The 144179-nt window shown below is 42.2% G+C and overlaps 1 protein-coding gene across 1 annotated transcript; it reads left to right on the forward strand.

Moving 5' to 3' along the window:
• Window positions 1-48192: 48192 nt before the first annotated feature.
• On the forward strand, window positions 48193-112373 carry LOC148019016 (Protein kinase superfamily protein). The gene is made up of 7 exons (XM_087701543.1): window positions 48193-49057; window positions 97585-97812; window positions 97976-98311; window positions 109501-110056; window positions 110161-110347; window positions 110439-110805; window positions 111997-112373. The coding sequence occupies exons 1-7, from the start codon at window positions 48629-48631 to the stop codon at window positions 112120-112122; spliced, it is 2229 nt and encodes a 742-aa protein (XP_087557669.1). The 5' UTR covers window positions 48193-48628; the 3' UTR covers window positions 112123-112373.
• The last annotated feature ends 31806 nt before the right edge of the window (window positions 112374-144179 follow it).

Below are 144179 nucleotides of genomic sequence, written 5' to 3' on the forward strand. Positions count from 1 at the left end.
ATTGGTAGCTGGATCAAGAGACTTGTGAAACTATTTGTTTGTGGATGATTTGTGGCTGGTTATTCAAAAAGTGATAAAGGTTTAAGATTGTTGACTTCACCACATAGAGATTGGAATGAGGTCAAAAGTAATCTAATGTCAAGGCCATGAATAATGGATGGCAATCACAAATGCTCAATCTATACTTGAGATGTAGTAAGTCTCTTTAAACCTAGTTCATTGAGATTGGACGTGAGTTATCATCATGCTGAACTTTTAAGTATTCTATCCATGTAGTTAAGTGGAATCATCTCATCTTAAGCCCTCGTAGTTGCCCTAGGTTATCCCCAAAGCTTTCCAAGGCCTAAAAGCAATATATGAAGGATGGACGTTTGGCATTGAGAAGAGGCAGCAAATGGTTACGGGAAGATATTATTTGGGATCCATGGATTCTTGTTTAGGGAACTATATTTGGGCACATTGAAGGTGGCATTATTTTGAATTTAACAAAATGGAAGGAAATCCATGTCATTAGTAACAATGAATGAATGTGGGTTGAGCAAAGAGGACATTGTCTAATTGAATGTAGGTGCTTGCTAGTTTTTGAAAGATTGCAAACATTCGGTTGGAAGGGGTCCTTGTTTCTATTAGGTAGCCTATCATTATTGAATGGCATAAGTTTCATGTTTACATGATGCTAGTAGCTATTTGATGCTCTCAAGTATTTCCTTAATGATTGATGGTGTATTTCAGGTATTATGAGGGATACGTCGAAAGATATTGACCAATGGCAGAAGTTTATTTGAAAAAGAAAATTTCAATGCAAACCATCATTGATCAGAGGAGTGAGTTTAGGCTACAACCATTGTGAGTCTCTTGTGGAGAGTCTTGCTAACTTGGAGTGTAGGCCCAAATTAAAACCTAAAGGACATTGTTCTCAGAGGTAAAGTCAAAGTCCTTGTTGTATCAATCGAGTTGGTGATGTAGATTGTGCTCATTGCAAAAGCGAAAAGATAGGAAGTCTAGCTTCTTGGCCACTAAAGCTCATGCTCAATGTTTGACACTTGGTCTTGGGAGGGGTTTTGGTAGGAATATGCTTCTAAGTGACACCTCATGATGATAACCTTTAGTGAGATATAGTAATCATTGAGAGAGCAAAGAGAGGTAAACATGTGATCTTGAGTTTTGAGGAGGACAAAGTGGGTCACGCAGATGTAATCTCATTACATGTGTTCTGTATTTAAGAGGAGAGATTTCACATTGGCTATGACAAAGTCATTGTAGGTGGTACTTATGGTTGAAGTTTGAAATGTGCAGTAATCTAATGGATGGTGCATCACAAGCTTTTGTTAGCATTTCTTATTAGGGCATATGCTATTACAATGGTATGAGGACAAGTTAATTCTCCTTTGAAAATTTGCATTTGGTCTACATTTAGGAAAGAATGCTAATAACAAAAGTGTCCATGCTTGTGCACCCTTGGTGATATTAATATTAAACATTGAGGGACATTATAAATAGATGATAAACATTCTTTGATAGCATTGCCCATTAGAGCAATGGTTAAGAGACAATGAGGAAGTGGAACTTGGGAAATTGTCTATCTTTTCCAAGTTTGGGCAATCTAACCTTGAACTTCTTTCTCTCTTTCAAGTTTGTGGCATCCCATACTACCATTTGCATTATTTACCACTCAAAATTGAGTGTTCACATGTATGTAAGTATTTAGATTTCAAAATAATGTGCTAACATAAAGAGAGGATGTTCAATGTCAATTAAGATGCAAATGAAGTTTTGGTAAAAGCTAAAGTATTAAATGCAGTTAGACATTAGTCTGAAGTTTTGGTAAAAGCTAAAGTATTAAATGCAGTTAGACATTAGTCTATTCATGTTTTGACCTTAGGATGTTGGCTTGAGAGCCTCATGTAGTGCACTAACGTGTTGACATCATTGTTAACCATTATGTAGAGATTCTCTGGTGGTTGGGATGCGGTGAGTTTTAGAGACTACATGCCTTGCTTTAATCTAGTAGGCATGTGAACCTTGCATTGACATTATGTATAGTGTTTACAATACGTTAGGATCTTCTTTATGTTTGTATTTATTGCAATTGATTGTTATTTGCTTGCTGGATTACATGGATTGTCTTACATGCCAATCTATTGCCTATAATATAAGGTAGTATGCAAAGGTGAGTTTTGAAGAACTGAGAAAGCATCTTTGCTTCAATCTTGACCATGTCACATATACCTTTACCATTGTTCACCACATCATATTATGCTTTTGTGGAAATAATATTACAATTAGGTGTATTTTGTATAGTTCAAAATCTTATTCATGCTGTTACAATGTCTTTTATTGAAATCAAGATTCAAAATGTTGTTAGAAAATGTGTTTTTTTAATGTACCTATTCGAGTATGAAAAATTGCAAATACTTCCCCTGAGCAATTTATTTTTTCTTGACACTCTTACAACCCCATACCACCAAAGGAGAATGCTTATGTGCACTACATGCACACTTGTTAGCAAGTGATTGAGTCATGATGCATTGCAAAGCCAATATTTTATAGACAAAAACATTCATGGTGTTGTTAGGTTGACTTTGCTGCTTTGCATGATTTGTTTTGAGGATTGAACTCTCAGATTGGAAGTGTTGATGAGTAGCCATAAGATGAGAGACTTCATAACCTTCAAGAGCCTCAAGGCTTGAGGTATTTAGAGCTCCAATGTGCAAATGATTCAAATGAGTAGTGGAAGTATGGAAACAATGGTAGACGATGGCAATTAATGTTACACTAGTTGTAGAAAGATAATAATTTGTAGGGCTGTGTTTGTAAGGTATTTCAAGGTTGCAAATGGAGTATATGGCCATTCAAACCTCTTGTAAGTGAGGCCACCATTGACACTAATTGAGCATTTCGGTAGACACTTTGTTTATGTTTCTAAAACTAGGATCACTTGGACATAGAACTCCACCAAGGCATAGTTTCTATGATAAAGCATGTTGGTTTATGATTAGAGCCATTGTTCTGAATACCTGTGTATCCATTGGAATTGGGAACTTTCAAAATTTAGATGTAAGAATCATGTGTTTTTTTGGTTACCTATTGGTAGGTGGTGTAGAAGGTTTGCTTCTATGCTAGAAGGAAAGAGGCATTTTTGTCTTGTCAATCTCTCACCAACTAGAACAAAGAGCTTGAAGCAATCTTGTAGTGGTACTTTTGGAGCTCATTAAGTCCTTTTAAATGCCTTGTCCACTATAGGACCATTCACTAGACATCAATGAATATCAATATAATCCACTTAAGGGTGCTAAAAGCATATAGCTAGCCTAACAATTGCATTACAATCAAAATGATCAAACCCAACAAAAGAGACTCTTTTATTAGGGGTTCACTAAAACTTCCACCAGAGAGAGTCTTGCTTGCACAAGCTAGTGAATATACTACCACTTGCCTTATTTTTGTGTTACCTTCATCTTTGCAATGTCTTTTGCTTCTCTTGGAGCTCATGTGCAACCAATAGCTTAGTGACCTTGAAGTATAGATTTTAATATTGAGACAACCAAATACAACCATTGCTTGATGTTCCCCTCTTTTATGGATCTCCCGTGGCTTTGGTCGAAGCTATACTATTAAAAATATTGTTCATTTTTGAGTTTATATGATAAAGATTTGATGTGTTCCTTAACGAATTGTGCCATGGGGTTCAATGTTCATTGGAGAGGATGCTTGCTTCAACATTTGCTCTTCCACCACCTTGATTGCCATTCTTGACATTTTCCATATTTTGGGAGCTCATGTTCCTTTACAAATTTTGCCATTGGGTTCAGTCTCATTAAAGAAGATGCTTGCTTTTGAATTTGCACTTGCACCACCACCTAGACTACCATTCTAAAAACTTCCACTTTTTTCATGGTTAAAGGAGATTCACTCAAGTTGTGCCATTACCGACGATTTGTTCAATGACTACCGAAAGATGGATTATTTCCTCCACTTACAACTTTAGTTGGTGCATTCTCTTGTCGAAGGTGGTAGAGTTCATATTGTATGTCATGCTTTTTGAATTGCTTGATCTTGTATAGCTTCCCCCAAGTAATGAGGGTTATTATGAAGGTCTTCTTACTCTTGGAAGTGGAGGTAAGTGGATTGCTAGAGGTAGCTCCTAACCCTCTTATATTGTTGATGATGTTAGGGATGCTCCTCAATGTCCATCACTCACATTCTACCCCTTGCATGCTACTATGTCCATCAACTTTTGTGATATGAGAGAGAGAGAGAGAGAGCGAGAGAGAGAGAGAGAGAGAGAGAGAGAGAGAGAGAGAGAGAGAGAGAGAGAGAGAGAGAGAGAGAGAGAGAGAGAGAGAGAGAGAGAGAGAGAGTCCTCAAGTATAAGTATAGAAATCATATATGTAAAGTCAGAGATATCATCCTTGGGTATTCATAGATGATAAAAAACTCTTGTACTCATCTCCAAGTCTATCGAAGCATGCTTGCATAATATCATCATCATCATCATCATCAATTGCTACATTGATAGATCCAAGAGCTTTCATAATACTCTTGATCTTCAATACATAATCATTGATAGAGAGATTCCCTCTTTTAATTTGATTTAACTTTGACTTGAGCTGCAACTTTCTAGCCTTTGTGTTTACCTCAAACAACCTTGCCAAATTCTTCCAAGCAATAGCGAGGGTTTTAGGTTCTCACAAATAGTACGTCATACTATTGGTGACACTCATAAATAACCAATACTTCACTTTACTCTATGTCTACTCCCAATCCTTCTTGGCCTTTATATGTGCATTTCAATGAGGGACTTTGGGTGCCATAGTCATGTCTCCTTCAATGTTATTCCAAACGTCTTTGCCTTTTTAAGAAATTTGTTATCATGAACTTCCATACATAATAATTTTTTGTGTCAATCTTGTCACTAATAGCCTGGTTAAATTTGTTAGACATTTTGATGTGTAAGGAAGGTGATAGAGAGGACAGAGAAAGTCTATACAAGGAGAGAGAAAGACTAGAAATTCAGGGAGAAAGGTATGAAGATGGGAGAGAAAGAAAGGACAGCCCCATGGAAATTGTGCAAGGAAGGTGAAGGAGATGAAAGGGAATTGTGTTATTGATTAATGATAATGAAAAATAAGCCTTTCTATATCTTATATCCTACATTGTTGCTGATATTATTTCTCTTTATTTCTCATTTTTCTCTTGTTTATTTTCCTTATTTTCTCTCCATTACAATCCATCTTTGTTTGGATATTTTTTTCCTCAAAACAAAAAAATGAGGGACATTGCATGGGTTACAAAATTGTGGAGATGATAATTTACTCTGTGTAGGTATTACAAAAGTGACTACAATCTCTAAAATCTTCAAATAAAAAATTGTTTTTGTGGCTGCAATCATAGTGTCTTATGTATACATCAATATGGAATCATAAAAATAGGAACTTGGTGTACTTTTCTTCAAATATAACTTTGGCAAGAGTAACCATGTTGTCCTTGTAGACCTTCCTATAGAAAAATTGCCATAACTTTGGGTAGATTGAGCCAAACCAAGTGTTTACAAAGCTCTTTTGTTGTACTTTCAAGTCATGTAAGCTATACTTCTCTCTAGGTAATTTAGACCCCCCATAGCTTGGTACCTTTAAGGTATCCTTGGTGTTGTTTGTTCTTGGTACTTTTTATTTTTGAATATAAAATGTTGTTTGGTACTTCCATCACTTGGCAGACCCTCCATCCCTTTTCGGAGGGCTTTGCATCACTTGGTGGTGACCCTCATGAGAACTTTTTTAGAGGATCCTCCATTGATTGGGGGAGAACCCCCCATCACTTGGTACTTTTAGGGTATTTCAGGTGCTGTTTGGTACTTAAATATTTTGTACTACTCCCCATTGCTTGGCAGATCCCCATCTCTTACCAAGGGGTCCCCATCACTTGGTAGTTTTTGGTATTTTTGAGCTGTTTGGTCCTTTTTATTTTTGAATATCAAATATTACTTAGTACTCCATTGTACTATTTGGTGCTTTTTACACACCTTTATTGCACACATTATAGTGCATTTTGCACCCAACTATTTGTGCATTTTGATACCTCTTGAAACATTTTGGTATATTTTTTGTGTATTTTGGTACATTGTGATTTACCTTTTGGTGTTTTTTGATAATATTGGTACTATTTGGTACTTTATTGACAACATTTTCATGTTTTTCTTGCAGATGGACAAGTCAAGAGAGGCTCACACCTAGAGTGATTTTTTAAAATGATGATTGTAGAATTAGAGTAAGACAGAAGGTTTGCATTGTTTCCCAGACCCCAAGTTGTGGATGAAGGCAACACAATCCATGTTTTAGGCCTTACACTGCTTGTGGGGTCTTTAGACTCTGCTTATGTGGTGTGTTCTTTCATGCTAGCCTACAGGCACCAATACCACCCCCCTGTGTTTCATTGCCACTCTCATGACAAACAACACTTGTGTGAAAGCTAGATGCAATCATCGAATCTCTGAAGTGGCCAAGAGTTGGGCACACAAGGTATGTATTTAGGAGAGTAAGTAACTATTTGCTTCATTCTCATATTGTCTGCCTTTTTCTTTTTGTCTTTTTTAATGGGTCATCTTGCTTAACTTTGTAGATTGTAGGGCTAATATGGCATACGCAAACAACCATGCTGTAGACAAGGACCTGGAGGGTCTTGGACACGACTCTCGTGATGTCAAGGAAGAGGTGCTTGGGGACCCTAAAGCGAGCAATGACTAGGGTGACACAAAAATGCATGCAAAAATACCCAGTGAACTTGCTATCTGTGAAGAGAAAAACGGGGAGCTAGAAGGAGAGGAGGATCTTACTATGGTCTTGTCTTTGGAGAGCTAAAGGGGGAGCTGGAAGGAGAGGAGGAGCTTGCTATAACTCGTGTCTTTGGAGAGCAAAAGGGGGAGTTGGAGGGAGAAGGGGAGCCCACTATGGTTCCTGAAAATGAGCAGAGACCAGGTGAAGATAATATGTAACTCAGCCACTTTTGAGTTTAGCTACTTGTTTAGTCTCCTACACATACCTAATTTGTTAACTTATTTTGTAGCCCTAAGAGCCTAGTGTCTCAAAGAGGAGTTTGCCATGGAAAGTAAGCTTCTAGATGATATTCATGCAACCAAGGGTAGACTGATAATGATGGATTTTAATGTGGTGCTTGTGAAGGAATCAAAAGAATCTTTTAAATAGGACATACAGACTATTGGAGGGGTCAAAACTAGTTTGGGCTAGTGAGGATTGTTAATGTATGGTGAGGCCTAGATCCAAGTAGTTCATGTTGTCATTGGGGGCCAAAGCAAGTATGATGGTTTGGAGCTATTACAGCAAGCCAAAGTTCATGTGGATTTTGTCTACATGCTTCCCCTACACATTGGTAAACGATAAAAATTCTTACAATTAAAGCTACTTGGAGGCCATAGGTGTTTCTATGTCATTCTGTAGTCTTCTTATTGATTAAATCTTATGTTTATGTTTGCGTATGAGCGAATATATTCTCTCGAGAAGATTATGAAGTGTGGTGAAAGAGTTTTCACCAGATCCCTCATGGTAATGAGCAAAATTGGAAGAAGCTTGTGTTATTAAAGAGCTTGTGGAAAGTGTAAGAAAAACACCCTCGGTTTGCGATGCCAGCAACACGATACTCTTGGAGGACTATCACTATAAGTATCTAAAGAATGAATATGAAAATTATTTAGCTGTCTGTTCCTACGTGCCAGAGGTTGAGCCTTGTAGCAGTCTGTTGTATATCTGATGTTGGGCCATGGCTTTAAGGGTGGATTGAAGATCCCTACCCACTAGCCTATAGTAGGAAATGTCCCATGTATGATGTCGAAGATGACTTGTCTCTAGCAGTGACAAATTACTTCATTTAAAAGGAGGGCTATGTGTATCAGCTTGAAAGGCTAAATATATGAGTTGTTCCAATTGGTTCCAAGGTCATAAGTGTGAGATCTCTTCCTTGGTCAAAATTGGCCAAGGTGCTAGTTGCCAATTCCAACCAAGTCTTAGTTCCTATATACATATGGTTATTCTCTCTTCAGAGTACTGAAATTACTCCTCAAAGGCTAATTATAGCATGAGCTTGTTAGAAACATGTCTTCTTAACTTTCCAAAAATTGGAGTTGAAACTTCTTCACAATTTATAATAGAGTTTCACGTTATTAAAAGTGATTACATCTTAGGGTTATATTTAGTTGTGTAAATGTTTATAGGAGAAAAAATCTAGACAATGTGCTTAGGGCCATGATGGAAATATGCAATATATCTCCATCATTAAAAATGATGGAGTATATATTCTTATTGAATTTCCATGGAGCTATTGACAACTTGTCTTAGTATATGCTTGAATATTTGTTCAAGTTAAAATACTTTTCTTAGTAGAAAGAACATTTTATTTTTGCTAACTTGCTAAAAAGCACATTGACTTTACTTGGTTGGATTTGGAATACATGCAACAATATGTTTGTTTGAAGTTGTCTTATTGTCAAATGTTTGGAAACTTCTTGTTTTGGTTACGGTAAGTGCGGTAAGGGTTTACTTTGACCTCATTGTTATTTAATATGCACAAAAAAGTATCTATTGAGTTTGCATGACATTAGTGAGCCTGAATCCTTATATGGTAATGTTTCCTAAATTGAGCTATCTTGTTTGAAATTCTTAAGTAACAATGAATGCACGTTGAAGCTAGTATTGATACAATAGTTGATGAAATCTAATCAAAGAGAAACATATTTCTATATAAAAAATGAAGTGAAGCCATCACCATGATTCATGAATGAAGATACATATTAGTATGCCCTAACACTTGTGAGGGGTTGATTTTTTTTTTTGTGTGGAAAAGGGACCCATAGTAAAAAGGCCCCTAAAATGGAAAATTTTCAATGCATTTGGGATTTGAGTGGGCTACAAACCTCAAGCATCAACCATTATGCCTATCTATGCATTTGAAGAACTATGAAGTAATATTAGGGTCAAACTTGAAGCAATTGAAAAGGGCCCATTCCTCCATTCGATGAATTGTAGTATTTAGACCCATCCCAATTGTATTGTAATCTCGTGAGTGAAGGCTACCTTCATCTATGCTTGAGTCTAATGAGCTGACATCCTTACCTTTTCCTTATCTAGCTAAACCATATGATCTATGATCCTACCATGGTTAATTTCTTACATTTTTCTCATAACCTCAACTTCTTGCAACGTGGTGATGTGATGTTGCAGGTGGCGATGCATGGTGATATTTGGGCTTTTATAAATGTCAATGTTGATTATGGTATTGTAATATGCACTACAAGAACTATCACACATCAGAGATAATTAGAGAACCAAAAAGTCACATTCTCCATGTAGGCACTAGATTGTATGATTACGTTGTGATTATGTGGTCCCTCGATGTTATGAGTGGCTATAGGTGGTGATCTTGGGGCCTTCACAAATGTTAATGTTGACTATGATATCTTGGGGAGTTATGTTGTGGAGGTGACCATTGTGTTGATATGGCCCATTATCGCTTGGTGGTGACCTTCTTCGTGTGCTGTGAACCCTTCATGGGGTCACCACCAAGGGGGGGAGCTCCATCACAACAATGGAGTTCCCTTCCACCGCTTGGTGGGTGGCAAGGCGAGAACCACAAGTGCCAAGTGTAATACGATGGTGCCGGGGGGGGGGGGGGGGGGGCGGGGGCGATAGGTGGTGATCTCCAGGATTTTAAAATTTTCAACATTGACTATGGTATCTTGGGAAATCATGTTGAGGAGGTCACCATCGTGTGTAAAGGGCTCCGAATGGGTCATCACCATGTGAAGGAGGAACCTCCCAAGGGAGTGTGGCCCATTATCGCTTGGTGGTGTATCAGAAGAGGGATGTCTATGCTATGCTGAAAATGAAAAAGGAGGAGGTGCTCACCAATGACCACATCAGCATCCTAGACATCCCAGACGCAGAAGCTAGGCTGCAAGCAAAGCCAGTACATGTCCTCTTCTCCAACCAGCGCTACAACTCCCTAATGCATCAAATCAGCGTGCCTATGCTAGAGAACATAGTGGCCCACACTCTAGACGAAGTTGACTGGAATGGGTATGTACAAAAAACTATCGACCAGGCAGCTAAAGCATTGGCTTTAGGAAGTGTGCCAGCAAGTGGAGGGTCTCCAGCCTCCAAGGCTACAGAGAGGAAGAAAGCTTCATCCAAGGCCTCTTACATCGGGTATGGAGGTGTCTTAATGGCACTTATCTAGGAGGCCGTGAAGGAGGCGCAAGAGGCAGAAGAGGGGGAGGGGGAAACACCCGACAGATCACCTCCTCATCAACACCAGGAGAGGTCCAGTGATAGGACTGAGACCGAGGAAGAAGGGGAAGAACAAAAAAGCAAAAAGCAAGTCAGGAGACCGAGAAGAAGGCAGTGCAAAAGAAAAAGAAAAAGGATGACGAGGGCCATAGGAAAGAGAAAGAGGACTTAGAGAAGGCCAAGAGAGAGTCCCTTAGGGAGGCCAAGGAGAGGAGGAAGAAGAAAAAACAGGAAGAAGAAAAGGAAAAGGAGCAATTACAGAAGGCTAAGAAGGCATCAAAGAAGGAGGCAGAGGAGAGAAAAAGAAAGGAAAAGGAAGAAAAAGAGAAAAAGAAGGAAGAGCAGAGAAAAGCAGAAGAGGAAAGGCGAAGAAAGACTAATGAAGAAGAGGAAGAACTAAGAAGGAAGGAGGAAGAGGACCTGGCTGAAGCTACACGCCGGTCCATCGAACAACAATGCAGAGCTGATGAACTGGGGAGTTTAAGCCCACATAGAGAAGACAGGCCTGGGTCAAGCACACATGTGCCGGAGATTGTGCCGCCCGCCGTCCACCACTGAGGGCAAGGGCAAGGCCCCAATCTACCCAATTCCTACTCTATTGGTGCCTCCCACCGAGCCAACCACCATCACTCCTAGCATCCCCACCAGTACAGACATATCAAATCTTGTGGCATGGATGCAGTACTATCAATGGCTTCTTAGTTTGCTCTCCTACCTGAGATAGGATTGGGCCACCACCCATTGTTTGTACCACCCCTCCTTTGTTGGTATTGATAAACCCAATTGACAAGCAACTCATAAGGTGTCAGGATACAAAAGATCATATGCCCCCTCCCCAACAATTTCTCTCACTCTACGTGATGAATGCAAGAAGAGTAGCCCTCATGCCTCCCTCCCCAACTAGCAATGCAGGGGTAGGAAAGTGTGGAGAATCACTCCTTCTTATCACTTAAATTTTTTTAGATTGAGACTTCTACTAAGAAAGCTACCATTTGGGGCAAGGTTAGCTAGGAGATTCTCAGTATCTCCCCTTTTCTCATTCTGCAAAAGGCATGAAGAAAAAGAGAAGCACTTGTTTTGGGATTGCCCTGCAATCCAAGCCTTGTGGCATAGGATGAGAAAATTGCTGAAGGGGGCTAATCTCAATTTTTATTTTAGGTTTGCAACAATCTTCTTTAGTGATGGAGGCTCGCATGATGATGCAATATGGAAACTTGTTACTTTGATTTCATATGTCATCCTGAAGCTCATTTAGCAAAAGAGGAACGATATTTTGTTTATGAGGGCTCACCAGTCAACTCCTTCTGAATGTATAGGTCAACTGAAAGAAGAAGTTATTCTGGTCCTTAAGTCTTTTGAGTCTGCCCATTGGGTCTTTAAGTCATGCTATAAGAAGATGGGAAATATGTCGTGAGACATGTTTTTGTCCTTTGGTCAATAGTCAACTGCACCTTTTTCAACTTTTTAACTTGTGCTTTAACATTTTTTTACTCTAATGAAATGATGATGCACACATTGTTTTTATAAAAAATCTAAATTCCATCTATTGTTCCAAAGTGACCTAGAACTTATACAATGATTAGCTTCATTTAAAGAAGGTTGTTTGCTTAGATAATCTTGAAGCCATTGGAAACTCCTACCCAAATGTTAAACTATAAAACTAAGACAAAAAGTGAATGCCATGGACTTGAGGTCACAACTACATATAATATATAATGCTTCAAGGTCTTTTTTCAAGAAATGAAAAATAAAATGTGACTAATATATATTACTCATCTATTCTATACATTATTGAGAGCTTTGCCCTAGGGATCTCGAACCAAGTAGAAGGCTCCCAAGCTTTATGTGACACAAGGAGAAGGAGTTTGGTAAAATAAAGATGGCATTTTCTTGAAAGGTGAGTCGAGATTATATTTATTTTATATCCTCCCTCCCATTATACTGAATACACATACACACACAGGCTGTTGATCCAAATGCATAACAATCACAATTTTTGGATGGACTTCTATTCTTTGAAGAGTTGCAACTCACTTTGGTGACAATCTCTCACCTTGTCACTTAACACTCCACTCTAACTAGCCAAGCATCCTTCTCTCCAAACCAAGAAAGTAAGAATACAAGACTAGCTTCCAGGTATAGTGAACTCACCAACTTACCTTCCCGCATTGTAGTCCAAGAGCTTGAAGGCTCGAAGATGGTTCCACAACCACCATCAACATAATCCAATACCGTCACTCCTTTGCATCTACCACCAAAAGCACATCAGTCAGTCGAGAAGCTAGTAGAGAAGAAGAGAAAGCCAAGAAGAAGACAAAGAGCTTCACCTTCCCTTAGTCCCTCGCTCAGCACACTTCTCACTCGCTCTCTCTCATTCACTCTCAACAATGGAAACAACATGATAAAATAGAAGAGTTGAATAGAAAGCTTCAATAGTTGCATTGATAGAGCTTCTGCAGCATGGATGCACCAAAAGGGTCCCATGCAACTAAGGCCTCCCACCCTTTTATAGATATAAGTTAGGGTTAGGGTTTGCACCCCTTTTTGCATTTTAGGGTTTCCACCACGATGAATTAGGATTTGCACCCTCTTTTGGGCATCCTACCCACTTAATGGGCTCTTGGTCGGTCAATCTTTATTGCATGCTTGAAGCTTTGCCTAATTAGACCAAGCCTATGCTAATCTAATCACAAATACATGTGTGCAACCCATACAATACTTGCACGGGATAAATATAATGTGCACGGGAGCCTGACTCTCACAGAAATAATACAACCATAATAACCATAATAATATGATGTCCATGAGTATAACAATAATACACACGTGTCCAAAATAATACAATGAAGCTCTACAAAATTATAATCCTTCCAAAAAAATACAATGAAGCTCTACAAAATTATAATCCTTCCAAAAAATAGTAGCTAACACTTGCACTTTGGCTTTGCTTTGACCTGCTTTGTCTGGGTGGTGCAAGTGCAAAATGACCTAGGTGGGTGGTGCAATTTGTAAGGGTAGGGCAAGTGCAAAGTGACCTAGGTGGTGCAAGTCATGAGATAATGCAAACCTTAGGTGGTGCAAGTGAGAAGTGTGGGTAGATGATGCAAGCCTAGGTTTATGGATGGTGCGAGTGCAAAGTGACCTAGGGAGTGCAAGTGGGTGGTGAAAGTTGTGTGACTGAGGTGGTGCACGAATGAGGTCTAGAGGTGATATGCATGGGAATGAGAATCAATGTGGGTAGGGTGTGGAATTATTTTAGGTGAGTGAGTGTGTTATTAGTGGATGAATGGGATTTATGTATTTGTGTGTGTGGTTAGTTTATTGTGTGTGAGAACAAGTGCATGTGTGCAAGTTTTAATGTGTAGTCTTATGCATATGTACAAAGGTTAATGTTAGTATGTGAGTGAGAATGTGGTGAGAGAGAGAGAGAGAGAGAGAGAGAGAGAGAGAGAGAGAGAGAGAGAGAGAGAGAGAGAGAGAGAGAGAGAGAGAGAGAGAGAGAGAGAGAGAGAGAGAGAGAGAGAGAGAGAGAGTGTGTGTGTGTGTGTGTGTGTGTGTTAGTAAGGGTGTATGTGTGGAAACATGTTACTAAAAGAGTGTGAGTGTGTTTATAGGGGTGAATGGGTGCATGTGAGTTTTAATGTGTGAATGTGCAGGTATTGGTGGTAGGTGTGTGAATGGGTTTGTGTTTGGGTGTGTAGATAGGCACATGTATATTCATGTGTTTGTGAGTGTTTTTGTGTGTGAAATGTGTGTGTTTGTGCATGTGTGTGAGTGTGTGTGTGTGAGAGAGAGAGAGAGAGAGAGAGAGTTATTTTGTGTGTGTGTGTGCGTGTGTGAGTGAATAAAAAAAGAAATAAAATTAAATAAGGAAAGAAATGAAATGAAGAAAAATGATAAAAACAAAGAAGAAAATAAAAAGAGAAAAGAGAAAAACTTACCCAATGAATTGTCGAGACACCACCAAGTCCAAGCACCACCGCTCAACCCCGCTCGATCTGCGGTGATGCTTGGACTTTTTGGTGTCTGGACAATTCATTAGGTAAGTTTTTCTCTTTTCTCTTTTTATTTTCTTATTTGTTTTCACTTAGCAGTTGCCAACATCCAAATGCATAGAGAGAGAGAGATATATATATATATATATCCCTTACGAGTCGATTTTGCTCTTTTTGTTTTTAAAAAACTAAAAATAATGTTGGAGGTAAAGGCGCCTCTGCCTAGCCGCCCATGTATTACTACACTGATAGTCACCACCCCACTGCACACTGCAGGTGGCGAGCGCCCATCACCGTCATTTTATTCTTTATTCTTTTAGTGACAGTTTGAATAAAGGAAGGCCCGGTCACACCTTGTGACTGTTGGAGTTCCCATTTCTTGTCTCTCTCTTTCTTGCTCTTGCTCTCCTACCATAGCTCTCGAGTGCAAGCTTCGATCCTTCTCCTTTCAACTGGTATTAGAGCACGGCTTCCCATCTCTTGAGCTTGACTCGTGGCATTCTCAGCTTCCCATTGACCCCCCACTCTCATTGGGTCTCCTTCTCGGTAGCCATAGCTCATTCTCTTGAGTTCTCGTAACTCCTCGGCTTCCGAGCTTCTTCCCGGCCTATTGAGGCACCATCAGGGCATTAGCCATAGCTCATTCTCTTGAGTTCCCGTCACTCCCCGGCTTCCGACCTTCTTCCCTGGCCTATTGAGGCACCATCAGGGCATTAACATTGAGGTATTTCTTCATTATTTCAGAGATTTATCTCAGTCCACAAGTCTAGGTAAATAGTGTTTTCACAGGTTGTGGGCAGCCATAGCTCACACCTCTTGGAGCTTCCTTCACTTGGATCTTGCTTCCAGCCTATCAAGGCTTGCTGAGGCTTGGTGTAGGCCTTCTTTGGCCCCCATTTGTGTCCTCTTTGGGCCCCATTGTTGACACATGGGACAACAGACCCCCTATCCAGCTCACGCTTTTTTTGCGCCTGTTTCAAAAACTAGCAAAAAAATCACTCTTTTTGTCATATCTCGGGCATTCGAAACTCGATTCAGGTAATGTAAGAGTCTAAATTAGGGTTTTGGCAAGCTCCGGACACGATGGTGATATCGGATTTGCCAAATTCTAATGAGAGAATATTTTGCAACAGATTTCAGGTATGAGACAGCATGTATTTGTATGCCTATGGTTTATATGATGCTTCTACTGATGTCTATTGATACCGGATCACTTGTGGATGTTATGCCTCTTATGTGAGACACATTTGGAGCTGATTTAGCTCAGCCATTGACTGTTTTGAACAATCCCAGATCTGTCCAAAATAGGGCAGCCACCTGTTACTTCAATTTTATGCTTACAGGTCTTGGCATTTGATGCCCGATTATGCCCGGTTGGTGCCTATACATACGGGAATGTATGTCTATGGTTTGCCTGTGGACTTGAGCTTGGATTAAGCACTGATTTTCTCAGTTTATAGAGGTTATATGCTGCTAGAAACTTCAGGGGGGCTGAAGCTATTTATGCTATAGTTTGGTTATGCTTATTGGTCACGGGGTGCTCCCGGCTACTCGGTATGATGTCATGATGTATTTGGACTATGCCACATGTCTTGTTTATGCTCCGAAATGCTTTTGAGCTGAGATTAGAGCTCGATTTGGGTTTGAATCTCACTTCTTTGCAACTAGCATTTCATCTATGACATGGTTTATGCCTAGGGCTACCCAGTACGGGTTATGATGTCTTGATGAATGCTTTATGCTTTGGCTATGGATGGCAGTTGTTTGAGCTCGTCTCGACATTCATTTGAGTATTCCCTTGAGCAGTTGGACATTGACTTGGATTTTTCCGTTACGACTTAGCTTTTTCCATTACGACCTTGGATGCTATTGAGGCATTGTCTTGGTTACCTGTCTTTGGTACTTTGACTTGGTTTGCTTGAGCTATTGAGCTCGTTTATCCGTCTTTTGAGCCACTAGAAGCATCTTGTATGCTTGACCGACATTGAGCAGGAGGTTTATGCTATTTGAGCATTTTGCAGATACTTGAGACTTTGGGATCTCTTACACTTACATGTTGCATGGCTCATGCACTGATATCTTGGAATTGCTTTTGACCTGGGCTTGGGCTTTGCACTCTTGTGAGCATCTACCTACTGGTGCCAGGTCTTGCCAGTGTTATGTATACTTTGCCATATTATCCAGGGGGTATGCCTACTCACACTGACGGATCTTTGGTTACATGTTTGGGTATTTGCTCAGGGTCTTGAGGACTGTTTGGTGCTGATTTATGCATGTTTATGGATGTCTTGGCTGTCATTTATTGACTTGGTGCAGTGATTTGGTCAGCAATTGACTCTCACATTACCCTGCTGTTATTTATTACAGCAAGCATATAACTCTGGACTGACATGGATTTTTCATGCTAAAATATTTTGAAATGATGTACTTTCACTAGTACTTGGTGGGTAGTAGCTTTGGTTACACTTTTCTCACCATTTCTCTCTCGACTTTGGTGATTTTTTTGTCATTTTCTGCAGTAAACAGCAAGCAGTTTTAAATTATCTGCAGTCTTCCAGCCTGCATTACGGTGAGTTTGTCCACTGATCATGCTATTTTCAACATCACTAAGCTTTATGGTACAAATTACTCTTATTGGAAGAGCCAGATTTGGTAGGTGTTGGTGCAGAAATCGCAGATCAAACCTTTGAGGTTGAGTGGGCATCCGCCTGCAACTATGCCAGATGAGGAATGGCTTGAGCTTGATGAGTTATGCAAGTCCACTATCGTATTATCTCTCACAGAACATGTTCATTACAATGTATTTGAGGAAGAACAGAGTGCATGGCAGTTGTGGGATAAAATCAAGAATCTCTATGACAAGAAAAGTCCAGCGAGTCAGATGTATGGGCTGAAGCAGTTTATGGATCTGCGCATGAAGGAGAATGTGACCATGTCTGCTCACTTGAGCTAGTTCCATGCTATACTCAATAACTTGACTTCGCAGGACATCACTTTTGCAGAGGATGTCACTCCTCTTTTCTTGCTTGGTACTCTTAATGAGTCATGGGATGTATTCCGCACTACATTATGTGCCTCTACTGCTACCTTAAAATTATTTGATGTTGAGAGTGCTCTTCTGCAAAAAGAGGTTAATCATAAGAATTTGGATGCCTCTCGTGTGTCACATGCTATGTCAGTTACAGGCAAGAATGATGGGTATGGAAATCATGGCAGTGGCAGTGGCCATGGACTGGATTCATAGAAATCTCGGTCCAAGTCTCGTGGGAAGTCACGTAGCAAATCCTATGGCATGAATGCTGATATTACTTGTCACCATTGTGGAAAAAAGGGCCATATTAGGCCACAATGCCATGAACTGCACAATGAAAGGCGCAAGGATAAGGGGGAAAGACAAAGTACACGATAAGTCTTCTGATTGCAACATAGTGCCTGCAAAGTCCATTGTTAAAATTGAAGAGATCAATGTTATGCAGCCTGAGAATGTTGATGATGATGATTATATCCTAGCAGCTTCTTCTAGTGCTTCGCAGATGACAGAGATACACTCTATGTATGCACGGTGTTGGCTCTTGGACTCAGGTGCGTCCTTTCATGTGACACCTTGCCAAGAGTGATTTCATTCATACCATACTGTTTCGGGTTCTGTGCACTTGGGTGATGACAGCTCTCTTGATATTGTGGGCATTGGTGATGTTAGGCTGCAATTTTCTTCTGGCAGTAGTTTTGTTATATAGGATGTATGTCATGTACCTGCTTTGACACACAGTCTCATGTCAGCTGGACAGCTTGATGATGCACGTTATCATGTAGCTTTTGGAGACTCTACATGGAAGATCACTCATGGCAGACTTGTGATTGCGAGAGGTGCCAAGGCTGGCAGCCTCTATCCCTTGATTGTATCCGCTTCTTCCCTTGATCATGTTTTGTTTGTGGGTTGTATCCCACGTGTATCTCTTTGGCATGCCTGTTTGGGCCATATGTCTTTGAAGGGAATGAAAATGCTTTTTGGTTTGCAGTACTTACTGCCCCTTGATTATGCATGTTTTGATTCATGTGAGCATTGTCTTTATGGCAGGCAAACTAGATCTACGCATAAGAAGTATGGTAGGCCATGCATGAGTGAGCCCTTAGCATTGGTACATTCGGATGTCTGTGGGCCCATGCCTTCTCAGTCTATGGGTGGTGCAAAGTATTTTGTTACTTTCATAGATGATTTTTCACAGAAAGTTTGGGCTTATCCCATTAAGATGAAATTCCATGTCTTGGCTGAGTTTCAGAGATGGCTTGCATTGGTTGAGAACTAGTCTGGGTATAGGCTCAAATGCCTAAGGACAGATAATGGGGGTGAGTATGTCTCACGTGCTTTTGAGTAGCTATGTGATGAGAGGGGTATTAAGTGTCAATTGACTGCCCCCTACAACCCCCCAGAATGGTTTGGCTAAGCAGATAAATAGAACCATCCAAGAGCGTGTACGCAGTATGCTTAGCCATGCAGGCCTACCACCACAGAGCTTTTGGACTGAGGCAGTTAGTACAGTTGTGCACATCATAAACAGATCACCTTCTAGTGATTTGAATTTCCAGGTTGCAGAGGAGATATGGACTGTAAAACCTCCCTCTTATGCGCATCTCCGTGTCTTTGGATGTGAGGCATTTTGCCATGTGCCCAAGGACAAGAAAAGTAAGCCGGATCCTAAGAGTGTCAAATGCATTTTCCTTGGTTATGGGGATGCAAGTGAGATGGGTTACCGTCTCTGGGATTTACAGGCGCGGAAAGTCATCCGCAGTCATGATGTAGTCTTCCATGAAGACAAGATGCATAGGCAACCTGAGAGAGTTGTTGAGATCCGCATGGTCGTATTTCAGGAAGAGCCGAGGGCTCCTGCACAGCCAGTTGGACAACCTACAACTGCAGCAAAATGCTCATGGTCAGGGTGTTGGACAGGCAGCTAGGTAGGCAGCAGAGCCTACCGTGAGACGGTCTACTAGAGATAGACGTCCACCTGATAGATTTCAGCCCTCGATGCATTATGTCTTGGTTACAGATGTAGGAGAGCCTTTCACTTATGATGAGGCTATGCGCAGGGGTAACAGTCACTCCTGGGAGAGGGCTATGCAGTCTGAGATAGACTCCTTGCATAAGAATGACACTTGGAATTTGGTTTCCTTGCCTAGGGGAAAGAAGGCTTTGCCATGCAATTGGGTGTACAAGCTGAAAAGTACTTTACATCCCAAGCCGACATACAAGGCTAGACTGGTAACAAAGGGTTTTAAGCAGGAGCATGGTGTGGACTTTGATGAGGTCTTTTCTCCTGTGGTTAAGATGACCACCCTGCACTTAGTCTTGGCTTTGGTTGCTCAGCTTGACTTGGATTTATACTAGATGGATGTCAAGACGGCTTTCTTACATGGGGACTTGCATGATGAGATTTATATGGAGCAGCCTAAGGGCTTTGCAGAACCTGGCAGGGAGCACCTAGTGTGCAAATTGAAGAAAAGTCTTTATGGCTTGAAGTAGGCACCTAGGGAGTGGTATCATAAGTTTGATGCCTTTATGCAGTCATAGGGCTATAGCAGGAGTGCTATGGATCCGTGTCTTTACAAAGAAGATAGCCCATGATGGTTCTTTATTGATTTTGGTACTCTATGTGGATGATGCTGATAGCAGGGAAAGCTCATGATGAGCTAGATGCTCTTAAGGCTCGGCTCAAGAAGAGCTTTGAGATGAAAGATCTAGGACATGCCTCTCACATACTTGGTATGTGCATTAGACGACGTGACAGGCATCAGGGACTCCTCTACTTGTCATAGAGAGTGTACATTCATAAATTCCTTGAGCGCTTCCGCATGCAGGACGACATAAAGCCTATTGGTTGTCCATTGCCTTCTTATGTGAAGGTATCACAGGCTGATTGTCCGTAGACAGATGAGCAGAGGGCCGAGATGGCCAATTTTCCCTATGCATCCGCAGTGGGCAGTCTTATGTATGCCATGATAGCCACTCGTCCAGATATTGCCTTTGCAGTTGGTGTTGTGGCACGCTATATGGCTACACGTGGCAAGAAGCATTGGGATGCCGTGAAGGATATTATGAGGTACCTGAAGGGCACTGCAGATATGTGCATATGCTATGGCAGCCAAGATACAGGAGTCATGGGATACACTGACTCTGATTATACAGGACATGCAGATAGTAGGAAGTCCACTTCTGGCTATGTATTCACCTGTGCTGGAGGTGTTATTTCTTGGATGTCCAGGGTGCAGAAATGCATGGCCCTTTCTACTATAGAGGCTGAGTATGTTGCAGCCATTGAGGTTTGCAAGGAGGCCATTTGGTCGGGTCATTTGGTTGCTGACCTTGATATTGATACTATCCCTATACTGCATTCGGATTCTATGAGTGCTATTCAGTTAGCCAAGAATCCGGTAGCCAAGAATCCGGTCTTCCATGCGAAGACAAAACACATTGAGGTGAGGTATCACTTCATACGTGGGGTCATTGACGACAAGTCTGTTGATCTTGTCAAGATCTCGACTGTCCAGAATCCTGCAGATCTACTCATGAAAAGCCTCTCTGCAGAGCGCTTTGCCTTCCTCAAGAGGTTGATGTGGGCGTGGGATGAGAAGATATCTTTCCTCATCCTATTGTACATGTGTACATGTTGTACTGTATTCTTTTTCTTTTTCTTTTTCTTTTCACTCCTCACTAGGGCAGATTCACCTTTAAGTGGGAGGTTGTTGGGGGTAAAGGCACCTCCGCCTAGCCGCCCGTGTATTACTACACTAATAGTCACCGCCACTGCACACTGAGGTGGCGGGCGCCCATCACCGTCACTTTATTCTTTATTCTTTTACTGACAATTTGAATAAAGGAAGGCCCAGTCACACATTGTGATTGTTGGAGTTCCCATTTCTTGTCTCTCTCTTTCTTGCTCTTACTCTCCCGCCATAGCTCTCAAGTGCAAGCTTCGATCCTTCTCACCTTTCAAATAAATATTATTATTATGGTTCTTGTCTTCTTCTTCTTCTTACTCCTACCCCTCTCTTCTTATTCTTCTTATTCTTATTATTATTATTATTCTTCTCTTCTACTCCTTGCTCCTCTTCTCTTTCTTCTTTGTCTTCAACCTCTTCTTCTTCTTCTTCATTCCATTTTCTTCTCTACCTCCACTACTTCTTCTTCACCTTCTTCTTCTTGCCACCCTTCACCAACCCTAAGGGTTGACAAGAAGACCCCGACAATGAGCTTACCTCTTCACCCCCTTTGACCCTAATGACTAACATGAAGACCATGAGAGTGAGATATAAGTCAGATTAGATTTAAAATGAATCCAAATGCACCTTTAGCTTGCAAGAAAACCACACAAGACGTCCAACAAAAATAGGCTTGAGTTTTGTGTTTCGTGTTTGTATTTTGCATTTAGGGTTTTTGTTTTTTTTCTTTTGAGTTTTTTTGTGTTTTTGAGTTTGAGTTTTGTAGTTTTTCCCACCCTAACCATTCCTATTGCTTCAATCTTAATCCAAAGAACCGGTTTAGTACACCATCAATCCCATCCATGCTTATGTACAAGCCTCTTATTCCACCACACAGTAGGAGTGTGAGAATCTCAATGGTTGCACCATCTTGGTTCCGACAATGGAACCCAAATGTTGAGCCAAACACACAACAATTGGACTTTGGATGGACTTCTATTCTTTAAGAAGTTGCAACTCACTTCAACAACAATCTCTCACCTTGTCTCTCAACACTTCGCTCTAACTAGCCTAACCAATCATCCTTCTCTCCAAACCAAGAAAGCAAGAATGCAAGACTAGCTTCAAGGTGTAGTGATCCATATTGTCTTTATTAATTTGTTCTCTCTAGGGGCATATCAATTAGATATATCTTGGGTGGCTAGAAGTCCAACAAGTGAGAGGTTCTTGTACACCCCCATTACTTGACCTCTTCCTTTTTCCAAGGTTATCTAAAGTCCATGAGAATGGAGTGTCCCTCCTCATCATAAGTGACACATAGATTTACGTAAGGTTTGTCTTCTAGTGGATCATCCAAAAAGTGCACAAGGGCATCACTAGGTGGATCAATAACAATGGTTCTAGGTGGTCTAGATGTTCCTATCAAATTGGTATCCACCCTTACTCTAGGTCTTTGCTTGTTAGGTGCCAAAACCACAAGCAAAGCTCCCCTCAGTTTTGCAAGCTTAGCCATTTCATGAGTGAGGTTTATATATTTTCCTTTGACTTGCACATTAGAGAGAGGTTTCTCACTACGGATGGTGGATCTCTTGGAACTCACCAACTTACATTTTTGCATTGTAATCTGAAAGCTTGAAAGCTTGAAGATGGTTCCATGACCAAGATCAACACAATCCAATGCCATCACTCCTTCGTATCCACCACCAAGCACATTGGTGAGCCAAGAAAATAGTAGAAAAGAAGAGAAAAGCAAGATGATGATGAAGAGCTTCACCTTCCCTCAATCCCTCACTCAACACACCTCTCACTCACTCTCTCTCATTCACTCTCAACAATGGAAGTAAGATGATAGAAGAAAATAAGTGAATAGAAAGCTTCAATAGTTGCATTGATAGAGCTTCAGTAGCATGGATGTACCAAAAGGGTCCCATACAACTAAGGCCTCCCCTTATATAAACATAAGTTAGGGTTAGGGTTTGTGCCCCTTTTTGCATCTTAGGATTTCCACCATTGTGAATTAGGGTTTATGCTCTCTTTTGGGTGTCTTACTCACTTAATGGGCTCTAGGCCGATCAATCCTTATTGCATGCTTGAACCTTAGCCTAATTAGACCAAGCCTATTCTAATATAATCACAAATAGATGTGTACAACCCTTACAACACTTGTGGGTGATAATACAATGTACACAAGAGTGAGCCCAGCTCACATAGAAATAATACAACCATAAATGATCTTATGTCCATGAGTATAATAGTAATACACAAGTGCCTAAAATAATATACCGAAGCTCTACAAAATTATAATCCATCCAAAAAATAGTAGCTAGCACTTGCACTTTGACTTTGCTTTGACCTTCTTTAACTTTAGCATTCATAAAATACTATTAACGCATGCACACACACACACACACACACACACACTCTCTCTCTCTCTCTCTCTCTCTCTCTCTCTCTCTCTCTCTCTCTCTCTCTCTCTCTCTCTCTAAATTCAATATCTTTTCTATATATTATTGTAAGATTTGGCTCAATGGCCCAGACCAACCCTTCAAAGTACCAATTGTCAGCTCAAACCTTAAAAGGTGCTAACAACACTATATTAGGGAATTTGTGAATGTTCATATACTTTGGGAATTTATAGGATGGTCAGTATTTGGTCACATGGTCAAATTGTTTCCCCCTTTCTTGAAGGTGAAACTTTTTCTAAATACTAAATAGACGATAGTACCAAGTTCCATCTTCAAAAAAGGGATTAAGATTTAGCCACTGTTAAAATATGCGGGATCTAGAGCATGGCTATGGCAGCTTGTAAGTATAGACTAAACTCTTGATGACATTGACTAAAGACCACAACTATTACACAAGTGAATTAGTTTCCAAGAAGGAAGCTTGGACTCATAAACACAATCTTGTGTAGGACTGACAAGTACAAGACTGACACTAACCGATAAAGAAAATCATCATCATGTATTCATTCATCTATCAAAAGTGGTAGTCAAGTATAATGCTTTATATTTGTTGGATGGGTACAGTTTTCCCTTTTTGTGCATATGGGATTCCTACAGTCTACATGTCTTCATCCCAAACTGCCTCATACAAAGAGGCTACATTAGGTGTGATTGCTAATATCTCAACAGCCACATGGTCAAATCGTTGTTTCTAGTTTGAGAGTGGAACTTGGGAGATTCCAAATTCTCTAATATAGTGTTGGACAATTTTTTGAACACTTTGAATGGAGAATAGAAATACGCAATAATATAATATCTTGAAATTCCTTGAGTCTTGACCTGAGTTTTCTAATTATTGATGAAATGAATAGGCCAAAACAAAAGGAAATGGGTCTTACTATCAAATGAACAGGCCAATAAAAAAGTTACCAATTGAATTAATAATTGTGGGCCACCACACAAGCAAAGATAAAAGTCCCAAGTTAGACAGACTCTTTTTGTTTGCTTAGCCTATGGTCCCAAGCAACATGCATGTCTCAGTTTTCTTTATGTAGAGAATCTTTTTAAATTCCTATCCTTTAGATTGACAACCGTTTTCTTCTCGTTTAATGTGTAGCTTTGGCCTTCTAGCATTGCAACTCGAGCCTCTAAGTGACAACCATCAAAAAGAGGTCTCATGTGAGTCTTACTTTAGTTTTCAATTTTTAACATATTTGAAAATTTGTCTTTTAAAAAGAAATGTTTAAAAAGAGATAAGAAAGAGGGTTTGTCACCTTTTTCCTACAACTCTATTGCAAGGATCTGTACACTCAGAGGGGTGTGTGTGTGGGTGGAGTAGCCAATGGGGGAAACAGGCCAAGGAGCATTGAAGGGGCACACACCAAGGTAGGTGGCCAGAAGGCAAGCCAAGGTGGGTGGCCAAAAGGCACAAGCATATTCACACTGACTAAAGAAAGTAGCCACAGTGAAGCATTGCAGGCATGGCAAAGAAATCAACAAAGATTGTGCATGTTTACAAGGGAGGAGGAGCCTTGACATTAGCAAAGTTTGCTTTGTATGTGTGGTTGTAGTAGCATGCAATTGGGCTTTGTGTAGTGGAAGTTCAAAATAGGACCAACATATTCCCCAAATGAGAGAGAGAGAGACTCTCTCTCTCTCTCTCTCTCTCTCTCTCTCTCTCTCTCTCTCTCTCTCTCTCTCTCTCTCTCTCTCTCTCTCTCTCTCTCTCTCTCTCTCTCTCTCTCTCTCTATTTGTGGATGTTGTCATAGCCCTTGCTTGCACAACCCTAGGATGTTGCCATTGTCCTTGCCTACATAATAGTAGTGATGTTGTTGCCCTTTCTTGAACAACCATTGCATGTTTACAAGGCCACACAAATAAACACATACATGCATAAGTGCATTCATACATGCATACAAATACACATGTACACAAACCTATGTATGTGCACACACACACACACACACACACACAAAGCATAGGAAAGACAAGAATAGGCAAAAAATGTGTGTACACATATGTATCATTCATATCTACATACATTCACATCTACACACGCGCGCGCACACACACACACACACACACACATTGATTACGTATTAATGATTAGTTATGAGCTGTTATTCTATAGATTATATTTAACATATAATCAATATGTATATATGTGTATATTATATAATATATATATAATTATATTTAAAACATATATTTTATAAAATAATGATATCATGCATTCAATTGGGAGAGAGAGAGAGAGAGAGAGAGTATGCATGTGTACATGTGTTCTATTGGGTAGGAAAAATGAAAGAAAATAAATATAGCCCCTTTTACCCTTCAAGAAATAGCCATATTTATTTCTTAAATACCAAAATCCATCTCCTTGTGCCATATAAGCTTGGAAGCCTTTTGGTTGGTTTGGGATTCCCAAGGTAAAGCTCTCAATAATATATAAAATAGGTCTTCTATTTTTATTATTGAAAGCTTTTAGGGAGAGGCCACATGTTGCATTTCTAGTCGTGCCAAAAGCTTTCAAGGGGTGCCATGTGGTACTCCTAGCCTCCCCCTACCTTCTTCCCTTCCCTCTCGCTCTCTCACTCCTTTTAGCTCTCTCTCTCTCTCTCTCTCTCTCTCTCTCTCTCTCTCTCTCTCTCTCTCTCTCTCTCTCTCTCTCTCTCTCTCTCTCTCTCTCTCTCTCTCTCTCTCTCTCTCTCTCTCTCTCTCTCTCTCTCTCTCTCCCTCTCTCTCTCTCTCTCTCTCTCTCTCTCTCTCTCTCTCTCTCTCTCTCTCTCTCTCTCTCTCTCTCTCTCTCTCTCTCTCTCTCTCTCTCTCTCTCTCTCTCTCTCTCTCTCTCTCTCGCTCTCTCTGAGTAGGAAAATAAAAACTTGTTGCAAGCAACATTGCACACTATCATAGAGTATGGCTCATTTATTCTCTTGAACCCAAGCACTTTAAGTACCCACCATAGGATGATGGTTGCATCCTTGGCCAGTCCAGACCACTGAAGAAGCATAGTAGGAGCAAGCTACATGGATGGAGCAAGCATGTGACAATGAATCAAGGAGCTCGAGCAATGCACTCCTTGAACTGGAGTGGCATGGCAATGGTGGAGATCACTCGAGGAATTGTCGAGGCAATGGAAATGTGTGTATGGTTTTGGGAATAAAGGTGCTCTCTCTCTCTCTCTCTCTCTCTCTCTCTCTCTCTCTCTCTCTCTCTCTCTCTCTCTCTCTCTCTCTCTCTCTCTCTCTCTCTCTCTCTCTTTGTGGATTAAATGAAGGTCTATGGTCACTTTCTTTGAACATGTAGAGGCATTTCACATTCACTTTGATAGTTGAAATTGAATGCAATAGCTATTGGTTAGGCATACCAATCCCAAAGGCAATTGAAGTATTATTAGTCTCTACTTAAGTTTCATATCTGCCTCTTGAATTGACTTGCTTAAAGTGGGAATAATCAACAAAAATTTGGATGGATATGATTTGTGGTAAGTTGAACCTTTGGCATTAATAGAAAGAGGGAATACACTAGCAAAGGATGCTTTTCTTTACAACGTTGACTATGCGACACTCTATCAACTATTATAATGCATGCTCATGAACATTAAAGGATTTTTCAAGTTTTTGTTAAGGTTTACGTGCTCGTGTGTGCATGCGTGTGTGTGTGTTGGGGGGGGGGGGGGGGCTAACCTATTGCATGTTTGCTAATATATCATTAGGTGGTTGATGGGATGGTAGATGAGTAGCATAGCATAGCAATTGATGGATATTGAAGTAGGACATGAAATCACATAGTCTCCTCTCATTTGTACCCTAGACCTTCGCAGTACATATTGGAAGAGAAAAATAACAAACATATCATTTGATAGTAGGTAGACTGGAGAAAGTAGAATCCACCAAGTAGATCTCTCTAGAATTCCATGTGATGTTTTCTAAAACGAAGCACTATTAGTTGTTTGTTGTCCATCTCTCATGTTTAAAAAAGAGGTCATCATACCTATCAATGCATAGTTTTTTTAGCCTCCAAAAATACACATTGGTCTGATTATTGCCTTATCTCTCAGTTGCAATTGTACAACTATCATTTTGGCACCTATTTGTTTCCTTGAGAGCACATTTTAAGCTTTGGCACTTCAATGTGCATGTAAATGGACACACATGTTTGAATAGTCCTATGTGGTCATGAAATTCAAATTTAAAGTTTATAATCTAGCAATATTCCCATTCAAAATGCACATGTTTGCACACTCCTATGTAGTTACGGAATTCAAATTTAGAGTTTATCATTTAGCAACATTCCCATTCAAATCAATACTTGGAAAATTGCATTTGTTATTTGTTTTGTATGGACTTGATGCAATGTTACATGAGGTCAATATCGAGGGAGGAACATGTGTAGATCATGTGTGTCTCGCAATACTATCATGTTATGAGTGCAATATGGCTTAATATGTGAGAGCAATGAGTCTGTATATTTGTTCAAAAGTTGGTTTGTGGATTAATTGAGCTAAGTAATCTAAGGTGAAACACATGGCTTATTTAAAATTACTAAGTCTTTAGATAGTATGAATTTAGAAGAGAGACAATTACATACTCATATTGTGTGGAGATTGTGGTAGTAACATATATGCCAAAATGGTAGTAACATATATGAGAAGACACATTGGCATCATGGCTAAAAAGAAAACTCAAACATTCATAATTTATTGGACCTCACAATCGAGACTTCCTCTAATGTTTTGAGTATAACCTTTCTTGAATGTTTTGTAAGTGGACTCCTTGGTATTCACATATTCATTAGTTTTTGAACTAGCAAGACACACTGCATAAATGGAACCATAATGTATGAGTACTCTCTCTCTCTCTCTCTCTCTCTCTCTCTCTCTCTCTCTCTCTCTCTCTCTCTCTCTCTCTCTCTCTCTCTCTCTCTCTCTCTCTCTCTCTCTCTCTCTCTCTCTCTCTCTCTAAACTAAATCTCATAATCTAACCCACACAATTATAGAAAGTAGAACCACAAGACTTGCATGTGCACACATTTGTATACATGCATGCAACAATGCACCCGCACCACACACATGCATTCTCTTAGTCTTTATCCCTATCATATGGTAGCATTGAGTACTAGCCTTGGGGAAAAATCAATGTCCTAGAGAGAGAGAGAGAGAGAGAGAGAGAGAGAGAGGCAATTCTCAATATATTTATAGGTTGTCAAAATTATGTTCTCATGTAGGCTCAATGCCTGTGGATAATATGCATATCGACAATGGGTGTAGCAAGTAGAGGGTACAATTGGTAAAAGCTAGTGCAATGGTGGAGCTATGTGTGTGTGTGTGTGTGTGTGTGTGTGTGTGTGTGTGTGTGTGTGTGTGTGTGTGTGTGTGTGTGTGTGTGTGTGTGTGTGTGTGTGTGTGTGTGTGTGCGCGCGTGCGTGTGTGTGCGCGCATGTGTGCATGCACGTGCATGCGTGTGTCTGTGTCTGTGTGTGTGCGTGCGTGCGTGCAAGCAAGCCACTATCAGATGTAGTGGGGAGAAGTAATTATAATTACCATAATATATTATGCAAAGGTTTTTTGGTCTCCTTGTAGGGCAAGGTGCCATGTGTTGCCCTCTCACCTTCCATGCAAATGTCCTCCCAATCTCTCTTCTTTGAGCACTCTCGATCTGCACACAAACTCTCCTCTTCTATTTCTATTTGCTCACAGATCCCCCCCTCTCTCTCTATGTACATTGGCAGCACACATGGGTAGTTCTCTCTCTCTCTCTCTCATTATAGGAATCAATTTGCATTGGCACAACATAGGGTTAGTTCAAATGCTCTCTGTGGGTGGCCTGAGAAGGCATAGGGGAGAGCTACACAAGAAGGGACCATGGTCATAGCATGTCTTTTTCATTAAATGTTTGTTATGTTGCCCCTTTATTGCACAGAGCTCTCCATTTATGCCATGGTTTGAGAAGAGCTTATCATGTGGTCTATGGCAAGTAAATCGATACAAAAACAACTACAATATTATCATCATCAAAATGGGAGGGAGAGATTTCTTGACCTCTTGCTCATTCAAAGAAGGAGGAGACAAGAGAGATGTACACTATGGAAGAGATAGTTGAGAATATGCTTCTAATGGTCGATGCTATTGTGTAGGTAGTCAAAGATGCCACCACTTTCACAAGCTTTTTAGACCTCTTACTCATCATGACAAGGCTATGTTGAATTTGTGTCCACTTGCTCTTTGCATGACAAGACTGTGTTAAACTTGTGTCCACATTGTTGTGCCGCTATGCAGACACAGTGTGAAAAACTCTAGAGTGCATCGTCATTTGGCTTTCTTATTGATCTAGAGATTCAATGCCATGTTAGTAATTAGTGTCAGTGTCTGTAGTGTGGATGGTTCAAAAATACTAGATTTTTGGACAAGTTTAGCCTATTTTTGATATTTTGGATATTATTTCTTGTAAATATCCAAAAGTTGTAGACAACTTCTAGAATAGGATGATATGTAAAAAAAAGCAATTGGCTTTTAGCCATTTTTTGGGGATTTTATGCAAAAAGAAGGATTGGCGAAATCATGCAACGTGCCATCGCAGTCTACAAGCAACAAACAACACTCAAAACTAGGAGAAGAAGAAGGAGTGATCTGGGAGAATTCTGATCAGGTGTCCTGGTATTTTACCCCCCCTTTCAGAGCCAATGGAAGTAGTATATTGGCGATCTACTGAGCATGAGAGAAGAAGCTATTGTTTGATACATGTTTTTGGTCTACAAGGGATTTATCTTCTCAGGATGCAGAAATAAATGGATAGATTTCACCTCTATGAGTATTCCTCTACATCTTCTATTTCTTCGAACCCCTTCTCTTTCATCAATTGCTCTCCCTAATCCCTTCGCCCTACTATCTCTTACCTCCATGGTAGACTTTCGACCCCAAACGCTCCAACAGTGATGAACCCAATGTGAAAGTCGGCACCAAGTATATAAAGATGGGGGATTCAGCAGGTTCAAGTGGTGGTGATGCTTTACAACAGATGATTGCTTTGTTGCAACAACAAAAACAACAGAAGTTGTTGTTACAATAGCATATGCTAACTGGGCAGGAAGCAGAAAGAATTGATTCCTTAGCTATGAATGCATTGCAAGCAGCAGTGGGACAGGAATTGAAGCAGTTTAAGGGTCAAAATGTTTCGGCCTTCATCCTGTTGTATGAAGAAAAGATGTTGCTTCATGGGGTATTGTAGTATGCATAGAGTCAGTATTTCTCCCGTTTGGTCATGCATGCATTGCATGATCGGATTAATGAGTTACATAGAAGAGATTTTGACTGGATAGATTTTAATAAAACTTTGAGAGAAGAGTTTTTCTTGGAAGATGCAGGATTGGTAACTAAAAATTCATTTACAGATTGGATTGAAAAGCCCAATAAAGGGTTGGTTGCTACAGCTTTGCTCTGTGAATTTGATCTTACAGGAGAAGCTAACTGATCGTTTAGAAGATGACTCTTCTGAAACGGGGCTGAAATCAGATTAGGCTAATGTAACTAAGACATTGCATATGTTGGTAAAGAGAGAGTGGATGAAATTAAGATAGTATTTATGCACCTCACTTGTCAATGCTCAGAAGGGGACTGAAATTATAGCCAAGGTGCTTATGGCCATGGCTAAGCAATCGACTGTACATGTTGATCCGGCTTTTAAAGGTGATGTTGTGGATGAATTAATCAAAGGCATGCGTGATTTGAGGCCGAATTTAATAGAAATCTATGCAAAGGTAGAAAGTTGGATGTTAAGGTAGAAGAGAAGGGTCGGGGGCAACAGCCCAAAAACCGTACAAAGAAGGATACAAGAGGAGATGCATTTGGTGTGACATTTTACAACATAAAATGTGAGACTGTACAACCTACCGTGAAGCGGAAGCAAAAAGGTTAGTCTTTTGAAAAGATGGAAAAATACATGCAATAGAAACTGGTCTTCCAATAGAGCCAAAATTTGGAAATGGTGGCATGTAGAAGAGGTTGGAAGATATGGCTACAAGGACAACATTTGTTGCCATAGATGCAGCCACATATGGATTGAGAATTGAAAGGACCAAAGAAGCTCGTAAAGGAGGCATGGCTAAAGCAAAATCTTGTGTTTGAATGCAAGCATTAGATTGCAAGGAAAAAGGCAAAACAACAAAGTCTGAATTGGCTTATGCAAGTCAAAGTATACGAGGGAGAACAAGATGGAGTGCACAAGTGGATTCATTTTCAGCCTATGCTTATTTAGCTAAGGTTCATAATTAAGAAGCTCTCGTGGAAGAAAAGAGAAGAAGAGATGAGGACACTACTATTCCTTCCCCTTCAGGCCCATCTAAATGCATAACATGAAGTAAACTGGAGTAGCAGAAAGAGGCTAAAAAAAGCCATACCTAAGCATGTTATGGAGGATGCATCTCAAGAGAAGAAACAAGAAGGGAAGAAAAGGGGCAAGCATCTCGGTTACAGGTTAGAATCAGATCTTGAGATAGCCACAAATCTTAAAAAGGTATTGGAAGATTGCATACTTGGCAGTAGAGTGGAATTCACACTTGGCAAAGTTATTGGAATCACAAAGCATGAATTTCATGATGCAATCATTGATATGCTAAAACGAAAAAGACAATTTGATGGTAAAGTTTTGCAAGCGTGGATACACGTTGACAAAGACATAGAAAAACATCTTCAAAGGGAATATGATGATGCATGTAATGCTGACTTGGAGCAGGCTGATGTTGAAAATGGGTTAAATAGGAGTGTAGACAGCAAGCTTGTGGCTAAAATTGATCTTATGGGCAGCAGTAAGCATAGGGAGAAGGCTATGTATAATGGGGATGTCCATCAACAAGTATATAAAGAAGAAGATACTCATTTTATTCCAAGCAATCATTATTCACGAACGCATTGGGCTCGTGCTACAACAGAGACAATTGTTAAAGTGGGAGAAAGTGAGACACCTTGCATAGCTCTCTTGCATCATAGTTCCAAAATCAATATTTTGACATGCAGCTTGTATGAGAATGGAGGTTGACCGATTAATGTAGATCAGAGATGGCATGTGTGGGCAACAAACAATTCATCAGGGGATCTTTGTGCGGCTTGTTTGAATGTACCCGTGACTATTGGAGATGTTAGGGATGAATATCATTTTTTTGTGCGTGATTCATGTAGTTATCTAGTGATAACAAAAGCCTTGGATTATGTTCTTCATATGCTCAGGTTCGGAGTAAAGACAGTACAAAGGCGGTACAGTTTCTCACTATTTGTGTGAATCATCCCCTTAATCGAGATAGATGCTACGGGATAATCCCATGCCACCTAATGCACGAGAGTTTAAGGGTTTTTAGACAACATTGATGTAAGTGGAGGCTATGGCAGTGCCTCTAGGAAGATAATTATGCCTCCAAGAAAGGGGGAAATTGTGTTTGTGTCTAGATTACAAGAATGGACAATATGTAGTCTTGGCAGTTATAAGAATATTTCAGTCATGTGCAAGGCTGAAAAGAAATATGTAGGATGGGCTGAAAAAGAGCTGCAGACATTTGGTTTGATGGATGCAAATGAAGGTATTTTAGGGTTGTTTTCAAGGCTGGTTGGATGTTGATATAGTGGGTGAAATTTCTGCAGCAACAATTAATGTTGAAAACATGGCAAAAAAAGAAATTATTTATGTTGACACTTTAGAGATGTATGAAGTCATTCAAAAGTTTGTTGAACGTGAATGCTATGGGCTGCAAAACAAGGCTGAAGCAAGGGTGGATACAAAGTACAAAACATTTGCAAAGAAGGTTAAGCATGTGGCTTTGCGTTTACCACCTGAAAGTGATGGGTTGACTGAAAAAGTGTCTCAACAGCCTAGTTTGCGAAATCCACATGGAGTAGGGCATAAATTTATAGCTAAAACTTTACAAAGGCTAAAAATTAGTGATACAAGCTTTCCTTTGCCTGCAGAAAGAGCTTTTATTTTTGCAGATGTTGGCAAGGCATGGGAAAGCCTTTGTGTTTTAACTAGATGAAATTGGATGTGTTGATTGCCATGTTACAATGGATTGCATATATAAAGTCACTTAACCATGATTTTGAGTATATTGCAGGTAGAGAAAACCCCGTGGTTGATATGCTTTCACGAGCAAGGTTTGAATATGAAGAGAAGATAATGGAAGATGAAGAGGATGATGTGATAGGTATTGAAAATGACTTTATGTAGGCAGGGAATGAGTATGCAGTTGTTGTTACTACAGGTATAGATCTAAAAACAACAAGTACATCTATCATTAATGCAGATACAACTGTCATAACAGCAAACACAATAGGTACTACTATTGTAACAAGGATTTTAGCAGTAAGAAAAGAGCTTACAACCATGGAGAAGAGATGGGTAGTAGAGGAAAAGCATAATAAGTGTTATGCTTCAGTGAGAACACAATTTTTGGAAGAGTTGTATGAGGATGATTAGTTGAAAATAGGCCAATATCTCAATCTCATGATAAAGAAAGCTGAGTGATCTAAAGCTAAATTCAAAAGGATTAAAAGAAAAGCATAGGGGTTTTTCTTGAAAGACAAATATTAATGAAAGCATGCAAAGAAAAAGAGAGGAGCTCCAGTACGTGTATTGGGAGATAGCGCTTCTCAACAATAGGTAATGCAGGAGTCTAATGAGAGCTTATGGGCTGGATATAGAGGAGTTTGGGGCACATTTGTCAAGATCAAAGAGAAATATTGGTTGCAAAACATGTATCAAGATGTGGAGCATTATGCGGAATCATGTAGTGTCTGTTAGATGTATTCCATGGTAAAGTATAAGGATGGGTTGCAACCGACTTATCCATTATCTATGCATTACAAATGGGTAGTTGATTTGGTTATTATGCCTACAGGTTTATGGAATATGAGATATCTTGTGCTTGCACGAGAAGACTTGACAAATCAAGTGGAAGGTCGAGCTCTTAGTACAAAGACTACTCAAGTAGTTTGCAGGTTCTTATTGAAAGAAGTCTTTTGTAGGTATGGTTGTGTTGGTAAAGTGGTTGTTTGTTGATAGAGGAGAATTGGATGCAAATGAGGCTCCTGACTTCTTTTCACGATTGGGTATCAAGATGGCTTTAACTTTAGTCTATAATCTTGAAGCAAATGAAAAAAGTAAAAGGGGTCATCAGCCTATAATTAAGGCATTAGCAAAGTCATCCAAGGACAAGATGAAAGAGTGGCCAACAATGTTACCCTTTGCTTTGTGGGCTAATAGGACCACTCATAGTGTAGTTACAGGGTATATGCCCGTTGAATTAATGTATGCACAACAACTAATCATGCCTATTCAGGAAACTATTGCTACTTGGAGTGTTCTACCATGGGAACATGGTTTGAATAGAGAAGAGTTGCTAGTCCTACGTATTAGACAATTAGAAAGAAGGCCTGAAGACATTGAGACAGCCATGAAAAAGATGAAGACTGCAAGGATCAAGAAATAGAAGAGGTTTGACAAGCGACATTGATTTCGACCACGAGCTATATGAGAAGGGGACTGGGTGCTATTTTATGACAACAACTTGGAAAATATGCATAGTGCCAATCGAAAGATGGCAAAGCGGTGGTTTGGTCCATATGTGGTAAGGTTTGACAATGCTACCTATGCATTAAATGAGATTGATGGGACAGCTCTAAGGATTCTAGTGGCTGAAAAATGTATCAAGCTCTTTAAACATAGGGATTCTTCAGCATATGAGTTGAAGGAGTTGGACACTGAGAACGAACATGAGAATATGGAAGAAGAGATAGAAGATGAAGACGTTGACATGGGAGAGGATACTTCTTCTGACACTGCTGATCCATAAGACTTTGGCACATGTCGGAGGATGTGTAGGTTAAGAGGGGGGTGGATGTCGTGCCGCTATGTGGACATAGTGTGAAAAACTCTAGAGTGTATCGTTATTCAACTTTCTTATTGATTTAGAGAGTCAAAGCCATATTAGTAATTAGTGTTAGTGTATGTAGTGTGGATGGTTCAAAAATACTAGATTTTTTGACAAGTTTACCTTATTTTCGATATTTTGAATATTATTTCTTGTAAATATCCAAAAACTGCAAACAACTTCTAGAATAGGATGACATGTTTTTAAAAAAAAGTAAGTGGCTTGCAGCCATTTTTGGGGGATTTTAGGCAAAAAGAAGGATTGATGAAATCGTGCAATACACAATCGCAATTTACAGGTAGCAAACAACACTCCGAACTAGGAGAAGAAGAAGGAGTGACTAGGTGTCCTAGTATTTTACCCCCCTTTCGGAGCCAACGGAAGCAACAGATTGGCACTCTGAGCAGCAAAGAAGAAGCTACTATTTGATGCATGTTTTTGGTCTATAAGGGATTTATCTTCTCAAGATGTAGAAATAAATGGACAGGCTTCACCCCTATGAGTATTCTTCTACATCTTCTATATCTTCGAACCCCTTCTCTTTCATCAATTGCTCTCCCTGAAACTCCCTTCATTCACCCTACTATCTCTTACCCCTGTGGTAAACTTTCGACCCCAAATGCTCCGATACCGTGCTCTTTGCAAAGCCGCTTTCCCACTTATTCATGACAAGGACATATTGAATTTGTGTCCACGTGTTCTTTGTAGAGCTTCTTTCCCTCCTATTCATGACAAGACCGTGTTGAACTCATGCCCACATTTTTGTGTAGAGCCTTTTCACCTCCTCCTTTCCAGTTGTGCAGATATTCAAAGGCACGACCACTTTCAAGTTTTTGATTATGACAAGGTTGCATATGTATGACAAGCATGGAGGAGAGTTGTATGAAGTGCAACTTGGAAAAACCCCGTCTACATTGGGTGGAGAAGGGATAGGATGGTGATTCAACCACCATAGATGGAGAGAAGCAACTTGAGGAAGGCACATATTAAATTTTTGCAAAGGGAGGTATGGTGGCTATGGGCTAATGCAATCATGTGTGTGGGTTACATATGGGTCAACTTTTGTAGTAAGGTCCCTCTCCTTCAACCTAAGGTCTCCCCTAGTGACAAGGGTTTAGATATGAATCATCTGTGTGTGTGTTGGGGGGGTGGGGGGAGGGGGGCAAGGAAGTTAATGCTATGGAGCAAAAGTTGGCGCTCCTTCCATGTACTAACAATAATTGTCTCCTTGCCAATGTGATTGCACCTTCCCAATCCAACCTATGTCTCTAATCCACATGCATTACGATGTGAAATGCACTAAGTGCTACTAATATTGATGCTTCAAACCTTTGTGTGAAGCACCAAAATAATACGATTGCCTCTTTGTAGCATGCACAAATCCTCTTTAGTCTTGATCCTTGTTTGTGATTAAAAACACAGATTAACCTCTTTTTCAAAATCAAATAATAGAATGAAGAAAACTTGCAACCAATTCTCTCTCTCTCTCTCTCTCTCTCTCTCTCTCTCTCTCTCTCTCTCTCTCAAATTTCACGATTTATATTGAGCTTAGAACCAAAAACACTTTGCTACAATCCATTAAAACTCATATGTCAACAAATGAGAGAGAGAGAGAGAGAGAGAGAGAGAGAGAGGACTTTCTTACAACTTTGCGTCTAAGTTGCAATGTTGCAACACACAAGCTATATCAAACAAGAAAAACACACACACACAAAGTCTCTCTATTTACTGCTCATGACATCAATGAGAGAGGGAGATTATGATGGCCATGGCCATGCGAAGCAAAGCTTCTTGATTCGCATGTCATGTTCAAACTTCATACCAACTAGGCTAGTAGGCTACCACTCCAATAGAAGCGATACTTGTAACTTAACACTTTGACACAAGAAAATAGGCTATATACGATAAGCATAGAAGCACCCATTAGTAACTATGATTAATCCCGTATTAACAACTTAAATTTGATGGACAGCAGTCTGTCGCTTGGTAGGTAGACTATGTTTGTCCGTGCTTGTATCGTCATTTTAATTTGTCAATCGGAGCAGGAAGTTAACTTGTGCCTGGGGTTGGAGCTCAGAGAGAGAGAGAGAGAGAGAGAGAGAACAGGAGTGTGATGGAGACAGACAGGGAGCGCAGGGTAGACGCGACCTGTCCAGTGTGTCCTGTTAGGGCACAGTGAGACTATTGACCAAATCGACCTGCTACATCCCACAAACTGAAATGACAGATTTGAAGTGAGGCGCCAGGCCAAATGCGAGCATGGCATGTCAGGGCTGCGGCGTCGTTGCTCGTGACAAAAAGGAGCATTGTGCCTCTGGACCAGCGATTAACATCCCTACACCTGACTACCCGCCTGCAAATAGTTGTACTTGGTTTCATGGCTGCATGACTAAAGCCTTCACGCCGCATCTCAGGCACACAGCGAGCGAGAGAGAGAGGGGGGGGGGGGGGGGGGGGCGCTGCCATAATCAGAGCGGGCAGACACATTCAGGATGGAGATTCAGAATGGGCAAACAAATAGGGTATGCCAGGCAGACTGTGAGGGCGATACACAAGCAGAGGGTGGGCACTTGAGCCAACAGACAAGGTTGGCTCAACAAACAGGGTATGGCAGGCAGACTGTGAGGGTGATACACAATCAGAGGGTGGGCACTTGAGCCAACAGACAAGGTTGCAGGTGCACAATGCTCTGCAGGTGGGGGACTGAGATAGATGAGTCTCACAAATACAGAGGTGGGTGAAGGGTGTTTATCAAGTACATGCCAGACCTGTGCGGTGCTGCATAGGGGCAAAGATGGAGACCTCTTGTGGCATTGATATTGATTTCCTGGATCAGCACTTAGCCAAGTGGAAGGTAAAGATGGTTTGGGTTACATTCCTGAAGAAGTGGAAGGTGATGAAGTAGGCAAACATTGCAAGATAGTGGTGGATACCATGGAAGCGAGTGCTTCGAAATCCCCATAGCAAGGTGGTTTCCCTCCTTTACAAGGGCAGAGGGATGTGTACCAAGGTATATTGGCTCAAGCTAATAGTTTGATGATTGAGTACCTTCACGCAAATGAGGTTAAGGTATCTATCTACCTTGCTGGATGGGGAGCATGTGGTGACAATGCTAGGTACAAATATTGTGTTATAGCAAATTGCGGTCTTCCATGAGCAAGCTGCCATCTTCTACTTCATTGGTTGCATTCCTCTCATTACTTATATCAAGGCTCGGCTTGAGGATATGCTTTCACACAATGACTCGCTAAACAAGATGGAAATGGATAGGTATAAGCTCTTCTAGTGGAGGACATTTATGATGGGCTGAAAAGGTTCTCCAAGGTACTCTCACACACCCCACAAGCCCAAGCCCTAATCATGCAAAGTATCCCTTTGTTTTTTGATGGCCAATTAGTTAATGTTGTTCAGGATGTACTTAGACAAATGTGTCCTATTTTGGTGGAAGTGGTCGACTCTTTGCAGATAGGACACATTTGTCACTGGTGATTGTTTCCCTCCTCTTGAGTTGTGTACTTTGCCGCTTATGGGATTTAATAAGAATTTACATTTAATGCTGAATTATAGAATTTGCAATCCTAATTGAAACAATATCTCACCTTACAACAAGCCAACGATTCATTTGATGAGCTGATTATTTACTTTGAATGGTTGAAATGCAGAGTACAAGCTCTCCATGATACGTAGCATGCAAAATGTAAATTGCTGGCCAGTTTAAATGCCTTGTATGATAGTAATTACCAAACTCATGAGTTTTATGCTAGGCTTCATAAAAAATATACAAAGGAGAATACTGTGTGCTTGTTGGATAGATAGAATGAGGTGGTCTCATTGAGCCTCTCGTTCTATATATTAATGTGACATGTGGAAGGCTACAATCAAAAGAAAAGTCAAGGGAAGTCAAAGATAGTCAAAGCAAAAGTGTCCACTTTATAATGGATATATTATTTTATGAGAGTTAGTCTTGTGCACATTGTATCATCACTTGCAATTGTATTTGTTGCATCTGCAACAAATTATTGTGTGAGCTACACATATGGATTTGTAATTGCAATAGCATGGGCTAGGTCTAATTAGGTCAAGGTATAAGTATGCTTTAAGAAATAACCAACTAAGATCTTACAAAGTGTGTATGATACCTAAGAGAGTATGAAAATTCTAATTCACAAGGGTACAAACCCCAAAATGTAAAAGAGACACAAATCCTAAAATGCAAATGGGGCACCACCTTAGAGAAGTGACCTAACCCTAATCCTAATGTTGGTTTATATAAGGGTGAGATGTCTCGATTATATTTACCCTTTTAGTGCATCCTTGCTACCGAAGCTCTATCAATGCAACTATTGAAGCTTTCTAGTCTCTTCTTCTATTCTAGCATCTTACCTCCATTGTTGAGAGTGCGTGAGAGAGAGAGAGAGAGAGAGTGTGTGTGTGTGTGAAAAGTGTGTTGAGTGAGCGACTGAGGGAAGGTGAAGCTCTATGTTGTCATCCTACTTTTCTTCTTCTTTATTAGCTTTTGTATCATTGGTATGCTTAGTGGTAGATGTGAAAGAGCAATGGTATCGAATTGTATTTGTTTAGGTCATGGAACTATATTCAAGCCTTCAATCCTTTGGACTATAATGCGGGAAGCTAAGTTGGTGAGCTCACTATACCTCAAAGCTAGTCTTGTATTCTTGTTTTTTTAGGTTCAAGAGAAGGATGCATGGTTAGTTAGAGTGGAGAGTTGGAAAGACAAGGTGAGAGATTGTCCCTAAATCAAGTTGTAGCTTTTGAAAGAATATAAGTCTATCTAATGTCTTGATTGTTGTGCAGTTAGCTCAACACTGTAATATATATGTATCTCTAATTTTATAAATCTTTATTGGGTCCTCAAGAAATTCTTACTAATGTGATTCAAGATGCCCACAATTATATTGTGGGGATGGTGCATGACCAAGTGGAATTTTATGGAGGTAGATATCACTAAGAAGAAGATTGAGGAGGTGTTGTAATATCTACCTAGAGGAAAATCATTGGTTGGGATGGCTTACCTAATGAATTATTCTTAATATATGCGGATTGGCTTAAGGACCCATTGGCCCATCTTTGTCAACAAGTTTGACAGTCAGGTTGCATGCCCTTAGATTGGAAGATTTCATTGCTTCACTTGTTACCAAAGATTTCTTGCCTCAAACATTAAAGCAATGAAGACCTATTTTTGTTGTGTGATCCTTATATAAGATATTCTCTAAGATCATTACGAATAGATTGCAAACAGATTTCTTGTAGTTGATTTACCTATGATAGTATGGTTTTATCAAGTAGCACAACATCATGCACAATAATCTAAATGTACAATTGGAGATAAATTATGCAAAATCCTCTAATCAACAAGTTGTTATAATCCAACTAGATATTGAAAAGGATTTGGATAATGTCACTTGGTAATTTCTTCAATGTTTAATGTCTATCATGGATTTTGGACCTCGAATGGCATCTCTTATTAATACTATCAGCACTCACACAATGGTTTGTAATACGCTTAATGGAAAAGTGACCCATGAGATTGCTCTTTCTCACTTGCTTATTCATGGATGCCTCCTTAGTCCCTTACTATTTACTTTGGTGACACATTCAAATCTCTCTTTGTTGGATAAGTTTGCTATTCATAGTGAGATTGTTGGATTGACTCTTTTCAATGGAGAAAAACTTTTAGCTCAGTCTCTCACTGATGATTTCTTTATGTTCCTAAAGATTGAAAGATCCAACTTAAAAATAGTAATGGCGACTTTGAGTCTTTTTTGTCTTGCTTCGGGCTTGCATATCAATGTGCATAAATCTACTTTGATCAATTATATATAGAGAAGAAATTGAATAATTTGGGGTGACATGTTAGATATACTCAATGCCCTATGTGGTGCTCAAAGTTGTAAGGCTCCCATATTATGAGAAGCCATGTGTGAGCCTGGACATTAGTGGGTCCTAACTTGTATATCAAATGAGTTCTATGTGACGAGATGGCCAAAAGGTAACCATTGCGGATCTAGCCTTTGGGTTAGACAAAGTAGTTAGGCCTTGTAGCAACTCGAGACACACCACATCGAGTTGCAAGATAAGAAAGTTATCAGGGATCCCTATTTTGGGTTCGAGGGCCATGGAAGTAGCCCTTGACTAGGGTAGGGAATATTCCCTGTCCAACTAGTGGAGGTGCATATGGAAGGTCAACAAATACATTTGCATATGGAAGATCAACAAACACGTGCACATGGAAGGTCAACAGACGTGTATATGGAAGGTCATCTATCATGACACCCTTCACAGGCTATAAATGGTAGACCCCTCCACAATTTTCATTATCTATCATTTTACCCAATCAGAGTTATTCTAGCTAGCCTTAAGCTCTTCACATATCTTCTGTTTAGATCCCCATCTAAGCTTCACATTGGAAGTGCACGGGTGGACAGAGCCATCTTTGTATCGACTTGTTTAGAGTTAAAGGAAATTTTTGTTTTCCTCTTATCTGCTATATACTCTCTTTCTCTATCTCTTACTCAAATTCTATTTGTTATGTCATGTAATTTTTACATGGTATCAGAGCCCAAGGGGCGTCGAAGAGTATGTGTGAGGCAAAGGCTTCAATAGCAAAAAGGAGCAATATCGACTCCCGCAAGTGGTTCTAGCATGGAGGATTTGTCCACCAACCTTCAGGGAATGCAAGTTAGATGGTATAAACTATAGTTTGTGGAAGTGTAAAATCACTACAATCCTTAATTCTTATGAGCTCCTGCAGACGGTACTAGGGACTAACCCAAACCCACAATCGACCCTCGACCCATCAAATTTGAGTGCGATAATTTCTCCGAATGCAGATCTCATATGAGCTTGGAAATGAAGGAACACAAATACACCGTGTGCCTTAGTTACAAGCTGTTGTGATAGTATTTTGACTTTGATTCAGCATACAACGAAGGCATCAGAAGCGTAGACTATAACGAGAAGTCATTAGAAGCATGAAATCAAATAAAGATTCAAAACTTGGAGAATCAACTAGCAATGGAGAAGTTTTTTTAAGGAGAGGCAACTGAAGCATTCATCACTCGAATTAAGAATTTATACGACCAGATGACTGGCAGTGGAATACAAAAGACTAACAAGGAGCTAGCTCGAAGGTGTCTTCGGATTTGTCCACCAAAGTTTGATGGATTCGTAACTACCCTTAATACTCAGGTGAGACCTCAAGCTTTGACTTTTAAGGAGTTTTGTGCATTATTAATGGAGAAGGAGTTGAGACTGAAAGCCCGAGAAGGAATCAGTAGTGGAGATGCTGCATTCTCCGCCAATGCAAAAGGCAAAGGTGGCTCCTCCACAAAAAATGATGGTGGTGGTAAGATGAAAATTCAAGGAGAGTGTTTCTATTGCAAGAAGAAAGAATATGCAATTGCATATTGTCGTATCAAAAAGGCAAATGAAAAGAATGGTACCCTTAAAAGTAAGGGAAAAGAGATTGGATAGTGGTGCCTCTTGTCACATTAACAATGAGAAAGGTTTATATAGTTCTATGCAGCCTCTACAAGAATCCATCATTGTGATGGTTTGAAATGATGCAAAATACCATGCTACGGGCACATATACTATTTTCTTTGTTGTTGTAAATGGTGAAGTAAAAAAGCTTTCAAATGTATTGTAGATTTCACAAATTAAGAGAAATCTGTCATTAGTTGTTGCTGCCATAACTGATCTTGGTCATAAAGTGAGATTCAATAAAATATGTGCGAAAAAATTTTAAAATGCTAGTAAAGTTGTTGGCAAATGAGAAATGAGGAACAACCTATATGAGCTAAGTGCTCTTATAACCACCGCTAAAGTGGGCACAAGTAAGCTTTGGTATGAAAGGTTTGGACACATTGGATTTGCAGTTTTGAATGAGATGCATAAACATCATATGGTTGCTCATCTCTGTACAGTTACTGAATTGAAGGATCCATGTGAAGTTTGTATGATGGGAAAGTAACAAAGAAATACATTTTCACAAGAAAGCAAGAATAGAGTAATCATAGGAAAATATGGATGTACTTTCTTTGTGATAAGACTCAAGCTTTTGATAAGTTTAAAAAATGGCTAAAACTTGTTGAGAATGGAACAAGGAAAAGTGTGAAGAAATTTAGAACAGATGGTAGTGGTGAGCTCAACTCAAAGGAGTTTGAAGACTTTTGCAAGAGCAAAGGGATCAAGCATCAATTAACGACACCCCATACACCTCAATAGAACAATGTTGTGGAACACAAGAATCGCACCATTGTGGAGATAGCAAGGTGCATAGTAAAAGGCAAGGGATTACCAAATCATTTTTGTACCAAAGCTATAAATACTACAGTCTACATTCTCAATCGGAGCTATACAAAGGCTCTCAAGGGAAAAGCACCTCATGAGGCTTACATTGGTAAGAAACCATCTATTTCACATTTCGGAACTTTTAAATGTGAATGCTATGTACATGTTCCTTATGAGAAAAGAAACACGTTAAAACCAAAAAGCAAAAAATGTATCTTCTTGGATTGTAGCGATGAGCAAAAGGCTTACAAATTGCATGACCAAGAGGCAAAGAAGATCATAGTGAGCCGTGATGTGGTGTTCAAGGAGAAGCCACATACAGTGGAGGAGGAGAAGTCAAGCTCTTCCAATTTATCATCACAATCGAAGTAGTCGGCTATGAACTCGTCCCAAGAGCTACCCCTATCCTTAAGGAGGAGAAAGAATCATTCTCGAATGATGAAGATAAAGTTCACCAACTTGACATCACACCACTAGAAAAGCCACCAGGGTTTGAGACCCCCCATTTTGAGAACAAAGTGTGTAAGCTGAAGAAGGCATTGTATGGGTTGAAATAAGTCCCTAAAGCATGGTATTAGTGGATAGAAAAGTTCTTTTTAAGCTTAAACTTCAAAATATGTGCCTTAGATACTAACTTATATATCTACAGGGATGGTGAAAAGTTTGTAGTTATTATCTTGTATGTGAACGACCTTCTTATTACAGGTGACTATGAAGATATAATCAACCAAACTCAAAAGGCTTTGAGCTTAGAGTTTGAAATGACAAACTTGGGCTTGTTGCACTATTGTTTGGGGATTGAAGTCTAGTAAGAGCTAGGAAAAATCTTAATCTCTCAGAAAAAGTATGCATGGGAGGTCTTGAAAGCATTTGGTATGACTAAGTGCAAGGAGATAACTACATCTATAGAGGTCAATGCAAAGTTATCCGTTGAGGATATATAAGCACTAGCATACATTGGGAGGTACATGAGGTTGGTTGGTAGCTTGATCTACTTATGCAACACTAGGTTAGATATTAGTTTGCTATTGGAGTTTTGAGCAAGTTCTCAAATCGACCTTGTGAGAGTCATTGGAAGGTTGGGATGCGAGTGCTCAGATACTTGAAGGGTACTCTTGACTATGGTATCACATACAGTTCCAATACTTCTCATGTGGGGTACTGCGACTCAAATTGGGCAGGAGACAATGATTTCGAAAAGTCGGTTTTTGGTTATTATTTTTCTTTCGATTCAGGAATTTTCTATTGGATCAGTAAGGAGCAACCAACAGTGGCATTGTCTTCTACCAAAGCATAGTACAAGGTAGCCTATTTTGTTGCACGTGAAGCAGTATGGTTAAGGAGGATGTTTTGGCATATGGGAGTGGAGGATGAAGACGCAACTGTACTGAGATGCGACAATCAGAGTTGCATCGCCATTGCCAAGAATCTAGTGTTTCATGTATGCACAAAACTTATAGAAATCCAGTATCACTATGTGCATGATTTGATCGAGGATGGGATAGTGGAGATGGTGGTCTACTATCCAATAGAGGAGAATGGAGCTGATATCTTCACCAAAGCACTCTCGAAGGATTTGCTTCAAGTTTACATCTTCAGGGACTCGACATTGGGCCAAGGAGTTAGTTCACCTGCGGACATTGAGGGGAAATGTTAAATATGCTCAATGCCCTACCCTGATAAGGTGCCACCAATGATCCATGGTGCTCAAAGTTATAAGGCCCCCATTATGAGGAGAAGCCATATGTGAGCCTAAACATTGGTGGGCCCTGACTTGTATGTCAAACGAGGTTTATGTGATTGGATGCCCAAAAGGTGACCATTGCGAGTCTAGCCTTTGGATTAGACAAAGTAGTTAAAGCTGGTAGCAACTTGAGGCACACCGCATCAAGTTGCGAGATAAGGAAGTTATCAGGGATGCCTATTTTGGGTTTAAGGGCCATGGAAGTAGCCCTTGACTAGGGTAGGGAATATTCATTGGAATATTCTATGGCCAACTAGTGGAGATGCACATGAAAAGTCAACAGACACATGTGCACATGGAATGCCAATAGACACGTATATATGGAAGGTCATCCATCATGACCCTCTTCACAAGGTATAAAAGGTAGACTGCACAGCTTTCATTATCTATCCTTTCACCCAATCAGAGTTATTCCAACTAGCCTTAAGCTCTTCACCTATCTTCTGTTTAGTTCGCCATCTAAGCTTCATATTAGAAGTGCATGGGTGGACAAAGCTATCTTTGTATTAGCTTGTTTGGAGTTAAAGAATTTTTTTGTTCTCCTCTTATCTGCTCTGTGCTCTGTTTCTCTATCTTTTGCTCAAATTCTATTTGCTGCACATGTAATTTTTACATGACAAAGGGGTGCCTTTCATTAGGTGAGATAAGTCAACTCCTGGGTTATCCCATAGGGACGTATGTGGATCCTCATGCTTTGCTCGATTGGATGTTTTTCTATATACATGATAAGTTTATGTATTGAAAGTTTGAAGGTTGGCCTTTGCATGTGCGATTGAAAGTAGCCCAAATACTCATGATCAACATGATTTCATATTTTTTAACATTGCTTCCATGGATGCAAAAGCCGTTGAATGAGTTGGTACAACCTATCCACTTCATGGTGTAGAAAAAACCAAGAAAATTGAATGGGCCAAGTGTGGGCATCTTGGCAACATCCAACTACGTCAAAACAATTAGGTGGTGCTACATTGTTGGATGCTAAATTCCACATGACACCTTTGAGGTTTGCTCTTTTGAAGGCTTTGTGTGTTTAATATCACCCTTGGGCCAATATCACTTGCTTTGGTTAACCTTGAATGACTAACTTCAGAGGCACTCTCCCTTACTTACTTCTTTACCTTTATTGTTGTAGCTGGATTGGGCTTTTGTGAAACCCTAGAATTTGCTAATGGCGTTAGTTAATCATATCTATCATAAAATGGTAGAGAATAACTAATGGATTACTAAGAAAGCTAACAAGCTAAGTGGTGCAATCACATACTTCACTTGTGAAAGTCAAAGCTTTCCCATCAAGGGAAAGCTTTTCTCCAAAGGCTTCTTATTGGGGGTTTGCCCATAGACAATGTGCTACATGCTTGAAAGAAATCCCATGGCAAATGTATATTTTGTACTGCTTGTGATGAGACCTTGGTTCATCTTTTCATTTCTTGCCCAATTGCCAAATCGGTTTGGGACTTCATTTCTAGAATGTGGACCTCGCTAATAGGTTAGAGAATGCTTGTCCATTCTTGGGTCTTGGGCAAGTTGCCTTCCATGGCTAACTTGCAGTCTTATCATCCTTGCCTCTTTCACTTCATGCAATGGATTGGTCTTTGGCACATGTAGCGGACTAGAAATGCTTTTATGTTTGATTTGGCCTTGGGTATTTGTGGCCATGTGGGATGAGTGCAATGCTTGCTTTAATGGTAGATTTCTTCTACGATTTTAGTTGGTCTCATAATTGGAGAGGTGGCTATTCCATGCATAGATATTGCATACTCCACCCCTATTGTGTCCTCTTAATAATCCCCTTCCTTTGTTTTTGTGGATTGGTGCTTGATAGCTTTTTACTCATTCGTACAAAAACATGCTACGTGTAGCAATAACTATTTGTTCATATAACAAACACATGGGGAGAACGAGAGAAGCTTATAGCCTTATAGGTTGTATGCACCAAATTTCAATGATAAATTAGAGGTTGGGACTCTAGGCTTGAGCACTTGAAAATTGCAAGTTGCCAACGAGAAGTTCAATATGGAATGGTACTAATTTGATGACCACACACACGGTCATGCAATTTGCTGGTCTCTATCTCTCTTAGAGGTTTGGAGTCTCTAAGGTTGCTCAATGCTAACTTGTGAGTTGTGAGGAGGTGGTGAGTTTGAGAATATAATTGAAAAGACAAGATTGACATTCATGGTATCAATTTGTGGATTTTATACTTGTAGATATAATTTATGAATTTTAACGTTACAAGATAAATGGATAAATATACATTCGGATACAGAGTACATTCGCAAAACTTATTGATTTGAAGATAACCATTCAATAAATTATTTGGCTGAATTTCATATAGACCAAAAACCTAGTTTCCATAGAACGAAGATAGGGAACCTTTAATTGTCTCTAAGGTAGGCAAAATCTTAAAAAAAAAGGGTGAAATCTCAAAATCGAAGGTGTAATTCTAAACCTCGGTTTTTTACGTTTATGCACTTTATGCACTGACAATCAAATGATTTCAAAGCTATCATCTCACGATGCATGTACATGTGACTTGTGAGTGATATGGGTGCATTGTGGTGTTTGATTAAAAAAAGAAAAAAGAGTTGACGTGTTTTAGCAGAGGATATAGCTACTATTGTGTTATGAAGACTCGAGAGTATGTGATCAGGGCGTTGCCTGGGTCCAGTCCACGTGGCATTGAGAGGGCCATGAAAAGCTATGGAGAGGGAGGAGGGCAGAGGCTATACGATACAGTCAGCGTGGGGCCTGGAAGGGTTCAGAGTTACGCACGCTACGCATGTCCTAACCTTCACACGTTCATAAGAGCCCTTCAACGAACTTGCAAGGCTGTTGGACGACTCTCTCTCTCTCTCTCTCTCTCTCTCTACACACACACACACACACACATAGCGCTCTCTCTCTCTCTCTCTCTTTCTTTTCAACTGCCATAGCCGCTAGCTTCAGACGTGGACTTGAACTACCCTCCCCCGCGCATCATTCCAGAGCTTCGTTCTCCTGTCGTGCCCACCAGCTTCCATCCTCAGGCGTTGCTCCTCCTGTCCGCAGATTTGTTGTCGACAAGTTGTTGGTACTTCCACATGCTTTCGACTGCGGCCATCCGCTAGCACTATCCGGTTCCATTACGTACTTTTCCCAAAAGCTTCAGCGCCCGAAGCTTTAATCTCAGTTGGAAAGGATTTACAGGTTAACAGGTTCATAATGCTGGAGCTTTGATTGCTGAATCAGCCATGGCCTCTTATTGCATCTCTCCACATGGCAGCTATGACTTGGAAAGTCGCCTTGGTACGGCTCCTAGTTGGTTGCCACTGCCAGAGAACTCACTTCTCCCCAAATGCTCTCGGCCACACATGTCCAGCAGACGCAAACGCCTCTGTGGTCTTGTAAAGGCAGTATTGGCAGAAAGGCCATCCATGCAAACCACAACCAGTGGAAGTAATGGCAATTTAATCTCTAGGAGCTCAGAAAGCTTTGCCAGGAAAGATGCAACATTCAAGGCACAGAATGGTGCTATTGTTAGCAGGCTGGAAAGAAGCTACAGAAGCAACTCACAAACCGATGACTCTGCCGCGGAGGCTAGGGCTGCAGCAAGGGCTGTGAATGCAGTCGTATATGATTCATCAAAGCTTGCAGAACGCTACAAATGGCAACCTTTAAAGGTATGAAGGAAAAATGGAAAATTTGCAATTCTTTAGTTTAGTTTAAGTTTTCTTTAAAAGAAAAAAGAGAAGACGACAACTTTGAAGATGCCTAAAGGGATAAGATATCTAGTGACCAGAAGTTTTGTTTGAAAATTCCACTGTACAACGGTAAAATTTGGTGTTGCCTTCAGCTGGTTGTACTTGAAGTAGATCGATTCTGCTTATGTTGAAAATCATGATTTGGGCGACATCCTTTTGTTGAGTACCCTTCTAGGCATTTTCCCAACTTTTTGGAACTTTACTTTTTGCTGAAGGCTGACCCAATTTGTGAAGCCGAGAAAAGGAAATTATTGTCATATAGGGGACCCAATGCTACCTTGAGAGGTGGCAAGCTATGACTTAGATAATCTCTTGTTACTACAAGTATGAGCAAGGAAATATGTGCCATAGTATGTGAAATGGGAGTAGATCGAGGAACGATTAGAGCTTGTCATAATATCTACAAACGCTTGATTATGTTGAACTACTGGTATGGATGTGGACTAGTCTTTGTCCTGTGGGCTTCCTAGTAATGAAGGGACATGTGGGCTTCCTAGTAATGAAGGGACATCCGGAGAGGATGTTCTAAGTATTGCTTTTTCATGGCCTTGTGAGATCCTCTTCTGGTCATTCTTAGTCTCCATCAAAGTTGTTTTGGACCTTTTGGCTGACCTTCTTGTCACCTCAAGGTTTCTACTCCATCCTATCTCAACTAGGATGAGAATAGACATGGAGGTTGCTCTCTAGATGAATTTTGGCTTTATTCAAAGTCTACTATAGTTTGTGGCAACTGGATTGCAGTGGCAGTTGTGGGAGAAGGAAGTCTTTGAGTGAAGCGCATTTGCATGCAACAAGGACAGAATTCACACAAGGATGGTCAACTTGGTTCATATGTCTAAAAAATCTCAGATATGTCCACAAAAGGACAGAATTCACACAAGGATGGTCAACTTGGTTCATATGTCTAAAAAATCTCAGATATGTCCACAAAAGTGCTTTGTCTTCTTGGAGGTTTGAAGTATTCCACAAGGCTTTGGGCTTATTGGTTTGCTATCTCCTAGTTGTTCTCCCTTTCTATCATACATCGTAAGTGGTTTTTCTTAATCCACATTACTTTCTATTGTTTTGCATTCTTTTGCAATGCATTCTTTCACATGAAGCACTTGTTAGAGCCCATCAAAGAGTCTTTTCCTTCATGGAAGCCCTTTGGCTACTTAGATTAGGGTTGTGCTTCCAACTCAATTATTTCTAGTATATCATATTGTTCTCTTTTACTCTCACACTCTCTTCTTTTGGTGTTGGCTGGGTGTTAGTGCGTGTTTTGTTCATTAATGTAATTCAAAACTGTGGTGTTTTCTTTACAGTAACATGTTTCAATACGGTGGTTTCACTAGAAAAAAGTTTGTTGATGTGTATGTGTGTGGTTTTCCAAGGTGGTTGGTAGCGTTGGAGTGAGTGGATGATGGATGTTGAGAGCTTTGCTATGGTTGCATATACTGAGAGGTTCTTGCCTCAAAGAATCATCTAGTATCGTGCCTTCTTGATGTGCCACTTCGTGACGGTCCCAATGATCTCCCAAATCTTTGAATGTGATGTCATAGGCTTTAATACATGGTGGTTGGGCAAGGCCTCCAAAGCAACAACAACACAAGAGCGTGCCTCGATGATGATCATATCATGCATCTCTTTCTTATACAATAGATGTTGGCCTTGGCTAGTTGGTTGTCAGCAATAGGTTCTCCAAGAAATACACCCCATACTAGGCGCAACTGGATGGAGCAGATGACAGACTTCTCTCCACACTAGTTGGGTTGCCTCCAGTGATCAAAGACAATACTTTGGAGTCTCCAAGTGGTGCTATGGCATAGTCAAATGGAACAGGAAATGGGAATGGAGTGGGCCTTCTTTATTCCCACGGTTATTGCCTCCTGATTCAGACAGGACAGTGCGGTTATCTTTTGAGCTTCAGCTTTGCTGTATCAGTTTTTCTTTTCATAGCATGATTCAATGCATCATCACTGTGTTCTTGTGTTTTTGAGTTTCTCTTCTCTCTTAGTGTTTGCTGTACACACTGTGTTACTCCCTGCAAACCCTACTGTCTCTCTGCACTATTGCTTATTTTGACATGGTATTAGAGCATACTTGTTATTTTTGATATAATTTTTGGGGCCAAGAGGCTATTTGTTATTCAAGATGAAAGTGATCTAGTGTGCATTTCAGTTTATGTAAATCAATTACTTGCTATAATTATTGTTGAATCAAGTTACTACCACTCTCTACGAGACTAAGATTGGTTTCAAGGTTCCATCGTTGGGATACCATTTAAATCTCTTGACTTGGTGGACCTAAGGCACTTGATTGAAGGTCAAAAGTTTTACTCTATTGCTGAAATTGTGTTCAGCTGAGCATTTACAGCAAGTATGTCCTCTTACAATGAGATGAGATTAAGCAATGATGATGCATGTCATTTTGAAAATGCACATAATGAAGGGAAAATGCAATGCCTAATCTTAGAACAGGCTTACAGCATGGACAACAAGTTGATAATGTTAGTTTAATCCAAAATGTGGGTCCTTCTAGGTCTCTTGAAGCTTATGACCAGCAAGAGGAAGAGGAATTTGATGACTAGCTGAGGACATCAGCTGAAATGCTTGCAATGGGCAAAAGATCCTTGGTTTATGCACTTTTTGAACCCCCTAAGGGAGGGCAGCAAAGGCAAGAGGAGGAAATCGTCTTTAAGAGCTTCGGGACAGCAAGATGCATCGAAGGAAGAGCCAATACTGAGCATGATGTTCCAAATGTGGGTAGTGAGCATAACCAAATGATGTCAGTGGGGCAATTGATGCATATGCAAGGTCAACTTAGAAGTGCCAATCCAATGCTTTTTGGACACCAATGAATGCATGCAATGATGGGGTAGCCAGGGTACTTTGGTAGTGGCACTAGTTTCCATGCCATGATGGGTCAGGGATTACATACGGGGATGCATGGCACAACTACTTGTTGTGAAGGTATGGTCGCGAGTTGAGATAAGAGAGTACAGGGAGTTGAGAGCAGTAGAGTGAGAGAGAGAGAGAGTGAGTATGACACAATGGGTATACGGTACAATAACTAGTGTACCACATTTTAGATTTTGAATATATATAAAGTACAAAGTGTAAGGGTGCGTTTACACTTGAACACAATAAAAGGCATGGTGACCCTTTATTCCCAACAACCTCCCACCTAAAGGCAACGTGCCTGAAGGTAGAGGAAAGAATGAGCTAAGTCTATGTATGTACAAAGTTGAAAGACATATATACTATCCAATCCCCATCATCTGGCGGCAATGCAAACCGCTTGGCTGGGAGACCTTTCGTGAGAAGGTCTGCAGGATATCATCTGTATGTACCTTGACAAGCTCAATGCCTTTGCTATCAAGTACATCCCTGATGAAGTGATGCTTCACTTGTATGTGCTTTGTCTTTGCATAAAAGAGTGGATTCTGTGCTAGTATGATAGCAAGCACTCTGACTGTCACAGTGGAGGATAGGAATCTCTGTAATCCCAAGCTCTCTCACCAGACGTGAAAGCCATAAAGCCTCTTTGCATGCCTTTGTGGCAGCCACATATTCTGTCTCTGTAGTAGATAGTGCAACACACTTTTGCAGCCTAGATATCCAAGAGAATCAGAGATTGCTTCTCCTATGAACATAAACACATATCCTGAAGTAGACTTCCTGCAGTCAGGATGGCTAGCATAGTCTACATCCGTGAAACCAACAATAGATGACTTCTGCTTACTAAAGTAGATATACAAATCCTTTGTGCCCTTAAGGTATCTCATGATACCCTTAACTGCTTCCGAATGCTTTTTGCTAGGATATGCCATGTATATGCTAACTACTCCCACCGCAAATGCAATATCAGGAGTGTAGCAACCATAGCATACATCAAGCTACCAGTAGCTGAAGCATAAGGTATCTTGGCCATTTTAGCCTTACCATCATCTGATGTAGGGTTGCATTTGCACTAAGTTTCACATTTGGAGGCAATGGTATACTAGTAGCTTTCCCCCCCTCCATATTGAAGTGTTGCAGAACTTTTGTAATATACTTGTGCTATGACAAATAAAGAAGACCCTTTGATCTGTCTTTGAGTATACGCATGCCAAGAATGTGATTTGCCTCACCAAGATATTTCATATAAAAGCTATTGTGTAGACTCTGCTTCAAGGAGTCCAAGGAATGAACATCCTTGCTTGCAATTAGCATGTCATCCACATACAATACTAAGAGAATAAGGCTACTATCTGCTGCCTTATTGGTATATAAGCAGTGATCAACTTGAGATTGATGAAATCCCTTAGATTGTATGAATGTATCAAATTTGTTATACCATTCGTGTGGTGTGTGCTTTAGCCCATATAAACTTTTGTTGAGTTTATGTACCATGTGCTCTTTCCCCTTTGCAACAAAACCATCAAGCTGTTGCATATAGATTTCCTCATGCAAATCACCGTGTAAGAAGGCGGTTTTTACATCCATATGTATGAGTTCCATGCCCTCAGATGCAACCATGCCTAATATGGTTCGCAAAGTAGTCATTTTGACTACAGGAGAAAATATTTCATCAAAATCAATTCCATGTTCTTGCTTGTATCCTTGAGCAACCAAGCGTGCCTTGTACTTGGGCAAAGAACCAGAAGTGACTTTCATTTTGTAAACCCATTTGCAGGGTAGCACTTTTTGTCCTTTTGGCAAAAGTCTCAAATCCCAAGTGCCATTCTTCATGAGAGATTCCATCTCTGATAGCATTGCTTTTTGCCATTTCTTACTATCTTGTTTGTCCATTGCTTCTTGGAAGCATGACGGTTCATCACAATCTGTTAACATGACATAATCAACCACATAGTTTACTCCAGGAACAAATCTACTTGACTGTTTTTGCACTCTGGTCGACCTACGGACCCCGTGGTCAATATTTGCTGGCTGTTTAACTTGTAAATCTGCATTAATAGCTTGTTGTTCTGCAGGTACAACTTGCTGTATAACCGGTTCAGGTTGTTCCAGGTGCACATGTTCTTGCTGAATTATGGGCAAGATCTTGCTGATCATTTATAGCATCATTCCCTGCATTTTCAGGGACATTTTCAGTAGGTATTTGCTACTGTCTAATGGGCATTCTTTGCTGTCCAATTGGTACATCCTCCTGGAATTCAACCCTTCTGACTTCCTTTGTTCTTTTGGGCTGTTTGTGCATGCGATCTTCGTGGAAGATGACATCATTGTTGCATACTACTTTTCTTTTCTTGGGATCCCATAATCTATATCCCATTTCACCTTCATTACCATATCCCAAGAAAATACATTTACAGGACTTTGGCTGAAGTTTGCTGCATTCTTCCTTGCGTATGTGCATAAATGCCTCGCAGCGAAACACTTTCAACTGTGCATACGAAAGTGGCTTGCCTGACTACGCTATTGAGAAATGACAAATGATGTATGCTCAGAAAGAGCTATCATGAATCCCATATGCACAGTGAGGAGAGTGGAACAACCCAACTTCTATAAAGCATTGTACTTGACTATCACTTTCATATGAAATGAATACAATATTATGATGCTTGGTACTTGCACTTAGTATCTCTATCATTGTCAATGTCCTATACAAGATTGTGTTTATGAGTCCAAGCTAATCTATCTTGGAACCTAATTCACTTGTGTAACAATTGCTTTACATTGTTTATGTCAACATGAATCTAGCCTTCATCTTTCATCCTCCATAACTCCTGCCATGCTCTAGATCCGCATTTGTCACATGGTATCAGAGCCCAGTCGAGCATGGCTTAGCTTCTCTCCATATGTTCCCAGCTCCGTTTGAGTGCTGGACCCCATCTTCAACCTCATTTGCATCTATACCTTCAATGAAGCTTCCATGGCAATCATAGTCAGCAGTATCCTGTCAGCTTGAAGCTCTCATATCTCTCTCCACAAGCAAAATCTCTCTGAACTCTTCTAGAGAAGTGATTGATTGCTTCCAGAGCTCCTCTTTAGCACATCAATCATTGACATTGGGCAACTATAGCTCCAACATTGCACAAACTACTGCTTACTGTCTTGATTGTGTCTGCATATTGTTATACCTACTAACCTTGGAGGAAGTAGTGTGAGCAAACTAAGGCATCTCAACCCTTGCTCTCTTCAAGAGAGTTGCTCTTTGACTGAAGGTGCTTCTCCTCGTCACATTAGAAGTCAACATTATGCTCTACAGGACCTGGCATTACAAGAAAACGTGAAACTGACGCAGAATTCGCAGGCAGAGATTCAATTTGACCCAATGACCAGCACGATGCGCAATCCTCCAGATCTTTGTGGGGCATTTGAAGCCTCTCAAGTGGGCAATCTCAAGTTGAAAGGGCTTTCCAAAATTCTCTCTCTATCTATCACAATCAGTGAAACCCTAACTGTCATCTCTATGGGCTGCCATAACCAAAGCTTCAAAGTTTGACATTTTTCATTGTTTCTTCTCACTGAAGTTATCAATAGTGATTTTAATCACTGAGAAACACTCTTTGAAGTTCATTACAGTTCTGGAAGTGCCCAAGGAAGCTCAGAAGTCATCCACAACTTTGTGAGAGCAAGCAGATCAAGCACCGACTAGTATCCATTAATACTCAACTAGTGTCAATTTGACACTAATCTTCTTGTGTCTCTTGACACATTAAAATATAACTTTTTGCTCGTTAATTAAAGCTTATCAACATGGCAGAGCTTAAACAAATAGCTAAATTCAATGGTGAAGTTTTTCACTCCTGAAAGGAGAAAACCATGTACCATCTCATGAGGAAAGACCTTTGGGATCTCTTTGAGGAAGATGTTGCAGATGACAATGCTAAAGGGAAAGATTCTGCAGAAGACCAGCCTAAAACAAAGACATGGAAGAAGATGAATAACAAAGCTCTAGGTATTATTACTTGGGGTCTACCTGATGATGTATTACATCATATTTCTGGCATTAGGGATGCAAAGAAGGCATGGAAAGAACTTGACAAAATCTTTGATACACAAGCAAAGAACTTAAAGGTAAAATTACTTATGCAGTTTTATAAGTTGGATGTAAAAGACAGTTCATATATGACTGTACACATCAATAAGTTCAAGAGCCTTAAAACTCAGCTAGCAACTCTTAAAAAGAATATTGATGAGGATGAGGCAATAGTAGTGCTACTTGCTAGTGTTAATCATGAATTGTATGAGAATCTTGTTTCAACACTAAGTAATGTTCCTAGTCTCTCACTTAAAGACATTGAGCACTCACTGCTTGATGGAGAAAGCAAATTTAAAAGCAAAGATGTAAAAGAGACCAGCTTAAGGGAAAATCTCTTATACACCAAAGGAGCTGTTGGATCCAAAGGAAGAGGTTGAGGATTCAATACTGACAACAAAAGTCGGATGACATGTCATTATTGTGGTAAGACTGGCCATATTGCCAGTGAATGTTTCCACAAGAAAAGAGCACAGCAGATGCAGAATGACCACCCACCAAAACCAATTCATGAATGGAGAAGAAGATGCTTCCGCTACCATCAATAACTTTGACAGATTGTTCTAAAGAATTTGTTCCCATAGTGGATTTGCTTTGTAAAAACCCTTGCCAAAGATGTAAAGTCTCAAGCTTTAACTTGACTAGGCTGCCTATGAGCTAGTCTTCCGGGCCATGTTATCTGTATTGTCAAGCTACTTGTACATCATAGGGGCTTAGTCGATTTGTACTAGGCCGGGCGAGTTCGATTGGTTAGGCGACTGGGTTGGTGATGGTGCAGGACTCTCGTGAGGGGAATGCATTACAGTGGTGGTTCACTCTTTTGATGCAAGGTAGAGTACCGTCAACGTGGGTATAATTTAAGCAAATGTTTGCATCGAATTGGTTGACAAGTACCTTTGAGGTGGACATCATGATAGCTTGGAATAAGCTGGATGCTAAGGAATGTAAGAATTTGGAGCAATGTAATAAGAAGTTTTGGGATGCATTGCTGCCTATTACTTCTTATCGCCTCGTACCCCTACATGAGTGTATTAAATCCACCGTGTCTAGCATGTCTCAGCTTATAGAGATTGCTGCTACAGCCAATGCTTTGCTGTGTGGGAAGGATTCGGGCTTTCTAGAGAGTGGGGAGAAGTCGAATAAAGAGTTGTTTAAGACTGAGAAAAGGGGCAGATCTGAAAATCAGCTTGAAAAGAGGCCAAAACAACAAAGAAAGGGCTCGAAAACATTGGCACAACGTAGGGAATTGATGGCTGCAAATAAATGTTTTATTTGTGAACAGGAGGGTCACAAAGCAAGGGACTGTCTCAATAGGCAGCAAGTTGGAAAATCAAAAAATCAGGGAGATTCTAAAGGAAAGAAGCCCAAAACATTAGTGGGATTGGTGCCCGATGTTGTTAATGATTAGCCCAATGATGATGCTACTGAGTTGTGCAGAGCATGGGGCAAAATTAGGGATCAACATGCATTCATTTTCTTTGATAATGGTGCACGAGCCAACTTCATCTTTGTTGAGATGGCCGCCCATCTAGGCATCAGAGAGGATGAGATGGGACCATGGGGGAAGTTGGAATGGCATGTAAAGGCCATACAGAGCGTGTCACACCGCTCATTGGAAAGCTTCGGTTGCACATGTAAGGATATGTGGCCAATGAAGAGTTCTTCATTGCTCCACTTGAGGGTTGTGATGTATTGCTTGGTATGCCATGGTATCACCGTATGCATGCAGTGATTGATTCTCGTACAAAAAAGATCACTATTTAGCATAAGGGAAAGGTAGTCACACTTGATGTAAAGTTGAAAGGCCAGAAGATCATGGCATAGATCTTATCCTTGGAAGTAGCCCACCTAATAAGCCACCCTACAGAGTCAGTGCAACAGGAGGAGATTACGACTCATGTAAATGAGCTGTTAGAAAAAGGGTTGATTCAGCCTAGCTCATCTCTTTTTTGTTCTCCAGTGCTTTTGGTGCAAAAAAAGGATGGGTTTATGGCGTATGTGCAATGATTATCGTGCTTTGAACAAGATCACAATAAAGAATCGCTTTCTGATTCCTCAGATCGATGATGCTATTTAGCTGTATAGATTTGAAAAGTGGGTATCATCAGATACGCATTAATCCAGAAGATGTGCCTAAGAAAACTTTTAGGACATCTTTTGGATTGTATGAGTTTCTTGTTATGCCTTTTGGACTTACGAATGCTCCTGCTACTTTTAATCGGATGATGGATTGTATCTTCAGGCCACATAGAGGATTTGTGGACACTTTCTTTGATAACATGATTGTCTATTCAAAGAACGAGGGGAGCATAGAAAACACTTGGATATTGTGTTCAATGAACTGCATGACCATAGGTTGGTTATCAATGACAAGAAAAGTGAATTCTTCTTGCATGAAATCCACTTTTTGGGGCATATTGTATCAGCTGATGGTATTCGCATGGACCCTGCAAAGGTTGAAGCAATATGATCATGGCCACCTTTGAGGAATGTGCATGAGATTCGCAGCTTCTTGAATTTATGTTCTTACTACAGGAAGTATGTATGCGGGTTTGCTGAAATTGCATCTCCATTGCATGCCTTGCAAAAGAAGGATGTGCCATTTGGATGGACAGCAGTGGAAATTTCAGCATTTGAAAAGTTGAAGGAAAAGATGACTTTAGATTCTGTGCTTGTATTGCTCGATCTAAGGAAGTCATTCATAGTTCAATGTGATGCATGTGGTAACAACATTGGGGTTGTTCTTGTGCAGGACGGCCGAGTTGTGGCTTATGAGAGCCGAATTCTCCATGGTGCAGAAAAGAATTTGCAGGTCTATGAGAAAGAGCTCTTGGCTATAATTCATGTATTGTTTACGTTGAAACATTATTTGTTGGGGATTGATTTATAGTGCAGACAAACCATCAAACTTTGAGGTACTTTCTGATGCAGACAAAGTTGTTAGAGAAGCATATGAGATGGGCAAATTTTCTCTTTATGTTTCATTTTCAGATTGTACATATTGATGGTAAAAAGAATGTTGTGGTTGATGCACTGTCACGTAAGCCACAAATTTCAGCCGTCAGCATGGTTTATCACACTGAGTTGAATGCCATGAGAGAGCAATATGTTGCTGATTCGGACTTTGCTAATGTTTATGATCAGCTTTGCAATGGCCAAAGGCATGAACACTTTGTGCTAAGAGATGGATTTTTGATGATGCATGGATGACTATGTGTCAACAAAGCAGTTAAGACCTAGAGTTATCACTGAAAGTCATGTTCCTCCGTATGCAGGACACAGAGGTATTGATGCCACAGTCAAGGCAGTGGAGCATTCTTTTATTGGCCAGCTTTGAGGCATGATGTAGAACAGTTTGTTAAGATATGCATCGTATGTCAGAAGGTAAAGCATGATAGACAAAAGATGCTGTATTGCAGCCCTTGCCTATTCCAGATAGGCCTTGGCTGAGCATTGCAGTGGACTTTATTTTTTAGCTTTCTAAGACACCTACAGGGAATGATGGGATATGAACTGTCATTTGCAGCCCTTGCCTATTCCAGATAGGCCTTGGCAGAGCATTGCAATGGACTTTATTTTTTAGCTTTCTAAGACACCTACAGGGAATGATGGGATATGAACTGTCATTTGCAGCTAGCCCATTTCATTCCGGTGAGGAAGAAAATAAAGATTGATCATATGGCACGATTGTTTTGCAGCACATCTTTAAGTATCATGGTATGTCAGAGTTGATCATTAGTGATCAAGACCCCCGGATGACCAGTTTATTTTGGAAGGGATTGTTTGAGAATATGGATACCACGCTGAAATTCTCATTCTCCTTCAATCTATCAGTCTGAGAAAGCAAATTTCACAGTGTTAGATTCTTTGAGGTGCTATGTTTTAGACCACAAGACATAGTGGGAGCAGTATTTGCCCTTGGTTGAGTTTGCTTACAACACAGTGCATAGTTCTACGGGCAAAGCTCCATTTGAGGTGATTGAGGGTGGCAAGAAGGTACCACCTATTGCGCAAACTAAGGATAAGATCTTTGAGGCTAATCACTATGTGGAAAACTTGGATGTAGCCTATACAAAGATAAAATATGCACTTTAGAGATCGCAAGAAAAGAAAAAGAGGGCAGCTGATTGTCACAGACGTGCTTTGCAGTTTGCAGAGGGTGATTATGTATTGCTGTGTTTTGAAAAGACAAGTCTGAAAAAGATGAAAGGAAGAGAAAGATTGTATCCGAAGTTTGAGTATGAGATACTATGGGCCCTTCCAGGTGTTGGAGAAGATCAGCGATGTGGCATAATGGCTGAAATTACCTCCACATTGGCGGATACAATGCCTTTCATGTCAGTTGGTTGAGGCCTTTTCATGGTGATGTGTCAGAGGATATGTCTGCTAAAATTCAGCTTGAGGTTGAGGAGCTAGATGAAATTTTGGTACCTCAGTAGATTTTGGCACCTAAGGAAAGAAAAGTCAAAGGTAAAGTTTCCAAGAGATACTTAGTGAAATTTCAGAATTATTCACCAATGGATGCCAAATGGATGGAAGAGGATGACTTGGCAGACCATCCTCAGTTATTGTAGCTTTACCTAGATGCCTTTCAGTTAGAGCCGACTTTAGTTCGGGCTCCGTCAGGTTGAGCAGAGCAAGGGTTCGGAGTATTGCCTGATGCTCAAGGTGGAGGTAGCACTTTTCCTCCTCCAGTTATGGACAACTCTTGTATGTAGTGAATCTGGGATGTATTTAGCATGCTTCCAAGGTACTGCGCTGGCAGTATGTTTGTCATGAGATCACTACTTAGTGTACTAGTCACTGTGAGATGTATGCAAATGAGTATGAGTTTCACCCGGGTATTGGAACTATACTTTTGCATCGTCTTATGAACAATTTAGCATGAACTTTGCCTCAATTTTGAGAAAAATATTCTGATAAGTTTCAGCTCAGTTTTTGATCAGCTTGAGAACTGTTCATGGTTACTTTTTGGATCAGTTGTGCATTAGTTTTTGCATAGATTGCTAGTCAGTTTTTGCAACGAGTTTGTGATCAGTTCTCAGATTAGCAGGTGATCAGTTATGATCAGATTATGCTTAGTTTTCAATGGTTTACATCTAGTTCCATGGACAACAGCATATGTTATGATGCCATTGATGTTTTAGCTATGGTTTATGCTTGGTTTTTGCTATAGTATGGTTTGTTTTTTCCACATAAGTTGAGCTCATAAGAAATAGACATGTCACATGATAATCTGGCAATGTTTTTGAGATTCTTTGCGAGTCTTATGTTATGTTATGTTGGTTGGTAATTTTCAGCATATGTTGGGCATATGGAATGGTTGAACAGTAGTGGGCAATGTTGTGTTGACTATGATGCTCTATGGAAATTCCAATGTAGTACTTTGCTTTTGATGCATTTGGCAGTGTGATCAAGGACTATTGCAAGGATTTCAAGGGGAAGGGCTATCATGAAGACATGTATTTTGAAACCTCACTTAATATGTGGATTAATTTTAATCACATGATTAACTAAATGCTGCATATGTGAGGTGTAACTGGGGTTAAAGTAAATTTATGAGCCCGAGACCCGAAGAAGTTACGGGATGTCAAAGGCAAAAGTTGCTATAAGTTATACCGCACAGGTACTTGGTGGTATCTGTTGCGAGTTGTTGGCCTAGGTCATCCATTTGGCCACAAGTGTCAGTTGGTGACAGTAGAGAAGTGACATTTAATAGTACTTAATACCAATTTGATGGTCAAAGATGATGCAGAGACACTCAAAAAATGGAAGTTGCCTAGTCAATTTAATTATTGGCTAGTCAGATTATTTTTCAGGGCACCAAAATAATTATTAGATTAATTTTCAGTATTTAAAGATTGAAAATTAATATTTAACAAACTGCTAAAAAAATCCTTTGGGAAGATTGCCACTTGTCAAAAATGCCCATGCAAGACTGAAAAACGTCTTTAGAGGCTAGAGAGAAGCATTTCTATAAATTCAGCTTGCAAGGGAGAGGGAGGGGAGACTGCTGGTCTGATTTGCAGCCATTGGAGGACCTTCTGAGGCTGCCAGGGGCAGGAGAAGACCAATCAACACCAGGTGACAACATCTACAGGCTGTTGAGACAGGGCAGTAGCTGTAAATGACTGATTTTCTTCAGTTCTTTGCATCTACAAGTTGTTGCGGCAGGGTAGCAACTGCATTTGACTGATTTTCAGTCATTCTTCGCGACAAAACTTTGAATTTTCTCTCTCTACAGCTTTCCCTCTCATCTCCCAACCATTTCACAGCCTTGCTCCGAGGATCTTGTTAGAGGTAGAGTTATCCCCTGGACAAGCTGTGTTAGGGTTTTTGCACAGTACAACAGTATACAACATATGGTAGAGGACACGTCAGCAGCAGGATGCCACATCAGCACAACTGCAGTCAGACAATTTTTTATTGTGTCTTTTACCGTAGTCACTGCATTTAATGCAACCGACTTGGTGCTGGTATTTCCTATTTTCTGGCTATAAATAGCTAGTTGGTGGCATACTCAGTCATTCATTCATTTCAGATTCTGGTCTTGAGATCTGTTGGCTGAGACAGACTGTGCTCGGGTTGACGGAGATCGAGCTCATCAAGTCGGAGACACACGCAAATATTTCCTCTGTCTCGTGTATATTTCTGCACTCTTATACAACATATTACACTAAAGATTTTATGCGTTTACACTGTCTCCTTTTCTCTCTCTCTCTTCTCTCTGTGTTCACGCACTCTCAGTCTATGTCCTACACTTTTGCATCCCTGCACTCTGACATGGTATTAGAGCGGTGAAGATGGACTGATTGAGGGCTGAACCTATCTGAAGAGGAGACCTCAGTGCGACACAAGGTTGTGTTTCCAGGATTCGAGGGCAAGCGGGAGGGCTGGACATCGGATCAAGGCTGAAGCGAGCGTGGGCGTGCGGGAAAGGAGTCTAATCGGTGAATTTGATGCAGGTTATTTTTGTTTGAAGGGAAGGAAGGCTGCGTTTGAGGCTTTCCATTGCAGATTTTACCTTTTCATCGCCTCCGGCGGGTGAAGAAGGTTTGGGCAGTGGAGGAACCAGCCCTAGAAGGCTGCGTTTTCACAGTCAAAGGGGCCTGATTTTGCGTTTGTGCAGGTATTGTAGGTTAACATGTCTATAGAGACAGATTTGGAGTTCCAAGTGATCATGGACAGGAAGGTGCCTGTTCTACCGGCTCTTTCATTGGATCAAAAGCTTGATGGTGACAATTACCGCATCTAGCGGGTGATGATGTTGGCCATTTTGGAGTCTTATGATTTGGCGAAACTGGTGATGGAGGAGATTAACAGGCCCTCGGTGAGGGATGAGGCCAAACTCTCTTCCAATGCTCGTGCGAAGTTGACCAAGGCCCAATCTCATTGGGACAAACTGAATGCTAGGATTCAATCTTTTCTGTTTTTGTATTGCACTACAGCTGTGATAGCTTACATTGAGCACTGGATAGTGACTTGAGAGATATGGCTGGAGCTTGATCAGATGTACAATCGGATGACCTTGATGAAGAGGGTTTCTTTGGAGGTGTAGATGCGGACCTTGTTCGTGAATAAGTCTTCTTCGCTTCGGGAACACATCAACAAGCTTCGATAGCTTTAGATGCAGGTTCAAAATGCGGGGAAGTCTATTTCCTCCGAAGACATAGCGATCACCTTACCGTCCCAGTTGCCGCCACGATTCGGTACCTTTTATTCCGCTCTTATTGGATCAGGGCGGGAGTGGACTTTGGTGGGAAGAGTTGGTTCCTATGGTCTTGTTCCAGGAGGAACAGTTGAAGGGACAGAATGCTTCCAAATCGGAGGCTTTGGTTGGTCAAGCCTCTCAGAAGAAGAGGAAGGACCAAAAGAAGAAGAATAACAACAAATCCAAGAAGGACAAGGAGAACGAATCGACTTGCCATATTTGTGGAAAGACCGGTCATTGGAAGAAGAATTGCCCTGACAAAGACAAGAAGGACACTAAGAAGAATAACATGAAGGATTCTGGAGCGGTGGCTACACCCTCATCAGTTGCTTTTCTACACTTAGCAGTCATTGAGGACTCTACACCGAAGACTTGTGATGCTGCGATGGTAGCTTCCCAGGCTTGTGAGTGGATCGTGGACAGTGGTGCCTCTCGGCACATGACTCCTTCTCCCGTTGGTGTTGTCCATTTGCGACCTTGCGTGGGCAGATTCTCATTGGAGACAGCTCTTTTGTGTCTATTGTTGTGTGGGGTGAGACGTAGCTTATTCCAGATGGCACAAAGCTTCTAGGCGGGCTACTTCACCCATGGAGCTTGTATCTACGGATCTTTGTGGCTTGATGAGGACCGAGTCCCTAAAGGGGAGCTTATACTTCATGTTGATCGTAGATGACTATAGTAGGATGACTTGGGCCTATTTCTTGACTTTGAAGTCGGAGGCTTTCTGTCATTTTAAGGATTGACTTCTCTTTGAAGAGAACCGTTCTGATCGACGACTAAAGACCTTGCGTTTAGACAAGGGAGGTGAATTTATGTCTAATGAGTTTGCTCGTTTTTGTACAGAAAGGGGTATTCACCAGGAGTTTGCTAATACCAACACTCCCCAAGAGTGGCATTTTGGAGTGGAAGAACCGAAGTGTGATCGAGATGGCGTGCACTATGATGGAGCACCGACAGACATCTCAGTTTCTGTGGGCCGAGACAATGGCTACCGCAGTTCACATCCTCAATCGATCTCCCACTTCGGCCGTTGACAGGATGACACCTTTTGAGGCTTACTTTGAGACTAAGCCTGATGTCTCTTATTTCCGGATCTTTGGGTGTGATGCTTATATGCACATCCCGAAGACACAGCGTGACAAGTTTGAGACGGCTTCTCGACAATAGGTTTTTGTTGGCTATAGCTTCCAGTCCCAAGGTTATCATCTGTTTGATCCCGTCAAGTGCGATGTCTACACGAGCTGCGATGTGCAGTTTGTGGAAGTTCTGGCCACAGAGGGGGGTGAGGAGCACCTTGTTCTTGGAGATCCAAGGGAGAGTTGGGCTCCCGAGACAGTTCCTTTGGAGCCAGAGTCTTTTGATGGAGATTCTTCTTTTGATTCTGAGTCTTTACTTTCACTGGCCACCTTCGAGGAGATTCCGCCGGTAGATGTTCCTGAGTCTTCTGCAGATGGAGAGCGACGAGGAGAGGTTCGTCCTCCTCCTCGTTGGGTCCGTGACACACTCCGAGATTTAGGGATCGAGGGAGTCCCCGAGGAGTGGGAATTGCAGGATGGACCGTGGAGGTCACGGAGAAACTAGACACATTCTTCGGAGCTTGTTTGCTCCAACTATTGTTTGCTAACCCGTGTTATGCAGGATCGAGAGCCCACTTCAATGAAGGAGGCTTTGCAGTCTGATCATTGGTGGAAGGCCATGGAAGCCGAGTTGGAGGCTATTGAGCGGAATGACACTTCGTCTCTTGTGCCTCGTCCCTCTCACAAGAAGGTGATTGGTGTTAAGTGGGTCTTCAAGACCAAGTACCTTAGCGATGGTTCTTTGGACAAGCACAAGGCTCACCTTGTTGCTAAAGGTTTTGCTCAGCGCCCAGGCATTGATTTCCATGATACTTTTGCCCCCATTGCTCGTATAGCGACTATTCAAGCTGTTCTTGCCTTGGCTGGCCATAGGTGATGGCCTGTCTATCAATTGGGTGTGAAGTCGGCCTTTCTGAATGGTGACTTGCAGGAGGAGATCTTTGTTGAGCAGCCTCCTGGCTTTGGATCCTCGGATGGGAAAGTTTACAGGTTGAAGAAGGCTTTGTATGGCCTCAAGCAGGCTCCACGTGCATGGAACGAGAAGATTGACTCATTTCTTCAGTCGAAGTTGGGATATCGGCGCTCCAAGGCTGATCTGCAGCTTTATGTGTACACTTTTGAGGTTGGTCGTGTGTTGTTTGTGTTGTATGTTGATGATTTGATTTTGATCAGGGATCATGCATAGAAGGTTCGAGAGACCAAGACAGCTTTACATCAGGCATTCGAGATGATGGATTTGGGGCTTCTTCATTTCTTCTTGGGTCACGAGATTTATCAATCTCAGAGGGGGATTTTCATCTCTCAGCAGAGGTATATTCAAGAGCTCTTGGTGACTTTTGAGATGGAGACTTGTCAACCCATTACTACTTCTATGGATCCGAATTGGAAGGCCACTTCACACTCGGATTCTCCCATGATGGATGCTTCCTGCTACTGTCAGTTGATTGGATCCTTGATTTGGCTTCTCAACACTCGTGTTGATCTTTGTTTTGATGTGGGTCTTTTGGCAGGGTTCATGATTGAACCCCAACAAGTGCACTGACAAGCTGCCTTGAGGATTCTTCGGTATTTGAGGGGGACTTCTGACTTAGGGATTTCTTATCCCGTAGGTATAGATGCTTCTGATCTGGTTCTTGCAAGTTGGAGTGACTTGGATTGGGCTGGCGATGTGGACCACCGACGGTCTACTATAGGCTACTGTTTTACCTTGGGTACAGGTGTTATCACTTGGAGTAGCAAGAAGCAGCCCACAGTAGCCCTTTCTTCTACTGAGGCGGAGTATCGGGCTGCGTCTTCCACCACATGCGAGGTTGTGTGGCTACGGAGATTGTTGGAGGAGCTTGGCTGCCCCCAGACTCATCCTACTCTTCTGCGGTGCGACAATGAGAGTTGCATTGCCTTGGTGCGGAATCCTGTACTCCATGCCCGGATGAAGCACATTGAGATCCAGTATCACTTCATTCGAGAGTTTGGATGGGACCATTGATGTGGAGTACTGCAAGATGGAGGATAATCTTGCAGATTTGTTCACGAAGGCATTTCCCCAGGCTCTACTTCGTCAGCATTCTAGATCCCTCAGTTTGATGCCTCGTCCAAGATCTGAGAGGGGGTGTTAGAGGTAGAGTCATCCCTTGGACAGGCTGTGTTAGGGTTTCTGCACAGTACAACAGTATACAACATACGACAGAGGACACGTCAGAAGCAGGATGCCACGTCAGCACAGCTGCAGTCGGACAGTTTTTAATTGTTTTTTACTGCAGTCGGCTGCATTTACTGCAGTCGACTGAGTCTGCAGTTGGACAGTTTTTAATTGTTTTTTTACTGCAGTCGATTGAGTGTGCTAGTTGGTGGCATACTCAGTCATTCATTCATTTCAGATTCCGGTTTTGAGATCTGTTGGCTGAGACAGACTGTGCTCGGGCTGACGGAGATCGAGGTCATCAAGTCGGAGACACACGTAGATATTTCCTCTGCCCCCATGTATATTTCTGCACTCTTATATAGCATATTACAGTGCAGATTTTCTGCGTTTACAGCGTCTCCTTCTCTCTCTCTCTCTCTCTCTCTCTCTCTTCTCTTTGTGTTCACTCTCTCTCAGTCTATGTCCTACACTTCCGCATCGCTGCACTCTGACAGATCTTAGCATTTGGATCCTTGGAGGCTGAGAAATTTCAGATTTCTCTGCTATAAACCCTAATATGCAGCAAAAACTAGGGTTTAGCAGCAGCCTCGAGAATTGTGTCAGAAATTGGAAGCTCCAAGACTTGGATTGAACAGGATTGAAGCTGTTTTTAGCCTATTCAAGTGGAGGGACCAGGAAACAATTGAATTTGGGGCATTTTCCATTTCCATCAAAGCGGGTGAAGGCCAATTGATTGCCCGAATCAAGGGGCAAATCGGATTAAAGACTTGCTGGTGATTCATCACAGCAAGGGGAGTTGGAATACTGAAAGGGATTGGGAGAATCCCATTGTAATTCAACTTATTCTTCAATAAAGCTAAAGAAATACTGAAAGGGGACCAATTTTGGGGCCAATCGGGTGTGCATTGTTCAAGATTAGTAGGTAAATTTGTATTTTCAGATTTGCATTAATTGTTTGGTGCTGTAATTTAGTTGTAATTAGGGATTTACCACCCATCCACGGAAGGAAGGGGGCGGGCATCTTCCACCTAAAAAGCCCGAGCAGACCGCTGTGACTACATAGTCTAGTGGGGCTACGCCTTCCGCTCCTGCTTCATCTGCTCCTTCAGCATCCGTTGTTGCTGTTGGACATGTGGCTTGAGCACAGCCTCAGCAATCCATCTCTTTCACTACCCTTGAGGGACTGGCTGATTGGTCTGCAGGTTCCAATCCCGTTGTACTTCATATATCTATCTCACCTTCCTCCCCATCTCGTCAGGCGTTCCCTTGGCAGAGCCCTGCTATTGGACGTACGCGATGGTGGCCACCTTCTTAGACTAGCATGTCTCTAGGTCCTTTCGGATACCCTAGGTCAGTCTAGCATTCATTTTTTGCACTCTTAGAGTTGGACCCATAGGATTCATTGTCCTTAGTTTTTCCATTCTTTTGACTTCCGCTACATTTACTTACATATACACATTCGTTGCATTTATTTTGAGTTAGATTTTCTTTCTATTATGTTTTGCTTTGGAGCATCTCACCACTAACCTCTGTGTTTGCAGATTCTCATCTCTTTTGTAGGGTTTTGTCTTTCAGTGTAGGGCTAACTTGCAAAATTCCTTTGGTCCTATTTGGGCTAGAGACGTAGGGATGTGCACCGTTTCTTCATGGTTTCATCATCCTAGGAGTGCTTGCTCTTCTTTCAGTATGGCCGTTTTCCCTCCCGAGGCGGATTGTGCAGTATCTCTCTCGATGCTATCATGGTGTTGCCTTCTACCTTGCTTTTCTAGCGGGGTGCTTCATCCACTTCCTCTTCTTTCATTCGGCACCATCCAAAGACCGCTATCAGACTCCTCTTCCTTCTTCGGCATCTACATCCAGGTTGAGAGGGGGTTGCTATCCTCCTTGGTATTCTACAGGCTTTAGCACTTTGTCTTTGACATCGGCTTCTTCCCCCTGTTGTACCTTACCCTTTGCATTGCATGATTTCATTATCTTTGTATTAGGCTGCTTGGGCAAGTGAACAATTTTTCCATGAGGGACAATGTCCAAGTGACACTGCTGCATGAGCATTCTTCAGCATGTAGTATACTTTGCCTCTCATTTTGCAGAGCACCACTTGAGCGGATCCTAAGCTGTTTCCACCGGCGGCTGTTGTTACCACACCACCATCCTCCATCACATGGATACCTCATCACCTATTTTTCCTCATCATCGACACCCTAAGTGGATGGGTTAGCTTGTATTGTTTTGTGATATGTGGGGTGTACCCTCTCAACTCCGGTCTTCTGGGTCACTTTTACTCATCGGCCGCATCCCATAAAATTTACCTCACTTTAAAAAAAAAAAAGTTCCATGTAGTTCCATCCATCTTTGTAGGGCTTGTAGGCCACTGGGCAGCCACCGTGCACCCTTTGTCTGATGCCATGTCCTCTTTGGGGTGACTACCTGGATTCCCTTGGTAAGATAACCATTACCTCTGTAGTCTTGGTAGGCCCTTGGGCAGGCAACGTGCACCCTTTGTCCGATGCCCTGGCTGCTTTGGGTGGGATGCCTTGGGGTAAGTAAACATCACAATGGTTAGCCTAACCTTTCGGCTTAGTTTTGGGCCTAAGAGGGGGTGTTGAGCTAAAACATGTATTACTTGTTGATTAGCCTCTTAAACAGTCCCAAAACACGCTAAAAAATGCTATTTTAGAGTAAAACCCTAAAACAGGATCGGTTCCAGAGAGTTCAATGGAAACCCTAAAACGGGGAGTGGTTCGAGAGAGTTTAGTGAAAACCCTAATTTTTGGGGTGCCCTTCCACATCTATAAATAGACAGGCTACCCCCATTCAACGTCATTCCGTCTGTGCAGGTTTCTCACTCCACGTGCAAATTTTAGCTATCAGGCTCCTCCCACGTGGTTGTCCAGACCTCGAGACTGCTGCCACTCCATCCGTGTTTGCTCTTGCTGCTGGCGCCTTCATCCATGTTGATGTCGGTTGCTGGCGACATCATCATCTGCTGTGATCTGATCTTCCAGTGATCGCCAGCCACATCAGACACTGTTCTAGCCTGCTGTTTACAGCAGACCGTGCATAGTTTCCAGCCTCTGATTGGCGGTACACTGCTGCATTTTGGTGACCAGCCTGCTGCCATTCACTATTCAGCACTCCTATACTCCGATTAGTGGTCACAAACTTAGGATCCGTCTTCGGTGGACGTTAAACTCTAACAGTTTAAGGTGTCAAAGAACCCTTCACCCTTCACCTGCAATTTGCGTTTTTTGCGTTTTTGCGTTTTGTGTTTAGGGTTTGCATTTAGGGTTTGTAGCCCCAAAAAGGGGCGCCATCCTTGATTGACTATGCCTATTTATAGGCCACTCTCTCATTCATTCCTGACGGCTGATTCATTCAGTCCATCACCTCTTCTCTCCAACCTCTCCACTACCCTCACACCCTTTCAGGAGGACATTGCGGTTCGTGGTTCGTAGCTATCTTCATCATCTTCCTTGTGCTACGGCACCCTTTTTTCCTTGTATCACATTCACTCCATGATTCAAAACTTCATCATTCCATTCATCAGAGTTTCTTCTCTCTTCTCTTCTCTTCTTCATGTTTGCCGAGTTCACTCTGTGTTCCTCCCTGTCAACCCTATTGTCATGCTAGTAGTACGTGATCTTTTGACACACTGTACACTCTTACATTCATTTACAGCATTCATTCACTTCAGAGTTGTGTTTTCTCTCTCCCTTCTTCTGTTTGTGTTTGAGTTTTGAGTTTTACATTTAGGGTTTGAGTTTTTGCCCTCTGTGTCTGTGTCTGTCTCTTTGTGTTTCTGTTGTGGTCGTACATTGTGTGTCCTCAGTGCAAACCCTAGTAGTTTTCTTCACAGGAGCTTGTTTCAAACCATACAAGCTTCTCTTAAGCTTACATACCAAATGCTCCTTTCCATGTATAACAAAGCCTCCGGGCTGTTTCATGTACAACTCTTCTTCAAGATCACCATGCAGAAATGCAGTTCTAACATCCATCTGATCAAGTTCAAGATCCATAGATGCTACAATGGCAAATAACACTCGAAGAGTGGTCATTTTGACAACAAGAGAAAACACTTCTTGAAAATCAATGCCCTCTTTTTGTGTATAGCCCTTGGCCACAAGTCTGGCGTTGTATTTGGGTTTGCCGTCCACACATTTGATTTTATAGAACCATTTGTTAGGAATGACTTTTCTATCCTTGGGTAATGTAACCAATCCCAAGTATCATCCTTTTTGTGTATAGCCCTTAGCCACAAGTCTGGCTTTGTATTTGGGTTTGCTATCCACACATTTGATTTTATAGAACCATTTGTTAGGAATGGTTTTTCTATCCTTGGGTAATGTAACCAAATCCCAAGTATCATTCTGATACAATGACTTCATTTCTTCCTGTATAGCTAGCTCCCACTTTTTCTTTAATTCACATGATAAGGCCTCTTTATACATAAGAGGCTCACCCTCATCTGTGAGCAAAATGCAGTCCAAAGAAGGATCAAACCTTTCTATAGGTCTTCTAACACGTGTAGACCTGTCAGAGTGCAGCGATGCGGAAGCGTGGGACCAAGACAGAGAGAGAGAGAACGCAGAGAGAAGAGAGAGAGAGATAGTGGAAGATGAAGATCTGCTGTATAAAGTGTGCTGTATACAAAGATATGCAGATATGTACACTCGCGCAGTGCGCGGGACTGCGTGTCTCCACCTCGACGATGCAACCTGTTGTTCACCTCAAAGTCCGTTGCAGTCTGCACGATCTCCAACCTGAAATCTGCAATCAGAGACGCAATCTGCACGAATCTCCAGCCTGAAACCTGCGATCAGAGATAGGAGAAGCAGTGCTGGACATCGGCTATAAATAGCCAAAAAATAGGTGCCAGAAATAGGCAGGTTGGCTGCATTAAATGCAGCCGACTGGTGCAGTACAGTCGGATTGCCACGTGGGAGTCCGACTGGCCAGACCAAAATGTGACATCGCTAACACCCCCTCTCAAAGCCTGGGCGGGGCAGAAGCGTGAGGGATCTGGCATGTCTCCGAAGTAGAGCCTGGGGAAGGGCCTTCGTAAATAAATCTGCAAGATTGTCCTCCGTCTTGCAGTACTCCATAGCTATGGTCTCATCCAGAAGCTTCTCTCTGATGAAGTGGTACTGGATCTCTATGTGCTTCGTCCGGGCATGGAAAACAGTATTCCGTGCCAAGGCAATGCAACTCTCATTGTCACATTGCAGCAAAGTAGGACGAGTCTGGGGGCATCCAAGCTTCTCCAACAATCTCCGAAGCCACATAGCCTCACATGTGGTGGAAGACGCAGCCCGATACCCCGCCTCAGTAGACGAAAGGGCTACCGTGGGCTGCTTCTTACTACTCCATGAGATAACACCGGCACCCAAGGTAAAACAGTAACCTCTTGTAGACCGCGTGTGGTCCACATTACCAGCCCAATCCGAGTCGCTCCAACCTGCAAGTACAAGATCTGAACCACCTGTGCCTGTTGGATAATGAATCCCTAAATCAGATGTCCCCCTCAAATACCGAAGTATCCGCTGGGCAGCCTGCCAATGCACCGTCTGAGGTTCACTCATGAACCCCGCCAAGAGGCCAACAACAAAACAAAGATCAGCACGAGTGTTGAGAAGCCAAATCAATGATCCAATCAACTGACGGTAGTGGGAAGCATCCTGTCAGAGTTCATAGCCTGTCTTGGAGGGCAGTTCCAGCAGTAGTCGGACCAGCAGCAGTCGGACTGTGCAGTCGGACTGCCACGTGGCAGTCCGACTGTCTGCAGCCGACTTATTCAGGCTGCGCCCTATTTTTTGGCGCCCCAGTTCATGGCAGTCTTCGGCTATAAATACCCGATGTTTCCAGCAGTCTGGCCACTCTTCTCTGTCGCAGATTACAGACCGGTGCCGTGCAGATTTCTGTCTCTGTTCACAGATTTCAGACAGCAGACAGTGCAGACTGCAGCAGACTTCGAGGTGGACAGCAGGTCGCATCGTCGAGGTGGAGACACGCAGTCCAGCACACTGCGCCCGTGTATATCTTTGTATTCAGCATTCTATATACAGCAGATCTTCATCGTCCACTGTCTCTTTCTCTCCCTTCTCTCTCTGCGTTCTCTCTCTCTCAGTCCTACGCTTCCGCACCGCTGCACTCTGACATGGTATCAGAGCAGTGTTTGAGGGCTGACTGAGCGCAGAATCAACCTGAAGGGGAGTTTCCATCGCGACACAAATTTGCGTTTTTTGCGTTTAAGGGCAGACAGGAGGGCTGCGCCTTGGAACAAGGCTGAAACGAGTGTGGGCGCACAGGAAAGGAGTACAGGTGGTGGATTTGCTGCTGTTTGACGCGGAGGAAGTTTGAGTTTTCAACCTAAAAGTGCAGGTTTTGCTTTTTCATCGCCTCCGGCGGGTGAAGAAGCTTCGGGACGCGGAAGAGCCTTAGTAGGCTGAGTTTACCCAGTCAGAGGGGGCTGCTTTTGCGTTTGAGAAGGCATTGTAGGTGAAGATGTCTACAGAGATGGACTTGGAGTTCCAGGCGATTATGGACCGGAAGGTGCCTGTCTTACCGGCTCTTCGTACAGATCAGAAGCTCGACGGCGACAACTACCGCATTTGGCGCGTTATGATGTTGGCCATCCTTGAGTCCTATGATTTGGCGGAGTTGGTACAGGAGGATATTGACCGGCCTTCGGTAAGAGATGAGTCCAAACTCTCTTCCGATGCTCCTGCGGAGTTGGCCAGGGCCCAGTCTCATTGGGACAAACTGAATGCCAGGATTCGATCCTTTCTCTTTCTATCATGCACTACAGCCGTGATCGCTCACATCGAGCACTTGACGGTGGCTCGTGAGATATGGCTGGAGCTTGATCAAATGTACAATCGGATGACCTTGATGAAGAGGGTTTCTTTGGAGGTACAGATGTGGACCTTGTCCGTCAATAAGTCTTCTTCGCTAAGGGAACACATTAACAAGCTAAGGCAGCTATAGATGCAGGTTCAGAATGCGGGGAAGCCGATTTCCTCCGAAGACATGGCGATCACACTATTGTCCCAGTTGCCGCCACGATTCGGTACATTTTGCTCTGCCCTTATTGCTTCGGGGCGAGAGTCTACTCTTCGCTGGGAAGAGTTGGTTCCTATGGTCTTGGACCAAGAGGAACAGTTAAAGGGACAGAATGCTTCCAAGTCGGAGGCGTTGACAGGTCAAGCCTCTCAGAAGAAGGGGAAGGACCAAAAGAAGAAGAAGGGGGATAACAAGTCCAAGAAGGACAAGGAGAAGGACAAGGACAAAGACTCCACATGTCATATTTGTGGAAAGACTGGCCATTGGAAGAAGGATTGCCCTGACAAAGACTCGAAGGACACCAAGAAGAAGGAAACCAAGGATTCTGGAGCAGTGGCTGCACCCTCATCAGTTGCATTTCTACATCTAGTTGTCATTGAGGACGCTTCACCGAATGCTTCTGATGGTGTGATGACGGCTCCCCAAGCTCGAGAGTGGATTGTTGATAGTGGTGCCTCACGGCACATGACTCCTTCATCAGATGGTGTTGCCCAGCTGCGACCTTCGCGTGGGCAGGTTCTCATTGGAGACAGCTCTTCAGTTTCTGTTGCAGGTCGGGGTAAGATGCAGCTTATTCCGGATGGACGAGGTGGCACCCATACCTCAGAGGTTTTGCATGTACCAGGATTAGGGTACCATCTCCTTTCAGTCCATAAGATTTGCTCCCTTGGTCTTTTGGTGGAGTTTGATAGTTCTACAGTGCGAGTCCTTGATCGTGAATCGAGGAAGGTTCTATCATCTGGATATGAGGAGAACGGCATTTACAAACTGAAGTCTTCCACTGCCCTCTACTCTTCTTCTTACCTCACAGTCACAGTCTGAGTTATGGCATGCTCGGTTTGGTCTCCTGAACTATGACTATCTTCGGAGGGCGTCACGTGGACAGCTTGTTCGAGGGTTGCCGGATATAGTGGTGAGCCAGCAGCCATGTGTCTCCTGCATACGGGGGAAGCAGCATAGAGATGCCATTCCCCACACCGCTTCGCGGCGGTCTACTTCACCGATGGAGTTAGTATCTACGGATCTATGTGGCCCTATGAGGAATGAGTCCCTGCTTGGGAGCTCGTACTTCATGCTGATCGTGGATGATTATAGCAGGATGACATGGGCCTATTTTTTGGCACTAAAGTCAGAAGCTTTCTCGCACTTCAAGGATCGGCTTCTCTTTGAGGAGAACCGATCAGGCCGGAAGTTGAAGACCTTGCGATCCGACAAGGGAGGTGAATTTGTGTCTAATGAATTTGCTCGGTTTTGTGCAGATAGAGGAATTCACCAGGAGTTTGCCAATACCAATACTCCTCAAGAAAATGGTATTCTAGAACGGAAGAACCGCAGTGTGATCGAGATGGCGCGCACCATGATGGAGCACCGACAGACCCCTCAGGTTCTGTGGGCCGAGGCTGTGGCTACTGCAGTCCACATTCTTAATCGATCCCCTACTTCGGCCGTGGAAGGAATGACTCCATTTGAGGCTTATTTTGGGACGAAGCCAGATGTTTCTTACTTTCGAGTCTTTGGGTGTGATGCCTATGTTTACATTCCCAAGGCTCACCGTGATAAATTTGAAGCGGCTTCCCGAAAACAGGTATTTGTTGGCTACAGCTCCCAGTCCCAAGGCTACCGATTGTATGATCCCGTCAAGCGGGATGTGTACACTAGCCGTGATGTGCGGTTTGTGGAGGTTCCGGCTTCTTCAACGGGTGAGGAGCACCCCGTTCTTGGAGATCCAGGGGAGAGTTGGGCTCCTTCTACAGTTCCACTGGAGCCCGTGCCTTTTGATTATGATTCTGTTTCTGACACAGAGTCTACTGTTCCACCGGACACCTCTGCGGAGTTACCACCGGTGGATATTCCAGAGTCTTCTGCTGATGGAGAACGACGAGGGGAGGTTCGGCCTCCTCCTCGCTGGGCCCGTGATACACTCCGTGATTCAGGGATCGAGGGGGTTCCTGAGGAGTGGGGACCGTAGGATGGTCCGCGGCGGTCACGGAGGCACCAGGCGCATTCTTCGGAGCTTGTTTGCTCCAATTATTGTTTGATGTCCCGTGTTATGCAGGATCGAGAGCCCACCTCCGTAAAGGAGGCTTTACAGTTCGCCCCATGGAAGAAAGCTATGGAAGCTGAGTTGGAGGCTATTGAGAGGAATGGCACTTGGTCACTTGTGCCATGCCCCCCGAAGAAGAAGGTGATTGGAGTCAAGTGGGTCTTCAAGACCAAATATCTCAGTGATGGTACTTTGGATAAGCACAAGGCTCGCCTGTTGCTAAGGGTTTTGCCCAGCGCCCAGGGATTGACTGTCATGACACCTTTGCCCCCACAGCTCGTATGGCAACCATTAGAGCTGTTCTTGCTTTGGCTGGCCATAGGAGATGGCCTGTTTATCAGTTGGATGTGAAGTCGGCCTTCCTGAATGGTGATTTGAAGGAGGAGATCTACGTTGAGCAGCCTCCTGGCTTTGGTTCTTCAGATGGGAAAGTCTACAGGTTGAAGAAGGCCCTGTATGGTCTCAAGCAGGCCCCGCGAGCTTGGAACGAGAAGATTGATTCGTTCCTCCAGTCTCAGTTGGGATATCGGCGGTCCAAGGCCGATCCGCAGCTGTATGTTCACACTTCCGAGGATGGTTGTGTGCTGTTTGTATTATATGTTGATGATTTGATTGTCACAGGTGATGATGCACAGCAGGTCCAGGAGACAAAGTCAGCTTTACATCGGACGTTCGAGATGACGGATTTGGGGCTACTCCATTTCTTTTTAGGCCATGAGATTTATCAGTCTCAGAGGGGGATCTTTCTCTCCCAACAGAGATGTGTACAGGAGCTCTTGGTGTCTTTTGAGATGGAAGATTGTCGGGCCCTCTCTACTCCTATGGATCCGAACTGGAAGGCCACTTCCCATTCAGCCTCTCCTTTGGCGGATGCGTCCCGCTATCGACAGTTGATCGGGTCCTTGATTTGGCTTCTCAACACTAGGGTTGATCTATGTTTTGCTGTTGGGCTCTTGGCAGGGTTCATGAGCGAACCTAAGACGGTGCATTGGCAGGCTACTCAGAGGATACTTCGGTATCTGAGGGGGACGTCTGATTTGGGGATTCATTACCCCGCAGGGACAGATGGGTCAGATCTTGTACTTGCAGGTTGGAGCGACTCGGATTGGGCCGGTGATGTGGACCACAGGCGGTCTACAACAGGTTACTGCTTTACTTTGGGTGCAGGTGTTATTTCATGGAGTAGCAAGAAGCAGCCCATGGTAGCCCTTTCGTCTACTGAGGCGGAGTATCGGGCCGCGTCTTCCACCACATGCGAGGTTGTGTGGCTTCGGAGATTGTTGGAGGAGCTTGGGTGTCCCCAGACTCATTCTACATTGCTGCGATGTGACAATGAAAGTTGCATTGCCTTGGCGAGGAATCCTGTTTTTCATGCCCGGATGAAGCACATTGAGATCCAGTACCACTTCATCCGAGAAAAGCTTTTGGATGAGACCATCACTGTGGAGTATTGCAAGACGGAGGATAATCTTGCGGATTTGTTTACGAAGGCGCTTCCTTAGGCTCTACTTCGGCAACATTCCAGATCCCTCAGGCTTCTGCCCTGTCCAGGCTCTGAGAGGGGGTGTCAGAGTTCATAGCCTGTCTTGGAGGGCAGTTCCAGCAGCAGTCAGACCAGCAGCAGTCGGACTGTGCAGTCGGACTGCCACGTGGCAGTCCGACTGTCTGCAGCCGACTTATTCAGGCTTCGCCCTATTTTTTGGCGCCCCAGTTCGTGGCAGTCTTCGGCTATAAATACCCGATGTTTCCAGCAGTCTGGCCACTCTTCTCTGTCGTAGATTACAGACCGGTGCCGTGCAGATTTCTGTCTTTGTTCACAGATTTCAGACAGCAGACAGTGCAGACTGCAGCAGACTTCGAGGTGGACAGCAGGTCGCATCGTCGAGGTGGAGACACGCAGTCCAGCACACTGCGCCCGTGTATATCTTTGTATTCAGCATTCTATATACAGCAGATCTTCATCGTCCATTGTCTCTTTCTCTCCCTTCTCTCTCTGCGTTCTCTCTCTCTCAGTCCTACGCTTCCGCACCGCTGCACTCTGACACATCCGCCATGGGAGAAGCTGAATGTGAAGTGGCCTTCCAGTTCGGATCCATAGGAGTAGAGATGGTCCGACAATCCTCCATCGCAAAAGAAACCAAGAGCTCCTGTACATATCTCTGCTGAGAGATGAAAATCCCCCTCTAAGACTGATAAATCTCATGGCCCAAGAAGAAATGGAGTAGACCCAAATCCGTCATCTCGAACCTCTGATATAAAGCTGCCTTCGTCTCTTTGACCTTCTGTGCATGATCACCTATGACAATCAAATCATCAACATACAACACAAAAAGCACACAACCAGCCTCGAAAGTGTGTACATAAAGCTGCGGATCGGCCTTGGAACGCCGATATCCCAACTGTGACTGAAGGAACGAATCAATCTTCTCGTTCCATGCACGCGGAGCCTGCTTGAGGCCATACAAAGCCTTCTTTAACCTGTAGACGTTCCCATCTGAAGATCCAAAGCCTGGAGGCTGCTCGACATAGATCTCCTCCTTCAAATCACCATTGAGGAAGGTTGACTTCACATCCAACTGGTAGACAAGCCATCTCCTCTGGCTAGCCAAGGCAAAAACAGCTCAAATAGTTGCCATACGAGCAATGGGGGCAAAAGTATCATGACAATCAATCCTTGGGCGCTGTGCAAAACCTTTAGCAACAATGCCAGCCTTGTGCTTGTCCAAAGAACCATCGCTAAGATACTTGATCTTGAAGACCCATTTGACGCCAATCACCTTCTTATTCGGGGGGCGAGGCACGAGTGACCAAGTGCCATTCCTCTCAATAGCCTCCAACTCGGCTTCGATAGCTTTCTTCCATGGTGCAGACTATAAAGCCTCCTTCACGGAGGTGGGCTCTCGATCCTGCATAACACGCGTCATCAAACAATAGTTAGAGCAAACAAGCTCCGTAGAATGTGCCTGGTGCCTCCGTGACTGCCGCGGACCATCTTGCGGTCCCCACTCCTTAGGGACCCCCTCGATCCCTAAATCACGGAGTGTGTCACGGGCCCAACGAGGAGGACGTCGGACCGCTCCTCGTCTCTCTCCATCAGCTGAAGACTCTGGGATATCCACCGGTGGTAACTCCTCGGGGGTGACCGGTGGAACAGTAGACTCTGTATCGGAAATAGAATCGGAATCAAAAGGTGCGGGCTCCAAAAGAACTGTCTCGGGAGCCAACTCTCCCCTGGATCTCCAAGAACGGGATGCTCCTCACCCGCTGCTATGGCCGGAACCTCCATGAACCGTACATCTCAACTGGTGTACACATCCCGCTTGACGGGATCATACAAACGATAGCCTTGGGACTGAGAGCTGTAGCCAACAAACACCTGTCTTTGGGAAGCTGCTTCAAATTTATCACGATAAGCCTTGGGAATGTGAACATAGGCATCACACCCAAAAACCCTAAAATAAGAAACATCGGGCTTAGTCCCAAAGTAAGCCTCAAAAGGTGTCATCCCATCAACGGCCGAAGTGGGGGAATGGTTAAGGATGTGGACTGCAGTAGCCACAGCCTCGGCCCACAGAAACTGAGGTGTTTGTCGGTGCTCCATCATGGTGTGCGCCATCTCGATCACACTTCGGTTCTTCCGTTCAAGAATGCCATTTTCTTGAGGAGTGTTGGTATTAGCAAACTCTTGGTGAATACCTTTATCTGCACAGAAATGAGCAAACTCATTAGAAACAAATTCACCACCCTTGTCGGATCTCAAGGTCTTCAATTGCCGGCCCGAGCAGTTCTCCTAAAAGAGAAGCCAATCCTTGAAGTGGGAGAAAGCCTTCGACTTCAACGCCAAGAAATAGGCCCAAGTCATCCTGCTGTAGTCATCTACGATCAACATGAAGTACGAGCTTCCTCTGAAGGACTCGTTCCTCATAGGGCCACAAAGATCCGTAGATATAAGCTCCATCGGTGAAGAAGACCGCCGCGAAGCTTTGTTTGGAATGGCATCCCTATGCTGCTTCCCACGAATGCAGGAGATGCATGGCTGCTGGCTCACCACTATGTCCGGCAACCCTCGAACAAGCTGCCCATGTGACGCCCTCCGAAGATAATCATAGTTGAGGTGACCAAACCGAGCATGCCATAGCTTTGATTGTGTCTGAGAGATAAGAAGAAGAGTAGGGAGGGCGGTAGAAGATGTCAATTTGTAGATGCCGTTCTCCTCATATCCTGATGAGAGAACCTTCCTTGACCCACGATCAAGGACTCGCACCGAATCACCGTCAAACTCCACCAAATGTCCAAGGAAACAAATCTTATGAACTGAAAGTAGATGATACCCTAAACCTGGCACATGCAGGACCTCTGAGGTATGGGTACCACCACGTCCATCTGGAATATGCTGCATCTCACCCCGTCCTGCAATAGACACCGAAGAGCTATCTCCAATGAGAATCTGTCCACGCGAAGGTCGCAATGGTAACACCAACTGGTGAAGGAGTCGTGTGCCGGGAGGCACCACTGTCAACGATCCACTCTCGAGCCTGGGGAGCTGTCATCGCAGCATCAGAAGCATTCGGTGTAGAGTCCTCAATGACAGCTAGATGAAGAAATGTAGCTGATGAGGGTGCAGCCACCGTTCCAGAATCCTTCGTGTCCTTCTTGTCTTTGTCAGGGCAATCCTTCTTCCAATGGCCAGTCTTTCCACAAATATGGCATGTGGATTCTTTGTCCTTGTCATTCTTTGACTTGTTGTCCTCCTTCTTCTTCTTTTGGTCCTTCCCCTTCTTCTGAGAGGCTTGACTTGTCAAGGCTTCCGACTTGGAAGCATGCTGTCCCTTCAGTTGTTCCTCTTGGTCCAAGACCATAGGAACCAGCTCTTCCCACTGAAGAGTAGACTCACGCCCCGAAGTAATAAGGGCGAAGTAGAAAGTACCGAATCGTGGCGGCAACTAGGACAAAAGTGTGATCGCTATGTCTTCGGAGGAAATCGGCTTCCCTGCATTCTGAACTTGCATCTGAAGCTGTCTAAGCTTGTTGATGTGCTCCCGCAACGAAGAAGACTTATTCACGAACAAGGTCCGCATCTGCATCTCCAAAGAAACCCACTTCATAAGGGTCATCCGGTTATACATCTGATCAAGCTCCAGCCATATCTCTCGAGCCACCGTCAAGTGCTCGATGTGGGCTATCACGGCTGTAGTACAAGACAGAAAAAGAAAAGAACGAATTCGGGCATTCAGTTTGTCCCAGTGAGACTGTGCCTTGGCCAACTCCGCACGAGCATCGGAAGAGAGTTTGGACTCATCTCTCACTGAGGGCCGGTCGATCTCCTCCTGTACAAGCTCTGCCAAATCGTAGGACTCAAGGATGGCCAACATCATCACGCGCCAAATGAGGTAATTGTTGCCATCGAGCTTTTGATCTGCGGGAAGAGCCGGTAAGACAGGCACCTTCCGGTCCATGATTGTCTGGAACTCCAAGTCAATCTCTGTAGAGATCTTCACCTGTAATGCCTTCACAAACGCAAAAGCAGCCCCCTCTGACAGTGAAAACGCAGCCTGCTAGGGCTTTGTCTTCCGCGTCCCGTACCTTCTTCACCCGCCGGAGGCGATGAAAAAGCAAAACCTGCACTTGAAAGCTAAAAACTCAGCCTTCCTTCTCTTCAAATAGCAGCAAACAGTAGCAAATCCACCAACTGGATTCCTTTCCCGTGCGCCGACGGTCGCTTCAGCCTTGTTCCGAGGCGCAACTCTCCCGCTCGCCCTCATACGCTAGAAACGCAGCCTTGTGTCGCGATGGAAACTCCTCTTCAGGTTGGTTCTTCACTCAGCCAGCCTTTCTACACTGCTTTGATACCATGTCAGAGTGCAGCGATGCGGAAGCGTGGGATCAAGACAGAGAGAGAGAACGCAGAGAGAAGAGAGAGAAAGAGAGTGGAAGATGAAGATCTGCTGTATAAAGTGTGCTGTATACAAAGATATGCAGATATGTACACGGGCGCAGTGCGTGGGACTGCGTGTCTCCACCTCGACAATGCAACCTGCTGTTCACCTCGAAGTTCGCTGCAGTCTGCACGATCTCCAACCTGAAATTTGCAAACAGAGACGCAATGTGCATGGATCTCCAGCCTGAAACCTGCGATCAGAGATAGGAGAAGCAGTGTAGGACATCGGCTATAAATTGCCAAAAAATAGGTGCCAGAAATAGGCAGGTCGGCTGCCGACTAGTGCAGTACAGTCGGACTGCCACGTGGCAGTCCGACTGGCCAGACCAGAATCTGACATCGCTAACAAGACCTTCTTACCCAACGATCTGTATTATCAGGTAGTGAATCGACATCCAAGGGAATGTCAATGACTTCTTTGTTTGGCTACTGAACTGCATGTGCAGGTTGCTGTAATACAATTTTAGGTTGTTGTAATTCATTTTCAGCATGCTGATTTTGGTAATCAAGCTGATGTTAAGCCTCCCCTTGCTGCCCATTTTTATTTGGCTCAATGATGATACGCTGATTGTCATAATCAGCATCAAAAGGAGCTGAATTTTTAGTGGCTAATGGCTGCTCTAATAATTGATCATGCTGAAATTTAACTTTCTTTTTGTATGAGTCATTGGATGTGGCATTTTTCAGCAACTTTGACTCATTGAATATCACATCCCGGTTACGTAGCACATTTTTTATACTTGGAACCCAAACTCGATAGCCCATTTCACCTTCGTCTCCATAGCCATGAAGATGCCTCTATGAGATTTCATGTCAAGTTTGGTTCTGCTATCAATAGGTACATGTACATAGCATTCGCAACCAAAGACTCTTAAGTGGTCATATGAAGCAGGTTTGCCAGACCAAACCTCTTCAGGGATGTCACTTTCAAGTGCACGATGTGGAGATCGGTTGCAAATATGTACCGCGGTTTTAAGTCTCTCTCCCCAAAACGATTGCGAGAGATTAGTTGTGGACAGCATGCACCGAATCTTCTCACATAATGTGCGATTCATTCGCTCAGCCACACCATTAGAAGATGGATTGTAAGGAGCTGTAAGCTCTCGTTTAATCCCATTGTCATCACAAAACTTATTGAATTCTTTAGATATATAGTCTTCCCCATTATCTGTTCTCATGCATTTTAACTTTAAGCCTTTTTGAGTATTAAGCAATGCATAAAACCTTTTAAAAGCATCCAATGCTTCATTTTCTGCTAAAGCAAGTAGACCCATAGCATCCTAGAATGGTCATCAATAAAAGACACAAAATAACGGAAACCACTATGAGTTTTTATTGGCATGGTGCAAACATCAGAATGGACTAAATCCAAGATACATGCCTTCCTAGAGGCTCCATGAGAGTAGGGACTCTTTACATGTTTACCAAAAACACAGCCATCACAAAAGTCAAACTTTGAGCTTTTCACACTAGCTCTTCCAAGTGAATAGAGTGCCTGCAAAGCCTTTTGGCTCATATGTCCAAGATGCTTGTGCCATATTTCCATGTGTGACTGTACTTCAGCAATTGCAACAAACTTATAAGGAAGTATCTTGCAGTAGAGATAATACAGAGTTCCCTTTTTACCACCTCTAGTGACTACCATAGATCCTTTTTGTATTTTCCACATACCACTACCAAAAGTAGTGAAGTAACCTTTGCTGTCTAGCTGTCCAATAGAAAGCGAGCTCTTCTTGATGCCAGGAACATACCTGATATCATGAAGAATCAATTCCTGACCATTTTCTAGAGCCACGTGTATGGTGCCCATTCCTTCAATATCACATGCATGATTGTTGCCAAGGTAGACTTTTCCAAGATTACCTTCTGCATGAGTAGAAAAACACTCCAGAGATGGAGTTACATGAAAGGAAGCACCGTTGTCAACAATCCACGATTGTGACAAACCATCATGAGCTGACAACAAGGCATCTATCACATTTGTTTTAGTGATATACATATCCTTTATTGTCATAGCAAGCGGATCTGAAAATACAACCAGCAAATCAACATCTTTATCATCTTCTATCTCCTCAATAACAACACTAGATACTACATTTGCTTTTTCTATCTCTTTAGGGGTAGAGTTGCCATCCTTATCATTCTTTTTGCCTTTTTCATTAGCCTGGTTCTTATGTTCTTGTTCCTTTTTAAAGTACTTGCAATCGAGCTTTTTATGCCCTTTGTGACCACATTGATAACAAGTTACATCTTGCTGTTTTTCTTTGCTTTTGTTTTTTGTTTTTATTTGCAGCATTATACATTTTTTCAGGTCTTCCTCTTACATTGTAGGTTGATCCACTGTTTTCCCCACTTGCCTTGCGTCTAATCTCTTCATTCAGAATAGAATCACACACACCATTAGATGTCAAGTTGGGATTATTGCTCAATGACACAACCAATGCTTCCAATGAATCGGGCAAGGTTACGAGCAAGAAGATAGCCGTCAATTTAGGATGAAAAGTTGGCAAACCTGCATCCTGTAAACTGACTCAAAATACTAGTAAAAGTATTTGAATACTGTGAGGCAGGTTTGGACTCATCAAGCTTCAAGTTGACCAACTTTCACATGAGATGTACGTGATAGACAGGAGTTGTATTCTCATAAGTAACCTTAAGCTTTTCCCAAACTACATAGGTAGTATCAAGGCCCTTTATATCAACCAAGATATCATTTGTGACAGCCATTTTAATGTAAGTAATGGTCTTTTTATTCATTTTAGCCCAATCCTCATCTGACAAAGCAACAGGCCTATGTTCTTCTAAAGCATTATCACAATCCTTTAGAAAGAGTATGCCCTGCATACAATCTTTCCAAAGATCAAAACCATTTCCGTCAAATTTACGAATCTCAAAGAGATTCTTTGTGTCAGATGTAGATGCACTGCCAGTCATCTTCAGCAATACACAATTGCAATAAAGGGCCGAATGCTTTCAGCTAATAGCAAAGTGTCTGAATTATAACAGCAAGTACACACTTTCGTACTTTCAAGGTGTCCAAGAAGCAGATGTTTAGGTGCAAATTTCAGTCTCAAGTATTGATTAGAGCAAATGCACGAATCAAATCTGATACATTTGCATAAAGGATAGCTCCCACTTCAGTAGTACATCACCAAAATTCCGAAATGCAATGACCCAAATGCTGTATTTACCAGTGTTTCACTGCATAATGAGTATTCAGCAATGTATGTACCAAGAGAAGCTACCCTTTTTCAATATTTGAAGCATCCAAAACTCTAAAGACTCCCACTAAGCAGTGAGTCTGTTGCAAATTTCACTCTCCAGTCTCAAAACAATGCAAAAATACATCACCAATGTGAAAAGCCCTAAATTTTCTGCAATGAATTTGCTCCAATTGCATAAATACATCATCCCGGGCATCAAGTGCGGGCTAATGTTGCAGAAATTTCATGATTTCTGCAAAAGCGCCAAATTTCGGTGTCCAATAGTGCACAATTTCCAAGAAATTTGCTCATCCAAGCAAGAATTTCACTTACATTTGAAAATCCCCAACAATTTGTGAGGCCTGTGCACTCAATGTTTTGCAATTTATGGCCTAGAGATCATTGCAATATGTGTTAGGCACCAAATTTGGGAAAAGCCCCAAATTTTAAGACACAGATTTCCACACTGTGCTTGTATGTGTGAACACCCTGTATAAAGGGGAAAATAGGATAAAGTAAAAGAAGGAAAAAAAAAAGGCCGTTGACCTTCTGCCTTTGCCTGTCAGGTGGAAGCCTTCCTGTCCCGTCACGTAGAGGTCGTTGTGCAGCCCTGTTGGTCGTCGTGCAGGCCCGTCGCATTCAGTTCGCCCCGTCACTTGTTAGGAAGCCCGTCTGAAGTCGCGTTCAGGGGTCCTTGTCACCTGTCATGCAACGCGACCTCATCACTTGTCACGCAGCCCATTTCACATGTCGTCAGTCTGCCGCGTCGATTGCACCCGAATAGCAGTTGCCTGTCTGTTAGTCGTTCTTTGCTTACGTGTTTGTCTACTCCCTACGTGTCACCTGCTCCAATCCTCCTGTGATGGTGGCTGTTACTTGGGCCGATAGGTTTGTGCGACTCTCTTGGGCCGAAGCGTAGATGAGTGCACCTCGAGTTGCTACCAACTTAACCACTCCATCTAACCCACATATTAGACCCACAATGGTCACCTTTTTGCCATCCGGTATAATATATACACGGGCGTAGTGCGCTGGACTGCGTGTCTCCACCTCGACGATGCAACCTGCTGTTCACCTCGAAGTCCGCTGTAGTCTGCACCGTCTCCTGTCAGAAATCTGCGAATAGAGACGGAATCTGCGCGAGCCACCAGTCTGTAATCTGCGAGCAGAAAAGTGTAGACAGAAGACTGAAAACTCGGCTATAAATAGCCAGGATCTGAGCGCCAGAGAAAAGCCTGTCGGCTTTAATGCAGCCGATTGTACTGCAGTCAGTCGGACTGCCACGTGGCAGTCCGACTGTACAGTCCGACCGGACTATGCAGTCCGACCAGGGCGATGATCTCTAACACCCTCTCAGAGCTTGGGTAGGGCAGAAGCCTGAGGGATGTGGAATGTCTCCGAAGTAGAGCCTGGGGAAGTGTCTTCGTAAACAAATCTGCAAGATTGTCCTCCGTATTGCAGTACTCCACGGTGATGGTCTCATCCAGAAGCTTCTCTCTGATGAAGTGGTACTGGATCTCTATGTGCTTCGTCTGGGCATGAAAAACAGGATTCCGTGCCAAGGCAATGCAACTCTCATTGTCGCATTGCAGCAAACTTGGACGAGTCTGGGCGCAGCCAAGCTTCTCCAACAATCTCCGAAGCCACACAGCCTCACATGTGGTGGAAAACGCGGCCCAATACTCCGCCTTAGTAGACGAAAGGGCTACCATGGGCTGCTTCTTGCTACTCCATGAGATAACACCTGCACCCAAGGTAAAACAGTAACCTGTAGTAGACCGCCTGTGGTCCACATCACCGGCCCAATCCGAGTCGCTCCACCCTGCAAGAACAAGATCTGAACCACCTGTGCCTGCTGGATAATGAATCCCTAAATCAGACGTCCCCCTCAAATACCGAAGTATCCTCTGAGCATCCTGCCAATGCACCGTCTGAGGTTCACTCATAAACCCTGCCAAGAGCCCAACAACAAAACAAAGATCAACACGAGTGTTGAGTAGCCAAATCAATGATCCAATCAACTGAAGATAGCGGGAAGCATCCGCCATGGGAGAAGATGAATGGGAAGTGGCCTTCCAGTTCGGATCCATAGGAGTAGAAAGGGTGCGACAATCCTCCATCGCAAAAGAAACCAAGAGTTCCTGTACATATCTCTGCTGAGAGATGAAAATCCCCCTCTGAGACTGATAAATCTTATGGCCCAAAAAGAAATGGAGTAAACCCAAGTCCGTCATCTCGAACGTCCGATGTAAAGCTGCCTTCGTCTCTTGGACCTTCTGTGCATGATCACATGTGACAATCAAATCATCAAATAACACAAAAAGCACACAACCAGCCTCGGAAGTGTGTACATAAAGCTGCGGATCGGCCTTAGAACGCCGATATCCCAACTGTGACTAAAGGAACGAATCAATCTTCTCATTCCATGCACGCGGAGCCTGCTTGAGGCCATACAAGGCCTTCTTCAACCTGTAGACTTTCCCATCTGAAGATCCAAAGCCAGGAGGTTGCTCGACATAGATCTCCTCCTTCAAATCACCATTGAGGAAGGCTGACTTCACATCCAACTGATAGACAGGCCATCTCCTATGGCCAGCCAAGGCAAGAACAGCTCGAATAGTCGCCATACGAGCAGTGGGGGCAAAAGTATCATGACAATCAATCCCGGGGCGCTGTGCAAAACCTTTAGCAACAAGGCGAGCCTTGTGCTTGTCCAAAGAACCGTCGCTAAAGTACTTGGTCTTGAAGACCCATTTGACTCCAATCACCTTCTTATTCGGGGGGCGTGGCACGAGTGACCAAGTGCCATGCCTCTCGATAGCCTCCAACTCGGCTTCCATAGCTTTCTTCCATGGTGCGGACTGTAAAGCCTTCTTCACGGAGGTGGGCTCTCGATCCTGCAGAACATGGGTCATCAAACAATAGTTAGAGCAAACAAGCTCCGTAGAATGTGCCTGGTGCCTCCGTGACCGCCGCGGACCATCTTGCGGTCCCCACTCCTTAGGGACCCCCTCGATCCCTGAATCATGGAGTGTGTCACGGGCCCAACGAGGAGGAGGCCGGGCCTCCCCTCGTCTCTCTCCATCAGCTGAAGACTCTGGGATATCCATCGATGGTAACTCCTCGGAGGGGACCGGTGGAATAGTAGACTCTGTGTCAGAAACAGAATCAGAATCAAAAGGCGCGGGCTCCAATGGAACTGTAGCAAGAGCCCAACTCTCCCCTGGATCTCCAAGAACGGGATGCTCCTCACCCGCTGATATGGTCGGAACCTCCACAAACCGCACATCGCGACTAGTTCACACATCCGGCTTAATGGGATCATACAATCGATAGCCTTGGGACTGGGAGCTATAGCCAACAAATATCTGTCTTCGGGAAGCTGCTTCAAATTTATCACGATGAGCCTTGGAAATGTGAACATACGCATCACACCCAAAGACCCTAAACTAAGAAACATCGGGCTTAGTTCCAAAGTAAGCCTCAAAAGGTGTCATCCCATCAACGGCCGAAGTGGGGGATCGATTAAGGATGTGGACTGCAATAGCCACAGCCTCGGCCCACAGAAACTGAGGTGTCTGTCGGTGCTCCATCATGGTGCGCGCCATCTCGATCACACTGCGGTTTTTCCGTTCAAGAATGCCATTTTCTTGAGGAGTGTTGGTATTAGCAAAATCCTGGTGAATACCTTTATCTGCACAAAAACGAGCAAACTCATTAGAAACAAATTCACCACCCTTGTCGGATCGCAAGGTCTTCAATCTCCGGCCTGATCGGTTCTCCTCAAAGAGAAGCCAATCCTTGAAGTGGGAGAAAGCTTCTGACTTCAATGCCAAAAAATAGGCCCATGTCATCCTGCTGTAGTCATCTACGTTCAGCATGAAGTACGAGCTCCCACGCAAGGACTCGTTCCTCAGAGGGCCACAAAGATCTGTAGATACAAGCTCCATTGGTGAAGTAGACCGCTGCGAAGCTTTGTGGGGAATGGCATCCCTATGCTGCTTTCCACGAATGCAGGAGACGCATGGCTGCTGGTTCACCACTATATCCGGCAACCCTCGAACAAGCTGTCCACATGACGCCCTCCGAAGATATTCATAGTTGAGGTGACCAAACCGAGCATGCCATAACTCTGACTGTGTCTTAGAGGTAAGAAGAAGAGTAGAGAGGGCGGTGGAAGACTTTAATTTATAGATGCCGTTATCCTCATATCCGGATGAGAGAACCTTCCTTGACCCACGATCAAGGACTCGCACTGAATCACTGTCAAACTCCACCAAAAGTCCAAGGGAACAAATCTTATGAACTGACAGAAGTTGATATCCTAAACCGGATACATGCAAGTCCTCGGAGGTATGGGTACCACCACGTCCATCTGGAATAAGCTGCATCTCACCCCGTCCTGCAATAGACACGGAAGAGCTATCTCCAATGAGAATCTGCCCACGCAAGGGTCTCAACTGGGCAACACCATCTGATGAAGGAGTCATGTGCCGGGAGGCACCACTGTCAACGATCCACTCTCGAGCCTGAGGAGCCGTCATCGCAGCATTAGAGGCATTCGGTGTAGAGTCCTCAATGACAGCTAGATGAAGAAATGCAGCTGATGAGGGTGCAGCCACTGCTCCAGAATCCTTCGTGTCCTTCTTGTTGGTGTCCTTCTTGTCTTTGTCAGGGAAGTCATTCTTCCAATGGCCAGTCTTTCCATAAATATGGCATGTGGATTCTTTGTCCTTGTCCTTGTCCTTCTTTGACTTGTTATCCCCCTTCTTCTTCTTTTGGTCCTTTCCCTTCTTCTGAGAGGCTTGACCTATTAGTGCCTCCGACTTGGAAGCATTCTGTCCCTTTAGTTGTTCCTCTTGGTCCAAGACCATAGGAACCAACTCTTCCCACCGAAGAGTGGACTCTCGCCCCGAAGCAATAAGGGTGGAGTAGAAAGCACCGAATCGTGGCGGCAACTGGGATGAGTGTGATTACCATGTCTTCGGAGGAAATCGGCTTCCTCGCATTCTGAACCTGCATTTGAAGCTGTCTAAGCTTGTTGATGTGCTCCCTCAACGAAGAAGACTTGTTCACGGACAAGGTCCGCATCTGTACCTCCAAAGAAACCCGCTTCATAAGGGTCATCCGGTTATACATCTGATCAAGCTCCAGCCATATCTCCCGAGCCACCGTCAAGTGCTCGATGTGAGCTATCACGGCTGTAGTACAAGATAGAAAAAGAAAGGAACGAATCCTGGCATTCAGTTTGTCCCAGTGAGACAGTGCCTTGGTCAACTCTGCATGAGCATCAGAAGAGAGTTTGGACTCATCTCTCACCGAGGGCCGGTCGATCTCCTCCTGTACAAGCTCCGCCTAATCATAGGACTCAAGGATGGCCAACATCATGACGCGCCAGATGCGGTAGTTGTCGCCATCGAGCTTTTGATCTGCGGGAAGAGCTGGTAAGACAGGCACCTTCCGGTCCATAATCGTCTGGAACTCCAAGTCAATCTCTGTAGACATCTTCACCTGTAATGCCTTCACAAACGCAAAAGCAGCCCCCTCTGACTGGGAAAACTCAGCCTGCTAGGGCTCTTCTGCGTCCCAAAACTTCTTCACCCGCCGGAGGCGATGAAAAAGCAAAATCTACACTTGAAAACTGAAAACTCAAACTTCCTCGTCGTCAAACAGCAGTAAACAGCAGCAAATCCACCACCTGGACTCCTTTCCCACGCGCCCACGCTCGCTTCAGCCTTGTTCCGAGGCGCAGCCCTCTTGCCTGCCCTCAAACACTGAAAACGCAGCCTTGTGTCGCGATAGAAACTCCTCTTCAGGTTGGTTTTGCACTCAGTCAGCCCTTTAACACTGCTCTGATACCATGTCAGAGTGCAGCGGTGCGGAAGCGTAGGACTGAGAGAGAGAGAACGCAGAGAGAGAAGAGAGAAAGAGACAGTGGAAGATGAAGATCTGTTGTATAAAGTGTGCTGTATACAAAGATATGCAGATATATACACGGGCGCAGTGCGCTGGACTGCATGTCTCCACCTCGACGATGCAACCTGCTGTTCACCTCGAAGTCCGCTGCAGTCTGCACTGTCTCCTGTCAGAAATCTGCGAACATAGACGGAATCTGCGCGAGCCACCAGTCTCTAATCTGCGAGCAGAAAAGTGTAGACAGAAGACTGAAAACTCGGCTATAAATAGCCAGGATCTGGGCGCCAGAAAAAAGCCTGTCGGCTGCATTTAACCGACTGTACTGCAGTCAGTCGGACTGCCACGTGGCAGTCCGACCAGGGCGATGATCTCTAACAGTTTTCACCTCTTTTGGCCGTGGGAATTAAAGGTGTCTTTGTATTTCTCTCAAGCGTTTTTTTTGTAGGCAATGAAATTTCGTAATTTGTCCTTTGCTTTACAAGGTTAGACATAAATGCGATCAGAAACTTGAATTAAATGCTGATTTAAAACTTTTTTCAGCTTAATGTCAGAGATCATAGCCTGTTTACAGGCAGCAGGTGCAGGCAGCAGCTGCACAGTCCAGCTGGACAGTCGGACTGTGCAGTCGGACTGCCACGTGGCAGTCCGACTGCCTGCAGCCACTTATTCCAGGCTGCGCCCCAGTTTTGAGCCCCGTTCTAGGTGATTTTTCGCCTATTTATTGCTGACGTTTTCAGCAGTCTGCCCACTATTCTCTGTCGCAGATTACAGACCGGTGCCGTGCAGATCTCTGTCTCTGTTCGCAGATTTCTGACAGCAGACAGTGCAGACTGCAGCAGACTTCGAGGTGGACAGCAGGTCGCATCGTCGAGGTGGAGACACGCAGTCCAGCGCACTGCGCCCGTGTATATCTTTGTATTCAGCATTCTTTATACAGCAGATCTTCAGTGTACACTGTCTCTTTCTCTCCCTTCTCTCTCTGCGTTCTCTCTCTCTCAGTCCTATGCTTCCGCACCGCTGCACTCTGACATGGTATCAGAGCAGTTTTTGAGGGCTGACTGAGCGCAGAATCAACCTGAAGAGGAGTTTCCATCGCGACACAAATTTGCGTTTTTTGCGTTTAAGGGCAGACAGGAGGGCTGCGCCTTGGAACAAGGCTGAAACGAGTGTGGGCGCACAGGAAAGGAGTACAGGTGGTGGATTTGCTGCTGTTTACTGCTGTTTGTCGCGGAGAAAGTTTGAGTTTTCAACCTAAAAGTGCAGGTTTTGCTTTTTCATCGCCTCCGGCGGGTGAAGGAGCTTCGGGACGCTGAAGAGCCTTAGCAGGCTGAGTCTACTCAGTCAGAGGGGGCTGCTTTTGCGTTTGAGAAGGCATTGCAGGTAAAGATGTCTACAGAGATGGACTTGGAGTTCCAGGCGATTATGGACCGGAAGGTGCCTGTCCTACCGGCTCTTCCTACAGATCAGAAGCTCGACGGCGACAACTACCGCATTTGGCGCGTTATGATGTTGGCCATTCTGGAGTCCTATGATTTGGCGGAGTTGGTACAGGAAGATATTGACCGGCCTTCGGTAAGAGATGAGTCCAAACTCTCTTCCGATGCTCGTGCGGAGCTGGCCAGGGCCCAGTCTCATTGGGACAAACTGAATGCCAGGATTCGATCCTTTCTCTTCCTATCATGCACTACAGCCGTGATCGCTCACATCGAGCACTTGACTGTGGCTCGTGAGATATGGCTGGAGCTTGATCAAATGTACAATCGGATGACCCTGATGAAGAGGGTTTCTTTGGAGGTACAGATGCGGACCTTGTCCGTCAATAAGTCTTCTTCGCTAAGGGAACACATTAACAAGCTAAGGCAGCTACAGATGCAGGTTCAGAATGCGGGGAAGCCGATCTCCTCCGAAGACATGGCGATTACACTTTTGTTCCAGTTGCCGCCACGATTCGGTACATTTTACTCTGCCCTTATTGCTTCGGGGCGAGAGTCTACTCTTCGGTGGGAGGAGTTGGTTCCTATGGTCTTGGACCAAGAGGAACAGTTAAAGGGACAGAATGCTTCCAAGACGGAGGCGTTGACAGGTCAAGCCTCTCAGAAGAAGGGGAAGGACCAAAAGAAGAAGAAGGGGGATAACAAGTCCAAGAAGGACAAGGAGAAGGACAAGGACAAAGACTCCACATGCCATATTTGTGGAAAGACTGGCCATTGGAAGAAGGATTGCCCTGACAAAGACTCGAAGGACACCAAGAAGAAGGACACCAAGGATTCTGGAGCGGTGGCTGCACCCTCATCAGCTGCATTTCTACATCTAGTTGTCATTGAGGACGCTTCACCGAATGCTTCTGATGCTGCGATGGCGGCTTCCCAATCTCGAGAGTGGATTATTGATAGTGGTGCCTCACGGCACATGACTCCTTCATCAGATGGTGTTGCCCAGCTGCGACCTTCGCGTGGGCAGGTTCTCATTGGAGACAGCTCTTCAGTTTCTATTGCAGGTCGGGGTAAGATGCAGCTTATTCCGGATGGACGAGGTGGCACCCATACTTCAGAGGTTTTGCATGTACCAGGATTGGGGTACCATCTCCTTTCAGTCCATAAGATTTGTTCCCTTGGTCTTCTGGTGGAGTTTGACAGTTCTACAGTGCGAGTCCTTGATCGTGAATCGAGGAAGGTTCTATCATCTGGATATGAGGAGAACGGCATTTACAAACTGAAGTCTTCCACTGCCCTCTCTACTCTTCTTCTTACCTCACAGTCACAGTCTGAATTATGGCATGCTAGGTTTGGTCACCTGAACTATGACTATCTTCGGAAGGCGTCACGGGGACAGCTTGTTCGAGGGTTGCCGGATATAGTGGTGAGCCAGCAGCCATGTGTCTCCTGCATAAAGGGGAAGCAGCATAGGGACGCCATTCCCCACACCGCTTCGCGGCGGTCTACTTCACCGATGGAGTTAGTATCTACGGATCTATGTGGCCCTATGAGGAATGAGTCCCTGCGTGGGAGCTCGTACTTCATGCTGATCGTGGATGACTATAGCAGGATGACATGGGCCTACTTTTTGGCACTAAAATCAGAAGCTTTCTCGCACTTCAAGGATTGGCTTCTCTTTGAGGAGAACCGATCAGGCCGGAAGTTGAAGACCTTGCGATCCGACAAGGGAGGTGAATTTGTCTCTAATGAATTTGCTCGGTTTTGTGCAGATAGAGGAGTTCACCAGGAGTTTGCCAATACGAATACTCCACAAGAAAATGGTATTCTCGAACGGAAGAACCGCAGTGTGATCGAGATGGCGCGCACCATGATGGAGCACCGACAGACCCCCCAGGTTCTGTGGGCCGAGGCTGTGGCTACTGCAGTCCACATCCTTAACCGATCTCCTACTTCGGCCGTGGAAGGGATGACTCCATTTGAGGCGTATTTTGGGTCGAAGCCAGATGTTTCTTACTTTCGGGTCTTTGGGTGTGATGCCTATGTTCACATTCCCAAAGGTCACCGTGACAAATTCGAAGCGGCTTCCCGCAAACAGGTATTTGTTGGCTACAGCTCCCAGTCCCAAGGCTACCGACTCTTTGATCCCGTCAAGCGGGATGTATATACGAGCCGTGATGTGCGGTTTGTGGAGGTTCCGGCTTCTTCAACGGGGGAGGAGCATCCCGTTCTTGGAGATCAAGGGGAGAGTTTGGCTCCTTCTACACTTCCACTGGAGCCTGTGCCGTTTGATTATGATTCTGTTTCTGACACAGAGTCTACTGTTCCACCGGATCCTTCTGAGGAGTTACCACCGGTGGACATTCCAGAGTCTTCTACTGATGGAGAACGACGAGGGGAGGTTCGGCCTCCTCCTCGCTGGGCCCGTGACACACTCCGTGATTCAGGGATCGAGGGGGTTCCTGAGGAGTGGGGACCGCAGGATGGTCCGCGGCGGTCACGGAGGCACCAGGCGCATTCTTCGGAGCTTGTGTGCTCCAATTATTGTTTGATGTCCCGAGTTATGCAGGATCGAGAGCCCACCTCCGTGAAGGAGGCTTTACAGTCCGCCCCATGGAAGAAAGCTATGGAAGCTGAGTTGGAGGCTATTGAGAGGAATGGCACTTGGTCACTTGTGCCACGCCCCCCGAAGAAGCAGGTGATTGGAGTCAAGTGGGTCTTCAAGACCAAATATCTCAGTGATGGTACTTTGGATAAGCACAAGGCTCGTCTTGTTGCTAAGGGTTTTGCCCAGCGCCCAGGGATTGACTGTCATGACACCTTTGCCCCTACAGCTCGTATGGCAACCATTAGAGCTGTTCTTGCTTTGGCTGGCCATAGGAGATGGCCTGTTTATCAGCTGGATGTGAAGTCGGCCTTCCTGAATGGTGATTTGAAGGAGGAGATCTACGTTGAGCAGCCTCCTGGCTTTGGTTCTTCAGATGGGAAAGTCTACAGGTTGAAGAAGGCCCTGTATGGTCTCAAGCAGGCCCCGCGAGCTTGGAACGAGAAGATTGATTCGTTCCTCCAGACTCAGTTGGGATATCGGCGGTCCAAGGCCGATCCGCAGCTGTATGTTCACACTTCCGAGGATGGTTGTGTGCTGTTTGTATTATATGTTGATGATTTGATTGTCACAGGTGATGATGCACAGCAGGTCCAGGAGACAAAGTCAGCTTTACATCGGACGTTCGAGATGACGGATTTGGGGCTACTCCATTTCTTTTTAGGACATGAGATTTTTCAGTCTCAGAGGGGGATCTTTCTCTCCCAACAGAGATATGTACAGGAACTCTTGGTGTCTTTTGAGATGGAAGATTGTCGGGCCCTCTCTACTCCTATGGATCCGAACTGGAAGGCCACTTCCCACTCAGCTTCTCCTTTGGCGGATGCTTCCCGCTATCGACAGTTGATAGGGTCTTTGATTTGGCTTCTCAACACCAGGGTTGATTTATGTTTTGCTGTTGGGCTCTTGGCAGGGTTCATGAGTGAACCTAAGACGGTGCATTGGCAGGCTGCTCAGAGGATACTTCGGTATCTGAGGGGGACGTCTGATTTGGGGATTCATTACCCCGCAGGGATAGATGGGTCAGATCTTGTACTTGCAGGTTGGAGCGACTCGGATTGGGCCGGTGACGTGGACCACAGGCGGTCTACAACAGGTTACTGCTTTACTTTGGGTGCAGGTGTCATTTCTTGGAGTAGCAAGAAGCAGCCCACGGTAGCCCTTTCGTCTACTGAGGCGGAGTATCGGGCCGCGTCTTCCACCACATGCGAGGTTGTGTGGCTTCGGAGACTGTTGGAGGAGCTTGGGTGCCCCCAGACTCGTCCTACATTGCTGCGATGTGACAATGAGAGTTGCATTGCCTTGGCAAGGAATCCTGTTTTTCATGCCCGGACGAAGCACATTGAGATCCAGTACCACTTCATCCGAGAAAAGCTTTTGGATGAGACCATCACTGTGGAGTATTGCAAGACGGAGGATAATCTTGCGGATTTGTTTACGAAGGCGCTTCCTCAGGCTCTACTTCGGCAACATTCCAGATCCCTCAGGCTTTTGCCCTGTCCAGGCTCTGAGAGGGGGTGTCAGAGATCATAGCCTGTTTACAGGCAGCAGGTGCAGGCAGCAGCTGCACAGTCCAGCTGGACAGTCGGACTGTGCAGTCGGACTGCCACGTGGCAGTCCGACTGCCTGCAGCCACTTATTCCAGGCTGCGCCCCAGTTTTGAGCCCCGTTCTAGGTGATTTTTCGCCTATTTATTGCTGACGTTTTCAGCAGTCTGCCCACTATTCTCTGTCGCAGATTACAGACCGGTGCCGTGCAGATCTCTGTCTCTGTTCGCAGATTTCTGACAGCAGACAGTGCAGACTGCAGCAGACTTCGAGGTGGACAGCAGGTCGCATCGTCGAGGTGGAGACACGCAGTCCAGCGCACTGCGCCCGTGTATATCTTTGTATTCAGCATTCTTTATACAGCAGATCTTCAGTGTACACTGTCTCTTTCTCTCCCTTCTCTCTCTGCGTTCTCTCTCTCTCAGTCCTATGCTTCCGCACCGCTGCACTCTGACACTTAAGAGCACAGTCATTGCAAAACTTCCCATAATATTCAATTTGCTTTCATGGTAGCTATATTAAGTGCATAGATTGATATTGGAAGGTGGAACAGTCACAAAGAAGCCAAAAGTACACAACATGGCTCATTAATGTTCATTGTTGCCAAAATTTAATGCTTATTGTGATGCAAGCTTTGATCGGACGTGTAATGTTTGGACCAGTTTAATGTTTACCAAGTTAAACAGTCAAACTTAAACTATGAGAAAGTTACCCTTTGATACAATTCTTCACTTTGTCTTTCCCATCTTTGTGACATGTGCTATATATTGAGTCACATATGCATGCATTTTTGTTGCCAATGCAGGTTTTTGGGCGTACTCTACAAATAATTGTGTCGTTGGGAACGTTTGCCATTGAACTTCTGATTGATGAAAGAAAAGGCGAGATTAATCAAAATAAACGCAAGCGTGCTATTGAGTTTCGGAAAAGGCTTACCAATTTAGGTCCAACATTTGTTAAAGTTGGTCAAGGACTGTCAACAAGGCCGGATCTTTGTCCTCCAGAGTATCTAGAGGAACTTGGTGAGCTTCAGGTATGATTTCTTTTGTCCTGAAAATGATTTTGTACACTTGAAATGAAGGACTAATTCAGTTTATTACTTTCACAACAAGTAACACTAGAGTTTTGCACTTCAGGTTCTCATTTCAAAGTAGCTAGCTTATGTAAGCACTTGCTTAGTTGCCTCATTGTAACAGGATGCATTACCAACATTTCCTGATGCTGAAGCATTTGCATGCATTGAAAGAGAACTTGGCCTTTCTTTGGAGTCCATCTTTTCGTCCATCACTGCAACACCTATTGCTGCAGCAAGTCTTGGACAAGTTTATAAAGCTTGCTTAAGGTCTTCCGGGAAGACAGTTGCCGTCAAGGTTCAAAGACCTGGGATTGAAGAAGCTATTGGTCTAGATTTCTATTTGCTGCGCTTGCTATGCTATTTCATTAAAAAAAACATTGACATAGTCACCAGTGATGCGGTTGCACTTTTGGATGAGTTTGCAAATAGGGTTTATCAAGAACTCAACTATGTGCAGGTAACCCACTACACTGATTCTTTGATGTGTTGATTAGGATATAACATTTGCAGACCTGGAGATGTTGTTGAACATGTAGTTCTTTCTTAACTCTTCTCCACATAATATCAGAACTGCATCTGATTGAGTACTGATTAAATTTTGTCTCTGCAAGTTATGCCATCTGAAAGAAATGCATGGCATGTACTTTCTGGTGGGTTGGTGCTTATTTCACTGAACAAAGCAAAAACTGGTTTAATCATAGAAATACTTAAGTTGTGGGAGGGTTAGAATGGCACTGGTGTCTACCTCCAAAAGAAAGTTTGCTTCATTTGTATAACCTCTCCTAGAATGTGCAAACACAGCATTAAGTCGTCCAAATGATGATGGGAGCCACGTTGTAGTTTTAACGTTTTTAGGGATGGATAGAGATTTATCTGCCTTCAAGTGCACCAAAAAGATATTCGCATATTTTGTGCAGACAGATGTACATACGTGCTGGCAGATGTCTGGGTCATTGCCTGCCTACCTCCTTATATACTTACATTTTCTGTTCTTGTGCATTTTCCTACATCCTTGCTTGCAGAAATTTACATAGGAGATGTCCTTATTTTTCTCATACCTTCAAGGTGTGTTGAGTTTTTTTCTTGCTGTATTAGCGATACAATCTGAATTGAAAGCACTGAATGAAAGATGGTTTTCGAGCAAGTGGCTAACTATGTTTCCTCGAAAGAAATAAAGACATTACAATGGCTCAACAGCATGACCAAACAGATCTGGAGATGGCTCACAACAGAGGTAGAACTATATCAAGTCAATACAAGCCTCTCAAGGCCATAGTTTTTTCATACACATACATTTTAGCAAACAAACATTTGCAAATGTTTGGAAACACTCAAGTATGTTATTCATAACATATTTGTCAAGTTTTCAGATTGTAATGTGTGTTTTAAGATTTGTATGTGTTATGGGAAAATGTGGTTAATTAAATGTATACAAGTAGAAAAGTATGTTAAAATTTACCGTCACATATGGTTCAAGCCAGTATGCATATGCACATGAAATACATATGGAAAAACTATGATCAAGGCAGCTGGGGGGAATGTGGGAGAAATAAACTAAGGTAGACGGGTATAGATCCAAGGAGAGGGTCCCATCTGCAGCACATACTGGCTCTGGTTGGTGCAGAGAAAGACACCTCGCTCCTGCCAATGATGTGAGTCTTCTCTGAAGTTAATCTCAACTTCCTCTAAGAGAGGCTTTAGAGCTTACCAAGCATGGCAATTACCAAATAATCTCTCTCAAATCTTTGAATTGAGTGTTGGGCACCAAAGCTTTTCTACTGGAATGTGCCTCTAGTTTGACCATGGTGCAAGATCCATCCTTAATGATGAAAATAGTTTCATACAATTCAGAGGGAAGCAGATGCAACTTTGAGATCATAGCTGATTGGTCCTGTGGGTACTCTAATACAGCCTATGTAGAGTCATCGATTTGCTAAACTTTTGCATGCTTAAGAAGGTAAACAAGTATGCATAGTCTTAGAAGCCCGGAGAGCTCCATGGGAAGCCATCCCCACTAATGCAATCCAATGGAAAAAGTTTGGCTATGCCAAGTGCATAGGGAGCTCCATGTTAAAAAACCACTCTTTGGCAACTGCCATATTTGCACGGGCAAAGAGTAATTTTTAGCACACAAATTTCGGACAGGCAATCATTCCCCAATCTTCAGCACATCCGGGTACTTTGGCAGTAGGTCATGTTTGATGAAGCACAAAATGGGCTAATCCCCAAATCGAAAACTGTACTTGTTGGTTGTACATAGGGGGTACATTGCCTATGAGTGGAGAAGGTCAAGTTCATAACAGCCTGGATAACTTGGATGGTCATTAGAGGCCTCTTCCTATGTAACCCTTGTTTAGTGCATTTGATGTAGTGAGCTGGGAGGTGGTGAAGTCTGGTAGCATGTGTGTGTGTGTGTAGGATGGAATGGGTGAGAAATTGTGAAGATATAAAGGAAGGCCTGTAGGAAAAGAGGGAGAAGAAAAACTTCAGCAAGAGTCTGTTACGTCCTTGGACATCCGGATGGGCGCTAGTAGCTTGGGTCACAATGGTCATGAAGTGACTTAGTCCGAATGCACTAAGGGCACTTTAGGGCTAGGGCGACTGAGTCCTATTTATTAAACTCAAGGCCCTATTGGGTTATGAGCGTGGCAAGTGCTCTTTGAGAGCAAGGAGATTGTTCTCACAACTTACAAGAGAAGAACTTGAAAGAGAAATTGAACTAGAACTTGATTGTGAGATGACTCGATCACAAGAGAATGCTCACAAGAGTGTGGCTTGATTAGAAGACAAGGCTCAATACAAGACAAGGCTAGAACAAGACAAAAATTGGAAGAGGACTTACCTTGTAAGAGCCTCACAACTGGTGTTGGCAAGATTGATGGGCTTGTAGCCTAAGAACCCCATTTATACTAGAATTGTAAGAGCCTCACAATTGGTGTTGGTAAGATTGATGGGCTCGTAGTCCAAGAACCCTACTTATACTAGAATTGAGGAGGTTAAGGGGAAGCTTTAGATGATACCATCATTGATGACATAAGCATCATTGACATAATCATAACATAAGCAATGTTGATGTAAGCATTCAAGCAAGCCTCTTCTAGAACTTTCCAAAGAACTATCTAGGACCTTAGAATTGTCTAGTACTTTCTCAAATGTTCCACAATGTTCTAGAATGTTTTGTGATTTTGTTTCAGTTGGATTGTTGTGCATTTGTACTTCTTTGTATAGTATTTTGAGTGATATAATTAGCCACATTTTTCTTGTCAAGAAAAAGCTCAACACAAATGCAAACCCTTGTCTGTATCTCTAAGGCTTCCACACCAGATGTCCAATATGTGAAAGTTGAAACTTGTTGAGAAACCCTTCACCCTTCACCCTTCACCCGCACTTTGCGTTTTTGTGTTTTTGTGTTTTGCGTTTAGGGTTTGCAGTCCCAAAAAGGAGCACCGTCATAGACTGACTGTGCCTATTTATAGGTCACTCTCTCATTCATTCCTCACAACTGATTCATTCAGTCCGTCACCTCTTCTCTTCAGCCTCTCCACTACCCTCACACCCCTTCAGGAGGACATTGCGGTTCGTGGTTCGTGGCTGTCTTCATCATCTTCCTTGTGCTACGGCACCCTTGTTTCCTTGTATCACATTCACTCCACGATTCGGAACTTCATCATTCCATTCATTAGAGTTTCTTCTCTCTTCTCTTCTCTTCTCCATGTTTGCCAAGTTCACTTCGAGTTCCTTCCCGCCAACCCTACTGTCTCGTCGGTACATCATCTTTTGACATGGTATCAGAGCTGGATCTACTCAAACAACAGCAAAGATCCTCCACTCCAGTGAAGGCAAAGACCGGTGGCGAGTTGGGCATCCACTTCTGTTTTTCTTCCACTATATCAAAATCTCGTTTTTGCAGATTTCAGGTGTTTCAACTTGCTGCCAACACCCTGTTCGCGGAGAACATCTCAGCCGAAGTTGTCCATTGCTGTCCCCATCAATTGGCACCTGATTTCCAGCCCTCTTCATGCAGTTTGGAGCTGATTCTAGCCAGGCGACTACTGTTCCTGTGTAGACCCACTGCCGTACAGCCTGCCACGTCATCACAGTCGTCCTGCCTACGTTTTTAGTCTTTCTCTCTCTTTCCTCCTGCGTTTTTAGTCTTTCTCTCTCTTGCAAGCTATCCTGCTTGTGTTTTAAGCTTTTCTCTCTCCTGCAGGCTGTCCTGCTTGCGTTTTTAGTTTTTCTCTCTCTTCACGTGCGTTTTTCTACTGGTTGCAACCCTTGAGGCGAACATTGCGGTTTGTGATTCATGGTGGTTGATCTCTTTTTTTTTTCAGCAAGGCACACTAGTATCCATGGCTTCTTTACCAATAGATGTCTAAACTACTGGGTGCTCCACTGTGGCATCACCGGACACACCACCGATGCTTGCCGACTTCGACCTTTGCTCCCCACCCCCCCGGAGTATATGCGTCTTCCACGAGGCACTCCTTGTGCCACCTCTACTTTTTGGGCCACAGAGATTGTTCTACATCGGCTATCAGAGTACTATGCTCAAGGCAATAAGATGCATTCAATGCGCACTAAGTCCTTTTGAGCACATGGAGGATTGATTGGCGCTACGACCTCCTGGAGATCGTCGCAACGCCAACGACGGTCTTCTTCCATTTATTTTCACGTATAGTGGCTTCCACGACCTACGGATCTGCAGTCCACTCTATCGAGAGACAGTGATTGTTTGATACGGTCTCCTCGTCAGTCTGCTCCTTCGAGAGAGAGTGGCTGCTCGACTCCTTCCTCTTCTTCGGCTACCGAGTCTGCTCCATTGAGAAACAACGACTATTGCCCACCTCTTGCTCATTTTGAGCCCCACCCTTCCCCACCCTCAACTACTCAGGTTCAAGAGGCTACCTTTTGGAGCTCTTCGGCACCCCAGATACCTTCTTCGGCACTATCGGCAGCACTTCCTTCGTCATCAGACATTTCAGGGTCCGTGATTCATGAGTTTTTGGATTCCCTATCTACTTCAGAGGGGGATTTTATTTTTTTGCCCTCAGAGGGGGCATCTACTTCTTCTTTGACTTTAGCGGGGGCCCCTCCACCTCCCACCTCAGAGGGGGAACCTACTCCACATGAAGTTCTTCACCCATCCTCTACTTTCTTGGGGTGACTGTCTTCGACCAGTCATCTCTTCTATTGATATCTAGGATCTTCAGGTACCACCTAGATCGGGACCTCAGAGGTTCAGCCGCGACTTGGTGACGAGGCCTTCGTATTCTCTCCCGAGGTTGAGTTTTGGGTTCTCCAGTTCACTCTATCTACTGGTCTTTATTGTAGGTTCCCTTTTCAGTGGAAATCTTGGATCTTAGGGGTCCTCTACATCTTCTTGCCTTGGTCACTTGGTCAGCATGGAGCCATCTCCCGAGATCAAGTACGGGCATATCTTTATGGTTCTCGGCACCACACAAAGTCCGACATTCCTTCTATGCATTGCTTGTTTTCATCATCTTTGTACTAGGGCGCTTGGGCAAGTGAACAATTTCCCCACGAGGGACACTGTCCAAGTGGCACCTGTTGCATGAGCATTCTTCAACATGTAGCATTGCATCTCCACCTCACTCTTCTCTTGTTTCCCTTTTTGGGCCTAAGAGGGGGTGTTGAGAAACCCTTCACCTTTCACCTGCAGTTTGCATTTTTGTGTTTTTGCGTTTTGCGTTTAGGGTTTGCAGCCCCAAAAGGCAGTGCCATCCTAGACTGACTGTGCCTATTTATAGGCCACTCTCTCATTCATTCCTCACAGCTGATTCATTCAGTCCATCACCTCTTCTCTCCAGTCTCTCCGCTACCCTCACACCCCTTCAGGAGGACATTGCGGTTTGTGGTTCGTGGCTGTCTTCATCATCTTCCTTGTGCTACGGCACCCTTGTTCCCTTGTATCACATTCACTCCATGATTCGGAACTTCATCATTCCATTCATCAGAGTTTCTTCTCTCTTTTCTTCTCTTCTTCATGTTTGCTGAGTTCACTCGGAGTTCCTTCCCGCCAACCCTACTGTCTCGCTGGTACGTTATCTTTTGACACCTCCTTGGTAACAACTTTTCATTGCACTAGGGAATCCTCTCTTGTGAGAGGTGAGGCTCCTATAGCTTAAGGAAATTCACTAATCCTCCAATCAGTGTTCTATGGAGATCTTGTCTCATGAGGCTCTGTCCTTGGTAGAACAGTGTCCTCCACCAAAGCTTGAGATGTTCCATGAGAAGATCCTTATGAAGATTGTCTTAGTCTCTCGGACTGGTGTGGTTCCATGGCCGATGCTTGTGTCTTCTGCGACCTGATATATACTCTATCCTGTCTCAATGTTGCTATCTCCGCAACCTAGTGAAGGGAGGGAAACTAGATGGATTCTAGGGACTCATTCTGCGTCTATGAAAAAGTCTTACTCCCTCTCTCCATTTGTTGAGTAGCTGGTATCTGTGAATCTGCCTCTCTCTCGACAGGAAAATCTCTCCCTCCTACTGAATGTTAGGGACTTGAGATACAAACTACTCGCTAGAGGTCGCAACTACAGGAGCCATGTTCATCATCTCAAGGGGCTGCTCAATTCCTCTTTTTTTTTGGTCGGTGCTGAAGGCACTTATGACACCACAAGTGACTAAGTAAGCTGTCCGTCTATCGTCTCTGGCATGGGAGAGGCAGACTCAAGCACAATCACATTTGCCACCTTGGGTGGCACAATTGGGTCCACATAGGTAGTAAGCCTAGGGTCCCTTATAATGCTTCATTGTCTCTCAGACTACCTATCTTTTTCTATGTCTCCTCCTTTGTCTAGTGGCTCATCTCTTTTGTTGCTCCCTTTGGCTCCTCTTGCAAGGCATGAGGCCTCCCTTCTCATGTTGAAATGAGTCTGAGTGAAGCCTAGTTGTAGTTGAGACAGTAGGAAGAAATTTGCACTAACTTAAGATGAATGCTGAATACAACAATGTGGACTGATCAGTCCCTGCACACGGCCCAAGGCATCATTGAGGGCACCGGATCAGGCTGAAAATGATGGTGGCAGCAGCAGCACTAGAGATGGAGTATACTGGAAACAGAAAGAACTGGAAAACACACAGCAAAAGCACACTACGCTGTCAGAGCTCCCATGTCTTCATTAGACTCTAACAGGAACCAGGAGATGATAGATTGACAACCCTAAAATAGGTAGGCTAATAGCAGTCTCCTCTACTGCATCCTAGGACAGTTTTCTGCAAGGTGGCCTAGCATCCTGCAGGTGAAGCTCTACCGTAGGACGCCAATGTAGTAAATTGTCTAGACCATGAAGCCTCTGCGCATCGATGGAATACTGATGCCTTGAGAAGGAGAACCCAATGCAGAAGTAGGGACTGTGACCCTGACTGATGGGTGGTGAGGGGGCCCCTTCACCCCTGCATCTACAAAGGTCCTATCCTACTAGATCACATGCCCGAAAGGTCTACAAATCTGGGCTATATGAGGTAAGAAACAACATGGAGGCTAGGAAAATGGATTGTGATAGCTGTGCCTTCTCTGAGTGTGGAATCATCCTTGCACTTAATGCATCTAACAAAGATTGCAACTGTAATCTGAACAACTAATGGGCTAGTGGCCAGCACTGTTGCAGATTGCTCCAGTGTGCTAAAGCTGACCTTGAAGCACACTTTTCATAACAGAGTTACTTTTGTAACTCTCACATAGGTGTGCCTATGAGAGCTGCATGTATCATGTCTTTCAGTGTGTGCATCAGTGATCTGTCACCTACCAATAGGCACACTAGCGAGACCACTTCCAGGGCCACCACTCTATCTCTAATGCCGAGCTTTGTGTCAGCATTGAACCTGATCTCATGGACATTATTTGTCATTGGAACTGTAGGGGATGCATTGAAGTTCCCAATGGTTGACGAGGGACTGGCTATTGTCTCATGAATCAGGTTTTCTTTTTTGGCTGTTGTCCGAATTCTTGTGTAGCTGAATTTTTGGTGCTCTATTGGCCTTGTGGCATCTCTTGTGAGCAGGGAAGAAATGATGAGAAAAGGGCTGAGGCCATCACATGGAACAATGTGTCTCGAGCAGTGGGAGTAGAGGCCATTGATGGTGCAGGATGCAGTTCAATGGTTGGGTGGTGTAAGCACTCTAGCAGGTGGCTGAGGAGGGCAGGGTATGATGGAATGTGGCTTAGCAAACGAGTAGGAGTTGATTGCTGGATGGGCTAACAGGTAGGTTAAAAGGGGGGTTTAGAGGCGAACAAGAGGCTGTGGCTGATAGAGATGGTGTTTCAGGGATGAGGTAGCAGGAATGAGTGCATGTGTGGCATGGCAGGCTGGTTGGTAAGAGTCAGCAGGGTGTCACGTCAACAAGATCACTTCAGGTTGTCATGTCAGCAAAGCTGATTCTACCTTCCACACATCAGCAGCTTGTGGCAAGTTGGGCATATTCAATCAGTGTTGTCAGGACAACTCTTGGTGAGTGCTACAATCTACCTTAGCAGGGGAGCTGCTTCACACCAACTTCCAAGCTCATTGTTACTGTCACCTCATCTTTATGACTGAGCAACAGAAAACAATTGAGACCTCACAACCACCACCACATGAGATCCTCACGGAGAACATGCCCTTGCACCACACTACAGCTGCCACCCTTTACCTCTGAGCATCTATCCATTGGTCAACTCACCACCTGTTGGTTAGAGACACAGAGCAGCTTCTTTGTCACTGACAACTCTTGAGGATTGTGTTTTGCTCCCTCTACTGCTGTCCTTCATCACCTTGTATCTTCTCTGACAACCCCCTGCTTGGAGGACTGTGTTTTGCTCCCCCCATAGAGCATTCCTTCACATGTGTTGCTGCCTGATCAGCCAAAACAGTGGAGTGGTCTCTGAGCTGTGATAGGTGCAGTTGAATTAGACTATGCTCACCTCAGTACTGGTCCTAGAAACACGGCCACTTTGAGGCTCACTCCATTGTATTAACATGATTCAATGTTCATGATTAGTGACTTCATTTTTCTTCTATGTTTCTTAGTTTTGTTTCATAGTGTTTGCCATACACACTTTGTGTTTCTCCCTACAAGCTCTACCATTTCTTGACAGCGGTTTCAAAAAGTGAACATGAAACTACTGTGGAATCATTTATACACTCTACTTGTTTTATATATTGATATATTTTGCCATTTCTTATTGGGATTTCAATTTTGACTGTTTTCAAGTGTTTTTATTTTTCTTTCAAAAGCTCCAAGAAACTACACTCCCCCCATTAATTTGACTAGCTATTTCACAAATGGCAACATTAAGTCAATGCTTCTATGTTACCTTAGGTCTACTTTATCCTCTTCATCGATACCCTTGAGTTGGGCCTGAAGGGTGTTAATCAAGGCTAAAGAGGCCAACATAAGGTTATTTAATGTTTGAATTAATCCATTGAGAGCAGCTCCAAAAGGAGCCAAATCTAATAAACTTCAAAACAATTCTTGTTATGCAGTTATACACCCCACCAACTTCTATACAAACCCCAGAGACCAATGGGGAACCATTCTTCATCGCTGATCATCACATAATTGCACATACCTCAGCCATCATGTAGTGACCAGCCTCCACACCAGCTACCTTCTTGTTTACAGGTTGGATTGCTTAGTGTTGCGCCACTAGTTACAAGCAAAAAGTAGAGATTTGTCAGACACACAAAGCTGTGTGCTGTCAAAATGCAGCCACTTGCTGTTGACATTACTGCCTGCAGTGCTGTTCAGATATCAAATGAGCTTTACCTGCATCATCAGTGCCCAAACGCAGACTGTTCATTGCACAGCTGTGCCTACTTGAATGTCCTTGTGTGACCCTACTACCTCTTTTTTCCTTCAAGCCTTCATCTCAATTCTGGATTCTGCAACAATTAGTGTTGAGCTAAAAATGTATTAGCTTTACTTAGCCCCAAAACTTGCTTAATTAATGGAGAAACCTTGTTTATTAAAAGAAACATGATCCCAGAGAGTTTCTGTGTCCCATAAGCACAAATCCACTTGGGAGGGCCCAAACTTTTTATAAATACATATGCTGCCCTCCATTCAGCCCTCAATCTCGTTCTTGCAGATTTTAGGTGTTTCAGCTTGCTGCCCACACCCCGTTCGAAGAGGACATCTCAGCCGAAGCTGTCCATTGTTGTCGACATCAGTTGGCACTTGATTACCACCCCTCTTCTTGCAATTTGGAGCTGATCCCAGCCAAGCGACTTGTTCCTGCACAAATGTGCTGCTGTGCTGCTTGCCACATCTTTTGCAGCTTGCGTTTGGCAGTTTTCTCTCTCCTCCAGCTGTCGTTCAGCTTCTACAGGCTGTCACCAGGCTGTCCAGCCTGCGTTTGACAGCTTTCTCTCTCCTGCAAGCTGTCCTGCCTACGTTTTTAGTCTTTCTCTCTCCTGCAGGCTGTTCTGCCTGCGTTTTGAGTCTTTCTCTCTCCTCACTGTCGTCTGCATTAGATCCAGCTTCTCACTGCTGCATCTATTGGTGTTCGACCTTCGAAGGCTGCCTTGTTGCGATTCGGGATCCCTTCAGAGTACGACACACTCTCCGGCTCATTACCCTTGCCCTGATCCTTGAGACACAGGAGTTCGAGGTTCAATATTCATTCACTGCATAGTGTGTTTGCTGCATGAGCATTGTATATTCAGCAATTATATCACTTCACTTATTTTTTGTGTTCATTGTCTCTGAGTTACCCTAACCCTAATTGAGTTATTTTATCAGTCTGTGCTTTGTCGTATGATTGTTATTTGTGTTTCTGTGTGAGAGTATTTCTTTACAGTTAGCACCTTCTTTACTGCTTTGATACCACATAGTAGTTTCTCTTGCACCTCTATAGTGAAATTATATACAACAAAGATTCTATCTTATTATCATGCTGTAAGTTGTTGCCACTCATTTGATGCTTGTTATTTGGATAAACTCATGGGATCAATTGCATGACCTACGACACAAGGCACAAGTTTGGTTAGTCAGGCTTCCTGATGATTTTCTATCTTTACCATAAATACTTACAAATGATGTGGCTGCAATTATGGAAGCTTTGTTGTACATTACCTCTTAAACAGTGTGATTCACACTGTTTTTATGGTCTTGAGTGGATGACATCCTCAGACATATTGCGTCAAATTCGGACTCAATTTTTGAATCTTGCCCATGCTTAGATCTTTTGTAAACCTTCTAATTTTCTATAGCTGGTTTTGGGGCACTTTGTTAAAAAGTTATTCCTTCTCTAGAATAGTGATGCCTATGAAATGCTAGTATAAAGCACATAATAGACCCTATGTAGTAGAGCATATATCTTGTCAGCCCTGGTGGTCCTGTGTATGGTTCAAAATTAGTTTCTCTCCTTTTCTAAAGGAAGAAGCATTCAATGTCCCTCAGTTGCAATACATGATTTCTGTTATGGCTAGGATTTGTCTCTTGTTCCAACCAAATGTTTAAGCTTGTGTCAGCGAAACTGGTTGTCATAAGTCTTGGATTTAGTTGAGAATTTTATTCATTTTGTAAAGCTTTGTTATGCTGAGTGCAAGGAGTCTGCAGAACGTTTGGCCCATGCAAGATATTCAAACTGCAGAGTCCCTGCAAGGGCGTAAGTAACAACTGTTTAATTGTCTCATGCAGGAGGCTCGCAATGCAGTGCGATTTAGACAACTATATGGAGACAGGCCAGATGTTTATGTACCTGGTGTTTTCTGGGATTACACTAGTGTGAAAGTTTTAACCATGGATTGGGTGGAAGGCACAAAACTTAGTGAGCAGGCCACTATAACACGGAAAGGACTTAATGTATTGGAGCTTGTGAATATAGGAATCCAATGCAGCCTGCGCCAACTTCTTGAACATGGTTATTTCCATGCAGATCCACACCCCGGGAATCTTCTTGCCACTAATGATGGAAAACTAGCCTTCCTGGATTTTGGAATGATGAGTGAAACTCCTAAACAGGCAAGATTTGCAATCATAGGCCATGTGGTCCATATGGTGAATCGTGATTACGAAGCTATGGCCCGTGATTACTATGCTTTGGATTTCATCTCTCCAGAGATAGATGTTTCACCAATAGCTCCAGCATTGAAAGAATTTTTTGATGATGCACTGAATGCCACTGTTAGTGAACTTAATTTTAAAACTATTGTGGATGGTCTAGGGGCAGTTTTATACCAGTATCCCTTTGATGGTAAGTTTTTATCTACTATGTGGTGATTAGCTTCACATTCTAACAGGATAAAAATTGTGGTAAATATGCGTAATGCCTGCTTAGACAGACTTTCCTTTCTGCAGTGCCGGCATACTATGCATTGATACTCAGATCTTTGACTGTTCTTGAGGGATTAGCACTCTATACAGACCCAAATTTTAAAGTGCTTGGTGCAGCTTATCCATACTTTGCTAAAAGGTTGCTTACAGATCCAAATCCTTATTTGAGAGATGCTCTTATTGAGCTGCTTTTCAAGGATGGAAGGTTCAGGTAAATAATGTATGCTTTTCCCTTCATCAAGACTGCAGGCTGTGTCCATCTTCATACTGTTTTCCATCTTGATGTGTTCGTATTTGTACAGATGGAACAGGCTAGAAAATCTACTTGTACAGGGGCGAAAGGATTCAGAATTTGCTGCAAAAGATGCATTACAACCTGTTCTGAAGCTTCTGCTTGGACCAGAAGGGAGAGAGCTTCGCAGCCTTGTGGTTAAAGAGGCTGTAAGGGTATGTGAGGCAATGATTATTGGTACTGCTGTAGCTGGATATAATGCAGTCCCACAGCCTTTAAGAGACCTCTTTCCTGGTGGAAACAATACAAGTTTGCTGCGGCTAAACGAAGGTGAATTAGCTGGAATGATTGCACTGAGGGAGCAGGTTATCAGGATTTGGGGGCTTTTGCGCACTTCCAATGGTTTTGATCCTGCTGTTCTTCAGCCTATTGTGGAGGTAAGTGATCCTTATAACAATATTAACTTTTTCCTTCAATTCACAAGAATTGAAAGGAGCAGAATTTTTGCGCTTGATGACGGTAGTGTTTTGAATCTTTTGATGGTTCCTAACATTGAAAGGTCTTTGCAGTGTAAAAATTGGTGTGTTCAAGTATACCATAACATTTCTTAGTATTGACCATAAGGGCATGCTATTGTAATGGATGAGTTCCCAACAGTTCTTGGTTAAATCACTTCATGTTAATTCGGTTTTTGGATAAAGGAGAGACGTTAGCTTTTCTTTGACAGTTTTGTTCACATTGAGCTTTTGAGACTCGCTTCTATTTTGTGTGTTCATTTCCTCTCTTTTTGTGTGGTACTTTTCAGAGCCTTGATTCAAGTACAACAAAATCTAAAAACCTGCCATAGGGCAATGCTCAAGCACACCCATGTGTGCCCTTCGACATTGCTAATGCCAGCTATGATTTGTTTTGATCTTCCTGATATCTTCCACCAGCTGAGTCAGCTCTAAGAGACAGGCAACCTTTCTTCTTACTACAGTGTCCCTAGAGCGTGCTGCATAGAGCAAAACAATTCTCTGCAATGGCATAAGCACCTGAGCAATGGCCTTTTCCCAGTCAGCTTATTGATATAGCTAAAATATGAAAAATTGTGTGTATTTAGCATAGCCGTGTTAAGGTGATGTCGATCCACCATACTGAAGCACAATGCATTTCTTCAATCCATCATACTGAAGCAGCTATTAGGCTTTGGCTGGCCTTAATAATAATGCTTTGTTCATTCAATCCTCTGCGGTATTTTCTTTTCCTGGAAAAAGACAAAGGGTAAGTGCAGATTGAAGCATTCCAAGGGCACCTTGTGAAACTTACCCTCAACTCACCCAATGAGAAGACAGCCCTTTCCCATTATGCATCCAGTTGTGCTGTCATTCTAAAGGAGAAAAGAATTGCAGTCTTGGTCCAAATCCTAGCTTGGCTGCAATTGATAAACAGTGAGTGTCAAAAGCCTTTGCCACATGAACTAATAACGAGAATACCTGGGACCCTCTTCCTGAGTCTGGTTGGAAGTTTGATGAATGAACGTGGAGTTATGTGTAATCGTTTAGTATGTGAGCACATGCTCTTTTTCTATGTCAACCTGGTTATTGTCAAAGCTAGATGGTTCATTTGAGTGGTTTTTAATGCTGCAGGTCCTCCAACAACCTGAAGCCCAAGCCATTGGAGGGCAAGTCCTAAGTGGTGTAACACAACGGCTTGCTGCAAGGTTACTACAACAAGTGTTGAGGCCCACAACCCCACCTGCTCTTCCTGTCTAATCCAGTAAGCAAGTGTCCTTTAACATTGTACAATCTATGGAGCCGCTGTAGTGTAGCTGTGACAAATTTATTAGCTATTCTTTACATACAGATTATTTCTTGAACCATTTTTGCAATCAAATTTATGGTTTATCCTGGGCATGTGACACATTCTGTGGTAACGCAGAACATGTCAGCCTTTGCCATGTATACATAAGTAGAAACAGATTAAGACAATCCTTGGGTTCTAATAAATATATATTTAATTCTAACATAGGTTTGCACTTGTGTACCGTAAATCAAAATTTTACAGTCGGTGCGTCTTGTGATCAGTTTCAATGGTATTTCGGCATTGTGACGTTGACCGCTTAGTGTGAGGAGTTTCTTTCATGCCTCTCAAATTCCTCAATCTCTTTCATGGTTTCGAACATTGTCTTAAGGCTAGGCCCTTTTTTTGGGTTGTCTCTCTCTATTTAAATGAGGTTTTAACTTTCACGAAGACTAATGTCAAACCAATCACATTTTCTCTCTCTCTCTCTCTCTCTCTCTTTTTGTAATGGATGTTATATTTATGAAGTACTAAATGACAAAAGAGTTACAAAAGTCATGGCAAAGACGCAGAGGAAATTGCCATATGTCAGGGAAGTAAGTCCCTCTCTCTCTCTCTCTCTCTCTTAAGCATGGTTTTAAGATTATAATTGCCAACAATCTCCTTACTAAATGGCATAACATTGAACTACTTTACACCACTTTCTTTGCTTCAAGGTTGCAAACTTGTTGACAAAGGTATGCCTTCCATAGTTATGGTACTCGAATAGGTTTGGGCTGTGATGCCAAGACCGTTAAGAAAGTCTTTGGGTGCATCTCAATTTAAGAGCAAGAGCTTAAGTCTAAACCTTACCCTAGGTGCTACCGTTGCATGAACCCAAAGTTTGTCTTTAGATTAGCTCCTTAAGGCCATTTCTTGAGGGCTCTCCAAAGAGAGGTGTGTCTACAATACCAAAAACAAGAGCTTATTTGTTTCCTCGCTTCTTCCATAGAAGGGGCACATAGGAGACATGGACATCCTTAAGGCCAAATGTGTCCACAAAGGGAGCTTTCTTGCTGATTAACCTCCATCGGAAGAAATTGAGTTTGAAGGATGGAGTAGCCTTTCATATCAGCTTGAGTCTTCTTTTCCATGTTGGTGACCGTGCTCCTGGACAGTCCTCCATTTCTGAGTAATATTCATTGTTGTGGCTGGGTTGGGGGTCTTGAAGTTTTTCATTCCTGAACAAGTAGGAAGAAGCTTACCCGCGGAGCTTAGAAGATCGCAAATGAGCAGTAGGGGCACGTTCACCATTGAGGTTGCCCACTCCTCTCGTACTGCTTGAATTATGTCATTGAGATGTCGAGCTACTAGTTCACCTAAGTTGAACCTAGCTTGCAGCACCCCAGGGGGTAGCCATGCAAGGGCATCTGGGTCCCAGATGTTGCTCTACGCTCTATCTTTTGCACACTGAAGCAATCTAGTCGGGGGGATTTTGATGGATCGGTTCCATAGGGGGATCATAGGCATGTGAACATAGCCAGACACTATAGTTAAGGGATGAATCTCCCATCCTACTGTTGGGTGATGACCAACTAGTCTCTGCTAGCGTTGCTTGCCACAATTTAGCTATGCCTCCAGTCACTTCAGATTGTGGAATCTTTGATATGAAGCTGTGGGCATCCCACCACATCCTACCAATCAATCTCAAGCCACGTATGCCCACATATGGGGGAAATCTGCAGCCAGTGTTTGAGAAGGACAATCCACATGTGTGCCTGGGACATTTTCTTGATGAGCTGGATACCAGTCTATTGGCCTTGTCCTCCATTGCCTCAAGACCAGCTCCCCCTTCCATCCTTATGAGAGAGGTTAGGAGGTCCCAACTGACCTGAGATGGCTTCTTGCTTTCCTTGCTATGCCATATAAATTTCCTAAAGAGCCTTCTCCAATTGCGTCCAAGCATGCTTGGCGAAAGGAAATAGAGATGTAGCATAAATAGTGGAGGATGTAAAGATGCTTTTCACCACAAGGACCCTTCCTACCAAAGAGATAGGACCAGCTCTTGGAGATCTACAGTGAGTTTGCCACCCTATCGGACTTTGGGATAAATGCTACTAAGTGGCTTGGGGAGAACCCAAGCAGTGAGTGCTACAATATGGATTCAGAATCATAAGGCCAGATCAAGTTATTAGGTACCTCGGTGCTCCTGTAGGTGTGAGGATTTCTCTCAGAAATAGGTTTGAAAGGTATGCACAAAAAATTTGCAACTAAGTCGATGAGTGGTATTGTTGTTACCACAAAGGAAAGTTGTTGTACAAGAAACCTTGAAGATTGGTATCGTGGCCCATTATGTCAGAACCAAAGCACAAAAAAATATTAGATGCCTTGTAAACTATATGGCCCAAATGTCCAACAAAGATAGGTTTTCAAAGGGTTCCATAGTTATCTTCTAAATTGCCCCATGGGACCCAATCAATGATCCAATTGCTAATCTTGCATGGATGATAAATAAGGGCTATGATATTTCAGAAGTATACCTACAAACTTTGAAGTGATCAGATATTACTTAAACAAATGCACAATGGATTCCATATAAATAAATGATCCAATTGCTAATCTTGCATGGATGATAAATAAGGGCTATGATATTTCAGAAGTATACTTACAAACTTTGAAGTGATCAGATATTACTTAAACAAATGCACAATGGATTCCATATAAATAAATGCACAAAGAGTTCTATATAACCATGTAGGTTGTATATAACAATATGCATTACATAAAAGGGGTTTTTCCTTTTTTAAGTTGATCTCCAAGAGAGTCCTTTGATCAAAATGCCCAAACCCTAACTTGAAAGTAAGAAATAATTGATTCAAGATGTGCCTATGGTTTTATTGGGTACGAACTTGTCATGTTTGAGTCTCTCCTTTCACTCAAACAAGTTAATCTAGGTTTCAACCTGTGACTACCTTTTACTTTCTTAGTGAACATAATAAAGTATTTCATTTTTAGTTTGAGTGATGGAGTCTTTGGAATACTTAAAGCCTTAGTTAGTTTGACCATGGCTACACTACATTCAAGATAGAATTTTACCATGTTATGCCACTTGTTATTGTATACAATTCCATAAGGATATGTAACTTTCCTCACAGAGATTGCATGCACCCTACAAGGAAGCATAATAGTTTCTTGATCCTAAACAAGCTGTCTACTAGTCTTTCTTCTCCTAGAATCATTTATCAACCAAGGAACCACTTTGGAAGTCACAAATACTTCATCTAGCAAAGAATTTGCTCGTTGATTACAAGCAATCTATACAAGCTGACATTTGCTACCATGATGAATTGGCCGACCCTAAAGAAACTTGTCCCTAACAATGATAGAAATCTAGTCCAAGGTAGCACATCTATCCCTACTTGATATCTCAAGTTTTGCATAGGAATACGACAATGAAATATAGTAGGGATCTAAGCCTAGACCATTACTCGCATAACTTGCAATGAAGCAATCAACGAACAAAATCATATGATTTTCCTTTATCCAACTAGATCATCACCATGTTTTGATCCAAAGACTTCGCATGATGAATTCCAACATGTACAATAAAGATAATGTGAATTGTCCTAATCCTTGTAGGGATAAATAAGTGATGCTAAAAGACGATGTGGCCTACTTGGCAAGATCTTGTTATAGGTATTATATGGCAACACCTTAGTATGGATTCCATACCTGGTGCAAAAAATAGCTCAGTACTCATGCAAATTAATAAGTAGGAACTTTTGCAAGATTTCATTCATCAAAACATGCAACTAGTGTGCCATACCTCCTAGTAAATATGTGCAAGTGGAGTGTTCATGAATTCTTTGCAAGAAGCAACAAGGATGTGCTAAACTCTCCCTTAGAAACCCTATTAATAATATTTGCAGCTCTCCACCCAATCATCCACGAATTGAAACTTCCAACTCCAATGGTGTAGTGCCCACCTTGCTTGCATTTTATGGCAAGTCAATACATATTGCAATGGCTGCTACTAAACATATGTATTGTATATCCATGTTGGTGAGCTACTTGTTAACTCCACCCAATCATCCACGAATTGAAGCTTCCAACTCCAATGGTGTAGTGCCCACCTTGCTTGCATTTTATGGCAAGTCAATACATATTGCAATGGCTGCTACTAAACATATGTGTTGTATATCCATGTTGGTGAGCTACTTTCTAAACTTTTTCTTCAACAAAAAAGAATTGAAATCCCCTCTAGCCAGGTACTAACAAACCTTAGGGATGAGATCTAGAAGCATCTAAGATACATATAGCCTCCAAGGGATATTGTACACCACAAAGTATAACTTTGCTAATCTAGAAGCATCCAAGATGGGGATAACATGCAATGGATATGGTACATCCCACAACATGACTTTGCTATGCTTAGATAGCCTCCAAGGATCAAAGCACATTTTTCTAGCTTCTTATATTTAGCATGTCTTTTCCATTGTACTTCAATTTAATGCTTGAAAGCCAAACTCCTATCCAATTGCATTGGCTATAGCTACGACTTTTCTTTGTAGTTATCAATGTCATCACCATTATAAATTGATTGACAATCCCATTATAAATTCAACCAACATCTCCAATGAAGGCATCTATAGTTTTATGGGTCAACTTCTTTTGGGAGATTGAATTGAAGTTGCAAAAAGCTTGTCCACCTTCATTACAAACTTAAAGGCCCATAAGTCACAAGAAATATCCAAATCCCCAATTGATAAGTTGTCTATATATATCCTTGCTACACACTAAGTTTATGGTAAGCTAAAATAGTGCTTTCATATAGCATAGTATTCATGCAATAGCTTTCAAGAATAAACTCACAACAAAATGACTAATATAAGCATCCTTATGGTTTTCCTCTCAACTCCAATAAATTCCCTTCCTTGATGGAACACTCATTAAAACCATATCAACTAGCCTCATGAGCAAGACATCATTCACTCACATGTATTTATGTGCTCTTTTGAAATTGAACCAATATTTTAGGATGTATACCTATTAAGAAAAATTCTCTTCATTTGCAAGTGTCTCTCTCGTGAGACACATAAGAACATGAAATATTGTCACAAACTTGATAGATTGTATCTCATGTGTTGTCTCACAAGAATATCATTTCTTGTGAGTAGTCTTAAACCCCAATGTTTGAACTTGTTCCATATATTTGTGATCCTATTGCCTAGTTACTTTAGTTCTCTATTTTTGGTATATCTAGCACCTTTTAAAGACAATGAAAGTGTTTTTTTCTATATAGGCTTAGCACCAATCTCTAAATCAATGTGATGTTAACACACAGTGGGATCAATCCCCTTCAAATCTTTATAAGACCATGCAAAATCCCAATCTAGAGTCTATAAAATTCCCCAAATCCCCAAGAATTTTTCATTTTAGTTTAGGGAAAATCTCCTAATACTCTTGAAGTCCACACTCTCAAATGATAAAATCTAATAACCAAGGTTTTCAATTATCAATATCAAATTCAATAACATTCCCAAGAATCGTGCACCCCAACTATTACACTCTTGCTTGCACTTACTTGTGCTTCTTTGGATTCAACTAGTTGCATGGATCTTCCAACTTGCTCTAAGTGCTTATTTTTATTAATACATATTTTGATAATTTGTTTCATAGTGAGGACCCAATATCTCATCTTTTATAACTTTGTCCCATATATTTATTTTAGAAAGCTTGAGGTATATATAATTATATACATAAAAATTATCCTACAAGAGGAAAACATTAGGGCGAAAAACGCTTCAAAAAATGCACTTTTGTTAATCACGGGATTAAGGAAAGGGCCAAAGAGAGTTTGCTACGTGTGCAAGAATATGGTATTCTTGTCTTCTTTTTGGAGATAGTAGAGTCAACTTCATGATTCTCTCCACCTTTCTAGCTAAAAACTTCAAAGTCTGACACATTTTCGTAGCCTTGAAGTCCTTATTTGCTTATAAAATTTGACAAAGAACATGATAAAGATGTTATGAAATTAATTACAACTTTTTGAAAATCAAAAGCTTTTTGGCGCCCAATATATTCTCATTAGTCTTCTTAATATTCCTTTTTAGTTCATTTTCCTTTCTCAGTGACATTCATTCTCTACTCATTCACCTTTCTTGTGAGCTTTTTTATTTGTAAATTCAATCTAAGTATGACATCCAAAAAGTAATAAACTCTCGTACTCTCTATACCCAAGGAGCTAATGAAAATCGGGAGCCCAAAACCTTTTGCATAAACGATTGAGTTACCTGTAGCTCTTGCAAGGGCTCTCACAAGGTGAAAATAAGAAAAGAAGAGGATATAAAACATCACTAGAAGGGACGTATCATTGCTTTCAAAATTATGCATGAAGGGTGGTTTGTCAAAGAGCAACATGTTTACATAGCCAATGATATGCACTTGCCTCCAAACGAATGTGTTTTATAGTAGACACATTGTAAGTCTTGAGTTGATAACATATGTGATATATTTTTTCATTCAAGCAAGTATTAATATCGAATTCTTGGTTGTAGATATATTTGCATCAACAAATACTGAATGGCAACCTGTGGAGAGCTTAACTGAAACCTTCCACATGTGATTCATAAGGCATTTACAGACATTATCTATGCTGATGAGACTGCAGATTCTTTTAGTAAGAGAAGGGTTTGTATATATTATGCAGAGTATGTGGTTCCCTCTAGAGAAGGTACATATGGACATATCGAGGATTTGCCATTGCCAAGTCTTTCATCTCTAAATTGGGAGATTTCTAATAAGGCAATGATGCACAATTTTAAATTCAAAATATGTCAAGGTATTCAAAATTCCATGACAATTAGAAGGATCTCAAAAAAAATACACTTGTCATGGTGGCTTATACCCTTGCATATCTTTGTGGCCTGCTTCAAAATAGCAAATTTACAAAGGACAAAGGTATCTTGGCTAAGTAAAAATTTTACAAAAGAGGAACTAGACAAAATTATAGAATGGATTTGGAAATCTAGATAATATGACCATAAGGGCGATACCATGATGTGTATTGTATGCTCCCAATCCTCGTCCTTGTATTATAACATCGCATGACAAACTCTTGCTTTGGGATTTGATTTATAGGAGATACAAACTTAAACTACGCATTTGGATTCCCTTGGATTTTGATACAGATTGCATGCCTTTCAAACTTAAGAAAATGTGGTAAATGTCACTTTCAATTGGAGTTTTAAATATGTAAGGGATACCTTGGATCTCTTAGATAGTACATCCCCTCGATATAAGCTCAAAGTCAATGGTAAAACAATTGGAAAAAGAGTTGAACGCTCTTTCTCTTGTACGAGTTGCTTGCCTCCCACAATTGTAAGTTTTGAGCCATAAAAATGAAAACATTTATTACATTTACATATGATAAAAAGATTTTTATTGAATCAAGAGTTACAAAATTGAAGTGAAAATATACAAGGATACAATATAACAATTGAGATTCCTCCTAGATTCTGTTTGCATCTATTTATCTTCTTTTGGCTTTGTAACTTCTTCGTCGCTTTCTGCAAAGATCTCGAGTCTCCTTACTGTGGCTTTTTTCTTTGGTTGCTTGAAGAATTTGACTTTGACAAGGGCCCTCTTCTCTTCAAGAGGCTGAAGAGGAGATGGATGAGACTCCATAGGAGAAAGTGTTAGCATTCCTTTCTTTTTAGAGTTCACCTTACTAATATTTCCAGATGACTTGCCCTTGCCCTTACTCTTAGTTGAAGATTTTTGTGGAGGGGAGTCAGGTTTGACTGGTGTGATTACCCTATTCAAAATTAACTCAATGCATATTGCTCCCTTATCCACCATATATATGAATCGGGGTAATCTTAGCACTGTGAGAAAAAATGCAACAAGTTGAAAAACTCAAAGAAGGGTTCCTAAAAAAACAAACAATATGAAAAATACTTACATTCACCCCATCTATCTTGAGTATCCTTCAATCTATTATCCTGCGAACATTTGAAATCACTCTTCATCCCACAAGTATGTGTATCACTTTGCAAGGGTACTTCTTGCTGGAGAAAGCTATATGGTTTTTAAGGATCGGCAATATCATCATATATGGTGTCCAAAAAAGCAGCCATGAGCATACCAACACTGCAAATGGAAACATATCACTAAAATAGACAATCAAATAAAATCAACAATTAACCAAAAAATAAATAATATTCTATTCAATGCATATTTTTTCTTGATCGTGGATACTACTAAGAGAGTTCATAAGGATAATTTCTCTGGTGAGTATATCAATATGTAAGAGGCTTGAATGTCCTCTGTAAAGTGAAATATTAGTAAGTAATAAATACAACAAAGAAATATACATTAACCCCTTTGTAAAATTGCATACCTTTCAATATAAGGAAAAAAAATATAGTAGTTTGTGATTGAATCAAACATTTTGAAAAATATTTCTATGTTTAAGCCAGATCTCAAAAACAATTCCATTGATAACAGTGGATCAATAATAAATATACTTTTAGAGATTTCTTGGTTAACAGAAGCAATCAATGCCCTAAAATCAATAGCAAAAACAAAGAAGTGTTATTTGCAATGAACAATACCATCATTTCATATACTAAAAATCTCAAGAGGTCAAATGCCTTACCTTATGCAACAAAAGTCTATAGAATCTGACAATTGAACATATTTTTTAACAAGCATGGACTTGTCCTCATGAGATATACTAAGATAGTCCTCTTCCTTAGAAGTGCAAGAAACATTGATAACCATTTGCCCATATACCTTCCCCATTCTCTAATAATTGATAGGGCCAAGGATAACAATTTTTCTCTTGCAAACTTCATCCTCAGACTCTATAAACTCTTGTGGTTTTTCGTGTTGAACAAACTCTATTTGGGATGCAGTCTTTGTTGGGTATAGATGTGTCACCTCCTTGATCTTTGTCCCTTCTGCTCTCTTGGACAATTTTGGCAAAATATTAAGGATCTCAAAGGTTTTTTTATCAATAGTGGGCAAGGGTAAGGGCCTCAATACCTTGTCGAACATGTACGTGGTTCTGTTGACCATATTAAAATCTTTGTTCATCAACAAGGAGGTCATCCTATGAGCATGAGCAGCAGCAATGTAAGCATCATTTATAAAGTTAATAACAAAGTCTTCAGTTGCCTCTTGAAGACAAAAAACGGCTGCAAGCTACCATTTCTTTTGCATGCCAATTTCAGTGGTTGGACACCCTTAATAATCTATTAGAAATGTCATTTGACAACTCTGATAAAAGCTGTCTTTGGAATGACATGTTGTGTAGCTCTTTCTGCCTTTCTTATCTCACTAAAACACTTCAGAACATAATAAAATCTAGAATTTCTCTTTCTCTTAGGCTTGGAAGGCTCTCCTCGAGCAGAAGAGGGTCCATGTTGCTTAGATTGCTTTGTTTGTTGAATAGGTGCTCTAGGGGAGGCTGGAAACTTGGCAATTGTAGGAGAGGACTGTCTAGCAAGATCACAAGGTTGGTTGTTAGCAACATGAAGCTTGCTATGGGCAGGAGGAGAACACACAGTCTCTACACATGATTGATTTGATTGCATAGCAGGAGATTGAGAGAAACCAGGGATAAGAGGGATCTTAGAAGGGAAAGCTTGTGCAACCACTGATGGCTTTGCCTCTTCCTCACTATCCTTGTTGTTTATATATACCTTTCTTGAAATCTGCTTTATCCTTGCTATCACCTACTAGGAAATGATATGTAGACCAGTAAAAAATACAAACCGCACAGGGTAAGATACGATGCAAGATGAGCGAACCATGATCCGATGAAAGATGTATTTATGTCATATCGTGGACTGTACATATGGTACAAGAGGAGAGACCCATGATCCTATGAAAGACCTATTCGTGCATTATCATGGATTGTAGAGGCATGAATTGTTACGCTGCGCATCCACCACTACAAATCTGAGGGCAGAGTTTTTCACCAATAAATTCATAACATTAGTCAACATCATTAGAAGTTTACTTTCTGTTGTGTGTATCTTTTTGTGTTTGCATTTGCATGACGCACAAGCACTTGCAGTAGTCCTACGCATCCTATGGGATTGAAGACTAATTGGAAGGATGCTGTCAATGCGGTCTCTACATTGATAAAGAGGCGGAGATGGAAGGCTTGCTTCTAGAACGGCATGCAAACACCTCTAGCGATGTCTTCTCCTACCTTGACTTCTCCTACTTCTCATGTTGCTCCTTCCACTTCTTCTCCTATTTCTCATCCTGTGTCTATGCCTACTTCTATGCCTATGCATATGCCTATTCTTGTTACGGTTGTCAGACCATTTGCCAAACCGACTGTCAAAGACATGGTGGAGGAAATTTCAAAGAACTTGAAAGATCTTGAAATTAAGATGACCAGAAGAGAGGAGTAGCCACTTAACCCAGCTCCAATTTCTACCCCAACCTCTTCTACTTCTATAAATTCTTCCAGAAATGATCATGTTCGCCGTTGCATGTGGTGCGATAGTCCAAACCATGAGCAGAAGGACTGTCAAGACTTTGAAGAAGAAATTATTGGAGGAATCTCTTTTGTGCTCTTCTTATGTGATGTAAGAGGTGGCAAGAGAAGTTACTTCCTATGGTCGTCAATTAGAGCAGTTGCCCAAGGATAAATGTCCTTTATGGTCCTATGCATTACATGTAGAAAAGAAGGGAAAAGCTTCATCATCCAGACTTTCAGCCATAGGAGATACAATCAGAAAAGGAACTGGATGGAATGATCGTGTCGATGTCTTTTCTATCTATGCTTACATCGCGAAATCTCAAGGATTTGAAGCACTCATTGAAGAGAAGTGAACAAGAGATAATGATCAGCCTGAAGGATCGAAGAGTGTGACTAGGAGGAGTGATCTAGTTCTTCAGCCTTCTTCAGGACCGGAGCAGAGTATGATTGTCGTACAAAAGCCAAAAGTGCAAGAAGATCATAAGGCCCCAAAGACAAAGGATCCAAAGCTGAAAAAGCAACCTGGATTCAAGCTTCTATCTGACATTGAGACGACCACGAACTTGAAAAAGGTACTTGAGGATCGGATTCTTAATTGCAAAATTGAATTTACTCTTGGAGAAGTCTTGGGGATTGCCAAAAGAGAATTTCATGATGTTATCATCATCATTAAAAGAAAACAACAGGCTATTAAAGAGCCAACACAGGATATGATCCATCGAGAGCTTTAGCTGTTGCCGAGGCTATTCTCTATGGGTTGTATATTGAGGAGATTGATTCTGATCTTATCATTTCTTTATACAAAACTCTTGTTCTTATCCTATTATTTTGGGACATCCATTTATTGATGAGTCTCGGATGGAGACTAAGGTTCTAGATGATGGGTCTACCTATACACGGATCCGAAGCAATGATGAAAAGAGAGCTGTCTAGTTCATGATCATTTGTATCGACCATCAGCAGAATAGGGATTATTTGAGGGATTCCCCTCTTCCAGTAGGAGATCCGGATTTTTGTTAGATACCACTGTCTTGTGAGAGATAGTGGTACGAGTCAAAGGAAGCTCTCACCTCCTAACAGCGGTAGTTTTTCCTCATGTGTTTATGGTGCATCCACTGAAAGTACTTTGTGTTTTCAGCATATTTCTGATATGCCTAGAGCTGCCAGGAACTATGTAAAAAGAAAAGAAAAAGAATTTATTCTTGCAAGTGTTTTGCATGAAGAAGACTAGATAGATGGTCTCTATGATGGCCTTTCATGCTCAGATACCATGGAAGAACTTTCGGTATCGCCAAATACTAACAATCAAGAGTTGTCATATGTCTTACAGGTCCATTCTCTGGCGATGTATTGCGAAATTGTTGATTTCATGCTTCAAAATAGTTTATGTGCTAAGGATCCTCAGCAAAAAGTATTCTTTGCTGACATATTTCAGCAAAAAGAGTTGGATGTTGATGTTTATACACATCAAAATTTGTGTTTACCGGGGTATTTTCAACAAGGGTTGAAATTTGTAGGTTGTAGCAATGAAGCCATAGTTCAGACAAAATATAAGACAATTGACAAGAAGGTTAAACCAGTTTGCAAGACTGCTACCTTTGGATAGTGATGAGATGGTTAGGAGAGCTACTTTGCAACCTCCTTTATGAGATCCTTTCAGTTGAGACATTGAAAGAAATGAAGATTGGGACCAAAGATTTTATGCTTCGTAAAGAGGTAAGATGTTTTGAAGAGATGTTATGCAGACATGGAAAAGCTTTTTCTTTCTTTCCACATGAGATTGGATGCATTGATCCTATGGTTGTGACGCCTATGGTTATTTTTACCATTCCGCATGTCCCTTGGAATCTATGGCCTATTTTTATGCAGAGGGCTCACTTGCCCAAATTGGTGGAGCTTTTGAATGAGCGAATTGGGATGGGGATTCTAGAGCCATCTTCAGTACCATATTTTAACATATGGTTCACAGTTCCTAAGAAGAACGGGACACTCAGATTTATACATGACCTACAACCAATGAACAAGGTCACTATTCGAAATGTTGGTGCAGGACTTATTGTGGCTGAGTTTACCGAAGCTTTTGTTAGACGTTCCATCTATTCACTTGGCGATCTTTATTCTGGATATGATAAGTTCCAGCTTGCCCTTGAGAGCAGAGATTTGACTACAATGAAGACGCCTTTAGGTCTTGTCCGAATGTGTACGCTTCCGCAAGGAGCTACTAATTCGGTTGCCCATATGATGAATGGGATGAACAAGGGTCTACGAGATTTTATTCCCAAGCTTACCATGCCTTTCATTGATGACTTACCTATTAAGGGTTGCTTGGAGAAAGAGAAGGATGATTCTTTAGACGATCATGGATGCAAGTTCTTTATGGATTCACATATTAGAGATGTTGAGAGGATTCTTTGCAAGCTGGAGGAAGTAAATTTGACCTTCTCAAGGTTGAAGTTCATTTTTGGAGCCACAGAAGTTTTGATTATTGGACATATGTGTGGATATTATGGCAGGAATCCTTCTCCTACAAAGGTTGATACCATAGAGAAGATTGCGGAGACTTGCTCTTCTACTTCAGAGATTCACAGGTTTCTTGACGCTTGCGTGTTTTATCTTGTTTGGATTCCTCATTTTGCTCATATTGCATATGATCTCTACCAGCTCTTGAGGAAAGGGCAACGTTTTTCTTGGGAGATGAGACATACTAAAGCTATGCAGAAACTGAAGAAATTATTGAGAGCTTCCTCGACTCTTCGAAAGGCAGATTATGAGTGTGGGAGACCGATTGTTCTTATTGTTGATACTAGTCCTATCGGTAGATTATGAGTGTGGGAGACCTATTGTTCTTACTGTTGATACTATTGTTCTACTCTAGATATTGCATTGCTTAGGTGGATTGGGTACATAAAATCCATGAATCCTGAGTTCAGGCACATAGCAAGTAAAGACAACCCAGTAGCCGATATGCTTTCACGAGCAAGGTATGATGATATGGATTTTCCTTGCATTGATGATGATGATGATGGGGCTGATCTTTCAGCCATGCATGTTGATCGTATTTGTTATGTGTCTGCTTTGGAAAGCTTTAATGAGTCTTTGTATACAGGGGAGTATTTGCAAATTGGTCGTTATTTAAGTACCATGTCTAGATAGGATGGATGGACTAGTGCAAATTTTAAGAAGTTTAGGAGAAAAGCTTATGGTTTCTTCTTGCGAAGTGGGCTACTTTGGAAGCATCCACGAAAGCAAGGAGAACAGCCATTGAGAGTTGTTTGTGATAGAGCTTCACAGGTGCGGATCATGAAAGAATTTCATGAAAGTCTTTGGGCTGGGCAGCATTGAGCTGTTTGGGCAACCTATGAGAAGATCAAAGAGCGCTATTGGTGGAGATGCATGTACAGAGATATCTCACAATTTGTTGAGACATGCCCTGATTGTCAGTTGTTCTCTTCAATGAGGCATAGAGATGAGCTTCATCCTACATACCCGTTATGTATTCATTACAAGTGGGTTCTTGATTTGATTACTATGCCAGTTGGTTTATGGCAGATGGGCTACATTGTTTTGGCATGAGAAGATCTCACAAATCAAGTGGAAGGGAGAGCATTATGGACGAAGTCTACTTCAGTGGTTTGTAAGTTTCTATTGGAGGATGTTATTTGCATGTATGGATGTATTGGAAAAGTTATTGCAGATAGAGGTGAGTTGGATGCTGATGAGGCTAGAGAATTTTTATCTCGCCTTGGCATTAAACTTGCTTTGACTTTGGCATATAATCCAGAAGGCAACGAGAAGAGCGAAAGAGGCCATCTGTCGATTGTGAAAGCCTTGGCCTAAGCATGTAGTGGACGGGTCAAGGAGTGGCCTAGGTTGTTACCTTATGCCTTATGGGCTCATCGCACTACTCACAATGTGACTACATGTTATATGCCAACTGAGTTGATGCATGGGCAAAAGCCAGTCATGCCTATAGAGACTTGCACACTTACTTGGAGTGCTTTACCCTGGCAGCAAGAAGAGATGACTAGAGAATATCTTTTGGCTCTTCGTATTCGTCAGTTGGAGAGAAGACCTGAAGATATTGAGAGAGAAATTCAAAAGCTCAAAGAGGCTAAGATTCACAACAAAGACCACTTTGATAGAAGACACAGACTGAGGCCTAAAGAGATTAAGGAAGGAGATTGGGTGTTGCTCTATGACAGTAGTCTACACAACCAGTATAGTGTTATCTATAAGGTCTCCAATGCCCTCTAGCTACCTAGCTCTGATACCATGTTAAAAACACGGATCTAGAGCTAGTTAGCTATGGTGGATGTAAATCAAACACACTATACATTATCAGAATGACAAATTGTAAATCAAGTGAATTAGGTTTCAAGATAGATTAACTTGGACTCATAAACACAATCTTGAGTAACTCAAACTGATAATTCCATTACCTTATATGAGTGTCAACCAAGTACATGCCTTTATAGCTTTTGGGATAGTACCATTGTACTCACTGTGCATATGGGATTTTGGACATCCCTTCCTAGATCTTCTAGAGCATACATCTTTGTCATATCTCTCATATAAAGCCTCTCATGGGCAGCCTCTTTTAGGCATACATCCAGCCTTTACATGCGTACATGCAAGCATCATTTGCTATCCTCAACACCCCCCCTCAAATGATGAATTTCTACCCCTGCTGGCTTTTGCTCCCCCTTCATGATGACATGGTCTGAGAGACTAGCTCTTTGGCACCCTACTCAAGTTAAGGCTTGGGGCTCACATTCATAAGGCCGTGTTGTTTGGTGCATCACTTGGTTGGACACCTATGTTCACATGGTGTGCTTTTGGAAGTCCAAGATCTTTCCCACTCTAATGCTTGGTTGGTCCTCTTCCTTGGCTAGTCCAATACAACTAATTTTTTTTTGTTTATTCAACTTGTGAGCGATCCTATTATCTACACATAGGAAAAATGCTAGTGTGGCTTTGGCCAACTCCCTCAACTATTATTGGGAGGGCAGATGCCCCCCTTTTGGCTTTTGGGTGTTTGTGTCTTATCCTATGGAAAGAAAAAGAACTTTTTTTCATGTCAAAGCTATGGCTTATTAATCCTTTCCTTTGTATGACTATCGAAAAGCAATTGGACTTTTGTTTTTTTACTTCTTGCAAAAGCAAAGGTTTAACATTAGTAGTTACCTAGCTTTCTTTCCAACCATCTTTGTGATAGTTGTTATGCCAATGTCATCTCTGACATCAATGTAACCTTAAATGATGCGACATCCAACCTTGCAATAGCCATATTAGCATATTATCAAGTTGCCATATGAAGGTGACTTAAAAGAGACTTATGATGCCTTCAACCTTGCCATATCACATTACATGTTTTCAAGAAAAGAAATCGTGGCCTTGCCATACTCAAGCCATGCTATTGTAGGTTCCGCCATCGATCAACACTCAATGCTACTCATGCCACTATGTCATCATTGCATGTAGCCACAAAGCTACATGTGATATTTCCATATCCCTTAATGCATAGATTGTGTTACTATTATACATTGACCGTAACTTCTTCCAACTACATCTTAGTTAAACTATTGCCATGAGGATTATCAACATTCCATCCAAGCAATCATGTCAATCCATTGTAAACAAATCCGGTGCCACAAAATGATGAGGGTCTTTCCATAAGCTCCTAGCACCTCCATCACATCTGATGTAGATTACTTATCCATTATTACTTGATCCATAAGATGAGTCACATTCCAATCCATCTAGGAATATTTTATAATAAATCAAGATGAACTTGAATAGAAGAATTACACATGCAATCCAAAGCATTTCTCTTAGCATTTCTATAATTCCATATGAAAGCATCAATACATCTTTGGCCCAATCCAAACCCATGTAGCACATTAGAAATGCAATGCTTATCCAATGATATACTAGATGTGCGCTCTTTACAATATTAACTTGAATGTACATATAGCCTTGATAATCATACCTCTATGCTATCAAATCATAATCATGTTGTTACCCTTACTCTTGTTTGAAATCCATTGCCTCTTGGACTTTACATAGGCCATCTAACCTAGGGGTCATCTCTCACTTGACTCAAAAACAATATAGCACTTGTGCGACTTGAACTCTTCTAGTAAGAACTAAGAATTCTTCAATGAGTAGCTAAGACAAGTCATTCTACTTCCCTCTAGCACAAAGAGCTTGTGGCACCCTAAAAGCATCTCACAAAAGACTTTAGCTCGCTAGTTGGTGGTAGAATTCATTTTGCTTGAATTTGCATCATCTTTAAGTATCTTGATCTCCAATATTATTGTTATTACCAAAGTATTTAAAACAATCATAAATCCTTAAGGTTCTAGGTAAAAGCTTGTTAGTTAAGGGAAGAACCCCTAAAACATTGTCCTACTAAAAGCACAAACACTTATGAGCTAACTCCTATCAAATCCCTTTTTCCCAAAGGCACAAATCCCTATCCATTCCCTTTTTTAATGGCAAAACCAAGTGTCATTGCATCTCCTACTAGCCATTTTTTGTTTCAGTAAAGCTTCACATAGTTAGCCAACCCCTATTCCAATAGAGCATTCATGCTCATTGGACAAAAAGTTCTTCAATGTCATCCTTGAACCATTTTTGGTTTTTGTAAAGCTTCACATAGTTAGCCAATGACTCTTTCCTTCAATGTCATCCTTAAACCATGCATGTTTAATCCTTGTTAGCATCCTAGCTTCATAATTTTCAACCTATATCTATTTACTCTTCTCTTACATAGTTTACCATTCAAATTTGCAAGTTGATAAGTCCCATGACCATACTTTTCAACCACTTGAAAGGATCTTCTCACTTCACTTGAAACACTTCTAAAAGGTGTGATCCAACTTATTTATTTTTTTGGATTTGCAATCAACTTGTTTGTTCATTTACATTCATAGAACAACGATTAGATAACATAAAATTAGATATCCAAATGTGAATATTAAAATAATTAATGCTTAACTAATGAACACAAATCTCTTTATCAAGATTCAACTTACTCGCACTATACATCATCTATAATATCCATTTGAATTGCAAATTGAAGTACCTAACTATGTAGTGTTACATATACTACTAAATATTACACTTGATGAGATGCCACCATTGATTGATGTGCATATTATGAAATCACTTGTAAGTGAAATCACCCACATGCAATAAAATCAATATAATTGCAAGAAAGGAGAAACATCTTCATCAACTTACTTTAGGAAGAATCGCCCAAAAACCATTATCCCTTTTAGGGGATGCCTTGGCATCAAGTTAGAACCATCTAAATCTATCATCCAATTAACAATTGCTCATTCTAGATATGTAGGTAAAAGTGGTGGACTTAAACAAATGAAACACCATGCAAAATAAATCATTACTAGCACTAAAATATTTAGGCATCTAATGATAATCCTTAATTAAATCTATAGCATAAATATCTAGAAAATGGAATGTCAAGATTTTTAACATGTAGGCTCTATATGATAATGAATAAGACCTACTAAGCTCCAAGTTTATCAAAAAAGTCTTTCAAAGTCAAGTGATCTTAGAATAAGGTAGACTTTGACATCTTTCCTTACAATTAAAGTAGAATTCAGACAAGTAATAAACTTTAAGATTTTGAGATGCTCACTCAAATTCAAGATGGGGTATGGATAAGTAGTGAATTTTGCAAATGCTTTCCATTGAAAACTCTTTTATTAAACATTATGGGTAGTATAAATGGATTTAAAAGTGATACAATATTTTTCCAATCTAATACATGTAGTAATCATGGGAGATCTATAGAAATCCTCTTACCATAGTATTCAAAAGGCATTTAACTACTCTTCTTGGTATTGAATAGAGGTAACTTAACTTAGCTTTGCATTGTATAGCCATTGTTTTGTTGAGAAACTTGCAATATGTCAAGTGATTGTTTAGAGTTTTAACACCAAACTTCATTCAATTTTAATGTGGCTATATGGAAAGGTTCAATTTTCTTTCTAATGACTCGTACTTGTACATGAGTATAGGATACTTCATCCTCTATCATCAGAGCATTCAACATACCCTTATATAGTGAAGTAATGGACAAGTCATGTGTTTTTTTTTTTGCATTTCATTTTTGCAAAATAAATTACAATGTGCAATAAAGCAATCAAAAACTCATTACTTTCTAATTTTAGTATCTATATTGGCTATAGAGTGGAGCAAATAAGCTTTTTCTCACACACTAAAACAAGAAATTCTTGCCACATCATACACATCAAAGCTCTAAATCAATGAGCTTTTTCTCACACGGATCCACTAAAATAAGACTCCAATGCTAGATAGATTGTACTTAGATCTAGTGAAATAAGACTCCAATCCTTGATAGATTGTACTCATTACATTTTTAGATCAACATTTAACATTATCTAAGCTATATAGGTACAATTATTAAAGTAATTTGCTAATGCATGTCATTATAAGTAAAAAATAATTTATCAAAGTTATTACGTTTGTAATATAAAAAAGATTTTTCAACTATGATAATTTATTGCAAAGATAGTGATATTAATGGATCTACAACCCAATAGAGTGTTTTGTAGAAGACTCAATGCTAAGATTGAAATTACCATGCTCAACTAAGTCTAATATTTCATGAGGAGGGACTAGGCAATGATGTGCATGGACATGGATTTTGATTGACCACTAAAACACTATAGGCTCATTATTAGAGGAAGCACCTCATGCATGATAACAAAGTCAAGGCTTTTTACAAGATAAGTGATCAACAAATAAGAGGAATTGATTGAATAAAAACATCTAATTGAATAAATATCAGTCTTTTTCTCCATTAATTATAGTAAGCGCACTATGACACATAGGAAATTAGAGAAGAAGAGGAAGAGAAGAGGTTGCACAATTGAGTGAGACTTTTCCATAAATGTATTAGGTGGCCTTAAATATGAATGATCAATAAACTATATTGGAGTTTCACGACAATGTTGTAGCTATCTTAGAAAAGACATGTTTTTGTGCTTATTTGAGTTTAGGAAGAGTATTCAATTGGAGTCCAACTTGGGGACAAGTTGACCCCTACTTTTATCTAGATACAAGCTTGTATGAAGATGTGAAAACTCATTTTAAATTCCATAAATGGCTCTAGGAACCTTTTTCACAAATTATCTAAGAGAGGAAGGAGTCCATCTCTAGATACTTGTCTTAAATCAATGAGACTAGAAACCCTTGAGGATACCCTAATGCAACAAAAGTCCATAGTCAGAGAGAGTACTCATAATGGTTAAGGAAAATAGCCCTGCGAACAACAACTATGAAAGGAACTATCCAAATTCTGGAGCTAATATGGACAATGCTAGAGGAAATGGTCAAAGTAATGCCATTACTCAAGCTCCAAATGGTTTAATCCATTGGTAGTGCTATTAGTGTGGAAGGACTAGACATTTGAAAGGTACTTGATCAAATCGTCCTCAAAACCCTAATCCAATAGTCGAAAGAGCTCATGGAGATGATAATAGCCAAGGTTGTGGATGTGGAAGAGAGGTCAGAGCTCAATTAAACACAATGATGGGTCAACCTAAAGAATGCACCATGGGAAAAGAAATTAAGAGAGGGTCCATACATGCTACTATTGAGAATAAAGAAGTAGACCGTGAATACTCTGTCATTCAAATGCCACCAACTTATGAGGATAAGTCGTTCAAAATTTTCATTAACTATGAAAGTACTCATTGTTTTCTTGCACCAAAGAAAGCTAGAAGATTGCACTTAGAATGTAGGGAAATGAAAAATTTAATACTAGAACTAGCTAGTGGAAGGAAGTTACCTCTACTAAAACTATAGGAAAATACAATTTGAACCAGATAGCTAAGTAATTGAACTTGAATTTTAAATTCTACCTTTTGGATGCCATGATTGTACCTTGGGAATAGGTTGGCTTAAGAAGAATAAAAGCTCAAATTTTGTGTGTTGAAGAGATGATCTTCTAAGGCTTAGAAGGGAACACCATGAAGACATATAGAAAATTTGGGAGAACTAGAGTCCAATTAGCCAAAACAAGTCAACTTCAAAGAGGATCAAGAAAAGGGCAACTAGCCTATATGATTTAGTTAAATAAGGTTCAAAATACTAATGAAGACATATGACCTTCCTAGATCAATTACTTTGAAGATTTCTTTCTAGAAGAGCCAAGTCAACTACCCCCAAACTGAAAAATTAACCACGAGATAGAGTTGAACCCGTATCGGAACAACTATACAAAATGTATGTACTTAAAGCCATTGAGCTTAAAGAGTAGCTAAGACAATTGATTGAGCAAGGAATCATCTACGCAATTAGTTCACCTTGAGCACACTTGTTCTTTTTTTTAGATGAAATATGAATCCCTTAGACTCTACATTGATTTCACATGGCTAAATGTGGTGATAGTCAAGAATAAGTATCCTTTACCAAGGATAGATGAATGTTAAAACAACTAAACATAGCAAAGGTCTTCTCAAAGATAGATTTGAGATTTGGATATTGGAGATATAGCCATTACAATTAGTTGGGTATGCTATTCGGATTGCCAACAACATTCAATCCACTAATGCAAGATATATTTCGACTGTATTGAAATGATATTGTACTGGTATTCTTTAATGATATGACAGTATACTCAAAAGCATTGAAAAACCATGAAAATTATCTAAGGATCGCATTACAAACCCTTTGTGAAAACTAGCTCCATGCCAAGAAGAGTAAATCTATATTTTTTGCCAACAAAATTGAATACCTAGGATACATTGTCTCTATTGATGGAATTTTAATAGATCCTACAATGGCAAAGTATATCCTAGATTGGCCAATAGCTAAGTTAGTTAAGGAAATTTGAGACTTTTTGGGAGTATCAGGATGTTATCGATTCTTCATCAAGGATTATCCCCCCATTGTAGCACCCCTAGCTAATCTTTTGAATAAAAACATTATGATCATATGGGTCATTGAATATCAATAAAGCTTCAATAACCTTAAGGAAGGTGCAAGTACTAAGACTTCTCGACTTTACCCAACCATTTGAGCTAATCGTTTAGTAATGCAACTAGCCTAGCAATTAGAGGAGAACATGTATAAGAAGAGAGACATATAGGTTATACTTCAAGGAAACTAAAAATTGCAAGTCAAATTGCACTACTCATGACCTTGAGTTACTCTAGGTAATCCATGTCTTAAAATTGTGGAGACACTATCTATTGGGAGGAACGTTTACTTTGGTGAGTCTTAAGTGTATTTTCACCCAAAATAACCTAAACATGAGGCAAAGAAGGTGGATAGAAACACTATACGAGTTTGATTTTTCATTCAAATATCATCCATGCAAGGACAATGCCATTGCAAATGCCTTGAGCTAAAAAGCATTCCTCAATAGCATTTTTTAGATGCAAAGCTTGAGAACCATGGCAATAACTAATAACCATATACTAGATCTTGTATATCAAGCCATCTCTTAAGACAAAGAATATGAAATGCTTTTGGCCAGAGTACTTTAAGGGTGAAGTTTCAATATTGAGCATATCCAAAAAGGGGCTATCATGAAAGTAATGGTTGTCTATGTTACCAACATCACCTTTGTATTCATAGAGAACAAGAGGTAAGACCAAAATCTATTAGAAGCCCATGACATACCAATTTGTGGACATCCAAGCTAGGCTAAGACTCTTAATGCAGATTGCAAAAGCTATCATTGGCCAAAGTTGAAAAGAGATATTTTGTGATACGTAACCCAATGCCTAACTTATGAAAGGATTAAGGCAAAAAGAATAAAAATACCTAGGAAACTACAACCTTTGAACATTCCACAAATGAAATGGGAGTCAATAAGTATGGACTTTCTAATTGAACTACCTATTGTTGCTAGTGGATATGATTCCCATGATATCCCAATTGGTGAACATCCATGCTAAGCCAAGACTCTTAATGCAATTTGTAAAAGCTATCATTGGCTAGGGAAAAGATGTGTTTTCCAATATGTAACCCAATGCCTAACTTTTCAACGGGTTAAGATTGAAAAAATAAAAATACCTAGAAAACTACAACCTCTTTAAACACCCCATAGATGAAATGGGAATCAATAAGCACGGACTTTGTAGTTGAACTTCATAGTATTGTTGTTGAATATCATTCCATCACAGTGGTGGGTGGCTAGTAGATAGATTGACCAAAATCACACACTTGATTCCTATCAAACTATATACAATTCATCTCATATTTCCCACCTTTTGAACAAGGAAATATTCAAGTTACATAGATTAGCAAGAAGCATAATTAGCGATCCATAATCTGAGTTGAACTCATAGTTTTGGACCTCCTTATTTTAGGTTTCTGGAACTCAGTTGTACTTTAGTATTGCCTATTATGCACAGAAAAATGGTCAAGCTAAGAAAGTGAATCATAATATTGAGGATATCTTAAGATCATTGTGGCACTCAACCAAAACGATGAATTGATTATCTATCTCTTGTAGAATTTGCCTACAATGTTCCTTATAACTAGGTAATCAAGATGTCTCCATTCCAAGCCTTGTGTAGGCAAGAATGATGGAAAACCCTCAATTTTTTGGATCCCAACCTCAAAGTGGAAGCATCCTATGCTATGCTAAAAGAAATTGATGACAAATTCAAGCTAACACAACATCAAAGTTGTCCAAGATTGTCTAAAACCCTATGCAAATCTTGAAAGGTCAATTCATAGATTCACAAAAAGTGACATGGCTTTCCTAAGGATGAGTCTTGGAAAAAAACTCACTATCCTTGGGAAAATGCAAAAATGTTAGTCCAAGCTATTGTGAACCTTATGAAGTAATAAAAGTAAGAACAAACAAGCTTACAAGCTAAAACTACTACCCCATCTTAAAATATCCCCCGGGAATATATACCTAACCCCCAACATATACTTTATGATGAGCAAATAGTCATGCCTACCCAATGAATTCTAGAAATGCAACCCAAGGAGATCCTAGAGACATGGGAAAAACCTCTAAGGAGTCAAATCCAAAGGGAGCACCTTGTACAATGGAAGGATTATCCTAAACAAGATGTCACTTGGGCTGATGAGGCAACCCTTATAAAAAAGAACTAGTGGTTCCTCTAGAGATGAGGGCATCTCAATTTCTCTAAGGTGGGAGATGTCATGTTCCCATTACTCACTATACTTCATACATACACATTTTCATTAAAATAATATGTGTTTCAAGAACAAGTTAATTAATCTGCAAAAAATGTTGTATAACTTATTTTGTTAATAAAATGTGAAGACTTGTAGTACATTTATACATTGTTAAAAACATGGATATTAAGTGAAAATTAATTGGTACTAAAAAGCCTATGCAGTTTAAATTGAGCCATTTAACATTGAAAATAATAAAAATTAATAAGATAGATGTATTCATCTAAAAAAATTGGTCATTTAAGCGCACGTTAATTTAACATCAAGAGCACATTATAACTTATCCATGCAAGAAATAGGGCCAAAGTGCTTTTGGATTTATAAGAAAATTAGGATAAGGAGAAAAGAAATAGAGTGAATAAAGTAAATTAGAATTATCTTTTGTGCAAAAGAGAAACATGTTTTTGAGAAGGGCATACTCAAATAGGCCTAATTTAAAAATAGAGTTCCAAAAAAAAAGTAAAAGAGGACAGAAAATCATGCTGATCTTTTTTTCACTAATATCTATATAAGCCTTCCATATTAGGTAAGAAACTAGAGATTCTCTTCTCCACAAATTTGGACAAACCCTTGGAGCTTCTTGTTCTACTCCTCACTAGGATTCTAACCATCATATGCGTTCGAAGCTTCATGATCAATGCTCTATGCAAGAAGCTCCATAAAACCACCTAACCTAAAGGTACAATAATTACATGGCAGGAACGAAAGATGTCACAGCAAGATCGTGCTCACCGACTCCCTTTCACGGAGGAGGAGAGGACGTAGTACGACATCAACTCAAAAAATCGTGCTTATAATTAGTTGAAATTCCACAGTCTCCACAACCTCAAGGAGGTGGTAGCCAAGGAGGAGGCTGCAACGAGAGTGGTGGAATAATGTAACCTCTCAAAGTACCTAGAGAAGTTTGCGCAGGAGCCTGACTACACAAAGTGTGTGGAATTTCTGAGAACGTACAACCCTGATCAAGAATTCGGAACGATAACTATGGGAAGAGGGGAGAATGCTAAACAGGTGTAGGTGCTAGTGAACCAGGCCTTGGTGGAGAAGGCACTGGGGTTGGAACCCAAGGTGGAGAAGAAACATAAGAGAGATGTGTATGCTATGCTAAAGATGAAGAGGGAGGATATTTTGACAAATGACGACATCAGCATACCGGATATGCTCGATGCTGAGGCCCGCATGCAGGCAAAATTGGTGCACTCACTCTTCTCAAGCCAGCGCTATAACTCCCTCATGCACCGAATCAGTGTGCCTATGCTAGAGAATGTGTTAGCCCACACCTTGGATGAGGTAGACTGGAAGGGCTACGTGCGCAAGATTAAAGACCAAGTAGCCAAAGCACTAGCCCTGGGCAGCAGGCCAGCAAGCGGAGAGTCCCCAGCCTCTAAAAATACCAAGAGAAAGAAACCTTCCTCGGAAGCCTCTTTCATCAGATATGGAAGTGTGTTAATAGCCATCATCCAGGAGGCTGTAAAAGAAGCTTAGCAAGGAGAAGAAGGAGAGGATGAGACTCCAAATAGGTCACCGATCCACCAGGAGTAAGAGCCATCGAGCAATAGGAGAAAAACTGAGACAAAGAAGGAGGATCAAGAGGTTCAATCCAGAAGGAAAAAAGTAAAGAAACCCACTAAAAAGACAACTCAAAAGAAGAAACAAGACGAGGACACGAAGAAGGAAAAATAAGATCTAGGGAGAGTCAAAATGGAATTCCTAAGAGAGACTGAAGAGAGGAAGAAGAAAGAGAAGGAAGAAGCTAAAAATCTGGTAGAAGAATCAAGGAAAACAGAGAAAGAGAGAGAGAAGAGCTACGAAAAAGGAGACGTAGTTGAGGAGAAAGGAGGAGGAAGACATGGCCGAAGCAACTCATCGGTCCATAGAACAACAAAGCCAACTCAATGACCTAGGGGCTTTAAGTCTGCCCACCAGGGATGAGGGACCTGGCTCAAGCACTCATGTACCCGAAGTCATACCGCCGGTGGTCATCGAAGGCAAGGGCAAGGCTCCCATCTATCCCATCCTGCCCCTCTTGGTGCCCACCAACAAAGCAACCACTCTCACTCCAAGCACTGTGGAGACTATGGCCATTGGGCAAAAAAGATCGGCCACAGATACCGAGTCTAGGCAGGATTCGAAACACCAAAAGGTGGAAGCTTCGACCACTTCAATCCCTACTACTATGACGGCACCAGCAAACTATGATGAATATGTTACTGAACTGCTCTCTCATCCAGAGAAGGCAAAGGAGGAAAGAAAGATAGCAATGGCCGAGTTGGAAGCGAAAAAGGAGTTGGTGGCAACCTTCTAACTTGAAAAGACAAGGCAAACAGCTATGCAAAAAAAGGACATCTTTGATCTAAAATAGGAACTAAAGGCCAAAGATGACAAGGACGAAAGTTGGCGGCAATGGCTCGAAGATGAAAATCAAGAGCTAGTGAAAATGCAAAGAGAATATAAACTTTTAATCATGCAACATGAGAATTTCACATCAATAACAGACCGAATCAAATGAGGCATGGAAGAGTTTGCCACAAGGGAAGAAGAAAGAAAGCAAGAAGAGGAGCAACACCACAGAGCGATGGAACCATGACCGAAAGGTTGAGCCTTGAAAAAAAAGAGCAGGGAATTGGAAGACCATGAGTAGTGACTCATGGCCCTGGTACAAAGACAAGGCGAAAGTATAGAGGAGATGAAAAAGAGAGCCGAAGAGTGGGCAGGCCAAAATGAACGAAGAGTGAAGACGTTGGCCTGTCACCTGGCTCTCATGGAAAAAGAGAAAGTCCTAGCAAAAAACAGAGTAGATGCAGCCCAAGTGGGCTTCAATACTCAAGAATGAGCTTTCTTGGATACTCTAATGGATGCCACTTACACGGAGAAAGGGGAGTCCCTTGAGGTGGTAAAGAAGAAGCTGAGCATAGCACGCAAAGCTCTGCAAGCAAGGCTACACATGCCACCACAACCTGTTGCAGTTGGGTTGAGCCTTGATGAAAAATGCAAGTACCTGTTGTTGGCAGGCCTAACCCCTAGGATACTGATACACTGGGGTTTGTAGAGGAGGTACAACAAGAAGATCTCCAAAGGGGTGAAGCTAAACTGCAATTTGACAGGGGTAGATTCGAAGAAGAGGTGATCCCACAACCCCCTTCACCCCACTCTGAAGAACAGGAGCAATCAACAAACACATCCATGAAAAGAAAAACCGCCCTAAGGGAAAAGAGAAAGAAAATGGTGGAAGAAGCCAGACAGAGATTGAGGGTTAAACCTATGGCACAGCCATTCGCACCTCTTCCACCATGCCCTGGTGCCTTGCCGCCCAACTTCCATGCAGAACTCGCAGTCTGGGAGAGACAAGAAAAAGAGAAACCGCCCTTTAACTTCAACATTCTCCTCCCTAACGGCCTATGCAGAGTCCTTCCTCTTAAATTAATGGAAGAGGTGATCGGCGTTGGAAGCCGACTAGGCCAACAATGGATGGAAGAAAGAGAGAAGAATCCCACCCTCTGGGGCACTGAGGATGCAGAGTATTGGCAAAATAAGGTTTTTGAAGTGCCTCGGTCTATGCCCGGGTACGAGTGCTAGCCACTGTAGCAGAGATGCATTTGCGATGACAATGTGTTCTCCTGGATGGCTTTTTGCAATACCCTCCCCTCTAAGAGAAGCAACCCCACCTTCATGGCATATCCTCATAGGGTAGGAGTAGATTTTGATACAAACATCCGTGGTCGCTACGTCTTCCCCATCATATATAACCCCCGTACCACTACCTTAGCACAAGTCCTCACTTTCACCTTGGACAGCCTAGATGCTACCATGACGCGCTTCATTTGCCGACTTCTTCTCTTGTCTCGATCCTGCCTTCATTATCACATGCAACTATCTTAGGCTATTAAAAATCTTACTTAAGCGGGATCCCACCCCAGTAGAACGTGGTCTCCCCCACTATTTTTTTATCCTAACGCCATAGATAGCTGTGCAATGACCCGCCTAATGATGCGAGCTAGCCTTCTACCTTCCTTCTGCCTAGCTATTCTCAAGGATATGAGTGACGGCCAATTCACTCACTGTAACCATCTATTCCTCTCCACCACCTCTCTCCATGTTCGCTTGAACCTTAAGGGTTACATGCAGAGCTGGAAATTTTTGAGTCGCTCCATTAAATCCCCCTCCCCACCACACTCTGATGATGATAACTAGCAATTAGCTACTGCCCAAATCATGTAACTAAGCAATCCAAAAAAAAAGGGAAAAAAAAGTAAAGAAAAGAAAAGAGAATGCCAAACACAAAGACATCAAACAAATAACAATGAAAGGAGTACACGACACGTCCAAACACAAGTCACGGCACATAGCTCACAGTCAGTGCACCTAGGGGTCCTCAAGTTAGATACACCTGGTGGCCTCGGTCGGCAGGCTCAGATCCTAACCCCCTAGCCCTTTTTGACTCTCCACTTCATGCTTAGGACACCTCAAGGGCAGGACATACCTAGGGAGGTAACACTCATCTATAGACCTATTACCCTAACCTACACACATCGCACCTCCCTTCGCATGAACAGGGTCCTCAAGTGTGGGACATCACCTAGGCTTGCGTGTGGTTAGACCAAGCTCCCCGTTCCACCAACACGAGCACAGAGCACTACACGGTGAGGTAGACACCCCCCTTAGGAGAGCACTTTCTCCTTTTAGGTACAACAAGATACTGCAAACCACCAACTTCGGAGGCCCCCATCATCCACTCGACAAACCTTGGGTTCTCCATCCAAATCATTACCAAAGCTTCCCAATCAACGGAGTCCACATGTGGCCCTATCATCACCCCACCAGCCACTTGCCCAAAGCCCTGCCCAAAGCCCACTCTTACACAACAAAGAGCTTGTAGTGCCATGGGATTGGCACCCGTCTCCGAGGGGGGTAATGTTAACGTCAATTCGAGATGGTGGAAATATAAAGCAAAGAGCGAAAAAATGACAAAAAAATAGCAAAGGCATAGAGGGCAAACCCTAAAGCTAAGCTGAGGCAAAAAACACAATTTTAAATGGAAGGTGCCTCAAAAAACTCTAAAAACTCTTGTAAAAGAGTGCCAAGCTCCCTCCAGTGCCATTTGTAAAAGAATAGACGGGTGTAGACTTAAGGCATGAGGCAAGAAGAGGGAAATAGGAAAAAGGACCTTGTCACAGTGGCCGGTCATGTAAAAAAGCCCATGGGATTTTAGGGCTTGTATATAAAGTTCAAAAAGTAAATGGATCTTTGGTGTGTGGCTAACAAGATTCCTCTCTTCTTCTCTTCTTCTCTTCACCTTGGTTGTGTGTGTGCTCTTGAGAGAGGGAGTGTAAGAGTGCAAGGGAGTGAGTGTGTGCGAGTGAGGGATCAAGAGGGTGAAGCTTTTCACCATATCCTCTTCTCGCGCGCATGCAGCTATGGTGGATGGAGTTCGATGGAGGAGGCTTGAGGATGCTTGAGCTAGCATCTAGGATCGTGGAGCTACCGGTGCGTGCAAGGGAGGAGGCAACTCATTTCGACATTAAGGTAAGCTCACTACACTCGTAGGTTTGAAGGTGCATCGACTAGGTGAGAGATAGTCATTAGAGCTCACTTGAAACGCTTGAAACAATAAGCGGTCCATGGGTCTTGGCGGTTGAGCATGAGCATCCACCACAATTTAAGTGCAAGGGTTACAAGGTAAACAAAATATGTAATCCAAAAGTGTAGTGCATTGTCTAAGATACATTTTCATGCTTGCAAATAACATGAATCGTGGTGAACCTTATGTGCAAGTGCCCCAGAGAAAAGAGAGAAATACTTTATGTAAGGACATTCACACTATACAAGTTTTTCTCTTGCCTTAATAGTACAAATGCAAAATTGTAAGAAGGATAAAAAGTGATGCAAAAACTATTTAAATTCCATTTTCAATTATGGCAATTTGATTACAAAAGCTCTAGATTATGTAAAGAGATCATTTTTTAATTTGAATACTATAATTTTGGCATATTTACCATATTTGCATCCTCTCTATATCAGAATTGTCCAAATAGTCTATGTTGTCAGCTGAGTCCTCATCATCTAAGTCAATGGCATTGAGATGGGGATATGGCATTCTAACATGGGGTTTCCGGTCATGGAGCTAGAGGGACATACATAGGTGGTATTGAGAGATTTCAATGAGAAGCACTGTTGATTATATTTTCAACAATCTCTCCTCTAAATAGAAGAAGGTGATCATCTATATACGTTGCTAAGTGCTCACCTTGCATAAAATCGTAGGTATGAGACTAACTATAAAATTGTTAAGGCTATGTGGGGTTAAATTAACAAAAATTAAACTTACATCGCTTGTTTGTTTCCCAAGTAGATGTTCAAGGAGCAGTTTTTCATTGTAGCAAAGTCTCCATCCGTAGTTATGGTTGTCACCTTGCTTTGGCACTCAACAAAAGGAATAACTCTTGTGTGGTCCAAGGTTTCATGGTATTGAACCATTGCCCCAAAGCCCTTTACTAGCTTTTACAAATAATTGTTTTGGTAAAGGAAAACACAATTAGTGCTTTTCTTTCTCCCCCTCTCCCTCTCCCTCTCATGGAACTTACTATTTCACATTGTCATGGTATCCTTGCATTGAGTTGGCTAGAAAGCATCTCCGTGTGGGAATATCATAAACAATCAAGCTCCAATGAGATCTATAAGGCAAAGAGAATAATAAAGTTTGGCAATAAAAGAAAGATTTGATATAACTTAAAAGAAACATACCAGAAAAGGCCTTACTTTTCATGGTATGCCATATCCAAATGTTGTACGAGATCCAAATTGCTATCTTGGTACCATGGGCACACATCCACATACGATGTTCTCTCCCAGGTCAAAACTATCGATCAGAGAGAATCTATGACGAAAACCTTCTCTTGAACATGAGAGGGAAGATTTACTAAAATTAAGCTGCAAAAGGAAATAAATATTAAGATTTAAGCCATATGCATACGAGGAAAACATGCAAAATTTTAGAGTTTCATGATACCTTAAGACTACGATAGTTACATGATTGTTGACCTCCTTTTGAAGGTCTGAGAGGACTCAAATATCCTTCTCACTAACTTGGATAGCATTGAGTTGCTGTTAGTGTGGCTTGGCACAACATCAAAAAATGGACCCATCATCTCAAGTGCCTCACAATTGTCCTCATGCATGCTAACATGCCTCTCTCTTTTAAAACTACATGGTCTCTCTCTCAGTCTCTATCTCCTTGGCCTCCATCTCACGAGCCTCCCTTTCTTCTTGAGAAACCTTCTAGGCATTTAGCCTCATGTTGCAGAAATGTGAGGGTGTGAGATCAGTCATCCTCACCTCCTTACTCTTTTTGAGGGGAGGGATATCTAAAATTCCCTTCATCTTCCTATCTATAATGCCTTGTGGGACCATCAACTTGTCATATTATTTGAACAACATGAGTAACCTTAGGGATGTGAAGTCCCTAGGCATCACTGTCACCCTATGACCATGATCTGCCAAAATCCAAGAGTCTTAAAAAAATCCTACCATGAAGTCCTCGGTAGCTTCATGCATGCAATCCAGTGATGAGGCATGCCAGTGGAAGTCCAAGTTGTTTGTTTCACATATATTTTTAACAATCTTGGTAAATGGCATCTTCACAATTGTAGGCTCATGGGAGTTCATGATCCTCCTTTGCTCTTCAAGCAAGCACTGAGGCATGTTGCTGGTATCACTTACGAAGAGCTCTCGTCTATAAGGGGGTCATCCTCTTCCAGAAACCAATTTCCTGGTACAAGCTTGGGCTAGGGCTAATGCATCATCCTACACATTTTGCCTAGAGGATGCTCCCTGTTGTGCAATGTGTGGGTCTCTGGACGATACTACCCTTGCGGTCTACTTTGTTCTAGCCATGTCTAAGAAAGAGTACAAACATAGTATTAGAAATCCCAATGAGGAAAGGGCAAAAAACTCAAGAAATGGGATAAAAGAGATTGAACTCACACAACAACACAAGAGAGCACAGTGCCAAAAGTAGGAGCCACTTGCCTTGCGTTGCGCATGGTGAGGGGAACTACAGAATGTGAGGGATGGGGGGTCCCAAAATTAGGAGGCTCGAATTGTAGAATGTGGGGGGATCCCAATATTAGCCCCCCCCCCCCCCCCCTTGCATTGTGCGGTTTGGGGAACTGCACAATGCAAGGGGGTCCCAAAATTAAGAGTCCCCCCCTAGCGATGTGCGAGGCTAGAGGAGACCACACAACAGAAGGGGAGGGGGGCACTACATTAGGAGGCCCCTGCCCTCGCATTGTGCAACTCCTAGCTGCCAAGGGAAATTGCAAAACACGAGGCTGG

The sequence above is a fragment of the Lygodium microphyllum genome, chromosome 20 (genome assembly GCF_053477565.2).
Source record: "Lygodium microphyllum isolate KBCC chromosome 20, Lygodium_microphyllum_v1.1.10, whole genome shotgun sequence".
Classification (NCBI taxonomy): domain Eukaryota; kingdom Viridiplantae; phylum Streptophyta; class Polypodiopsida; order Schizaeales; family Lygodiaceae; genus Lygodium; species Lygodium microphyllum.

What these genes read in the sequence shown, in the direction of transcription:
- LOC148019016 (XM_087701543.1), top strand. Translation starts at nt 48,629, where the DNA reads ATGGCCTCTTATTGCATCTCTCCACATGGCAGCTATGACTTGGAAAGT. An exon ending in ACAAATGGCAACCTTTAAAG is followed by an intron (nt 49,058 to 97,584) that starts GTATGAAGGAAA and finishes TTGCCAATGCAG; the next exon opens with GTTTTTGGGCGTACTCTACA. An exon ending in ATACCAGTATCCCTTTGATG is followed by an intron (nt 110,057 to 110,160) that starts GTAAGTTTTTAT and finishes TCCTTTCTGCAG; the next exon opens with TGCCGGCATACTATGCATTG.